The sequence below is a fragment of the Podarcis erhardii genome, assembly GCF_964252035.2.
Source record: "Podarcis erhardii genome assembly, chromosome: 16".
NCBI lineage: Eukaryota > Metazoa > Chordata > Lepidosauria > Squamata > Lacertidae > Podarcis > Podarcis erhardii.
Genome location: NC_138514.1, coordinates 6,502,990 through 6,640,171, shown reverse-complemented (window position 1 = coordinate 6,640,171; position 137,182 = coordinate 6,502,990). Strand labels below are relative to the sequence as shown.

Below are 137,182 nucleotides of genomic sequence, written 5' to 3'. Positions count from 1 at the left end.
GGGCCACATTCAGCCCCCAGACGTAATTTGCCGACCCCTGTTCTAAGCCATTCCAGGTTTGAGCTGTAAGTAATTGAATGACAGGGTCTCTGATGTGATTGCAGCTACCCTGAACCCAGATTACCTGTGTCTAAGTTCTTGTGAAACAGGATTTCCGTTTTGAAGGAAATCTCTAAGGCAAAAATGACCCTTCATCTCACATTAAAATATTAATTTTCTCAGCTGGGCACAATGCACCATGGGGGGGGGGGGGGGCAGGAGGGATCAAGAGGGAGTAAATTCCACCAGAGCTGGGGTTGAACTGGACAGCAGGAGACTGGAATTCCTGGATCCTAAAGAGGTGCTATTTCACCCCTTTCTTTCAGTGCACATTCTTCCTCATTTTCCAACCCATACAAATGCTGTATTTTGCCCTTCCTTTCATTCTACCAACCGAAATGCATCTTTCTTGTGGTGGGTTTGCTGAGATCAGGTACAAGGCAGTCAAAGGCAAAATGTGAAAACTTTGCAAAGAGGCTTAGGCATGTCTCCCACAGTGCAGGAGGCGAAGTCCAGGAAGACACTACTGCTGAGTGTTTTCATTAAAAGGACTTCATCAATAAGCCTTATTTCTCATATTCAGTAGGTGGTCATTGTTTTCTCGTTCCTTTTGCTGCTTTGATCGTCAGTATTCACTGCCAGCACCCGGCAACCAACCTGCAAGGATCCCATGCTCCATTTAACAGATGACAACAATGTGGGAATCACTCCTTTCATGTTCAAATAAATCTATTAAGCATTCTCAAAACTGAACTTAGCACTGACCACACCTAAAGTTGTTCCTGGTAATACTAGCTCAAGTCCCACTTGGAATGCAAAGTTAAGATTACTCATAAACAACTTCCTGAATATTAAAATTCCTTTGATTACAACACTGTTCCTTTATCTCTTCAGCATCTGAGTACTACATTGCTGATGCAGCACTAGTCAAAGCCAAGTTGAGGTTGATCAAATATGCATTCAGCTTAGTAACTTTACTAAACTCAAAATCAGTTCCTGAGCTCGGGCATATTTATTATTTAATTTTAAAACTTACTACAAAAAATCACATAAAAATTAACTAAGGTAAAGGTAAAGGGACCCCTGACCATTAGGTCCAGTCGTGGCTGACTCTGGGGCTGCGGCGCTCATCTCGCTTTACTGGCCGAGGGAGCTGGCATACAGCTTCCGGGTCATGTGGCCAGCATGACTAAGCTGCTTCTGGCGAAGCAGAGCAGCACACAGAAACGCTGTTTACCTTCCCGCCAGAGTGGTACCTATTTATCTACTTGCACTTTGAGGTGCTTTCGAACTGCTAGGTTGGCAGGAGCAGGGACCAAGCAATGGGAGCTCACCCTGTCGCAGGGATTCGAACCGCCGACCTTCTGATTGGCAAGTCCTAGGCTCTGTGGTTTAACCCACAGCGCCACCTGTGTCCCCTTAAAAAAAAAAAAATTAACTATTTAACCCCTATTTACAGAATTGCATATCATTCCTCTTTTTGTGCACTTTAGCTTCCTATCTGACTCCCAAATTTTGGGTGAGAAATAAAGAGGCAAGTAGCAGGTTATAGGGTAAACTACGATCACTGTATTAACCACAACTTAAGCGTGTAAGAAACACTGAGACCCAAGAGCTTATCAAAACTTCATAAGGGAAATCAGACAATCTGTGGGAAACGTACCAATTCTCTCTCTGACTCCTAAGCCTGTCTTGCATGGGCGAGCCTAAACTGCAGGGAATAAACCTGGACATTACCCCCTATTTAAAGTGAGGAGAGAGGTTTTCCTGAAACACCCAACCCTCCAAGATACATATTGCAGAGTGTGTGACAAAGGTCAGTGGTCCATAACCTGCCCCACAAGGTTGGAAAGTCCTCTGTGCAAGTCTCTGGAATCACTATTCACCTGAATAGTGCTTGAGGGAGGGTTATTGGTTCGTTCTGTTTTGTGCTTTGTTCATATGTACGGTATTTTTTGTTTTGTTTTTATCCTGTATTTTTATGCTGTGAACGACCCTGAGCTCTACAGATGAAGGGCAATATACCAATTTAATTAATAGTAATAGTAATGATTATACGCACCAGTTCTGTCCACTTGCTTCCCCATTTCCCCACACTTAGGTAAGGGAAAAGGTAAAGGACCCCTGACAGTTAAGTCCAGTCGCAGATGACTTTGGGGTTGTGGCGCTCATCTCGCTTTACAGGCCGAGGGAGCCAGCGTTTTCTCCACAGACAGTTTTTCTGGGTCATGTGGCTAGCAGGACTAAGCCGCTTCTGGAGCAACGTAACACCGTAACCAGAGCAGCGCACGGAAATGCCATTTACCTTCCCACCAGAGTGGTGCCTATTTATCTACTTGCACTTTTTTTGGCGTGCTTTCGAACTGCTAGGTTGGCAGGAGCTGGGACCAAGCAACAGGAGCTCACCCCGTTGCAGGGATTCAAACCGCCGACCTTCTGATCAGGAAGCCCCAGAGGCTCCATGGTTTAGACCACAGCAGCACCCACGTCCCTATTTCCCCACACCCAGCCAGATGGGCGGGGTACAAATAATAAATTATATTTAAATTATTATTATTATTATTACTTATGTACCTGCAAAGCAACCAGAAGCCAGTCAAGCTAATCAACCTAATTATTCAGCACCCACAGCTAATTGCTCCAGGCTTGTAATACGGTATTTCCTTCCACCAGCCAGTTGCAGAAAGGAACAAAGAAGTTCTGCTCAGTTCCAACTATGATGACTAGCTAATCTCTCACTGCATACAGGGCAAGCAGGTTGGGTGCTGCTGTGTCTTGTCTTCAGGGAAGGAGGAGGAAGAGAGGGGTAATAAGACTTTTTATAGCCTTTGTGCACTCCTCCTACCTGATGACAAATGCCAGCGACATCAGAGGTAGCGGCTTCTTGCCTCTCCCTCTGCAAAAGTGCTCCCACTCAGATCCCTTTTGGGACAGTGAGGTGGGGAGTGATATAACAAACATAAAATGTCTCTCTTTCCCCTTAATAATGAGTTCTCTCACCCTATATATTGAAAAATTGTGTCCTAGCTGAGGAGACTTTTGAGAGTCCCATGGACTGCAAGAAGATCAATCCTATCCATTCTGAAGGAAATCAGGCCTGAGTGCTCACTGGAAGGACAGATCCTGAAGCTGAGGCTCCAATACTTTGGCCACCTCATGAGAAGAGAAGACTCCCTGGAAAAGACCCTGATGTTGGGAAAGATTGAGGGCACAAGGAAAAGGGGACGACAGAAGACGAGATGGTCAGACAGTGTTCTCAAAGCTACCAACTTGAGTTTGACCAAACTGTGGGAGGCAGTGGAAGACAGGAGTGCCTGGTGTGCTCTGGTCCATGAGGTCACGAAGAGTCGGACATGACTAAACAACTAAACAACAACAAAGCTGAGAAGATTGTTTCTATAATTCTTTGTCTCTCTTTTCAAAGCTGACCATTTAACGATTTCCATTTGATCATATATCTTTTGTAACGTTGGGTCTTTTCCATGATTTTGCAAATGTTATTCATGCCACTGTAACAATGTGTAAGATTGGGATTTATTTCTCTACGGGCACACAGTTCTTTACAAAAATCATTAAAGACACACCACTGGGTCTAGCTCTATTTTCCACAGAAATATTTCACTGATTATTCCCACTACTATCTTCCAATATCTAGCTACCTTTTTGTACTCATATATCCATTTGGTAACTGACAGATCCCATATTTTCCCTCTTGTACAATTTTTCCCTCATTGTAAGATGCCACTGTGTACTCAACTTGAGATAATTTTCTGAGGGCTACTAAAAAAGCACAGGCATCTTCTAAAGAAACCCTTCATCTGACACATTTCTCAGCACATCTCTACATAACACCTTGTTTACTAGTCATGAAACTTCTGACTGCTCCTGATGTGTTGGTTGTTGCTTTTCATAAAATGCAGCTGATCGGGCTGTAAAATCGACAGCATCAGCAATGGATGGGGGGGGGCTATTAATTGCTTTCCTATTCTGTCCACATAGTGCTGCAATGGACTTCATTTTGCTATACCCCAAATATATCAGATTCCAGCTTTCAGTTCCCCTTAAAAACAATAGTTCCAATCTATGCTGATTAATTATTTTATTTCAAAATAAAACAGAGTATTTGCAGACCCATCTTGCTTACTCAAACCAACAGGTTGGTTTGGCTCAGGTGAAGTGCTTATGAACCAATCTGGGAACTCTGCAGACTGAAAAGAGCATGTCTCTTCGCTGCCATCAGTTTTGCTGTAGAAGGTGAAGCTCTTGAATTCCTCATTTTTTTCATAAAGCTGATGAATTTTTCTCTCCTAAGAAAACATGAAAACTCAGACAGATAAGTTACATGGTATTAATAGGACAGCATGGTTTCTGGATTAACAACAAATAGTCCATTTCAAAGTTTGTGTTCCATGCCAACAGTTTCTATTATCGGGGGTTTTTTCTGTGTTCTATACTACTTTTTTAAAAAATGGGGAAATATCAGAAACCAGTAATTAAAGTTCATTCTATTCCACAGGAAATAGAAGCAAACTAATTAAAGGACGATTTGGAACTAATTACCCAACAGTGTTGACAGGACATAATGAAGCAGGCAGAAACAACAAGCATGGGAACCTTTTAATTAAAGGCACAATAGCCCCTAAAATCCTGAATTATGCTTTGCCTCTCCACACTGGATAGGCTAGCACAACAATCATATTCTGTCACAAAAAAGACTGCCACCAAAAATGGAAACAGGAAGAACTACCGACGCTTGAAGAATGGAGAATGAAACTGACGGACTATGCAGAACTGGACAAACTAACAGGGAAGATTAGATATCTGCGAGACCATAAGTTCATCGAGGACTGGGGAAAATTTGTAGATTATCTGGAGAGTATATGTGATGAACAGATAACGCTTGTGGGTTTTCAAGAAGCTCTGTGAAAGTATAAGGAATATTGTAAAAAAGAAAAAAAGATTGGGAGGGTACATTAAAAGGCAATAACAAAATTAGGAAATGCGTAACTAAAAAATAAAAATGGAAGATTGGCAGAGAAGCTGATGGAAGTCTAAAATAAAAAATGAGTGATAAATTTGGATGTGGTTATATATATTTGTATTTGAAAAATTAATAAAAATTATTTTAAAAAAACAAAACAAAAAAGACCGCCACCAATCATGTCTGGGGGAGGAATAGGAAAGATATATAGAATGCAGTGTAATGACCGCTCCCCACTTAAAACGGGGGGCGCCTTTTGCGTGGACGCGTGCAGCCCTGGATCTGGAGTGGCCCCATCAGCATAGGCTTTGCCTTCCCTCAGGTGGGATACCTGGAGGTCCCCGCCTACCCCAGCGAGTTGTCCAATCCCACCTGGGGGAAGTGTTGCCAGGGAAACCAGGCCAGGTAAGGGGAGGGATTACCTGCCCACACAATAGAGGGTGGATCTTAATTGTTAATCCTCACTTGGCTCCAGAGCTTCTCCTGGAAGGACGTCGCTGGACTTCCTTGCTCCAAAAGGTAAGCCTGGGGCCTTTGGCCTCCCCCCCCCCCCCCGCGATTGGGTTCCAAGGGCTAGCGGGGGGGGGGGTAATGGATTCCAGGATCCCCCTTTTTAAAAGAGGATCCTTTTCCCTAGGCGGGCCCTGATGCCCTGGGGTGCTGGGCGATGGCATGGGGGCCCCTCTGGCTGCCCCCCCATGCCTGCGGGGGCGTGTGGGCCGCGGGGGGGGGGCAACGCCACACGCGGCCCCTTCCCCTTTCCCTGCCAGGCCCGGCGCCCCTGGGGTGCAGTGGGTGGTGGCGGAGGGGTCCCCGGCCACCCCCAGGGCCTTTGTGGCCTCCAGGCGGCCTTTTTTAGGCCGCAGGGAGGCCTGCCGCGTTTTGGGGGCCTTACTAGGCCTCGGGGGGGGGGCTCCACGGCCTAATCGGGCGTTGGGCGGCCCCAGAGCCTCCCCTGGGCGGCGGGGGCCTTCCTGCCGCCCCCGCGATTGCCGGGGGGGGCGCAGGCCGCGCCGTGTGGCCTCCCCCCGGCTCCAGAGGCCTAGCTGGGCCTCGGGAGGCTCCGAGTTGTGACTGCCACCAATCATGTCTGGGGGAGGAATAGGAAAGATATATAGAATGCAGTGTAATCTACTGTTGTACTATCATACCTCAGGTTAAAGATGCTTTGGGTTAAATGTTTTCAGGTTGCGTCCCGTGGCAACCCGGAAGTACCAGAAAGGGTTACTTCTGGGTTTCGCTGCTCGTGCATGTGCAAAATGACATCATGCACATGCGCAGAAGCAGCAAATCACGACCCGCACAGATGCGGGTTGCGTTCTGCTCAGGTTGTGAACGGGGCTCCACAATGGATCCTGTTTGCAAGCAGAGGTACCACTATATATAAAACACTGTAATGTGCATCCATGTAAGCATTCTCTGTAAAAGGGGGGCAAACAAACAAAGTGTAGAGAAGTATCCCTGGGTCTCAGTATTCCTCCTCTGTAAGCAAAGACTATGAGTGATCTTGGTACAGAATACCAGGTCTGTGTTTAGCACAGAATATACATAACCCTAATCATAGAGGACAAACAGATATGACATGGATGATTCCCTTTGTATAAGGGCTGCCTGACTATTGAGAGAGGGATTCAAAGATCTACTGACAAGGACTCCACCTTTAATCCCAACTCTATAAGTACTCTTAAAAAGATAGAGTTTTGTTTTTCCAAAGCTCAGTCACAGACTTTAACAAAACCATGTGAGATGCTCTTATTACCAGCAGGGTAGGTTAATAACCATGCAGAGAGTGTAGATGGGATGAATTGCAAAAAAACCCCACACAACCCATCTCTGATATAAGTGGTTCAGGTAATACCCAACCAGATATTACTTAGAAGATAGTTTCATCTTCCTAATGCTTTGAACTTACATTAGATAAGAACTAGCCTGTTCAGACCAGTTGAACTATTGAAAAAAGGGGAGTTAAACTGTAAACATAGACTGGAGATAAAACCAAGGATAATTGTCTATTCAGGCTAGGGTTCTCAACAGAGGTCGAGGAGTGTCATAGACTCTAGAATGCATTGGAATATAGTCACTATCTTCATGACAAGATAATCTCTTAGGATTACAATCCATAGGATTGTAGAGTTGAAAGGGACCATGAGGGTCGTCCAATCCAACCCCCTGCAATGCAGGAATCTTTTGCCCAATGTGGGGCTTGAACCCACAACCCTGAAATTAAGAGTCTCGTGCTCTACCAACTGAGCTCTCTCAGGACAGAGTGAATTCAACAACTGAAACTGAAACTGAACTACAACTACACCTGAAACTCACCTCTAACTTTAGCTGAGGTTGACCTTCACCAGACTTCACACAGAACAGGGTGTAGCTCTTATCTCTGAGCCCAATAAATATGGGTCGCTTTTTTTGATCTTGATCTAGATTTAGAGAGTGGTTTGGGAGTACAACCATTAACTCATCTGGAGAACAACAGAGAAACAGGTTAAATGGTACAAGAGAGAGTGAAAATCATCTTTCAGTAGTGCTAGAGTTTTGGATGAGAAGATACTAATTGGAAGGTGGTGGCGGTTGTTCTTGTTGTTACAAAAATTCATATCCCATCTTTCATCTTTCATAGAGTTCAATGTGGTGTGCATGGTCCTCACCCTCCTCATTTCATCCCTGCAATAATCCTGTGAGCCAGGTTAGACTGAGAGATAGTGACTGTCCCATGGTTAACCAGTGAGCTTCATGGCTCAGTGGAGATTTCAACTTTGGTCTCCAAGGCCCTAACCTAACATTCTAGCCACTACACCATTTTGCTTAACTGTAAGATTTACTGGTGCTGATAGGGTGAATATACACAAATAGGAATCTTCATATATGGGGAGGAATCAGAGTGGGGTAGAAATGAAAGAAGGTAGATCAGAGCATGGTCCATTTATCAGCAATGGCAATAGTCATGCACCCTATAAAAAGAGTGGCAAACCCAACACCTCCATTACCCAAATCCCAAATTTACAAATGATTGAGAAATGCTGATGAGAAGAGCTTCAGCAGCTACCTGATGTGTTGGAATTTTGTGGGGCTGCTATTAGTATGTTGTTCTGTAGGAAGAAGTAATTCTGGTTGATATCCCAAAATCTGCACAACCAGGGCTGCCTCTCTGTTTGCACACTCACTGTACTTGAGGGATGCAAAGACCCTGGGGGGAAATATACATAGACAGATACATATTACACAAAAACATATAAGCCAATAGATATCTGGAGGAGGAAATAACCAACTTGGTTGGCTCTGAACACCATCTTGCACCTTCTGTCAGTTGCCACATTTTTAATTTTTGTGCTACACCTGGAAATAATATGCATGAGATATTTCACAGGTTGAGGCCACATACCGGTGATTACTGGGACCAGAAGCAGAAGTGGAAAGAGAAATGATTGCTAATTTAACCTATGTACACTAGGCTACTTTATACACATGCTTCTCTTCATCCAGGCAGCCAAGAGCTATAATCAGAGTTCAAGGACACATTCCAGACCAGGGAGATACCCCAAGAAGGTGGGATTTGAGGCCAGTGGAGGGTGTGGCCTGGGGAGTGTTCCATAGACCATATCGAGAGGGCTGCTTGGCCATATTTGACCCCTGAGCCTAAGGTTCCCGTCTCTCTAATATATAACATGAGAAGATGAGTGCTTTGGTTGGTGTGTCAAGATTCCCTTTTTATATCTACAGTGGTACCTCGGGTTAAGTACTTAATTAGTTCCAGAGGTCTGTACTTAACCTGAAAGTGTTCTTAAGCAGAAGCACCACTTTAGCTAATGAGGCCTCCTGCTGCTGCCGCGCCACCGGAGCATGATTTCTGTTCTCATCCTGAAGCAAAGTTCTTAACCTGAAGCACTATTTCTGGGTTAGCAGAGTCTGTAACCTGAAGCGTATGTAACCTGAAGCGTATGTAACCCAAGGTACCACTGTACTTGCTTATTTTAAAGCCTTTCAAGAAACCACCTGTGCTGGATCTCAGCCTTAATATTACATTTCTCCAAAATCGTTGTGCCACCAAAGTTGTGCCTGCACAATTGCAGATATTCTCCAGATAATATAACCCTGTAGTTTCTTGATATGTTTTTCTCCAAACCAGCTTCAAGCCAAATGGAAGAAAAAGAATGACCTGGCTGTATTTTAACCTGTTAACACATATACGGCCAAAGTGATGACCATATCCTATGAGGATACAATGGATATCTAAAGAAACCGGAGACTTTGACAGACAGGAAAGCAGCAACTGTATCAGCAGATGGAATTATATGATCGCCTGTTGAGTTTTTTCTTTCCTGGAGAAACCAGTTAAACAGCAAATCAGTTAAAACAGTTCAACAAGAGCACTTGGTATTCAGCCAGGTCAATCCTATTGGAACAAAGAAGGATAAACTATCGCCCAGTACTGTAGTTGCCTCGGCTGATGATTGTGCCTAGGGTGGGGAGAAGGTGGAGCCACATAGAAGCAGAGGAAGGTAACAAGTCAGAGGACAAAATCAAAGACATGTAGAGACAATTCTGGCAGTCAGCAACATATAAGAAATGTCAGTGCTCCCAACTATTCAGTACTGCAGACCCTAAATACAGTGGTATCTCAGGTTAAGAACTTAATTCGTTCCAGAGGTCCGTTCTTAACCTGAAACTGTTCTTAACCTGAAGCACCACTTTAGCTAATGGGGCCTCCCGCTGCTGCTGCACCGCCGCTGCACGATTTCTGTTCTCATCCTGAAGCAAAGTTCTTAACCTGAAGCACTATTTCTGGGTTAGCGGTGTCTGTAACCTGAAGCGTATGTAACCCGAGGTACCACTGTAGAGCCTCTTTTCCCAGTAAGATAATGTGGCTCTCTTAAAGCAGGGATATTGAACCTGTGTGACCCACACGGTCCCTTCCTCCCAACTCTACAATTCTACAATTTATGCAGTAAACTCCAACGCTGTCAGGTTACAGCTTCCTTAAGCCCTGATCCTTGGCCATGCTGGCTGGCTGGCGCTGACGTGTGTCAAGAACCTAACAACATCCGGAGGGATGCAATTTCTCCACCCATGTCTTCAAGGCATCACACTCTAGCCTGTCTCCAGGAGTCGTTTGACATTATCTCTGAAGTCTGGTTGGTATCTTAGGGCAAGGAAGAAATGGCCCTAATTGTTTTGGTTGCTGTGGCAATCACACAGGGTCCCCGGACATTTCACCGTCTATTGATCCCTGTGCCACCACTTTACTTCTCGCTGCCACCACCCAGGCCCTACCTGGGACAATACTGAGTCCAGTCAGGGTTAAATTGGAACGTAAACTTCTGTTTGTTTACTGCAGTTTAACAAGCGTGTGGTTTCATAAACAGTATCGGTCAATTACAATCATGGGGTGCCTATCCAGACCTATAACTTCCGCTACCTGCTCTCACTCACTAAACCACCTCTCAGATATTTACTTGTCTTCCCAGCCCCTAACTGTTCCTGACTCAGCTTATTTCGCTACACTAACTCAACCTACCCACAGACTCTATCCCAATTCACTCCCACTCCAACCAACCACCCAACTCCCAACAAACTCTCTCCTCCGCCCCTCCCAGAGCTGGTTTTATAGTGCCTCTGACTCCACCCCCTGGGTCCTGATTGGGTAACCTGTTTAACTATTTCACCTCCAGCACTATCATATGTTAACATCACAGTTGCCAGAGGGGGACTTGTCCTCACTTGGTTACTCACTTGTGTGGGTAATAAAAATAAAGCCCCTTTAAATGTAGTTGATTGAAATGAACATTCTAGAATCCGTAGAAATCAGAACATAAATTAGGTCATATTCATTTCTTTACAACTATGTGATACTTTGGTATATATATTTAATATTACATATACACATAAGGAGCATTTATTATGATACCAAAGAGGGTGCTCTGTTTAGTTGTTAGTTGTGTTTTACAGACCATAGAAATTATCCAGAAATTTCTGTAGGTGCTATTTCTTCAAGATATTTTAACCTGTGTTGTAAACCACTCAGAGATTTGTTTAAATATAAATATTAAATTTTAAGTGCTCATCAATGATTATATGTTTTAAATATTGATTATGAAATTTCAAACAAGAAGAAGAAATTTTTACATTGGCTAAATAGGGATATATGCAGTTTGGGTCCTTTTCTAGGGTAACAAACAGAAAAGTAAGAAGTTGTTTTTCACCTGATATTGGCCCAAATGCAGTGAATAAATCTGCCATTTCCTGATCCCAAGTTTTCTTCCTCTTGGCTTCCACCTCGTACGGCTCACATTTCTGGGATCCCACCTTATGGGGCTCATACTTCTTGGGTTCCATCTCTACAGCGTCTCCCACTTTCTCCAGTGCTTTTATAGGATTGCTTGAACTTCAGGCTCTTGGATGCTTTTTCTGCTGTCACAGCAACAATCCTGAGAGGGAGCTACTAAAAGAGATCGATATCATAGGCTATGATTCCTGATGAGCAGAGACCTGACAGCATCCAAATCTTTCCAAAGAAAGGTGGCTGTGAAGCAGGTCCATTGACTGCCCTCTGCCAGGGATGTTGTTGGACTACAACTCCCATCAGCCCCAGCCAGCATGGCTAATTGGTCTGGGATGATGGAGGTTGTAGTCTACAATATTTGGCAGATCGCAGGCACCCCATCCCAGTCTTATGGCCTATGCTACAGTCTCACCTTCGGGAAGCAAGAGTAATGGATTATTACTGGAAAAAATATAGAGTGAATGGCCTCATTGCAAGCTGCCTTTTCCTGAATCAGACTATTGTCCCATCTAGCTCAGATTTGTCTACATTGAGTGGCAGCAGCTCCCCAGAGGACCCCGAGGTCGGAGTCTCTTCCTGCCCTATCATACAGGCAGGCATGGAAAGAGGAAGCCATGTGTGGCTGGATTTTTAAACAGTGGGGTCACAGCCCTATGTTATATTTAAAACACATTTATACCATTGTAACAGTAATGGTTTGGCTTTCCCAAAGGAATCCTGAGAACAGTAGTTTACCCCTCACAGAGCTACAACTCCCAACACCCTTAACAAACTATAGTTCCTTTATTATTAGTAGTAGTAAGAGAGAGAGAGAGAGAGAGAGAGACCCAGTGTGGTGTAGTGGTTTAAAGCAGTAGACTCATAATCTGGTGAACCGGGTTCGCGTCTCCGCTCCTCCACATGCAGCTGCTGGGTGACCTTGGGCCAGTCACACTTCTCTCAGCCCCACGCACCTCACAGAGTGTTTGTTGTGGGGGGAGGAAGGGAAAGGAGAATGTTAGCCACTTCGAGACTCCTTCGGGTAGTGATTATTAATTTTTATTAAAAAACAAATTAAAAAAAACAAACTATAGTTCCCAGGATTATTTGGGGAAAGGCTGTGCTTTAACTATGGCTTTCAATGTCCAATTGAATAGAGCTAATACCAGGTTTGCCAGGCCAGAGAAGAAATTTATTACGGAAACGCACAAGGTAGCTGACAGGGGTATAATCATAATAAACCAAAACTATTTTTTTTTATGACAAGCTATAAATCAAGTGGGAAGGACCTGTGGTCCTCCAGACACTGTTGAACTCCAACTCCCAGCAGTCCCAACCAGAATGAGGAATGGTTACTGATGATGGGAATTGTAGTCCAGCAACATCTGACTGCTAACAGTTTCCCATTTCCCATCACAAATGGAAATCTGCGTTATTCTCATTCTTAAGATTTCAGAGAAATATATTTAGCTTTGGCTCCCAATGACCATAATGACAGGAAATTTAAGTACCATATTTTTCGCTCTATAAGACGCACCAGACCACAAGACGCACCTAGTTTGGAGGAGGAAAACAAGAAAAAAATATATTCTGAATCTCAGAAGCCAGAACAGCAAGAGGGATCGCTGTGCAGTGAAAGCAGCAATCCCTCTTGCTGTTCTGGCTTCTGGGATAGCTGCGCAGCCTGCATTCGCTCCATAAGACGCACACACATTTTCTCTTACTTTTTAGGAGGGAAAAAGTGTGTCTTATAGAGCGAAAAATACGGTATTTAGAAATGGGCTAAGGGAAGGTCTATACACAGAAATATTTGCCTTACAGGTGCCTTACTGGAAGCAGAGAAGAGCCTTCCCAGCCAAAATGGCACCGTGGGGTTGTATTCAACCCCAGGGGTGGGGTCGGCACTGCAACCTGCCTGCCATTGACCAAATAGGCAGGCCAGCTGCAATCCACTTCCTAAGCCTGGGTGAAGCTGATACGAGTTCCCCCAAGCCCAGGAAAAACTCTCGCCTCCAGCACAACCACTGGATCCAAGGGAGGCGTTGTTGCTGTCCCACATTTACAAACAGTTTCTCAAATTTTTCTTCTCTTCTCTCCTTTCTTTATGCTTCCACTGCTCCCTTATTTTTATTCAACACCCCCCCCAATTGCACCTGAGGCTACTACCACCATCCTCTGGATGGTTCCAGCGCCCCACAGACTGTGGCTTAGCCCTTGCAGGAAACACTGATCAGGTCCAAGAAAAGAAAGTGTAGAGTGGACAGTACCTGTGCTGGTTTGAGAAGTCCGGTACCTTGAACTGCAGATTCCCGCCCTGTGCTCTCCGCAAGGTATTGCACAGCGTTTTATAGTTAACCCCATGACACAGGTGGGTGTGACCAGGTGCTGAAGGGTTATTTTGGGGTTAAATACGTGGCTGAGCCTGATTGTAGACCTGCTCTTTCTAGAAGCTGGGGGCCCTGGAACCCTGTAAAGAGGAACTTAAAGCAACACAAGCTTTCCTTTCAAATCTGCACTTCTCTAAATTCTGCAGCGCAGTTCTCCAGGCAAGTCATGTGCCCAGAAATGTATAAATTAAAGTGTGCATGAAATATTTGTTGAAAACAGCACTACATTAGTGGGGATTGCTTTGCAAAAATGTGCCTGTTAAGCAAGAGTGCATACAAAGATTTGCGTACTAGAAGAAATTCACATCGAAATGCTGCTGATGACCTTTTTTTAAAAAAAGAAAGAAAATGCAAACTGAAATGTGAAGAACTGAACTTTGGGTTGTATCTAATGCTAGTTCTGCTCAGGGCCATGGAAATGAATGGGCATGATTGACTTCATTTCATTGATTTCAGTGGGTCTACTCTAAGCCTAATGTAGCTGGATACAACCTTTAAAACTGGAAAATGAGAAACCAAAAGAAGCCAACATTGACAGATTTCCCCACTGAAATGTGGGGCTTTGGGGCCTCTCCATTGGCCATGTTGAAAGATCAGCAAGTTCCCTTTTTCCTCCTCTCTCTCAGTATGTTTTTCCTTTTGTGCCGTGTCTCTTAGATTGTGAGCCAGAGGAAAGGAACCCTCTTCTCACTGGTTTCTGGGAACCTTTTCTGACGGAAGAGCAGAGAGGGGAGAAGGAGGAGGAGGAGGAGGGGGGGAGGAGGAGGAGGAGGAGGAGGAGAAGGAGGAAAACAGCAGCAGCAGTGACTTTTGGGGAACACCTAGTTGGATTTTGACTTTCAGATTCAAAAAGTTCTCCGGCACCTTTCAGGGCAGCCAGCCTGTTTTGTTTCCAGTCAGTGCAGCCCATAACATCATGATGAAAGTCTGCAACTTTTTAACATATATCACACACACCTTCAAGATGACAATAATGCAGTAACATTTGGGAAGCATCACAGAACAACGAATGAAGAGGAATGATATGCAGATGGACCAATATAAATCCACCACTGATGTTCTATTATAATTGTGTCAGTAACATGTTGCAGAATAGACCTGCAAGAAAATACCAATCTAGACAGGCCCAAAGTCTCACCTGTCACTTCCTGCTTCTTTATCCTTTTTTACTGCTTTGACTTTCAACATCCATTGCTAGCAGCCTAGCAACAAAGGATTTTGATCCCCATTTGACAGAGGGCAGCAATTTGAGCATTATGCCTCTCACATTTGCATAAGTGCATCTTGCACACTTCAAACTGAAATTAAAGCTCGCTGTCCCAAAGTCCTTCCTGGGAATGCCAGCCCAAGTCTCACATGACATGTAAAGAATGATTAATTGCAAGCCACTCATTTTGATTATAATGCTAGTGTTGAAAAATAGGGCAGTGCCCACTGAAGTTCCTTTTAGCTAATGAATTGTAGGTCTTTCTCTTTCTTTAAGAAGACAAATGGGAGGGAGTGGCGCTCCTCTGTCTCTTAATATCACAAAAGGGAATGAGGAATAAATTTGTTATGGATTTTCACTGCAGAAATTGCGTCAGTCAGTACAGATGCTTACAGGATCTGGCGCTGCCAGATTCCTCCCTGATTTTCAGGGCAATGATGTAAAACACTTAGAATTTTGGTTCAGCGCCTCAAAGGGGTCCGCTACAGTCGGAGAAGACGGGTGACTTCCAACCAAGGACAGAAAGAAGCAAGCAGCTTTTTAAGAGCAAAGGTCCTTTATTCGGTTTCAACTGGGTTCCCTATGCAAAGGTGACAAAAGGTATGAGGAACCCCGCACAAAGGTAAGTTCAGAATTTTATACAGTCACATTTGTGGGTGGTCTTATTCACCACAGGTTTGTCAATTTACATGGTAAGGGTGCAGGGGACATGGGTGCAGGGTGCTAAAGGGAGGTCCGGGTGCAAGACACAAGGTGGGGTGCAAATCCTATCTACATGAGTAAGGTAATACCGAGAGATCCAGAGGTGGCAAATGATATTGAATATACTCAGAGTCGAGTGTGGATTTCATGCTCTTTATTCAGCTCATAGTGGTGAGGAGGAATGGAAGATTCCCCAGAATGTCTGCTTTATATACAGTGGTGCCTCGCAAGATGAAAAGAATCCGTTCCGTGAGTCTCTTCGTCTAGCGGTTTTTTCGTCTTGCGAAGCAAGCCCATTAGCGGATTAGCGTTATTAGCGGCTTAGCGGCTTTTAGCAGCTTAGCGGCTAAGTGGATAAGCGGATAAGCGGCTTAGCGGCTTAGAAAAAGGGGGGGGAAGGGGGGAAAGTCAGAAAAACTCACAAGACATATTCGTCTTGCGAAGCAAGCCCATAGGGAAATTCATCTTGCGAAGCACCTCCAAAATGGAAAACCCTTTCGTCTAGCGGGTTTTTCGTCTTGCGAGGCATTCGTCTTGCAGGGCACCACTGTACATTATTGACACAATGGACCCCACCTGATTGGCTAATTCTGGGATTCACCTGTAGGCCAATCAGGTTGCGGATTCACTTCCACCTGGAGCTGGATTGGGTGGCTCCTGTGGACCAATCAGACTGCTGCATTCTGAATCGTATTGTTCTAGGACCAATCAGACTGCTGCCTTTTGGATCCTATTCAACTCAGTACATAACACATATGATAATCTGGTTTTTCTAGAAGAACAATAGGGATGAGAGTTTTATCTAACAGCTGAATTCGTCTCCCTGCAGGGTCAAAGGAAATGGATCTGGTCCTCTGGCACTTTACGAAAGAAGGAAGGGGAACTGAGTGGAAGTGATTGGGTTGAGGCTAAAACATTTATACAGCACTTTCATGGTTACAATAAAGTGATGCAATTTGAATACATGGATTCCAGTTCTTTTTTTCCTGAAAGTAGTTACAATCATTGGGAAGTTGAACAAACACTGATAAGGCACAAGGATACAAAGGGGTTAATTTCATTTGCACATATGCCACATGTAACAATTGCAATTGTACCTGGATACAATTATAAAAAACCCACTTGATTACAATTACAAAAGAATACTTGGAGACAATTATAAAAATAGAGATAGGGTAAATTGAGGAAACAGGGTAATGGACAGTGCAGGGAGGAAAGAAAAATGCTTTATTTGACAGAAAGGGGATTCGGAGGTGGGGAATAATGGGAGAAGTGCATTAAAAGGAGAGCAGATGAAAGGCAAATTGAGGAAAAGGTATATATATATATCTCTTAGATTGTCTTCATTTGATTTATTTGGTCTTGGCTTTCAGCTTCTTTAGCTATTTTTCTACATCAGCAAGATGGATTGATGTGAAAATCTATGGTTATTCTAGACTTTATTTCAACCATATTTTTTTTAAGATAGCAAAATAAACAATGTTTTTAAAAGATACTGCATTGAACAATACCAGTCAAAAGAAATTGAGGAGAGATCCTGTAGGGGGAACAATATTAGAATGATCCAAGTCTCAGGTATCAATATCTGAAATGAGGCTTTGTGGAAGCAAACAGCATTGATCATGGCCCATCCAAGTAGCAATGCCCACCTCTGAGATCTCTGGCTCATTGATCATTTTTCGCTGATTGTGGAGGGAGCTTTTTTTAAAAAAAAAAAAAAATGCACCAGAAATTGTAAGTGGGGGCTTCTCCCGCTGTTGTGCTGTTACACACCATTTCCTTTTTTTTTTTTTTAATTTTTATTGGATTTTCACATTTTATAACAACACACACACAAACATATAAATGGTTTCATATCTTTGCTTTCATAACCCTCTTTCCCTGACTTCCCCCCACCCCACCCCCATACATCCCAATTTCCATATTAAATTCAGCAAGTTCTTATTTCCTTCCCCAATCCTATTCTTATTATGTTTAAATTTGATTCTTTTTGTTAGGCCCAATTCAATAATCTTTTACTTATATACATTAGATCCTTATTCTAAGATCAATCAAAATTCTTATACCAAAAATTACCCTTTTTTTTTAATTAAAATATGAATCAGCATTATATAAGAAAAAAAACCCAAAAATCCTAAAATTTTAAATTCTACTTTTCCCCTTCCCTCCCTGCCCAGGTATCTGTCCCTTCCAAAATAACTGTCCTCTTCTAAGATCCCTAGCCCGGATTTCTCACGTCAGAGGCCTTTAAGTCTATTTCAGTCTCTCCCTGCCTGTTCTGTTGGTAATCCATTTTATTGGTCTTCAAGTCTCGGGAGGTCTCTTCATCCTTTCTCAGATCAATCCTAGTTAGAAGGACTTGGTGCCAAGGTTCTGCCAAAGGTCCCCAAAGTCCCAAGTCATCAATTCCAGAAAAGAGGAGGAAGCCCCAGTTATATTTCTTTATTTTTTTAATTTCCCATCTTTTATTGTGTCCAGCGGCTTCCTCCCTTGCTTCTCTCTCTCCATGACTTGTAGTCCAAAGGGCTTCTCTGTTCCTTGGCTGCAAAAAGTCCTGTAAGAAGTTTAACAACTGTACTTTCTCCCCTTCGACCTGTTTTTCCTCCAACTCCAAAGATATCTTTTCTGATTCAGCTGCAGAATCTTCCAGAGTCAATTCCTTCCTTCCATCAGCAGGATTACTTGTCTTAGAGATCAAGGTCATCAACTGTTTATCCATAATCATAGCTTGCTCTTGTAAAGTTCCCACGAGAAAGAAGGCTCTTTCTAATTCTGCTAGTAGTTTTCCTTCTGCAGCCATTGTAATGTCTCCAGTCCCCTCTAGAGGGATTGCCATTGTTAAGTTCTGTACCAACAGTCTTTTTAGCTCGTTATTTACTTTGTTTCCAACCACTTCTAGTTAAATATAACACTTTGTAAATCCAAAAGATATAAAGTAATACAGTTCTCTTAGTCCTGCCGTTTGACAGCTCACTTGACAGCTGTCAAAACTCTGTTCTTTCGCGCTAGGCTGTTACAGGGTACTCCCGGGTTCGGGGGGGGTACACAGAAATTTTCTAAAACTCTCCTCTTTCCTCCAGCACAGCTTAGAAAAAAAAACCGACTTGTTCACGTAAATTGATAAAATCTCTGTCAATCTCCGAAAGACACGAGATTATTTCTCTCTGATCTTAGGCTTTCGCTCCTTGCTTTAAATTGTCTGTATGAGGGGGGGTGCGGACTTCCCTTTAGCGCGTCCCCCCCCGGTCGCCAGATTAGGGATAAAATTTCTTTTAAAGATCGAATTTCCTTTACTCACGGGGTGTTTACTTTCGGTCCAAATGTCGGGAAGAAAGTTGACGCTCTCCGGCAATGGCTCGCGGCTTCACTCCACTGAGGTAGCGGTCCACTCTCAGCACCACGCCACTCCTCGTACCTTCTCCACAGCCTTTAAAAAGGCTCTTTGACTGTCGAGGAGGGCGCTTAAGGTGCCCACCGAGTCACCAGGTCCACAGGTATCCGCACCTGTGGTTTCTAAGGGTCCCCGCGTCGCCGGCGCGGCAAGACCCGTTCTCAGCGGAGCCGATTCCCCCCGGAGCTCGGAGGGAATCCGCCATTAATCCGATCGCGTCAACCCGGAAGTCCGTTACACACCATTTCCTGACTCATTAGCAGAGGGGTCACCAACACAGCCCCCACAGACACCATGGCCCCTTAGAGGTTTTCCCTTGACACCCACAAAGCCTCTGAGCCTCCCTCTTCACTCATTGCCCTCTTGGCCACGGGGTGGTGAGAAGGGTTCATTTTATATCCCTTGAAATGCCAACAGAGCTGAAGGGGGGGGGGGTTGGAAGAGTGACACTCTTTCCCACTTCCTGTTTCATCTCTATATGCTCCTCAGGTATCAGATTAATTCTACAGCTTCTCGCTGTTCCTGAGATCCCACGGAAAAGCTAAATCTGTGTGACCACATTTTCTCCCTTTCCATCTCTCGGAGGGAGAGAAGTTACCAGATGGGGTGGCATCCACAGAACTCACTGAGAAATGCAGATGTGCTCACAGGTGTAAAAAGGTTGGCAACCACTGCATCAGCAGGTAGCTCTGCTGTTCTGGAGCCCTGCCTGTGGATGATTTCAACCTTGCCCTCTTGACTAAAATGGGAACTGGTAGTGTGATCCTGTACATGAGGACTCAGAAGCAGGTCCTGTTGAGACTTAAGGTAAAGGTAAAGGGACCCCTGACCATTAGGTCAAGTCGTGACCGACTCTGGGGTTGGGGTGCTCATCTCACTTTATTGGCCGAGGGATCCGGCATACTGCTTCTGGGTCATGTGGCCAGCATGACTAAGCTGCTTCTCTCCTCTGCAAGCAGGAAAAAGGTAATTTGTTGCTGGTGATATGAAATATACTCGGAGTCGAGTGTGGATTTCATGCTCTTTATTCAGCTCATAGTAGTGAGGAATGGAAGTTCCCCTGAAATGTCTGCTTTATATACATTATTTACACAATGGGCTCCACGTGATTGGCTAATTCTGGGATTCTCCTCTAGGCCAATTAGGTTGCGGATTCACTTCCACCTGGAGTTGGATTGGGTGGCTCCTGCAGACCAATCAGACTGCTGCATTCTGAATCCTATTGTTCTAGAACCAATCAGAATGCTGCATTCTGAATCCTATTGTTCTAGGACAAATCAGACTGCTGCATTTTGGATCCTATTCAACTCAGTACATAACATGATAAATTTGCGCACGCTTGCATCAGGAGACCTATCACTGCCATTCCAATGACAGTTCTATCTGGAGCCTGAAGTACCTCTGTGTCGCCTCAAGATGCTGCCCGCAGGCTCTCCATTCAGTTCAGCAAAAAACACATTGAATGCAAAACACGTTTCACTCCACACATGAGTATTCCAACTGTTTTTATTATCATTATTATTAGCCAAAGATTCCATGCCACACCTCAGCTGACGGCCAGACTTCACAAGATGCTTAACATGTTATTGGGAAGATCATCAGGTCCTTAAAAAGAAAAATATCAGGGAGGGAGGTGCATATTTTCAAAAGGACTGTAACCAGAAAAGAAAGAGGAAGCCAATGGAAGCTTTTATTAAGCCCTTGAATCTAATAACAACAAGGCAGGGGAGAAAGGGCTAAACCATTTTTCACATTTTTCACTCTGCCACACATTGAATATATTAGCATACAGCCTACAAATTCTTCCTCTCTTCTTTCCCTTGAAAGCAATGGTTCTGGACTATTTAACGGAGTCCTTCCTTTCAAAATAAAATGAAGTGATGCAGTGAGCTCCACCTCGACCCAAATCAAGAGGCCTGTTTGGCTCATCCCGAGTGCTTAGGAACCAACCAGGAAATGCAGCAGATTCGAAAGAGCAAGTCTCATCGTTCCCATCAGTATTACTGTAGAAAGTAAAACTCTTGAATTCCTCATTTGCTCTATAAAGATCCATTATATCTCTCTCCTAAGAAAACATGACAATTCAGTTAGAAACAAAACTTATATCACATCAATTTGACAGTATGGTTGTAGGATTAGCAATGAATTGCACCCTAGAAGGCTTCTATTCCTTTTGTTTTCTCACAGCACAGCTTCAAAAGTAGCAGCAACCAATAATTAAATACTAGAAACTGGCTAATTAAGGGACAATTAATAACCAGTGGTACTGAACGGGAAGCAACAAAGCAGGTAGGACCCGCAAAGGCAAAAAGTTTTTAACTAAAGGCACAATAGCCCTGAATTGTGCTTTGTCTCTCCATACTGGACAGGCTAGAGCTCCAATCAGCTTCTATTGTTCAAAGACAGTCACCAATCAGGTGTGGGAAAACATGGGAGAGAACATAAAACGATGATAATGTATTGCTATGACCATCACATTGCCCAGATTCTCCATAAAAAGTGAGTTCTAAAAGGAAGGCAATTCCAGAGAAAATGGGCAGAGTGGAAGCATCCATGTGTCTAAGTATCTTTTAGGTGGGCAATGTGAGTCACTTAGGTGCAGAATACCAGCCTGTGCTTAGCAAAGAACCTGCAGTCCCAATCACAGGGGTGAAGCAAAGGTCAAATTAATAATTCCTTAGAGAATCTGAAAACATTTTGAACTGCAAACGAAACTCACCACTAACTGTAGCTTTGGTTGACCCTTGCCAGCCAACACACAGTTCAGTGCACGTGTATTGCCGCTGAGGCCCATAAAGATGGGTTGGTCCGCTTGATTTAGAGAGAGATTGGGGACCACCGCTATTAACTGGTCTGAAGGGGAAGGACAGAAAGAAACAGGGTCAGTGCTACAAGAGCATCTTCCATTGATAAGAGTTTTGGCTAAGAAGCCATATGGGACGCGGGTGGCGCTGTAGTCTAAACCACTTGCTGATCAGAAGGTTGGCGGTTTGAATCCCCACGACGGGGTGAGTTCCCATTGCTCGGTCCCTGCTCCTGCCAACCTAGCAGTTCGAAAGCACCTCAAAGTGCAAGTAGATAAATAGGTACCGCTCTGGCGGGAAGGTAAACGGCATTTCTGTGCACTGCTCTGGTTTTCCAGAAGCGGCTTAGTCATGCCGGCCACATGACCGGATGCAGGATGCCGGCTCCCTCAGCCAGTAAAGCGAGATGAGCGCTGCAACCCCAGAGTCGGCCATGACTGGACCTAATGGTCAGGGGTCCCTTTCCCTTTCCCTTTACCAAAGAAGCCACAGGTGGAAGGTCAACATCTAGGTTTACAGCAAAGGTGGGAAACCTGTGACCCCCAAGCTGTTGCTGGACTACAACTCCCATCATCTCTGGCCATTGGCCATTGGCCATGCTGGTAGGGCTGATGGGGACTGGGCAGCATTCAACACAATATAAAAACACAGGGAGACATCAAACATTAAAAACTTCCCAATACAGGACTGCCTTCAGATGTCTTTCGAATATAGCGTAATTGTTTATTTCCTGCACATCTGGTGGGAGGGCGTTCCACAGGGCGTGCACCACTACCAAGAAGGCCCTCTGCCTGGTTCCCTGTAACTTCAATTCTTACAGAGAGGGAATCAGCGGAAGACTCTCAGAGAAGGACCTCAGTGTCCAGGCTAAGCAATGGGGGTGGAGATGCTCCTTCAGGTATACTGGGCCAAGGCCATTTAGGGTTTTGAAGGTTAGCACTAACACTTTGAATTGTGCTCAGAAACATACTGGGAACCTTGTAGATCCTTTAGAACCAGTGTTCTATGGTCCCAGTGGTCACTCCCAGTCACCAGGCTGGCAGCTGCATTCTGGATTAGTTGTAGTTTCTAAGTCACCTTTAAAGGTAGTCCTACGTAGAGCACATTGCAGTAGTCCAAGTGGGAGATAGCCAGACATATACCACTCTGGGGAGATAGTGCACAGGCAGGTAGGGTCTCAGCCAGCGTACCAGATGGAGCTGGTAGACAGCCATCCTGGACACAGAATTGACCTGCACGTCTATGGGCAGCTGTGAATCCAAAAATCACTCCAAGGCTACACACCTGGTCCTTTAGGGGCACAGGACGAAGGAGTCCGCTATCCCCCAGAATCAGTACTTATGATTCAGTGCAATTGTCTTGTTGGGATTCAATTGCCTCCAGACAGTCACACAGGACATTCACCACCCTCACTGGTTCTGATTTAAATGAGAGGTAGAGCTGGGTATCATCTGCATATTGGTGAGCACCCAGCCCAACCCCCCTGATTATTTTCCCCAGCAGCTTCATATAGATGTTGAGAAGCATGGGGGAGAGCCCTGAGGCACCCCACAAGTGAGCACCCAGGAGTCCGAACTGAAGAGGTTACGCAAGTACCTGATGAGCCAGACTGTTGTGAGCTTGCTACCAGCACGTTGTTCACCAGGAAGAGGAACTTCTGGCTAATATCCCATAGTCTGAATAACCGTGGTTGCTTTTCACTGTTGAGTACTAATGAATTTGTGGGAGGCCCTGTGAGGAAGATAGGATAAACATGCATAGGTACATACTTATTGCATACATACTAATAAATAAAATGTTCTGATGAAGGAACTAGCAACATGTTTGGCTCTCTGAACACCATTTTGCAAACATATCATATGGGTTACCGGTAGCTTCCAGGTGTAATCACAAGCACAATATGCAAAGAATATGCACGCAGTTTTCATGTGCATGAAATGGTGAGCGCATTAGCTGAATCAACAACTTCCCTTTTTCAAGAAACTACCCATCCTACATTTCATGTTTATCATTTCCCTCTTCTCTAAGAAATCAACAAGTCTTCAGAGAGAAGATCAAGGAATGCTAGACTCCAAGCTAGAGTGCAGTGTCTTTCAAAAAACCCATCCTTTCCCCAATTTAGTGCCTTTTACAATACAGTCCTACCTCGGGTTGAAGTAGCTTCGGGATGAGTATTTTCAGGTTGTGCGCTGCAGCGACCCGGAAGTAATAGAGTGTGTTACTTCTGGGTTTCTACGCTCGCACATGCGCAGACCGTCAAAATGACATCATGTGCATGCGCAGAAGCGGCAAATCGCGACCTGCGCACATGCAGACGCTCGGACGCAGGTTGCATTCGCTTCAGGATGTGAACGGGGCTCCGGAACGGATCCCGTTTGGATCCAGAGGTACCACTGTAGATTATTTGTACGACAGCTCCTATCAGCCCCAGCTAGCAGGACTGATGGGCAGGGATGATGGGAGTTGTCGACCGAAATATGTAGAGGGCACCAGGTTGGGAAAGGCTGATTTAGCGGATACACAACTATATAGCTGGAGTAACAACGTCTCTTTTCTCTGGCTGGCTCACTGGCTTCCTGTTCTTGCCTTTGCTGTTTGGCCTCTGGCATTGTCACCTCCCTCTGCTTCCATGTGGCTGCACTTTGTCACCATGGCTTCTCTGCCCTGCAGTGCCGGATTACCAAATAGGCAGAGTAGGCACTGGCCTATAGGCCCCACGCCTGTTGGGGGCTCTGCAACAACAGACCAAAATAATATTGATTTGAGCTTGCAAAAAAATTGCAATCAAGCTTTCTTAGTTCAATGTTATCCCACTATAGCTCGTGTTCAGGAAACCTCCCAGATACAAAGCTTACAAAAATGTATTAGGAGATAGTTTGCCAGGGGAACCCTGAGATTTTTTACTACCTAGGGGCCTCCACAGGGTTTGATTTGGCACTGCTGCCCTGTAGCCTGTAGCTGAAACAATTCCTGGGATATACTATTGTTTGGTCCTCTTTGTTCCAACTGGACTGACCTAGCTTGAAAACCAAGTAGTCTTGTTGAACTAGTTTAACTGGCTTGTTGGACTGGTTTCTCCAAGAATTCCCACAGGAGGTCATTTAATTCCATCGCCTAGTAGGGCTGTCACTTTCCTCTTGGGTAAATGCTCCTATTTCTTTAATCAGGTATTGCATCAGGCTGTGTTCTTGTCCTCTCCCACCATGAGATATTAGGGTTAGGACTGGCTCTGTGCAACATTAGACAGGAAAGAAGGAATAGAATTTGGGATGGATGAAGGCAAATATGCTGAGTCAAGACAGAGGTGTCATAGGTAGGTAAGTTTGCCAGTCTGGATGGAGGTTTGCAGTCAGTCTTGGATGGGATTGCAGAACCAAGTTTGAAATTGATTGACTGAGTGTTGTCTGTGGTGGAATCTACACACCTATAAAAAAAGCTGTGAAAATGCTTTTTCAAAAAAAGTTTTGAAAAATACAATGAATTTTGCATAGCTCACTGTTGCCATCTAGTCTCTCATTTGTATATTGCACTTTACAAGACATTTAAAACATTTTATTTGCCGCTGTGTAGATGAGCCCTGTGAAAATCCATGAAGTGGCAGTAGCTAGAAGTGCTATTTAGCAGCTCGGGCTGGTATTTCAGCTGCAGACTATCTGGTTCCCTTGAACATTTAAGGATATTTACACAGTTTGGGAACTAATACAGGGCAGCAAATAGCAAAACAAGTGAGTTGGTTCTCACCTGGCCTAAATTCACAGAATAATTCTGTCATTTCCTCATCCCAAGTCTTCTTCCGCGGCGTCCTCTGCCGGCTTTCCGTCTTGTGGAGCTTACACTTCCGGCCTGCAGGCTTCAGAGCCGTGCAGTTTTTCTCTGGAGCTGGCCTGAGGGGCTTACAGAGTGGTTGCATTGCTGCAGCTTCTCCTGCTTTCTCCGGGACTTGTCTAGAATTGGTTGGACTTCAGGGTCTTCTGCAGAGGCAGCTGCAATCCTGGGAGTAGTGATTAAAATACATCCATATCATAGACTACAGTTAAATGACAAGAACTCAGGGCATCCAGGTGTAACCAAAGATGGCTCTGGAGCAGGTTCACCAATTGTCCCACACATTCAGCCTATTCCTGGGGCAGATCCATGGGCATAGCATGGGGGGCTGGGGGCCCCACGGCCTCGGGTGCAGTTTTTGTGGGTTCGCAACCAGGCACCCCCACGACAGGCAAGGCTGGAGTTGTGGAGAGGGACGCCATGCACAGGCTGGGCCTTCAGAGCTGGGATGCTGGCAGTGTCTCCTTCTCCTTGTGTCTGGTGAAGGGATGCCCAAACACGCCCCACTCTTGGGCTGGCTGAGAGAGGGAGGGAAGGTGCAGCCACCGCTGCCCCCCAAGAAGGGAGGAAAAGGGTGTGACTCTGGGGCAGAAGTGGCAGAGAGGCTGCGGCAGTATCACCTCCCCTCTCTCCTGCTAGGCTCTGGAGTGCAAAGTAGCTGTGGTGGTCCAACGTCACCAGCCCCACTCCCAGGTCAGTTTGAGTCAGTAGCACAGCTTTTGTAAAGGTGTGGTGAACTTTCATGGAACACGGTTGTTGCCCAGACCTCATTGCTGGTTGCAAAGGGGGCCCCATTACAGTTTAATCATCAAGGCCCCCAAAATGTAGGACCACCACTGACTTATCCCTTGAGATTTGGAGTTATATCACCATGTCTCCCCTGCACAGAGCCTATATACAGTGGTACCTCGGGTTACAGACGCTTCAGGTTACAGACTCCTCTAACCCAGAAATAGTACCTCGGGTTAAGAACTTTGAGAAAAGAAATCGTGTGGTGGCAGGAGGCCCCATTAGCTGAAGTGGTACCTCAGCTTAAGAACCATAGCTGTCAACATTTCCTTTTTTTAAAGGGAAATTCCCTTATTCCGAATAGGATTCCTCGCAAGAAAAGGGAAAAGTTGACAGCTCTGTTAAGAACAGTTTCAGGTTAAGAACGGACCTCCAGAGTGCATTAAGTTCTTAACCCGAGGTACCACTGTACACAGGTGTTTGAGGACACATTATTTCAATGTTTCCTGCAAGAAACACTAGTGTATGTAAAGCAATTATGCTTGGCATGTAAATGTACTCTTACAGAAAGAGAATCTGGTGCTTCAGTTTTATTTCACTCGCTTAGGTTTTAGTACCCAAGCCATTTTGCAGTGCTCTAGTCCTCAATGATGTCCAGCAGGACATGTCTCATGTACGGATAACCCGAGGTACCACTGTACAACTGTTCCTGCTAAATTTTGATTCAATTGTTAGGCTGCTTGTTTGTTTGTTGTAGTCTGTAGGAAAAGTTTTATTCTGTTTTCACTTCTTGTTGTCCTTTTTAAATGCTTTGACCTTACTGGAAAATCCATTCAATTACTGAGTAAAGGGACCCCTGACCATTAGGTCCAGTCGTGGCTGACTCTGGGGTTGCGGCGCTCATCTCGCTTTATTGGCGGAGGGAGCCGGCGTACAGCTTCCGGGTCATGTGGCCAGCATGACTAAGCCGCTTCTGGCGAACCAGAGGAGTGCACGGAAACGCCGTTTACCTTCCTGCCAGAATGGTACCTATTTATCTACTTGCACTTTGAGGTGCTTTCGAACTGCTAGGTTGGAAGGAGCAGGGACCGAGCAATGGGAGCTCACCCCGTCGCGGGGATTCGAACCGCCAGCCTTCCGATTGGCAAGTCCTAGGCTCTGTGGTTTAACCCACAGCGCCACCCGTGTCCCTAATTACTAAGTACTTCTCTATTTATTATTGCATTCATATCCCACCTTTTCTCCAAGGATCTAAGGCCACAGATGTGCTTCTTCTCCTCCCTGTTTTTATCCTCACAGCAACCTAGTGAGGTAGGTTAGGCTGAGAGCCAGAGACTGGTCCAATATCACCCAGCGAGCTTTGTGGCTGAGTGGCAATTTGAGCCCTGGTCTCCCAGGTCCTAGTCCAACAACTATACCACAATGACTCTCGACAGGGTAAGAGGAGGCAGAGGCAGTATGAAGACTGAAAGCCACCAAACAAGACAACAACTATTTGCCCCAGTGCTTTTTAGGGGGTACTCAAGGGCACTCAGTACCTGCACCTCTTTTTGTTGCTGTTAAAAAGTGTGGTGCTTACTGTAGCAACTTCATGGTCAGTACCAGTAACTATTTTTCCAGGGGGGGAAATAGGCACTGCCTAAACCAGGGCAGAAGTGCCCAAGGCCAGCTCCCTATCTTGTCTCCTCACAGACCCACAATTCCTAGAGTGGTTTAACAACTGATCCCTCTTCACAGATAACTCTGCCAATTGTAGCTCTGTCAGCACCTTTTACTTCCCAGGATTCTTCGGGGGAAGCCATCGCTAGTTAAAAATAGTATGATGCTACTTTAAATCTATAGCCTAGATTGGGCTCTCCTCACAGGACATCCACAGAAGTTCATGAACATGTCTAGTTTAGGTACAGTGGTACCTTGGTTCTCAAAGACCTTGGTTCTCAAACGCCGAAAGCCAGGAAGTAAATGTTCCAGTTTTTGAACATTTTTTGGAAGCCAAACATCCAATGCAACTGTCGGCCATTGTTTCCGGGGAGCCTGCACCAATCAGAAGCTGTGCCTTGGTTTCTGAACATTTCAGAAGTCAAATGGACTTCTGGAACGGATTAGGTTTGGCGCTTTTGTTTTTGCTATTTCTTTTGCGTTTTTGTTTTTGAGGCTCTTTTGGTTTTGGAACGGACTTCCGGAACAGATTAATCTTGAGAAGCAAGGTACCATTGTACATCAATTTCAGCAGGTCTACTCTGGTTGGCTACAGCCCATGGTGTGATCTGAAAGCACACATGGCTATCACCTTGCTAAAGCCTCAGTCCGGTCAGTGCCTGAATAGATGGCTGCATGGGAACCACTAGAAGAAAGAGATATACATGAAAGGAAATCAGGAAAGGAAAAGCCAAATTACTAAAAGAATAACTAAAAGTGGTGAGGGGTTTTTAAAGATCAGCAAACTATATATGGACATATGACCTTTTCTTGTTAGTTAAAAATCTCAGGCAAATCTTACATGCCTGATCCCCCAAACGAACCATAATGGGAGATAGGGAAATTGGGAGGAAAGGGATAGACCCAGATCCCCTGGCCTCACAGGGAGGGATGAGAAATATTTCGGATCTGTTCACAGTTTACTAAAAATCTCCCTAATTTGCACCTTCCAAAACAACACGTGAACTGAAAAACAAAGATCCTTTGAAATCTGTACTTCTCCAAATTCTGTGATTCAGTTTTCAAACCATCTAACGCATGTGCGAAAATGCCTATATTAGAAGAAAGTGACCATGAAAATGCATATAGCATACAAATAATGCAACATAACATAACATGCACCACTGCATTATCTATGGGGAAACAGCTTGCCCAAAAATTTGTGCGGTGAAATATGCACCAAAATCCTGGTGAATTATTTTGTGAACAACTCTTGTGAACAACTCTTGTGTTGTTGTTGTTTAAAAAAAACCATCTGATGTGGAAATATGGTGAACTCAACTTAAGAATGGAAAAATGAGAAAGAAAAAGAAACCAGAATCGAAAGAGTCATTCATCCCTATTTACAAACAGTCCTGGAAGCAGACCATCTAACCAAAGGAAAGAAAGTCCAGAGAAGTAATTGAGAAGATTGTACCTGTGATCCTGAGCTGGGAGACTCCTGTGCCTTGAGCAGAAGATTCTCTCAGTGCTCTCCTCTAGAATTTACAGGGTGCTTTATAGTGGCTTGGTGACACTGGTGGGTGTGAGTACATGCTTAAGGGTAATTGTGGGGTCAAATGCATGGCTAAGCCTTATTTCAGGCTGCTTCTTTCTGCAAGTTGTGAGTTCTGCGATACTTTAAAATGTAAGTTAAGACAGAACAAGCTTTTTAAGGCAAGAGTCCATGCCACCAGTGTGGTGTAGTGGTTAGTGCATGAGTAGGCAAACTAAGGCCCGGGGACCGGATCCAGCCCAATCGCCTTCTAAATCCGGTCCGTGGATGGTCCAGGAATCAGCGTGTTTTTACATGAGTAGAAACTTTCCTTTTATTTAAAATGCATCTCTGGGTTATTTGTGGGGCATAGGAATTCGTTCATTTATTTTACTTTTCAAAATATAGTCCAGCCCTCCACAAGGTCTGAGGGGCAGTGGACCGGCCCCCTGCTGAAAAAGTTTGTGTCGGACTAGGAGATAGGAGGCCAGGATACGATTCCCCATTCAGCCATAAAGCTCCCTGGGTGACCTTGGGCCAGTCACCACCTCTCAGCCTACCCTACCTCACAGGGTTGTTGTGGGGGTTGAATGAGCAGCGGAGAAGCGCACACTCTACCTTGAGGTCCTTGGCGAAAAGGATGGGCTATGAATGCAATAAAGACATAAATAAATGAAAGTTTCATAGGCCTTTTGGGAAATGGCTAGTTGGATTTACCCTCTAATATTCAGAAGTGTTCAGGGAGTGACAGAAGCATCTCTGTGTACGGATCTATTCATGTAACCCTTTCTTTAATATATATATATATTGTTGACTCTCCGATGGAAACGGGGCAGACCTTTCTGCAATGCCAATTGCATGGACGGTTTGCTTACTAGATGTGGAACTGGAAAAGCTAACCGGGGAAATTAAGCAACTGAGGATCAAACTAGACCTTCACTGGAAATAGGGATGAGGGAGAAATTTCACTCAGTTCTCATTTTTAAAGGCAAACCTACCTGAAAACAATATGCGAATCAAACACAGTCACACTTGCAAATCCCCACTGCTCTGAATTTTGCAGTGCAGTTCTCTGGCCAAGAAGGATGTCCATTAAAATGCATATATTAGTGAAAATAACATACAAAAATGCATTCTTTTAGGGGAAATTGCATATGCAATTGTATGCAATATTATGCAATTACATATGGCATCATGATCACTATTTTTTTTAAAAACACCATGGAAATGTAGAGAACTGAACATACTGTATAATTGGAAAAAGTGTGAGTGATGGGTATATAACAAATAAATGATGATAATAATTATTCCCATGCCAAAGAAATCATATTTGAAATCCATAAATTTCCAACAAGGCTTCCACCTTGTTCCTAGCTTTTTAATAATCCTGCTGAGAACCTTTCACCCAAATGTCTGTGAGTCCTCACAGCCAATCCAGGGCCAATGGCCCTAAAGGCATGGCCCCTTCATGAGAGCAATTGGAACAAGGTGGTTGGCAGTTTTGATGATAATCCTATAGCACAGCATGAAAGATTTGCTTCCTTTCACTCATTCATAGCATTCCTCAAGGCAGAAGGAATACCGCAGGTAAAGTCATTCCTTTATGCTGAAGGGAATGGGGTGGAGGTGAAGCTCACAATTGTATAAATACATTACCTTTGCTGAAGGAGAGCCATAAACACAACTATGAGGCTGTTCTGGCCAAGGTTGAAGCTATTTCATCTCTAATAAGAATGTGGTTTATGACAGGCTCTGCTTCTGTCCCACAAATCTCAGAAGTCGGGGAGGGGGGATTTGAATTGTCTGAACATTGTGAGTTTGCTGATAAAAAGAGGAACACTCAAAAAAAGGTTCTTTATGTATGCCGCTACTGCAGCCCATGTTTTGTTAGCCCAAAAATGGAAAACAAGCAAGGTCCCAACTAAAGAAGAATGGCAACTTAAGCTGACGGAATATTCACAGCTTGCAGATTTAACATACAGAATAAGAGAACAAGAAGAACATATATTTAGAGAAGATTGAAAAGTGTTTATTGAATAAATGGGGGGGGAATTGTGTACACTTGAAAACGTTGGCAGCATTAAGATAAATTCAACTGTGTAAACAAGTTTTGATGGGTGTAATGGAATACTGGATGGTTTAGTTTATGTAAAATATGCAGGGATTTAAGAGATGTAAAATGAATCATGGAAAGAGGAGAAGGGAAATCATGGATATCTAAAGGATGTTTAAATGAGTGTTCTAAATTGTAAAACAGAATATATATATATATATATATATATATATATATATATATATATTTCTGGAAGAATGCAACAAACAGAGGACTTGACTCTTCATGAAATCATAAAGAGAGCAACTTACTTTTATTTATTTTTTATTACATTTGCACCCCACCATTCTTGCAAGGAGCTCAAGATGGCATGTATGGGTCTCCTCCATTTTACCTTCGCCACAGCCCTATGAGGTCAGTTAGGCCAAGAGAGAGTGGCTATCTCAAGATCACCCAGAGAACTTCCAGGCTGAGTAAGGATTTGAACCCTGGTCTCTTGGATCCTAATCCAGCACTACTGAGCATTACAACACATTGGCTCTTGGCAAGGCAATCCAGCACAGAGAGGAGCAGCTATTTTGCAGGACGGGGGGGGGGGGGTGGCAGCCACATTCGCTCCCCGTTTCTGTAAACACCGCACAAAAGAAACGAGGAGTGAAAAGCCCCACCATTTAAAAAGCATTTCCAGGTGTCAGAATGTCACCTAGTTTAAACATTTTAATCATCATCATCATCATCATCAAATAAAATATATTCTGATCTTTTTGTTCAAAATGAAAAGGAACAGCTTGAAGGAACATGGCTCCAATCTTACAGTAGGAATTTTAAAAATCAAAATAACAGCAGCGATCAGAATTTGAAACATAGTACCCTCGGAGCACCTTTTGGGCAATTAAAAATGACCTCAGGATGGAGGAGCCTCCACCACACAAAAAAAATCCCTTTTTCATCCATTTTTGTTTATACCATCTCCCTCGCTTAGGTTTACTCTTTCCTCATTCCTTTTTCCTTCTCATTCAGTTCCAAATATATATTTTTAAACACAGACGCACACACTTTGTTCCAAAACAATACATGTTTTTATTATTTTTTGTGGGGGGGGGGCATGTATTATCATTAACAAACCAGAGATTTTCAATGAGACCTTTTGTCAGATTCCCCAGCTTTCTTGCAACTCACCTGCCCATACAGTTAGCTGGTGCATGTTTCCTAAGGATTGCTGGCCCACCTCACCTCACCTTAAAGGTAAAGGTAAAGGGACCCCTGACCATTAGGTCCAGTCATGACCAACTCTGGGGTTGTGGTGCTCATCTCGCTTCATTGGCCGAGGGAGCTGGCGTACAGCTTCCAGGTCATGTGGCCAGCATGACTAAGCCGCTTCTGGCGAACCAGAGCAGTGCACGGAAATGCCGTTTACCTTCCCGCTGGAGCAGTACCTATTTATCTACTTGCACTGTGTGCTTTCAGGTTGGCAGGAGCTGGGACCAAGGAACGAGAGCTCACCCCGTCACGGGGATTCGAACCGCCGACCTTCTGATCGGCAAGTCCTAGCGCCACCAACACCTCATCTTACCCCAGCTTTATGACCTGCTCAGCTACACAGTACTGTCCTTTGCCTTGGAGCTGCCCACAATTCTAGTATCAGGTAAGCTTCCTGCATTATATCTTGACTTGCTGCTTGGCCTCTGGCTTTGAGTCATGTCCCTCTCGGTCCAAGCTTGTTCCCAGGTGACTCCACCCTGTCCCCAGGGGTTTCGCTCTGCCCAGTGGGCAGGAATCAGCTGAGATTTCTTAGTTGCACTGATTTCAATGGGATTGGCTTGGGTAAAAGCTAAATATTCTCAACTGACAGGTTTAACTAGATTCTTAAACTGTTCCCCACCTTCTCCCCCAACAATTCCAGCTGGAGATCATTTTGCTCTGTATCACTTTCCCGATTATTTACTCAAACTGTTGCCTATGCCTGTGTTCTGAATCGCTTGTTCTTGGGATGCCTATAGCAGGCTCTGCGCAATAAAAGTGGGACAGAGAAGCATGCTGAGCCATGAAAACTTGAAGCAAAGCAAGACTATAAAAGCTGGTGTCTCCTGCACCCCCACAAACAAACAAACCCACCATATACCTTTGGTTTCAATATTCATTAACTGGACATTTCATTTACCAAGAGTTCAGAATAGCTTGTCTTAGACAGCTAATCCCTTGTGAAGAAATTCTGAACCTATTCTCTCTCTGTGAACAGAAGAGCGAACATCAGAAAATGTGGTGGAAGATACACACATATAAAAACCGTTCTGAAAATGCTTTTTTTTTTAAAGTGTTTTTTAAAATTCATTGAATTTTCCATAAGGCTATCTAGTGTCACATTACTATATTGCACTTAAAACACCCTTAAAACATTTTATTAGCTGAGTCCTAAGTTTAAATTTTTTTAAAGCGCTGGTTTAAAACCCTTGTTTGAATGATTAAGGATAACTGTACAGTTTAGGGACAACTAAAGGGCAACCAATAGAAAACCTTTTTAAAAAAATAATTCACTGGTTTTGACTTGCGTTTGATGTTTTAATTTGTTGGAAGCTGCCCAGAGTGGCTAGGGCAACCCAAGTTTGATGGGCAGCATTTAAATAAATCATCATCATCATCATCATCATGGAATAAATCTGCCATCTCCTGGTCCACATCCTTCTTAGGAGCCGCTTACTTCTAGGGTTCCATCTCTACAACCTCTTTTATTTTCTCCAGTCCTTCTCTATTCATAAGAAGAGCCGACTGGATCAGGCCAGTGGCTCATCTAGTCCAGAATCTTCCTTTCACAGCAACCACCCAGATGCCTATGGGACTCCCCAAAGCAACAGTACCTTCTGCACTTGCAGTTCCCAGCAGCTGCCATTTAGAGGAATACTGCCTCTTGGAGTGGAGGTAGAACGTAGTCATCATAGCTGGTAGCCATTGATATCCTCTATGGGTTTGTCTAGTCTTCTTTTAAAGCCATCCAAGTTGGTGGCCTCCTGTGGGAGCCTGAAAGTCCTACATTGGCTCCCAGTACATTTCTGAGCACAATTCAAAGTGTTGCTGCTGACCTTTAAAGCCCTAAATGGCCTTGGCCCAGTAGACCTGAAGAAGCGTCTCCACCCCCATCATTCAGCCCAGACACTGAGGTCCAGTTCCAAGGCCCTTCTAGGTTTTGGCGCCTGCCCTGTGGAATGCCCTCCCAGCAGATGTCAAGGAAATAAACAACTAAGGAAGTTTTTAATGTTTGATGTTTTATCGTGTTTTAATATTCCGTTTGGAGCCTCCCAGAGTGGCTGGGGAGGCCTGGCCAGATGGGTGGAGTATTAATAATAAATTTATTATTATTATTATTATTATTATTATTATTATTATTATTATTATTATTATTCCATAGTCTAACTTATGCACTGTGTGAAGAAGGACTTTCTTTTGTCCACCCTGAATCTTCCAACATTCAGTTTCACTGGATGTCCCGGGGTTCTAGTGCTACAAGAATAAGAAAAACTTTCCTCTCCCCATTTCATAGAATCATAGAATCATAGAGTTGGAAGAGACCACAAGGGCCATCGAGTCCAACCCCCTGCCAAGCAGGAAACACCATCAGAGCACTCTTGACATATGGTTGTCAAGCCTCTGCTTAAAGACCTCCAAAGAAGGAGACTCCACCACACTCCTTGGCAGCAAATTCCACTGTCGAACAGCTCTTACTGTCAGGAAGTTCTTCCTAATGTTTAGGTGGAATCTTCTTTCTTGTAGTTTGGAACCATTGCTCCGTGTCCGCTTCTCTGGAGCAGCAGAAAACAACCTTTCTCCCTCCTTTATGTGACATCCTTTTATATATTTGAACATGGCTATCATATCACCCCTTAACCTCCTCTTCTCCAGGCTAAACATGCCCAGCTCCCTTAGCCGTTCCACATCGTTTCCAGGCCTTTGACCATTTTGGTTGCCCTCCTCTGGACACGTTCCAGTTTGTCAGTGTCCTTCTTGAACTGTGGTGCCCAGAACTGGACACAGGTGAGGTCTGACCAGAGCAGAATACAGTGGCACTATTTTCCCCATGTTGTGCAGGATTTTATGCACCACTGTCATGGGCTGCCATTCCTGGCAAGCAGAACCCAAGAGCGTTGAGATCATTCTAAACAAAGATGGTAACAATGGATCGGGTCCTTTGATAGTGAATGCAAGACACACATGCTCATAGTGAATGTGCATGGCTCCTCTTCCTTAGGTGTGTTTAAGAAGAAACTGGATGACCACCTTTCCTCCTTCATTACCAATGTTGGACTAGGTCAAAGTTCTTCAGCCTTGACTCCCCAAGTGTTTAGTGGGACTACAACTCCCATCATCTCCAGCCAGCTTAGCCAATGGTTAGGGATGATGGGAACTGTAGTCCAATAACATTGGAGTATCCAAGGCTGACGAAGGCCTTTTGATGTCCCTACAAACTCTCTGTTTCTATGGCAAGCAGCGTTTCCACATAAGAGCTAAATTGCTAGTGGAGTGGAGACACATGCACACACAAGATTTCTCAACAATATCACCTTTGAGGAGTGGGTGTTTATGGGTGCATAGGTGGGTGTTTAATCATGTGGTTCACTTTCTACATTGTTCCTGGTGTTGCCTGACTGCCCTGCAGCTAGTTTTGGGTTTGGGGGTTTTATGAGCCCTGCTGTAATCTGGTTTAGCACCACCACGAGTATTCTTGAGGATCTGGCTGCTGTGCTTTGGCTGCATGTCATGAGAACTCCCCAGAGCATTGCAGCCTGCAGCAGTAACCAGGCAATCGGAAAAAACCGCTGGGAGAGATCATATCTCTCCATCAGGCATCTAAGTGCACCAAAGCAATCAGTGGCAGATCACAGGCAGGCAGCGTTAAATACAGAGAGTTTAATGTAAGGTCAACAACTTTGAGAAAGTGGAGAGGATCGCCTCTGGGGACAGGGGTGCTTTTCTGAACAACAGGGTAACACCCAAATGGATAATAAGTAAATAAATAAATTGATGAAGAGGGCCAAGGTGGTTTCTTTTAGTTTCCTGATCAGTGCTTCTGTAGCAGATGGATAAACAGAATGCGGGGGGAAGAAGGTGATTTTAGCTCAATGGGTTAGTGGTTGTGGGGCAAGAGCCATAGATCAGTGGTACAGTCTTGCATGCAAAAGATCTCCAGTACAAAATGCCATAGAGGTAACAGACAATCCCTCTCCCTGTGGAGCTCTGGAATTGTAGCTGTGGGCGGGGGGAGAGGGACATCCTAACAACACTCAGCACCCTTGACAAACTACAGTTCCCATGATCCTTTGGGAGAAGCCATGGCTCTTTAAGGTGGTATGATACTGCTTTAAATATATAGTGCAAATGGGCCCCTAGGGTATCCAACCCCAGTCAGTGGCAGCATTCTGAATCATAATTTCTATTCTCCACAAAGCCCCCCACGTAGTATCACTCCAGAGCATGAGTAGGCAAACTAAGGCCCGGGGGCTGGTTCCAGCCCAATCGCCTTCTAAATCCGGCCTGCGGATGGTCCGGGAATCAGTGTGCTTTTACATGAGTAGAATGTGTCCTTTTATTTACTGTATTTTTCGCTCTATAAGACACACCAGGCAACAAGATGCACCTAGTTTTTGGAGGAGGAAAACAAGAAAAAAAATATTTTGAATCTCAGAAGCCAGAACAGCAAGAGGGATCGCTGCGCAGTGAAAGCAGCAATCCCTCTGGCTGTTCTAGCTTCTGGGATAGCTGCGCAGCCTGCATTCGCTCCATAAGACGCACACACATCTCCCCTTACTTTTTTAGGAGGGAAAAAGTGAGTCTTATAGAGCAAAAAATACAGTAAAATGCATCCCTGGGTTATTTGTGTGGCCTGCTTGGTGTTTTTACATGAGTAGAATGTGTAGTTTTATTTAAAATGCATCTCTGGGTTATTTGTGGGGCATAGGAATTCTTTTTCTCTCTCCAAAATATAGTCCGCCACCCCACCCCCCCGCACAAGGTCTGAGGGACAGTGGACCGGCCCCCTGCTGAAAATGTTTGCTGACCCCGGCTCCAGAGCTTTGCAGACAACTACAGTGATAGTTTCCAGACCTGACATATAGCGCAAGGAACCCAGGGAAGGCACTTATACCAACAAGCCCTGGCAGTTACCTTAAAGTGCTGGATGATGGCGCCAGTACTGATTGAAACACTGAAGACTCAGGTATAGAAATGACTAGTTATACCTGCTGTTTAATTAAGAGTCTTCCCAGACTGCATAAGATGCCTTTTAGGGGGAATTCCACTTCTCATTGGTAAGGATATCTTCCTGGAAGTACTTGCTTGACTCTTGCATAACTCTACTTCCAGCAGTGATTGATGACAGGTAAGTGGCCCATCCCATAATGATTCAGCTAAAGGAGGGATGGAAGAAGGAAACTTTGCCAAAACATAACAGGTATACTTGGATGACAAGTTATTTCAGCCTCATAACTATACCAGATGTGGCAGTTTTCTGGGATCGTTCACTGCCTTCTGCCTTAGGGATTGTCCTCAGTGTCATCTGTGGGGTTCTCCAGAAGCTTTTATCCCCAAATATCCTAAAAGGATGTTGGAGCATCCCAGAAGAAGCACAACTATTTTCTGTGGCCCATGCTTCCATATGTTAAAATCTGTGGCTCGTGCTTCATATTTCAAAGAGGGAGGGGAGCTCGTGATGGAATCCAAGCATTGACAAAATGAGAATGCTTTCGGGTAACCAGAAACTATGGACTGGGGGTTGCAGTATATTCAGAAGATTCCTAAGGATCTAGCCTGGAGAACAAAGTATTTAAGCCGGCAATCCCAATTTAGTTACCCTTAACTAATAAGCCTCACTGATCATAGCACTGTAGTGCCAGAACAGGAACAGTCAGTATGGTTTCCTTCAGATGTTGCTGGACTTCAATCACAGAGCTGTAGAGCTGGAAAGGACCCCTTTGAATTCTATTCACCAGCATAGTCAACAAGCAGAAATGATGAGAGTTCATTGGGATGGCCCACGTTGGCTACCGCGGTGTTAGAAACTCATTCAAGGAGTTATATTTTCAGCTGGAGAAGGATGAAGAAGCTGTAGGTGACTCGTTATAACAGATGGCAGTGAATTGAAGTTCGCATGTTGTTGTTTTTATCCTGTGTGTAGGAATTCGTGTTGCACCAAGTGAACATCAAGGTCAGGGGCTCCTCATCGTACCAGTATCAGTGCAGGACTTTACAGAACCTCAGAGATTACGTAGTGTTCAAATGAAAACTTGCCTAGTCCTCAGAGCAAGTGTCAAACCATAGTTCTTTGTGAGCTGCTTGCCTTCGGACTCCCTCTAGTGGAACAAAGCTGTTCAAAAGACAAAATTTTGACAAGGTGGCGGGAAAGAATTGGGAGTTCCATATTCAGCCTTCTGCAGTGACGGCATCTGGGTAAGTATTTGGGGCAAAACACCAGAGCTACAGTGTTGTTGTTGTTGTTGTTGTTGTTGTTGTTGTCATTATCATCATTATCATTATTATTATCATTATTATGCAAGACAGAGCTGTTCCACCAGGCCTTTCCTCCACAGTCTGACCCCCTCCTTCAGTAATCCTCACAGAACTCTAGCCCAATGGTTGCCATTAATTTGATTTTGAATTGATTTTAGAATGAATTGATTTTAGAATACATTTCAATTGATTGATTGTGATTTTATGTGAACTGTGTTGCTTTTATTGTTGTTAGCTACTCTGAGCCCAGCTTCAGCTGGGGAGGGCGGAATATAAATTATTACTGTTGTTGTTGTTGTTGTTGATTATTACTGTTGTTGTTGTTGTTGTTGTTGTTGTTGTTGTTGTTGTCGTCGTCATCATCATCATCAGTTTCTACACTGCCCTTCATCCATAGAGTTCAAGGCAGTTCACCACGTAAAAATACAAGGTATAAAACACAAAATACAGAATAAAAACAAGAATTAAAAACAAACCAATAACCCCCCTCCCCACCCCCCTTTTCGCTTGTGGCATCCTTTGTTTAATCCCAAGTAAACTAGGGGGTGGGATCTGGTATGAAGACCCTCCAGATGTTGTTGGACTGACTTGCTTTAGCCCCAGCCAGTATGGTCAGCAGTCAGGGATGATGGGAGTTGGAGCCCAACATCTGGGAACCACAGTTTCCCATTCCTGATCTAGTGCATCATACCATCTCCAACAGTGACCAGCCAGATGCTTCTAGGAATCCCACCAACAAAGCAGAAAAGACTTAAAATATGAATGCAAAATAAGCACAAGGACCCTTCACAACAGCAGTAAGTTATGATAGCACAATCATCTGAGCAAAGCTGCATAAATAAACATTGGTAGTGGGATAAGAAACCATTGTCTGTATTCAGAATTGGATGAACGGAACGGAACTTCCGAGTAAATTGTGATTTAGAAAGGGATTTTGAAGGGAAACTCCAGCGTGACACTGCTGAATTGCAGCTTATTAAGATGTTCAATTATAAGATGACTGAGTTATCACCGGTTTATTGCTGTTGCAGTAGCAGGGCATGTTTTGAGGTGGAGCCACAGACCAGCACTCCTTATAACCGTGTCACCACTGCTTATCCAGACACACTGGAGGAAGGGAGCTCATTAGGGTCCCCATTAATCTGGTTGCCCCACTGGTACACCCAGGAAGCTCTTTCTCGCTGCCTCGTCCAGGTAAGAAGCAGTAACAGCAGAGTCAGGGAGGCACCAATGGAAACATGTTTCAAATACGGCTTAAAGGCATAGCATGTACCTAGCCTTAGTCGCTAAGGTGCCACATGACATGTTCTTGTTTCTGCTACACCAAATTAACATGGCCCTGGAATGGTTACTGATCTGTGACTGATTGGTAAACAGCACAGTACATTTTTGTACATAGCGGTGCAAGTCAGTAATTTTGGGTTGTGTACCCAAATCACATCCAAAACAAGTTGTTTCCTTCAAAGAATGTGCTTTGAATGTGCTTTAAAGGTAGAGTGTGTACACAGCCATAGACTCTCACTTAATGGGGGTGGAGGTAGGCTTAGATGATAAGGTGCGTTATTTTATTTACTTCACAATGTTATGGTAAAGGTAAAGGACCCCTGGACAGTTAAGTCCAGTCAAAGGCGACTGTGGAGTTGCGGCGCTCATCTCGCTTTCAGGCCAAGGGAGCCGGCATTTGTCCACAGACAACTTTTCTGGGTCATGTGGCTAGCATGACTAAACTGCTTCTGGCGCAACGGGACACCATGATGAGTGCCAGAGCACGTGGAAACGCCGTTTACCTTTCCATCACAGCAGTACCTATTTATCTACTTGAGTAGGTATGCTTTAAAATGGCTAGATTGGCAGGAGCTGGGACAAAGAAAAGGGAGCTCACCGCATCGTGTGGATTCAAACCGCTAACCTCCCAATTAGCAAGCCCTAGAGGCTCGGTGGTTTAGACCACAGTGCCACCAGCTGTGTAGTAGTGGGGCTCCTGTCCATTCTGCTTAATGGAGCTCCAGACTTTGGCCGCAAAGTTCTGCCCTGAAATTGTACATTTTACATACATTTAAATCAGGGATGCCCAAACTTTTTTCAAAGAGGGCCGGATTTGATGAAGTGGACATGCGTCAGGGCCGACCAAAGCTGTTGACCTTTTTTTAGGATTGAAGTTGTGAGCTTTTTTAAGGATTTTACCCCCAGGAGATAGCCTGCCACAGGGGCCAGATTAAGCCCCCGAAACGGATTTTGGAGATGCCTGATTTAAATGGACCAAGGGAGTCACTGTTCCATGAGGAAAGCTCTGCTCACACGAACTTTGCTCCAGAGCAAATAAACAGGCAATGGCTCCAGCTTGTTCACATGAACCTTGCCCAGTATATATGACAACAAAGTTCTTGAGCGTAATGTGTCCACAGTGACCTTATTCTGGTGCAGACATGTGGGAAGGAAAGCGGTGCATTTTTAACAGGCCATGGTACTTATTAAGCTGGATCCTGAAATATAGTCATTCGCCTGAACCCATCCAGTAAACTTTGTGGCTATGTACCAGGGTCAATTCCAGGTTTTGGAGGTCCTTGGGCTAGATACACCTTCCATGGGGTAATCCCTCAAGTGACTCTATCCTCACTCCCATTATCATCACTCAGTGCTTTTGGGACAGTCCTGCGTTTGGGAGATGGGGAACAAACATGGTTAGAATTCCAATTCCCATCAGCGACAGCAGCACAGCCAATTGGCAGGTATTTGTGGAGTTGCAGCCCAACAACATCTGAAGATCCACACGTACCCCAGTCTCACTATATTCACTACCCTGGAAGCAAGTCAGTGGGACTTATGCCTGAAAAGATGGCACAGTGGAGGATATTGGATTGTATATCCAATGTTTGTTGGAAAACAAGCCCCCTCGGGAGAGGCTGGCCCCCCTCGCAGGTTCCCGGAGCTTGTTTACCGGTGATCTTCCCTGGCTGGCATCCCCGCAACTCCAGGGAGATCTTGATAGGCGACATCTCCCAGCGTGGAAGATGCACACCCCCTTTGCTCCTTGCATAGCAGCAGGAGAAAGAAGAAAGTCAGAAAGTCTACATCATCTACGATTTATTTCTGTCTTTACATCTGTACAAAAACATGTCCGTTCAGCTCAGTCATCTCCCAGCAACTCTATAAGACTTCCTTCACATGCGCAAACGGAAGGTCTCATATTACACACAGAACAAATCCCTGTGAACCGTCCTGATAAGAACTGCCTGGTACATTCTTTCCCAGGACTAGTCACATCATGTGATATCGAACTGCTTGTTTGCAGCTGCGTTGTACTCATATCGTAACAATGTTCAGTTGCACCTACATCATACACTCAAAGCACATGGCTTCCCCCTCAAAGAATCTTGGGCACTGTAGTTTACCCCTCACACAGGTACAAGTCCCAGCATGCTTAACAAACTAGTTCCCAGGATTCTTTTGAGAAAGCAACATGCTTTAAATGTACGCACTGCTGCTGTGATTTGTAACACTGTGAGTGGTGAACAGCAGTGCCTGCAATTCTTTGAACTTCATAGGCGCTTTGAATGTCTAGTGATCACCCAGCCTGGAACAGTCCCACTGAAAATAATAATAAGACATTACTAAGGCCCATTAACTGTAATTAATTACTCTGAGTAAAACTTATTTGGAAGCAACCCACTGCATTTTTAAAATTTGCTCTTTTAGGTTCTACGTCCTTTTTCCCTTAATCTGGATTCAACCAAAATCTACCTTTCTGTGATTTAAATCTAGTCCTGCCCTCTTGGAAAGCAGAGAGCAAGTTTCTGCCCTATTCTTTTAGGGTGTTTCAAGAGTCCTATGTCAAAATACTGTCATGTTCTGGATAGAACAATCAGACCGATCATTTAGCACTTTGATAATAGCTTCAGTGCTGTGCAGTTCCGCATGCTGTGGTTGTGAAACTGGCACCACATTTCCCAGACCTGATAAAATAATCCTAGCAGCAAAATGCTTCCACTTTGGGGGAACTGATGTTTATTAACAGTCAAACAGCTAAAACCTAAACCATTTGGTAAACCTAAAACATGGGTAAACAACAATTCTTCCAACAGCAAGTGGAACCTGAAAGTTTTACTGTGTGGTTGCAATTGCACAACTGTGCTATATGGGACCTGTGGCATCTCCAAGAGAAGTATTACAAGACCCTCTCTTCCCTTCCTAGCCTAACTTGCACAAGCCCTCAACCTTCAGCAACCCTCATAGGAAGGAATGGAGGACTATAGAAACTTACATATGCACACACCATATACAGTTATGAGCCATGCACTGCACACAAGGGAATTTAATGCTACATTATTATGAACAAAATATGGATGAGCAATACTCAAACCAGCAGATGGCAGCCTTACTTTACACTTGGTGCTCTCCCTAAAAGTTGCTACATCACATTTCTATAAATTTGTCCATTGGACAAAGGTGTTAACCAGCTTAAATCTGATTTTTGTTGCAGCAGGGGACCCCAAAATTCCAAAATACATCAAATTCAAAAACGTTCTCATTTAAGCAATGCTTGAAATCTTGGAGGGCAGGGGGACAAGGGACAAGATTTTTTGAGGTTATAGGTGGAGAGGCAGTTTTGCACCAGTCCTGGCCTCTTCTGATAAACAGAAACACAATTATGCGAGCAACAGCAAAAAAGCAATGTGTTGTATCCAACATTAGACCTACTGAGAGTAGGCCCATTGAAACGAATCAATATGACATACGGTATTCCCAGCATAGCTGTCAACTTTCACATTTGAAAATAAGGGATCAGCAGCCTCGAAAATAAGGGATCAGCAGCCAAAATAAGGGATCAGCAGCCTCACCTGTCCCAGGCACTCCTGTCTTCCACTGCTTCCCACAGTTTGGTCAAACTCATGCTGGTAGCTTCGAGAACACTGTCCAACCATCTCGTCCTCATGGTTCAATGTTACTAGTGAGCAAAGCTACCCAGTCAGGATTTGAATCTTGGTCCTAACTTTTGGTTTGTGTTTTTTTTAAAAAAAATATTTATTGAGGTTTTGCAAAGACATAAATTTACCAAATACAAAAAAACATATGAAAAGAAAAAGATAGGAAAAAAGAAAACATACAAAAAAATAAAATAAAAATACAAAAAACAAAAAACAGATAAAAAAAGAATTAAAAACAAATCCATTTTTTATAACTTAAAACTCCTTAACTTGTTTCCTTGACCTCCTCACACCTCCCCTTTTTGTATTCCCATTTACATAATCAAATCAGCAAATCCTTACCCACTTTCATTTATCTTAACTCTATATCTTAACATATTATAACTCTATATTTTCATCCATTATCAATTCATTTTTGCATATTCTTATTAACTTTGTTGCTAATGCCACTTATTTTCAATCCAACATCATTTTAGCATTCATTAATTTTACAATGTTTCTGCAGATAGTCTTTAAATTTCTTCCAATCTTCTTCCACCAACTCCAGGTCTCGGATTCTGCCAGTCATTTCCGCCAATTCACCTTCATCTGCCACTCTTCCAGGGTGGGTAAATCTTGTGTCTTCCAATACTTTGCAATAAGTATTCTTGCTGCTGTTGTTGCATACATAAAGAAAGTTCTATCCTTCTTTGGCACCAATTGGCCGACTATGCCCAGGAGAAAGGCCTCTGGTTTCTTCAGAAAGGTATATTTAAATACCTTTTTCATTTCATTATAGATCATCTCCCAGAAAGCCTTAATCTTTGGGCACGTCCACCAAAGGTGAAAGAATGTACCTTCATTTTCTTTACATTTCCAACATATATTATCGGGCAAATGATAGATTTTGGCAAGCTTGACTGGTGTCATGTACCACCTGTATATCATTTTCATAATATTCTCTCTTAAGGCATTACATGCCGTAAATTTCATACCGGTGGTCCACAACTGTTCCCAGTCAGCAAACATAATGTTATGACCAATGTCTTGTGCCCATTTAATCATAGCAGATTTAACCGTTTCATCCTGCGTATTCCATTTTAACAGCAAGTTATACATTCTTGACAGTATCTTAGTTTTGGGATCTAACAGTTCTGTTTCCAATTTTGATTTTTCCACCTGGAAGCCAATTTTTTTGTCCGAATTGTAGGCCTCTCTTATTTGATAATAATGAAGCCAGTCTCGCTCTTTATCTTTTAATTTCTCAAAACTCTGCAATTTCAATTTGTCTCCTTCTTGTTCCAATATTTCCCAATATTTCGGCCATTTGGCCTCCATATTGAGCTTTTTCTGAGCCTTCGCTTCCATTGGTGACAACCACCTTGAGGTCTTGGTCCTAACTTTTGGGGTTAAGTTTCTATTTAGCTGTCCCATTATTACTGACAAACCGTATCTCCCATTCATCTCTCAGATCCCCTTGTAAATCTAAAGTACTGACATCCTGCGTAAAAAAATTCCCTAAGTTAATTACACATTGTGTGAAGGTAAGTGTGTGAAGCTACAGCATTCCTACTATCAGCTTCAGTGACACATTCTCTCTCTCTCTCTCTCTCTCTCTCTCTCTCACACACACACACACACACACACACACACACACAGTAGAGCACCTCCGGCCAAAAGGCAGAAAGCCCAGCCAGCAGCCAAACGAAGCCTCAAGCGGTGGTTCGCACAGCGCAGCAACCCGGCAAAGGGATACAGCAGCAAGGAAAACCACACCGTCACCTCTGGGCTGGGAAGCGCTGAAGCAAAGGTGAGTCCCCAGGCAACGCGGCTGATTTGATCGGCACAAGACATGCAAGCTCCACCTGCCAGTCGTTCTCAGACTCCTTACTGGTGAGCAAGGCAGTTGAGGAGCCTCCCTGGCCGGCAGGGAGGGAGAGGAGCTGCTTCCTTGGAAACCCGGGAAATTTACAGGATATCAACAATCCGGGACAGCAGCGGGAAACGGCGCTGGAATAAGGGAGTTTCTCGCCAAATAAGGGAAGGTTGACAGCTATGGTTCCCAGTGCTGTTTTTCTAGAAAATGAGGTGCTGGAACTCACCATGAACTCCTCCCTTGTTCTCTTATAATGCAATGGTGCTCACCTGAGAGGTGCCGGAACTGAGTTCCTGTGAGTTCTGGCTAAAAAAACTCCTCTGCATCTTCCTATAGAGAGGAGGACAGATCAGGTGAGTTGTGTAGCTGCTGTCCAAGTATTAACTGGTGCTGGGCAAATTCAAGGCCTCTGCCCTCCCTTGTGGTTCATTATCTTTAATCCATGCTTGGAACGTACAACCTTCAAATAGAGGATTGTCCTCTCTAATGCAGCACACAGGGCTACCCTAGTCTGCTTAGTTTTGATGCCACAATTATGGAATGCCCCACAGCAGGGCAAAGGTCTCTTCAGTTCAATTCCTACTGACCTCACCGGGCAATGGAAGTATCTGCCAAGCCATTCAGGGAAAGGTAAACATTCTGCTGCTGTTAGATAGATGTTGAATGTAGCAGACCATTTTGAATCATGCTGCACCTTGAGCACACCTAGCCCCAATGAGGACAAGCAATTGGAAGCTTAGGTCTTTATTGGCAAAACATTTGATCACATGCTAGGATTGAGATATGTCCTCTTTTGAGTCGGTGGAGGAAGATTGGAAGAAATTTAAAGACTATCTACAGAAACATTGTAAAATTAATGAATGTTAGAAGGATGTTGGAATGAAGTTATGTGGTTTTAGCAGAAATGTTATAAGGGTCTAGGAAAAAATAGACTGTTAATTGGTGAAAGGAGGGAAAGTAAACTTACATTATATTAAGATAAATTACAGAACAAAAAGTGGAAAAGATGGAAAGGATTTGCTGAAATAGTTAACTGAACTAGAATACAAAAAAGGGAGGTGTGAGGAGGTCAAGGAAACAAGCAAATGAAAGACAAGTTATGGGAAGATTAGCTGTGTTTCTTCTTCTTCTTCTTCTTCTTCTTCTTCTTCTTCTTCTTCTTCTTCTTCTTCTTCTTCTTCTTCTTCCTTATTGTGATGTGTTGTTTTGTTCTTGTTTGATATGGTGTTTTTACTCTTTCTTTTTGTAACCTTTAAAATTTTAATAAGTATTATTTATTAAAAAAAAGACATATGTCCTCTTTTGGGGGTCCTACATGGCCATCCAGTGTGGGGTGGGATTTTACATTTTAAACCCAAAGTCCTGGAATTTGGGTTTAAAACAAGAAGTGCATGGGCAGCTCTGGCTCTGGTGTGAGCTGCTCAGGCGCAGCAGCAGCGGAGGGCCGATCGGGCAATTGCCCCCCAAAATAAAATAAAATAGTTTGTGTTATGTTCCACGTCCAGTCTCTAGCGGGCTTCTGCTGGATGTGCGTATTTTAGTTCAGAACGAAGCAAAGCAGGCAAGCCTACAGCATGCTTAAGAAAGCAATAGCTGCTGTTGCAGGGCTGTGCCCAAGAGATATTAATGAGACTCTCAGACATAATAGCTTGTAGTTATAGCTCAGTGAAGGGTGAGCTGGTGCAAAGCATGCTGTTTTGACAGGGGTGGAGACCATGTTGACAGTTATTATATAATTATGTCGTCAGCACAAAGCACTTGGTTTCTGAATCATTAAAGAGATGTCCTAAACCTGGTATTCCCGCAGGTATAGTAGATGACAGGCTGGAAAATAATTGGAATGAAGCCACCATGTGATCATTGACGTCGTGATTTCATCCTAGGGTATGAATGTATTTCCTTCAAAATATGAAACTAGCGTGGGTTCTAGACCAGAGATGGCTCCCCCATGTGTTGGAGTAGGACTCCCACCATCCCTGACCATTCACCACGGTGGCAGATGGGAGTAAACATACCAACAACATTCGGAAGGTCCCCCACCTCAATCTAGACTCTGTGAATTAAGGATGCTACGTAGCAGACTGGCAGTATTCTAATAGACACAGGTTTGAGCCACAGATGCCTCTATTGGCCCCCAATTTGGGCATTGGGATCATAGCTGAGATCTCATTTGAAGCATTTAACATACCATGCTTCCCCTGCCTTTCCATCTCAGTGCTGCTGCATCAGGTGATTCAGTCTTTTCCTGATCTATTAAGTTTGAATCACAGTCTTGATCCCAATTGGTTCCGGCACATTCCTGCTTCACAGCACAGGGAAGTGAGTGGTTGCACAAGACATGCAAGCTCCACGCCCCCGACGTACGCAGACTCCCTGAATGGCTTGGCAATGGAAGTATCTGCCAAGCCATTCAGGGAAAGGTAAACATTATGCTGCTGTAAGATAGATGTTGAATGTAGTGGACCATTTTTGAATCATGCTGCACCTTGAGCGCACCTAGCCCCAATGAGGACAAGCAATTGGAAGTTTAGGTCTTTATTGGTGAAACATTTGATCACATCAGGTCCTAAGGTACAAGGGATCTATGCTAGGATTGACATATGTCCTCTTTTGGGGGTCCTACATGGCCATCCAGGGCAGGGTGGGATTTTACATTTTAAACCAAAAGTCCTGGATTTGGGGTTTAAAAAAAGAAGTGCATGGGCAGCTCTGGCTCTGGTGTGAGGAATGCCTGCTTCTTAAAACCCGTAACGCTTCATGTACAAACAGCTCTCACAATAGAAGTTCCAGTTGCATATGAAGCCCTTTTTCTTTCACACTTTGGAATTACCATGATGAAATCCAGTCCTTGTACAGCAGAGAATCGTTTCTATCAGTATGGACCTAGGAACCATTCTGATATAGTGTGCAATAATGTGAATTATACATACAGCATTCTTCACTTAAAGGTTGTGAAGATACGCAAAGAAACACAAGTGTTCTCACAAGTTTAAATAACTTTATTTTTAACATTACACAAGGATGAAGGTCTTCGTAAAAAAAAAAAAAAATACCCAAAGGGATTAAGTAACAAGAGTAACAAGGTAGAATATATACATTCAGATCCTTCAACATTAAGCACTGAGCAAATGTTTGCACGAGGGGAAACATCCCTCACAATGTACCACACTTTTCACAAAATTCAGCATTTCGATGTCAGGATTGCGTAAGTCACAGATACTCATTAGAAGGCACAGATTGCAAGGTATCCTTGCTGTGTATTGCCCAAATCTCATCAAAATGTATACAACTGAGCAGACCTCTATATGAAGAATGGTCAGCTGATTTGGGCCCAGTGACAATACTCCCTCTTGCATGTGGCACACCGGGCTACCAGCTGCAGCCCTGTGGTCCCTGGAAATTTTAGGTCAGGTTATAAACTAGAAGATTGTCACAATCTGCTGGAAGCTGGTCCTGTACTATCTCTATTAAAACGCTCAACACTATTTGTTACTAGATCCATTCCTACTGAATATGAATTAAACACAAAAGTCCACTGTACTTTGGGACCATATAACCATCAGGAATAAACATTTTCTAGTACATAGTAAAACTATATTTCAATAAAATACTTGTTCCCAAAAGCATGTGCCTGTGTGCCTATGGCTCCAGCAGGAGCAAAGAGACATGAAGCCTCTTAAAATAAAGTTTTTAAAAAGCAATTTGGTTCATTTAAATGAGATATACAAGCTTAAAAAGGATGCCCAAGTATCTAAATGCTGGTTTTACACGCAAGAAGTTTGCCTTTGCAGACTTTATGCTCCAGCTATTATGGAGCCACAGATATGTGAAAACACCACAGGCCCTGAAGATTTTAGATATGGTAGACAACATTTCCTCCCCTTTCAATCAAGTCTCCAGTTGTTTTAGTCTGCAGCAGAAATCATATTGCAGTAATTCTGACTATTCACATCTTCCAGCAATTTATGCAGCAGCATAAACAGAATCTTTTGTAACTGAGGAAAGTGTCGTCTGACTTCAGAAACTGTTCATACAGATAGAGAAACTGGAACCAAAACAGGCACAGCGAGACATTGCACACATACAGCTTTGTGCTAAGCCTCTCTTATAGGGTTGAGAAACATGTGGTCATCCAGATTCCCTATGCCTGCCCTACTTATTCCTCCTAGTTGGTTTGAGCTACCAACTTATTCACATGAGCTTGAGCTCGAAGAATGTTAGGGGCTTCTTCCATAACTCTGACAAGCAAGTTATCAGTGTAGTCTTCCAGCTCCCGCACCTGCTGATCTTGCTTTGCAATCACATCTTTCTGCTTCAAGACCAGCTGGATTAGCTCGCTGTGTGTCAGCTGGCCATAAGCGTAGGCGGGATCTGAAGGATCATATTTCTTTAGGAAGGAAGAATGAACAGGTTAAAGTCATTTTGATATCGAGCACTGTTGTAAGGGTGGCGTCAAAGGATCAGAAGGAAGGTATAGAAACCTTTGGTTTCAGGGATTACTGGGGAATCCCAGGAATGATTTCAGAGCAAAGAGGTAATCTGTCTAAGCATCTTAAAAGCTACTGAAGATTCACAAAAAACTAGAATTTCAGGATTTGCCAGTAAGTACTTTTATGGCATGCAGACAAATGTGCATACAAGGTTTTGGAACGCCTGCCTTCAACTATTTCTTCCCAGTAATAAACATGGAAAAGTGAAGAGAAGACCCTCCTCATAACATGCAAAAAATGCTAAATAAATACAAAGCAGCAGCAGTAGTGGTTGTTTCAGTTAAGTGATAATAATTCAGGTTCTGTGCTCAAACACCAAACAGATCATTTGCAATATTAGTTGGAGGCACTAAATCACTAAACCTTGCTTATCTGAAAACAAAAATCCCTTTCAGGCCAATGTCCTTCGGTGAACATAGCAAGTTTTGAGCCTGGGGAATTCATACCCACTCACAGATCTAAACTTGTGTCAGTAAAAGGCTCAGAAAATTGCCCAGATGGGTAGGATAGCAGGGGCAGGGGGAATTGTACACCTAGAAAACTTGAACACATTTCTGTCTCCAAACGACTATACTCCTTTGCAGTGTGTCTAATCCTGCCAATAAATTTACAAGCTTCCTAACTCAGGGCACAGACCACCCAATTAGGTTTTAAAATATAGTATATCTTAAATTACCTTTATATCGGCTTCATTTTGGTTATCAAAAGGGTTCAAGGATACCTTTGTGATTCGGAGGTCCGCAGTGCTGCTCTCATCTGAGCTATGACCTCTTCTGTGACCCTCATTTGTGGAGGGTTCTGAAAAGAAAGAAATCAGCATCAGAATAGTGAGAGCACAAGTCCCAATACAGTACTACTGAAAATCCTTCTTGGTGTTACTGGAGGAGATTTGGTTTAGTTGCTTGTTATCTGCACTACCTGTTCTCTTATGAGATTTGGTGGAAGGTGGATAAAGCAGGTTATCTTCATTTGTGGAGGGTTCTGAAAAGAAAGAAATCAGCATCAGAATAGTGAGAGCCCAAGTCCCAATACTACTGAAAATACTAATACCTAATCCAGCCCTAGATCAACTGATGGCTCTTAACAACAGCAGTCCACTGAGGTTGGGGACCACTGAGACCCACCTGCATCCTACTCATTTACAACTATTAAGCACAATCATGAAGACACTTCTGTTTCTTCACAGCTTCCAAGCACTGTCTTTAAATAATACAAGAAGTCCAGCTTTAACCATTATAAAGAAAAAGTTGTAAAAAATGGCACATTTTACTACTTAGCACACTTTGTAAATTACACAACTGTTAAAACATTTGAGAATAAGGTCTTGACCTTTGATTTTTTTCTTTTCTTTCTCATTTGACTCTTCCTCACTGTCAGCCGGGGAGTGACTAATGCTCGGAACAATAGCTGAAGCTGTGTCTGGCAATCCATTGCCTCGTTTCCCCTTTAGCTTGTCTTTCAGCTTGCCAAATGGTGTCCGTGACTTATCTTTCATCGACAGATCAAACATGCTGGCTGTCATGTTGCTCCTCATGAATTGGATATCCACCTCAATCTCATCTCTCTCTTTTTCCTTCTTTCCTGGTTTGGAGTGAAGCTTGTACCATCTGTACAAATAAAGAACAGCAAAGGTTCAGCATCAGGGGCTTAAATATTTCCTACCCACCCTTTCCCCACAAGGTCTCAGGGTGTGTTACGTATAAAATAGTTAATTTTCAGTTCAAGCTAAACAGAGTCAGGTTCTCTGTGTAAGCAAAATGCCAGGTAGGTGTGTAGACTGATATTAGTGGCATTTAGCCAGCAATTTCAATTTCATCTTTTCTGTCACAGGACCTCAAAGCCAGATAAAATGTGTCATGTGTCACATTTTTACAGACTTTGTCTAGAGCTTCATGGTTCTCTGTTAAATCCTTGGAAGTGTGGTTCAATAAAGGGGATTACAATCATGTAATAATTATAAGCACCCTCACAAAACAAGTGTTTCTCCAGAATTGCTTTCTGGGGCCTCCCCCAGAGGATCAATGAGAACCATGCCAAGAAAGGGTTGATTTTTTACTGTAAATTTATCCATTGTTTAGGGCAATGGGTTCCCCCAAATATTCATATAATTTTGCAGCAAGACACAGGAAAGGCTCTGCTACTAAGCCGAGTCCCATGATCGCTTAACAGCTCCACCTAACCTGTGCTGTTATGCTCTGGTATCAGGCAACATCAGCAAGCCTTACTAGTTCATGAGTTATGGTATAAGAGCTCCACAGCATGACCTTGTCCATTTAAGGTTATGCCATGAAGGCATCTGCATAAAAGGTATCAACAGTCAGAGGACCTCTGTAGAAGAGACTGTTTCTGCACTAAAGCCCAAGAAGCATGCCATCTTAGTGTGTCCAACCTTCTTACTCCCTGAAAGGCACCACATGAACCAAGACAAATTCTGCCGAACAGTCTTGAACGGAGCTGGATACAGGAGAGGATACAGAGCTAGAAAGAGAGAAAAGGAGAAAGTCATTACCAGGAAAGCATGCTATTTCTCCCAAAATATGGAATTTTCCGACAATATTTTCAGGAAATTGCATGCCTTAAAAGCAAACATATCAAAACAGGAAAGGAAACAAAAGAGAAGAACTAGAGGAGGGAAAGCACTAGAACACAAGTGTGCGATGTTCTATATTCACATTTTAAAAGCTCATCATTTGGCCCAATTTCCTAAAACAGCGGATAGCATGGTGAAACTATTTCTAGGCAAACTACAGGAAGTTATTGCATGGCTAAAAGATTACCCTTAAAAAACAAAACAAAAAGCACATACAGTACTACCACATCAGGGAAAAGGCCTGTCAGAAATAATCTCATTGACATCTAATTCTTTCAGTACAGGGAAGTGTTTCTGTTTTATACATAAGCATCCAGTCTTGAGATCTGGCAACAGTTTCATCCACATTTCAGATCTCCCTGCCTTCAGACGAAAAAATATTAACTGGTCTGAATTGCATCTTTGCATTGTCTGTCCACATGTTAAGGGTGCGGTGTTGATTAGTGAGCTACCTCTTAATTGATAGATTCCGACATAAACCTTGAAGCCCCAAATTTCATCTGTAAAACTAATAAAGTGCTTCAACTCTGACTTGTGCTGTTTAGTCTAAAAATACAGTGGTGCCCCGCAAGACGAACGCCTCGCAAGACGGAAAACCCGCTAGACGAAAGGGTTTTCCATTTTAGAGGCGCTTCGCAAAACGAATTTCCCTATGGGCTTGCTTCGCAAGACGAAAATGTCTTGCGAGTTCCTGCGGGTTTTTCCCCCCTTTCCCCTCCTTTTTCTAAGCAGCTAAGCCGCTTATCAGCTGATCCGCTAAGCTGATAAGCCGCTATAAGCCGCTAAAAGCCGCTAAACCGCTAATAGCGCTAATCCGCTAAGCTGTCAATGGGCTTGCTTCGCAAGACGAAAAAACCGCTATACGAAGAGACTCATGGAACGGATTAATTTCGTCTTGCGAGGCACCACTGTAAAGTGTTATGAACAAGACATTTGTTTCTAACATACTTTGAATACTTATCATGGCTGTATAAAGCAGTCAAGACTGCCAAAGTAAACTTGGTAAGCCTGCTGGACTTGTTACGTTAAATATTTGAGTATGAGAGCTGCCATTATTCACAGTAAGACAATTTTAAAAGAGTTCTTTACAAACACTGTTTTTGTAATACACTGTGACTTACAGTTTTAAAAACTAGGATGTTTAGCTCAGTCTAAAAATATGTTTGCCAAACAGAAGGGTATTATGAATTCTTACAAATTGTTGCTTTTTGTACTCTTAACACAGATAGCCAAGAATCATGGTGCACAAACACATTTTAATGGCAGGGTTTGTTCTACAATAGCTATGGAAGCAGGCATCGGTGGAAAATTACTATAGCACATTACTTATTTTATCAGTATTTATATTTGAATCTATTGCTCTTCAGATGTGAAACTCAAATATCATTGCTGGCCAATAGAGCTACGTCCCCAACAGCTCACCTGACAGTACTAGATAAATTGCTTGAACAGCACAATGTGGCTTAAAAGCTACCTAGGAACCTGGATTGAATATTGCTTTTGCAATGAACTTACAAAGTGGTTATATTACACAAATCAGGATGGGAATAATACTAATCTGCATTACAGGCTTGTTTGTAAAGCCTTTCCTTCTCCAAGATAACCATGCCCAGCTTTTTCAACTGTTCCTCATAGGACGTGGTTTCCAGACTCCTCACCATCTTTGGAATATGCTGTAGTTCAGGGGTGCAGAACCTCCAGCTCACAGACCAAACGTGACCCACCAGTCCCAGTTGCCCATGAGGCCATTCTGGAGAAGCCACGCTCACCTGCCCAATAAGGGTTGCCATTAAAGTCGGCTCCCATTCAACCATGGCTCCTACTGTCCAAGCTGCAGCTCATTGAAGGCTTGCAAAGGGCTTTGAAAGCAATTCTGTGAAGCTCCTTTGGATCTCTGACATAAGAGAAGGAAAGAAGCAATGCAGGGAGGCTTACAAGGCATAACACTGCCAAAGCCCCTTGCACTCTGGAACGCCAACATGGAACCCTACACAATTTATGTTGGGAGGTAGTCAAGACAACCCATTTGCCAACATTTTGATGTCACAATGGCAGAATGTGATTTAGATGCTGGTTGCCCCACCCACATGTCAAAGTTTTTGGCCCCCCACAGCAAGAAAGATTCCTGCTCTAGTTTGTCTATCTCCTCCTTAAAATGCAGCAACTGGAACTGGACAAAGTAATGAACCCGACTAATCCTACACTGACCACAACACTCTGGCGCATTTCCTCTCTCCCTTTGAAGTTAAAGCATACCCTTATCCGCATTCCTTCAGAAGTCCTGCTATGACTCCCTAAATAAAGAAGGAGCGAACATCAGATGCAACGGGTCATATTTAGGAGGCCTCTCTGGGCAGCGCCTGGCACCAGCCCCCTCCCTCCCTCCACGCATGCGACCTGCGCCCCGGCAGGTAGACTGCCCCTGGCAGCAGGAGCTCCACCAAGGCCCCTCGCTTGCTCGTCCGCTCGCTCTCTCCTCACCGTGTGCATGTAGGGACAAAAATTAAGTAGCTCCATTAATCAGAGTGACTGACTCACCACCTATCTTGTGACACGGGTATGATATTCAGGAACCACCATACCATGTTCTATAAAGAGATGCTTGCAAAGCCAAAACTTTTTCTTCTGGATCTAGGTTTAAAGCATGCATGTCGGAAACAACTTCCAATTAGATTTTCACACTTCTCTTCCACTCTCCCATGCCTAACTATGAGGACCATAAGTAGACCAGGCAAACACTCATTCAAGTCAAACGCCAACTCAAAGAGGTATTTGTTGCTCAGGCTGGCTGACTGCCTCCACCCAACCCTTCAAGAGTGGATACTACTTCTCACCCAGAGATACGCCAATCTTTACACCAAAAGTTGTCCTAAACAGCATGCAAACCACTGCAATGTGGCCACTTCCTATACCTCTTCTCAGAGTTGAAGGAAAATAATCACACAACCTCGCCAACTAGTTCCTAGTGGTCCCTACCAGTAACCAAAGTTATCCAGGCCACCCAAACCTGTCTTTAATTATTACCACAGTAGGGGGGAAGGAGCCATGCCTGAAGGATGCAGGAGAGTCTTAGTGGGACAGGAGGGGGGGGGGAATCACATCTGGGAACCAATGAATCCCTTTGCTTCAGACAGTACATAAGTAGACAAGTCTAAAAAGCCCATGACACAAATTTTCACAATCCTCTAGTGGTTATGATGGCTCATTTGCCAGAAGTAATGTATTTAGCATTAACTTTGGAAGTGTAAACTCTATTCTTACCAAACTAAGCCTCCTAGAGCAAAATATGTATCAGAAGGCTATTGCTTGCAAGCCTGTCTGAATCACTTGCAGCTTCGAGGTCACAGGCACGCTTGAGCCTTGCTAAACATCTCCTTTTCTTCTGGCGTCCGGATATACTGCTCTATCTCACTGTCTAAAATGGGCTCGTCCCCAGTGATAGCAGAATCTTCAAGGCTTAGCTCAGGAGTTCGTAGCCTCTTTGCAGGGTTCAAGACGCAGGGTGGGAGCAAAGGTTTCCGCTTGCTGAACTTCTGCTTCTCTCCTGAGAGGGAGGCCTCTTCTACTGTTGCAGCGCTCTCCTCTATTAGCTGCAGTGGCGCAGCTGCTGAGTTTTCTAGGTCACGGTCTTCCGTAGTATCCACGATGCGGAAGGCAGCCTGTAGAAGCACACGGCGGTGCCGCAGAAGGTCACCGATGTGCTTTGCCACGCTCCGACGGTCCACTTTCAGCACTCGCAACCAGCCCAGCTGAGAAGCCATTTGCAGGAGGATGTTATGCAGCTCCTTCAGTCTCTGGTGGGCTGGCCGGGGAGCCTCCATACCAGCAAGCTTACAGAACTGAGAAAGGGTGCAAGTGAGGCGATCGACAGGCCGGAGAGACTGCCAAGCCAGGAAGGCTGCTGCGGTCACTATGGGGGTGGGGTGCCGGCCGGTCACCAGCCACGTGTCGCTGGCAAGTTCCGCCATCTGCATAGTCCTTGCCACCAGCTGCTCCTTTTCTTCCACAAACTTAGTCGGGACGCTGGGTGAATTCTGGAAAATCTTGAAGCTGGAAAGATGAAAATCAAACAAGCCATTAGATAGACTGCCTTGGGTTGGGAGATGTGGCAGGATGGAGAAGACAAAGAGATGAAAGAGGGACATGAGCAAAATAAAGCATCCTGTGAAAGGGCAAAGGGCAGAAGGCCCTGCATTTTCCAAGGACACCAAAAAGGCAAGCTGAGCAGCTTGAATCAAAAAGGCAAGCATCTTCCATTAACCAGCACTATATGGACAGCACTGAATTTACACTCTTCCTAACTTGTGCTCAACAAAATTCTGTTTGTTGGCTTCTTGCCCTTAATGATAATAGGAAGGATTTCCAAGCAATTCCGGGATTGGTAGCAGGAGAAGAATTCACAATTCTGAGAATTATTTGTTTAAAAAAGGAAGTTTGCTGCCCCTGTGGCTAAAGAGAAAAGCCTGGAACTGCCTGAAGTGCCTCAGATGAAATCTCAGAAATCAGGGAGCTGGAGTATACATGCACATATGAAAATACCCATTTCTTCCATGATGGAAGCACACAGCACATACAGGGTTCCCACATCCAAGCACTGACCACATCCATCCCTGCTGAACTTTAAGAAGCTTGCTGTTTCATCGGCCTTCCAATCAATATACCACACAGTCCGTATGATACTTGTAAATTCTGTCTCTGAACGATGGAAACTGCACACCAACTTTGAGAAGTATTGTCAAGGAAAGGGCATAAGAACTTCAACATACCTGTTGAGGTGGGTTTTCACCATATCCATCAAGCTGAGAGTAGGCACATCCAGTGCCAGTTCCTTCAGGAAGCGTAGATAGGTCTTTGCAAACAACTCCTTGTCTCCATAGAGCAGCAGGCAGACTGTGCCCATGGTCAGGGGCCAGTTGTGCTGGCGGCAGGTCACAAAGACGCAACAGCCCACAAGCATCTCCTTCTTCTCCAAGCTGACTAAACTGAAGCAGGGACGTTTGATTGCCTGCTGGTAATAGGACACGGCTGTATCTTCAAACAGAGAAGGAAGGCGCAGAACTTTGCAGAGATCCCGAACACGTTTGACTCCTGTGGGGGAAAATACCACAGCAGTACTTAAGAAATGTTTCCACATACACATTTATCAGTGACAAATCTAACCGCAGGGTAGGTCTTTGCCTGTATGAAGCTGCCCATATACTAAGATAATCTGTGGAGGCTCTGTTTCACATGCTCCCACTTTCAGAGGTTAGACGGGTGGCAATCATGGAAAACATATTTTCAATTGTGGTAGTGTAACTGGAGCGTCCAAACCAAGCCTACTTTGGCTTTTTTTGGATATTATGGAGAACTTTTTTAAATGAAAGTCTTTGGGGGCTCTAATTGAGAATGGCTGCTAGTATTGCTGTTTCAACTTCATAGTTGATTTTAATTTGGCTTTTAGGTATGTATTGATTTATATTTTTTTGCAGCTGTACACACAATTATAATGGCCATTTAATGGTAATGGAAACAGACTGGTCCAGGGTTAACTAGTCTGTCAATGATTCAGCTGAGATTTGATCAGGCAATCAAACTGAACTCTGGACTCTATGCACCTCTAAAACTCTAAAATAGGTTGTTTTGATGTTGGTCCCACAGCAAATAGGTAAGACTGTTTTAAAAATGCAACTTTCTCTTTGCTTTTAGAAAGTGGAACAATGCAGCTCTTGTGGATGACAGGCACATTAATTTCCACAAAGCATCAAAAGAGTAGTGCAGAATACGTACCTCGCTGTACACAACGGCTCGTTTGCTCATTCTGACCAGTACTCCGTGAATATGTGACTTCTATGAGATAAAAACACAGATATCAGCCAAACTTTGGTCCAAGCTCTCAAACATGCACCCATTTTTAAACTGTTGAATGGTGTAGGGCCTGTCTATATTTGAGAACTGCTTGCAAGTCGTATCTCAAATCCTATGTCTTTGTAAGATACAAAGAGTTTTCAGCTATTTTGCTATTCTTAGCCTCACCTTGTAAATGTTCTTCATCAGCATATGTGGTTGTGAGAAGCCCTTCAGTCAGAATGAAGCCACAGTCTGCACACACCAGCTGGTTCTGAGCATAATGAGAGTCCTCTACAATTTCCAAGGAGCCACAGTCTGGACACTTCTTTTGGCTCGACATCTTAGCAGCCTGAAAGCATAAATCAGGTCCACAGTTGGTCACTGATATTTTGGTATTATTTAATTAGAAGAAGAAGAAGAGGAGGAGGAGGAGGAGTTTGGATTTGATTTCCCGCCTTTCACTCCCTTTAAGGAGTCTCAAAGTGACTAATATTCTCCTTTCCCTTCCTCCACCACAACAAACACTCTGTGAGGTGAGTGGGGCTGAGAGACTTCAAAGAAGTGTGACTGGCCCAAGGTCACCCAGCAGCTGCAGGTGGAGGAGCGGAGACGCGAACCCGGTTCCCCAGATTACGAGACTATCGCTCTTAACCACTACACCACACTGGTTGTCCATGTATTACATTTTCCGTATATCCCACCTATCCTTTGAAGAGCTCAAGGTGGTATAATGGTTCTCTTGCCACCCAATTTTTATTCTCACAACAACTCTGTGAAATTAGTTGGTTGTATTACTACTACTGGGACGCAGATGACGCTGTGGGTTAAACCACATAGCCTAGGACTTGCCGATCAGAAGGTCAGCTGTTCGAATCCCCATGACGGGGTGAGCTCCCGTTGCTGGGTCCATGATCCTGCCCACCTAGCAGTTCGAAAGCATGTCAAAGTGCAAGTAGATAAATAGGTACCGCTCCGGCAGCAAGGTAAACGGCGTTTCTGTGAACTGTTCTGGTTCGCCAGAGGCGGTTTGGTCAGGCTGGCCACATGACCCGGAAGCTGTACGCCGGCTCCCTCGGCCAATAAAGCGAAATGAGCACCGCAACCCCAGAGTTGGTCACAACTAGACCTAATGGTCAGGGATCCCTTTACATTTAGTTATTACTACTACTACTATTAATAGAGTTTATATACCATCCTATACCCAGGGCTTTCAGGACGGTTCAAAGAATAGTATCAACCTAACCAGTTGGAATTACCCACAGAATTGTTGATTTTTTTTTTTATCATTTACTAAGTATTAAAGTATATCAAATTCTATTCGAAAACCACAGTCACTGCCGGGATGTTAGAAGACATAATAGGACAAAAAGTATGGAGAAGACAGAAAAACAAAGTCTTTTTATTTCCCTCAAAATCAAGGTGTTTCCTAGCTTGAAGGCCTACCATACTCTCACATTTGAAAAGTATCATCATAAAATCAGTCTAAGGATTCTACAATACAGCATTACATTTCTGAAAAGAGCTACAAAGACTACCAGAGATTTGTGGGGGCTCTGTCTTCAGTTCTGATATGCAGAATGCAGCTTTGATTAGGAGGGGAAGGAAACGCTCTCAAAGTACTCAGCTCAAATTACATAGGGCCTGATCCTGTCTTGTCATTGGAAACTACTGTATTTTAAGACTGTTGGTGGGGGTGGGGTGTCACACTTTGTCCAAAACTGGAGGGAGCCAGGATGTGGGGCTTGCAGTTTTTCTCTCGCATTTGAAGCATCACCAGCATTTCCATTAGAGTTTGGTGCTAAGAAAACACCTAACACCACAAACACTTTTCTGGTGGCCTGGCAAGACTTGCCCTACAGCCATTCGCTAAACAAGTGCTTCGTAATTTTAAAAAAGGGCACGGAGACAAAGTTGTTGTGGAAAGCTCCTCCTTTGTTTCTCCAGAGGCTCCTAAAGGCAAGTGAATAACGCCAGGGCAAGCTGGAGTGCGGGAAAGGGGAAGAGATGTGAACTGCTGGCTGGTTAGGGGACACAGAAAAAAGAGGGGGAAACTGACTTGTGTGATTTCGATAATGGTAATGTAAAAATTGGGGTTTGGCTTTTGCTTCCCAACACCCCCATGGGACTCTGAGTCCCCTAAATTCATGATCGGCCAGAGAAGAATGGATGGAGGCAGAATCCAGTGGAAAGCAAGGCAGATATTTATTTTTCTGTTGCAACAGAGTCCCCTCCTTCCAAGGAGGGAGAGACCATCAACAAAAGTGTGCAGCAACCTTGACATTGCCCAACCCCCTTAGCCAAAGAGCACCCCAAAATCGTCATACATAGATCATAGGAGGAAAACCCTGCCTACCAGGATACCTGATAATGGTCGCCGATTGCATTACCTGGGCAGCCTGGTCATTCTTTCGTGATGGTTACTACTTTAGTTCCTGAAGCCAGGTCACAGGCTCACCCTATTCAGACACCAATAGACCCTTAAGGCAGGATTTGCAAGCGAAAAGGCAATGGGGAGGCTTTCCCTATTTGCCTCCCTCACTGCAGAGGAGTATTTGAGGTCACGGAGAGTCAAAAGGGCCTCAGGATTGCTCTCCCGCACTATTTCAGACACATGGTTTAAATATATACATATGTGTGCATTGATCCATATTTAGTCTATATTGGAGACCTTAGAATTCTTCTAACAATGGAGAGGCGGAGGATTGATGGCGGTGCTCACAGAATCAGCGGCAGGTGAAGGGGGTTTCTGCCCACGCCGCTCGCGGGTTGCATGCCCTCCCCAAAAATCCCCCCCACCCCCCCAAAACCCCGGCCTGGCTCCTAGACAGCCTCCCAGGAGCCTCTTTCCCCCTTTCCGCGGACTGACTGACCTTCTCGCCGCCGCTTTCGCAACACCGGAAAAAGCCGGGGGAGCTTTTTCAAGAGGGCACCCGCTCCTTCCGGGCAATCCCCATGGCAACGGGGCAATCGGGCCCAGACGCGCTCCAACGCTAAGCGGCCTCCGGAAAGAAACAAGGGAGCGCAGGACAAAGGTTCCGCCGGAGCCGCTCAGCTCGAGGGCGTCAGAGATGCGGCGAGCCAGCCTTTTCGCCAAGGCTGGAGCATTTGGGTCTGGACTGAGGGGTTGTCAGATCAACGGGAAGGAGCTGAAGCTCCAGCCTTTTAAGCTCCTTTTCTCGGAGTTTATTCTTGGAACTGAATAAAAAATATATATTAAACAACAACACCAGGAAAGCTGAAGACTTCCTTTTCCATCTTTGTAGTAAATCGTCTATTAGCAGCCTCCCTTTGCCTCATTTTCACTCCATCTTTCCTGATCTTTCCTTTGCATTTTTCATTTAAAATAAGTTCCCCTTGGAATACTTGTAGATTTTTGAGTGGGTGAGACACCAGCTCCTTATGTAATAGGGGGAAATGTTAATATCAACACTTAGGACTGGAGACATACTCTGCAAATCTAGCCATGTTGACTCAGGTTGTAGCCTTAAACTGGATTCAACCAAAATCTACCTTTCTGTGACTTAAATCTAGTCTTGCCCTCTTGGGAAGCAGAGAGCAAGTTTCTGCCCTGTTCTTTTAGGGTGTTTCAAGAGTGCTATGTGAAAGTACTGTCATGTTCTGGATAGAACAATCAGACCGATCATTTAGCACTTTGATAATAGCTTCAGTGCTGTGCAGTTCCGCATGCTGTGGTTGTGAAACTGGCACCACATTTCCCAGACCTGATAAAATAATCCTAGCAGCAAAATGCTTCCACTTTGGGGGAACTGATGTTTATTAACAGTCAAACAGCTAAAACCTAAAACATTTGGTAAACCTAAAACATGGGTAAACAACAATTCTTCCAACAGCAAGTGGAACCTGAAAGTTTTACTGTGTGGTTGCAATTGCACAACTGTGCTATATGGGACCTGTGGCATCTCCAAGAGAAGTATTACAAGACCCTCTCTTCCCTTCCTAGCCTAACTTGCACAAGCCCTCAACCTTCAGCAACCCTCATAGGAAGGAATGGAGGACTATAGAAACTTACATATGCACACACCATATACAGTTATGAGCCATGCACTGCACACAAGGGAATTTAATGCTACGTTATTATGAACAAAATATGGATGAGCAATACTCAAACCAGCAGATGGCGGCCTTACTTTACACTTGGTGCTCTCCCTAAAAGTTGCTACATCACATTTCTAGAAATTTGTCCATGGGACAAAGGTGTTAACCAGCTTAAATCTGATTTTTGTTGCAGCAGGGGACCCCAAAATTCCAAAATACAACAAATTCAAAAACGTTCTCATTTAAGCAATGCTTGAAATCTTGGAGGGCAGGGGGACAAGGGACAAGATTTTTTGAGGTTATAGGTGGAGAGGCAGTTTTGCACCAGTCCTGGCCTCTTCTGATAAACAGAAACACAATTATGCGAGCAACAGCAAAAAAGCAATGTGTTGTATCCAACATTAGACCTACTGAGAGTAGGCCCATTGAAATGAATCAATATGACATACGGTATTCCCAGCATAGCTGTCAACTTTCAGATTTGAAAATAAGGGATCAGCAGCCTCGAAAATAAGGGATCAGCAGCCAAAATAAGGGATCAGCAGCCTCACCTGTCCCAGGCACTCCTGTCTTCCACTGCTTCCCACAGTTTGGTCAAACTCATGCTGGTAGCTTCGAGAACACTGTCCAACCATCTCGTCCTCATGGTTCAATGTTACTAGTGAGCAAAGCTACCCAGTCAGGATTTGAATCTTGGTCCTAACTTTTGGTTTGTTTGTTTTTTTAAAAAAATATTTATTGAGGTTTTGCAAAGACATAAATTTACCAAATACAAAAAAAACATATGAAAAGAAAAAGATAGGAAAAAAGAAAACATACAAAAATACATACAAAAGAAAAAATAAAAATACAAAATACAAAAAACAAAAAACAGATAAAAAAAGAATTAAAAACAAATCCATTTTTTATAACTTAAAACTCCTTAACTTGTTTCCTTGACCTCCCCACACCTCCCCTTTTTGTATTCCCATTTACATAATCAAATCAGCAAATCCTTACCCACTTTCATTTATCTTAACTCTATATCTTAACATATTATAACTCTATATTTTCATCCATTATCAATTCATTTTTGCATATTCTTATTAACTTTGTTGCTAATGCCACTTATTTTCAATCCAACATCATTTTAGCATTCATTAATTTTACAATGTTTCTGCAGATAGTCTTTAAATTTCTTCCAATCTTCTTCCACCAACTCCAGGTCTCGGATTCTGCCAGTCATTTCCGCCAATTCACCTTCATCTGCCACTCTTCCAGGGTGGGTAAATCTTGTGTCTTCCAATACTTTGCAATAAGTATACTTGCTGCTGTTGTTGCATACATAAAGAAAGTTCTATCCTTCTTTGGCACCAATTGGCCGACTATGCCCAGGAGAAAGGCCTCTGGTTTCTTCAGAAAGGTATATTTAAATACCTTTTTCATTTCCTTATAGATCATCTCCCAGAAAGCCTTAATCTTTGGGCACGTCCACCAAAGGTGAAAGAATGTACCTTCATTTTCTTTACATTTCCAACATTTATTATCGGGCAAATGATAGATTTTTGCAAGCTTGACTGGTGTCATGTACCACCTGTATATCATTTTCATAATATTCTCTCTTAAGGCATTACATGCCGTAAATTTCATACCGGTGGTCCACAACTGTTCCCAGTCAGCAAACATAATGTTATGACCAATGTCTTGTGCCCATTTAATCATAGCAGATTTAACCGTTTCATCCTGCGTATTCCATTTTAACAGCAAGTTATACATTCTTGACAGTATCTTAGTTTGGGGATCTAACAGTTCTGTTTCCAATTTTGATTTTTCCACCTGGAAGCCAATTTTTTTGTCCGAATTGTAGGCCTCTCTTATTTGATAATAATGAAGCCGGTCTCGCTCTTTATCTTTTAATTTCTCAAAACTCTGCAATTTCAATTTGTCTCCTTCTTGTTCCAATATTTCCCAATATTTCGGGCATTTGGCCTCCATATTGAGCTTTTTCCGAGCCTTCGCTTCCATTGGTGACAACCACCTTGAGGTCTTGGTCCTAACTTTTGGGGTTAAGTTTCTATTTAGCTGTCCCATTAATACTGACAAACCGTATCTCCCATTCATCTCTCAGATCCCCTTGTAAATCTAAAGTACTGACATCCTGCAGTAAAAAAATTCCCTAAGTTAATTACACATTGTGTGAAGGTAAGTGTGTGAAGCTACAGCATTCCTACTATCAGCTTCAGTGACACATTCTCTCTCTCTCTCTCTCTCTCTCTCTCTCTCTCTCTCTCTCTCTCTCTCACACACACACACACACACACACACACACACAGTAGAGCACCTCCGGCCCAAAGGCAGAAAGCCCAGCCAGCAGCCAAACGAAGCCTCAAGCGGTGGTTCGCACAGCGCAGCAACCCAGCAAAGGGATACAGCAGCAAGGAAAACCACACCGTCACCTCTGGGCTGGGAAGCGCTGAAGCAAAGGTGAGTCCCCAGGCAACGCGGCTGATTTGATCGGCACAAGACATGCAAGCTCCACCTGCCAGTCGTTCTCAGACTCCTTACTGGTGAGCAAGGCAGTTGAGGAGCCTCCCTGGCCGGCAGGGAGGGAGAGGAGCTGCTTCCTTGGAAACCCGGGAAATTTACAGGATATCAACAATCCGGGACAGCAGCGGGAAACGGCGCTGGAATAAGGGAGTTTCTCGCCAAATAAGGGAAGGTTGACAGCTATGGTTCCCAGTGCTGTTTTTCTAGAAAATGAGGTGCTGGAACTCACCATGAACTCCTCCCTTGTTCTCTTATAATGCAATGGTGCTCACCTGAGAGGTGACGGAACTGAGTTCCTGTGAGTTCTGGCTAAAAAACCCCCTCTGCATCTTCCTATAGAGAGGAGGACAGATCAGGTGAGTTGTGTAGCTGCTGTCCAAGTATTAACTGGTGCTGGGCAAATTCAAGGCCTCTGCACTCCCTTGTGGTTCATTATCTTTAATCCATGCTTGGAACGTACAACCTTCAAATAGAGGATTGTCCTCTCTAATGCAGCACACAGGGCTACCCTAGTCTGCTTAGTTTTGATGCCACAATTATGGAATGCCCCACAGCAGGGCAAAGGTCTCTTCAGTTCAATTCCTACTGACCTCACCGGGCAATGGAAGTATCTGCCAAGCCATTCAGGGAAAGGTAAACATTCTGCTGCTGTTAGATAGATGTTGAATGTAGCAGACCATTTTGAATCATGCTGCACCTTGAGCACACCTAGCCCCAATGAGGACAAGCAATTGGAAGCTTAGGTCTTTATTGGCAAAACATTTGATCACATGCTAGGATTGAGATATGTCCTCTTTTGAGTCGGTGGAGGAAGATTGCAAGAAATTTAAAGACTATCTACAGAAACATTGTAAAATTAATGAATGTTAGAAGGATGTTGGAATGAAGTTATGTGGTTTTAGCAGAAATGTTATAAGGGTCTAGGAAAAAATAGACTGTTAATTGGTGAAAGGAGGGAAAGTAAACTTACATTATATTAAGATAAATTACAGAACAAAAAGTGGAAAAGATGGAAAGGATTTGCTGAAATAGTTAACTGAACTAGAATACAAAAAAGGGAGGTGTGAGGAGGTCAAGGAAACAAGCAAATGAAAGACAAGTTATGGGAAGATTAGCTGTGTTTCTTCTTCTTCTTCTTCTTCTTCTTCTTCTTCTTCTTCTTCTTCTTCTTCTTCTTCCTTATTGTGATGTGTTGTTTTGTTCTTGTTTGATATGGTGTTTTTACTCTTTCTTTTTGTAACCTTTAAAATTTTAATAAGTATTATTTATTAAAAAAAAGACATATGTCCTCTTTTGGGGGTCCTACATGGCCATCCAGTGTGGGGTGGGATTTTACATTTTAAACCCAAAGTCCTGGAATTTGGGTTTAAAACAAGAAGTGCATGGGCAGCTCTGGCTCTGGTGTGAGCTGCTCAGGCGCAGCAGCAGCGGAGGGCCGATCGGGCAATTGCCCCCCAAAATAAAATAAAATAGTTTGTGTTATGTTCCACGTCCAGTCTCTAGCGGGCTTCTGCTGGATGTGCGTATTTTAGTTCAGAACGAAGCAAAGCAGGCAAGCCTACAGCATGCTTAAGAAAGCAATAGCTGCTGTTGCAGGGCTGTGCCCAAGAGATATTAATGAGACTCTCAGACATAATAGCTTGTAGTTATAGCTCAGTGAAGGGTGAGCTGGTGCAAAGCATGCTGTTTTGACAGGGGTGGAGACCATGTTGACAGTTATTATATAATTATGTCGTCAGCACAAAGCACTTGGTTTCTGAATCATTAAAGAGATGTCCTAAACCTGGTATTCCCGCAGGTATAGTAGATGACAGGCTGGAAAATAATTGGAATGAAGCCACCATGTGATTATTGACGTCGTGATTTCATCACATCAGGTCCTAAGGTACAAGGGATCTATGCTAGGATTGACATATGTCCTTTTTTGGGGGTCCTACATGGCCATCCAGGGCAGGGTGGGATTTTACATTTTAAACCAAAAGTCCTGGATTTTGGGTTTAAAAAAAGAAGTGCATGGGCAGCTCTGGCTCTGGTGTGAGGAATGCCTGCTTCTTAAAACCCGTAACGCTTCATGTACAAACAGCTCTCACAATAGAAGTTCCAGTTGCATATGAAGCCCTTTTTCTTTCACACTTTGGAATTACCATGATGAAATCCAGTCCTTGTACAGCAGAGAATCGTTTCTATCAGTATGGACCTAGGAACCATTCTGATATAGTGTGCAATAATGTGAATTATACATACAGCATTCTTCACTTAAAGGTTGTGAAGATACGCAAAGAAACACAAGTGTTCTCACAAGTTTAAATAACTTTATTTTTAACATTACACAAGGACGAAGGTCTTCGTAAAAAAAATAAAAATACCCAATGGGATTAAGTAACAAGAGTAACAAGGTAGAATATATACATTCAGATCCTTCAACATTAAGCACTGAGCAAATGTTTGCACGAGGGGAAACATCCCTCACAATGTACCACACTTTTCACAAAATTCAGCATTTCGATGTCAGGATTGCGTAAGTCACAGATACTCATTAGAAGGCACAGATTGCAAGGTATCCTTGCTGTGTATTGCCCAAATCTCATCAAAATGTATACAACTGAGCAGACCTCTATATGAAGAATGGTCAGCTGATTTTGCCCAGTGACAATACTCCCTCTTGCATGTGGCACACTGTGCTACCAGCTGCAGCCCTGTGGTCCCTGGAAATTTTAGGTCAGGTTATAAACTAGAAGATTGTCACAATCTGCTGGAAGCTGGTCCTGTACTATCTCTATTAAAACGCTCAACACTATTTGTTACTAGATCCATTCCTACTGAATATGAATTAAACACAAATGTCCACTGTACTTTGGGACCATATAACCATCAGGAATAAACATTTTCTAGTACATAGTAAAACTATATTTCAATAAAATACTTGTTCCCAAAAGCATGTGCCAGTGTGCCTATGGCTCCAGCAGGAGCAAAGAGACATGAAGCCTCTTAAAATAAAGTTTTTAAAAAGCAATTTGGTTCATTTAAATGAGATATACAAGCTTAAAAAGGATGCCCAAGTATCTAAATGCTGGTTTTACACGCAAGAAGTTTGCCTTTACAGACTTTATGCTCCAGCTATTATGGAGCCACAGATATGTGAAAACACCACAGGCCCTGAAGATTTTAGATATGGTAGACAACATTTCCTCCCCTTTCAATCAAGTCTCCAGTTGTTTTAGTCTGCAGCAGAAATCATATTGCAGTAATTCTGACTATTCACATCTTCCAGCAATTTATGCAGCAGCATAAACAGAATCTTTTGTAACTGAGGAAAGTGTCGTCTGACTTCAGAAACTGTTCATACAGATAGAGAAACTGGAACCAAAACAGGCACAGCGAAGCATGCACACATACAGCTTTGTGCTAAGCCTCTCTTATAGGGTTGAGAAACATGTGGTCATCCAGATACCTTTGGGCTCCCAATGGCCATCCGTGAGGAGGATGGGAGTCGAGTCCAAGCACACTGGGAGGGCCAGATTCCCTATGCCTGCCCTACTTATTCCTCCTAGTTGGTTTGAGCTACCAACTTATTCACATGAGCTTGAGCTCGAAGAATGTTAGGGGCTTCTTCCAGAACTCTGACAAGCAAGTTATCAATGTAGTCTTCCAACTCCCGCACCTGCTGATCTCGCTTTGCAATCACATCTTTCTGCTTCAAGACCAGCTGGATCAGCTCGCTGTGTGTCAGCTGGCCATAAGCGTAGGCGGGATCTGAAGGATCATATTTCTTTAGGAAGGAAGAATGAACAGGTTAAAGTCATTTTGATATCGAGCACTGTTGTAAGGGTGGCGTCAAAGGATCAGAAGGAAGGTATAGAAACCTTTGGTTTCAGGGATTACTGGGGAATCCCAGGAATGATGTCAGAGCAAAGAGGTCATCTGTCAAAGCATCTTAAAAGCTACTGAAGATTCACAAAAAACTAGAATTTCAGGATTTGCCAGTAAGTACTTTTATGGCATGCAGACAAATGTGCATACAAGGTTTCTGTACGCCTGCCTTCAACTATTTCTTCCCAGTAATAAACATGGAAAAGTGAAGATAAGACCCTCCTCATAACATGCGAAAAATACTAAATAAATACAAAGCAGCAGCAGTAGTGGTTGTTTCAGTTAAGTGATAATAATTCAGGTTCTGTGCTCAAACACCAAACAGATCATTTGCAATATTAGTTGGAGGCACTAAATCACTAAACCTTGCTTATCTGAAAACAAAAATCCCTTTCAGGCCAATGTCCTTCGGCAGCGGCGTAGCGTGGGTTGTCAGCACCCGGGGCAAGGCAAGTAATTTGCGCCCCATAACCCGGGGCAAGGCAAGTAATTTGCGCCCCTAACCCCTAACCTGCCGCCACTGGGGGCACGGTTGCAACGCAGTGTGGGGAAGAGAAGAAGAGTAACTAGCAGGAGAACCTTGATTTCCCTCTGCAGCTCTGTGGGGAAGGAGGGCGCAGACTGGGCTCCTTCCTCGCCACAAGATCCTGGCTGCGGGGCGCAATTCGGGAGGCTCGGCTGGCCGGGCCCAGGCCCCGCGGGGCTCCTCCGCGCTCCCCTCCCCCGGCCAGGCGGCGCCTGCAAAGGCTGCGGGTTCCGCTGCGCCTCCGTCTCTCTTTCCACTGGTAGCGAGAGCGGGTGGGAGGAGGCCACCCGGGAGCCGGAACCGGGCGCCAAATAAGGAGAGCGGGGCGGGCCTGGATCCTGGCCTTGTTTGGTGCTTCCCCTCGGCCGGTGGCCCAGCCAAGCCCGCGGTGGCGGCGCGGCGATGCCCGCGCAGGGGGGCGCCCACCCCTCGGCCCCCGCCCAGCGCTGCCGCCCCAGCACCTGCCCGCTCCTCCCAAGGGGCCTCCTCTCCCTCCCGCCTCTTCGCAGCAGTCCTCGCGGGGGGGACAGGCTCGACTCTCCCCTCCCTCTTGCGCCCCGTCCTGCGCGCGATCCTGGCCAGGCTCCGGCTCCGGACCTCCTTGCTGGCGCCTGCTGCTCCCCCTGGTCGCCCAGCCCGACCCCTCCTCCCAAAGGAGCTGAGCCCCGAGGCTCTTCGGCGACTCTGGAGGCGGCGAGTGCGCCCCCCCAGATGTTGCGCCCGGTGCGGCCGGCACCCCTTGCAACCCCACGCTACGCCACTGTCCTTCGGTGAACATAGCAAGTTTTGAGCCTGGGGAATTCATACCCACTCACAGATCTAAACTTGTGTCAGTAAAAGGCTCAGAAAATTGCCCAGATGGGTAGGATAGCAGGGGCAGGGGGAATTGTACACCTAGAAAACTTGAACACATTTCTGTCTCCAAACGACTATACTCCTTTGCAGTGTGTCTAATCCTGCCAATAAATTTACAAGCTTCCTAACTCAGGGCACAGACCACCCAATTAGGTTTTAAAATATAGTATATCTTAAATTACCTTTATATCGGCTTCATTTTGGTTATCAAAAGGGTTCAAGGATACCTTTGTGATTCGGAGGTCCGCAGTGCTGCTCTCATCTGAGCTATGACCTCTTCTGTGACCCTCATTTGTGGAGGGTTCTGAAAAGAAAGAAATCAGCATCAGAATAGTGAGAGCACAAGTCCCAATACAGTACTACTGAAAATCCTTCTTGGTGTTACTGGAGGAGATTTGGTTTAGTTGCTTGTTATCTGCACTACCTGTTCTCTTATGAGATTTGGTGGAAGGTGGATAAAGCAGGTTATCTTCATTTGTGGAGGGTTCGGAAAAGAAAGAAATCAGCATCAGAATAGTGAGAGCCCAAGTCCCAATACTACTGAAAATACTAATACCTAATCCAGCCCTAGATCAACTGATGGCTCTTAACAACAGCAGTCCACTGAGGTTGGGGACCACTGAGACCCACCTGCACCCTACTCATTTACAACTATTAAGCACAATCATGAAGACACTTCTGTTTCTTCACAGCTTCCAAGCACTGCCTTTAAATAATACAAGAAGTCCAGCTTTAAGCATTATAAAGAAAAAGTTGTAAAAAATGGCACATTTTACTACTTAGCACACTTTGTAAATTACACAACTGTTAAAACATTTGAGAATAAGGTCTTGACCTTTGATTTTTTTCTTTTCTTTCTCATTTGACTCTTCCTCACTGTCAGCCGGGGAGTGACTAATGCTCGGAACAATAGCTGAAGCTGTGTCTGGCAATCCATTGCCTCGTTTCCCCTTTAGCTTGTCTTTCAGCTTGCCAAATGGTGTCCGTGACTTATCTTTCATGGACAGATCAAACATGCTGGCTGTCATGTTGCTCCTCATGAATTGGATATCCACCTCAATCTCATCTCTCTCTTTTTCCTTCTTTCCTGGTTTGGAGTGAAGCTTGTACCATCTGTACAAATAAAGAACAGCAAAGGTTCAGCATCAGGGGCTTAAATATTTCCTACCCACCCTTTCCCCACAAGGTCTCAGGGTGTGTTACGTATAAAATAGTTAATTTTCAGTTCAAGCTAAACAGAGTCAGGTTCTCTGTGTAAGCAAAATGCCAGGTAGGTGTGTAGACTGATATTAGTGGCATTTAGCCAGCAATTTCAATTTCATCTTTTCTGTCACAGGACCTCAAAGCCAGATAAAATGTGTCATGTGTCACATATTTACAGACTTTGTCTAGAGCTTCATGGTTCTCTGTTAAATCCTTGGAAGTGTGGTTCAATAAAGGGGATTACAATCATGTAATAATTATAAGCACCCTCACAAAACAAGTGTTTCTCCAGAATTGCTTTCTGGGGCCTCCCCCAGAGGATCAATGAGAACCATGCCAAGAAAGGGTTAATTTTGTTCTGTAAATTTATCCATTGTTTAGGGCAATGGGTTCCCCCAAATATTCATATAATTTTGCAGCAAGACACAGGAAAGGCTCTGCTACTAAGCCGAGTCCCATGATCGCTTAACAGCTCCACCTAACCTGTGCTGTTATGCTCTGGTATCATGCAACATCAGCAAGCCTTACTAGTTCATGAGTTATGGTATAAGAGCTCCACAGCATGACCTTGTCCATTTCAGGTTATGCCATGAAGGCATCTGCATAAAAGGTATCAACAGTCAGAGGACCTCTGTAGAAGAGACTGTTTCTGCACTAAAGCCCAAGAAGCATGCCATCTTAGTGTGTCCAACCTTCTTACTCCCTGAAAGGCACCACATGAACCAAGACAAATTCTGCCGAACAGTCTTGAACGGAGCTGGATACAGGAGAGGATACAGAGCTAGAAAGAGAGAAAAGGAGAAAGTCATGACCAGGAAAGCATGCTATTTCTCCCAAAATATGGAATTTTCCGACAATATTTTCAGGAAATTGCATGCCTTAAAAGCAAACATATCAAAACAGGAAAGGAAACAAAAGAGAAGAACTAGAGGAGGGAAAGCACTAGAACACAAGTGAGCGATGTTCTATATTCACATTTTAAAAGCTCATCATTTGGCCCAATTTCCTAAAACAGCGGATAGCATGGTGAAACTATTTCTAGGCAAACTACAGGAAGTTATTGCATGGCTAAAAGATAACCCTTAAAAAACAAAACAAAAAGCACATACAGTACTACCACATCAGCGAAAAGGCCTGTCAGAAATAATCTCATTGACATCTAATTCTTTCAGTACAGGGAAGTGTTTCTGTTTTATACATAAGCATCCAGTCTTGAGATCTGGCAACAGTTTCATCCACATTTCAGATCTCCCTGCCTTCAGACGAAAAAATATTAACTGGTCTGAATTGCATCTTTGCATTGTCTGTCCACATGTTAAGGGTGCGGTGTTGATTAGTGAGCTACCTCTTAATTGATAGATTCCGACATAAACCTTGAAGCCCCAATTTTCATCTGTAAAACTAATAAAGTGCTTCAACTCTGACTTGTGCTGTTTAGTCTGACAATACTGTAAAGTGTTATGAACAAGACATTTGTTTCTAACATACTTTGAATACTTATCATGGCTGTATAAAGCAGTCAAGACTGCCAAAGTAAACTTGGTAAGCCTGCTGGACTTGTTACGTTAAATATTTGAGTATGAGAGCTGCCATTATTCACAGTAAGACAATTTTAAAAGAGTTCTTTACAAACACTGTTTTTGTAATACACTGTGACTTACAGTTTTAAAAACTAGGATGTTTAGCTCAGTCTAAAAATATGTTTGCCAAACAGAAGGGTATTATGCATTCTTACAAATTGTTGCTTTTTGTACTCTTAACACAGATAGCCAAGAATCATGGTGCACAAACACATTTTAATGGCAGGGTTTGTTCTACAATAGCTATGGAAGCAGGCATCGGTGGAAAATTACTATAGCACATTACTTATTTTATCAGTATTTATATTTGAATCTATTGCTCTTCAGATGTGAAACTCAAATATCATTGCTGGCCAATAGAGCTACGTCCCCAACAGCTCACCTGACAGTACTAGATAAATTGCTTGAACAGCACAATGTGGCTTAAAAGCTACCTAGGAACCTGGATTGAATATTGCTTTTGCAATGAACTTACAAAGTGGTTATATTACACAAATCAGGATGGGAATAATACTAATCTGCATTACAGGCTTGTTTGTAAAGCCTTTCCTTCTCCAAGATAACCATGCCCAGCTTTTTCAACTGTTCCTCATAGGACGTGGTTTCCAGACTCCTCACCATCTTTGGAATATGCTGTAGTTCAGGGGTGCAGAACCTCCAGCTCACAGACCAAACGTGACCCACCAGTCCCAGTTGCCCATGAGGCCATTCTGGAGAAGCCACGCTCACCTGCCCAATAAGGGTTGCCATTAAAGTCGGCTCCCATTCAACCATCGCTCCTACTGTCCAAGCTGCAGCTCAGTGAAGGCTTGCAAAGGGCTTTGAAAGCAATTCCGTGAAGCTCCTTTGGATCTCTGACATAAGAGAAGGAAAGAAGCAATGCAGGGAGGCTTACAAGGCATAACACTGCCAAAGCCCCTTGCACTCTGGAACCCCAACCTGGAACCCTACACAATTTATGTTGGGAGGTAGTCAAGACAACCCATTTGCCAACATTTTGATGTCACAATGGCAGAATGTGATTTACATGCTGGTTGCCCCACCCACATGTCAAAGTTTTTGGCCCCCCACAGCAAGAAAGATTCCTGCTCTAGTTTGTCTATCTCCTCCTTAAAATGCAGCAACTGGAACTGGACAAAGTAATGAACCCGACTAATCCTACACTGACCACAACACTCTGGCGCATTTCCTCTCTCCCTTTGAAGTTAAAGCATATTCTTATCCGCATTCCTTCAGAAGTCCTGCTATGACTCCCTAAATAAAGAAGGAGCGAACATCAGATGCAACAGGTCATATTTAGGAGGCCTCTCTGGGCAGCGCCTGGCACCAGCCCCCTCCCTCCCTCCACGCATGTGACCTGCGCCCCGGCAGGTAGACTGCCCCTGGCAGCAGGAGCTCCACCAAGGCCCCTCGCTTGCTCGTCCGCTCGCTCTCTCCTCACCGTGTGCATGTAGGGACAAAAATTAAGCAGCTCCATTAATCAGAGTATCTGATTAATGTATCTGAAGGCTATTGCTTGCAAGCCTGTCTGAATCACTTGCAGCTTCGAGGTCACAGGCACGCTTGAGCCATGCTAAACATCTCCTTTTCTTCTGGCGTCCGGATATACTGCTCTATCTCACTGTCTAAAATGGGCTCGTCCCCAGTGATAGCAGAATCTTCAAGGCTTAGCTCAGGAGTTCGTAGCCTCTTTGCGGGGTTCAAGACGCAGGGTGGGAGCAAAGGTTTCCGCTTGCTGAACTTCTGCTTCTCTCCTGAGAGGGAGGCCTCTTCTACTGTTGCAGCGCTCTCCTCTATTAGCTGCAGTGGCGCAGCTGCTGAGTTTTCTAGGTCACGGTCTTCCGTAGTATCCACGATGCGGAAGGCAGCCTGTAGAAGCACACGGCGGTGCCGCAGAAGGTCACCGATGTGCTTTGCCACGCTCCGACGGTCCACTTTCAGCACTCGCAACCAGCCCAGCTGAGAAGCCATTTGCAGGAGGATGTTATGCAGCTCCTTCAGTCTCTGGTGGGCTGGCCGGGGAGCCTCCATACCAGCAAGCTTACAGAACTGAGAAAGGGTGCAAGTGAGGCGATCGACAGGCCGGAGAGACTGCCAAGCCAGGAAGGCTGCTGCGGTCACTATGGGGGTGGGGTGCCGGCCGGTCACCAGCCACGTGTCGCTGGCAAGTTCCGCCATCTGAATAGTCCTTGCCACCAGCTGCTCCTTTTCTTCCACAAACTTAGTCGGGACGCTGGGTGAATTCTGGAAAATCTTGAAGCTGGAAAGATGAAAATCAAACAAGCCATTTAGATACAGACTGCCTTGGGTTGGGAGATGTGGCAGGATGGAGAAGACAAAGAGATGAAAGAGGGACATGAGCAAAATAAAGCATCCTGCGAAAGGGCAAAGGGCAGAAGGCCCTGCATTTTCCAAGGATACCAAAAAGGCAAGCTGAGCAGCTTGAATCAAAAAGGCAAGCATCTTCCATTAACCAGCACTATATGGACAGCGCTGAATTTATACTCTTCCTAACTTGTGCTCAACAAAATTCTGTTTGTTGGCTTCTTGCCCTTAATAATAATAGGAAGGATTTCCAAGCAATTCCGGGATTGGTAGCAGGAGCAGAATTCACAATTCTGAGAATTATTTGTTTAAAAAAGGAAGTTTGCTGCCCCTGTGGCTAAAGAGAAAAGCCTGGAACTGCTTGAAGTGCCTCAGATGAAATCTCAGAAATCAGGGAGTTGGAGTATACATGCACATATGAAAATACCCATTTCTTCCATGATGGAAGCACACAGCACACACAGGGTTCCTAGGAAGTCTGACATCCAAGCACTGACCACATCCATCCCTGCTGAACTTTAAGAAGCTTGCTGTTTCATCGGCCTTCCAATCAATATACCACACAGTCCGTATGATACTTGTAAATTCTGTCTCTGAACGATGGAAACTGCACACCAACTTTGAGAAGTATTGTCAAGGAAAGGGCACAAGAACTTCAACATACCTGTTGAGGTGGGTTTTCACCATATCCATCAAGCTGAGAGTAGGCACATCCAGTGCCAGTTCCTTCAGGAAGCGTAGATAGGTCTTGGCAAACAACTCCTTGTCTCCATAGAGCAGCAGGCAGACTGTGCCCATGGTCAGGGGCCAGTTGTGCTGGCGGCAGGTCACAAAGACGCAACAGCCCACAAGCATCTCCTTCTTCTCCAAGCTGACTAAACTGAAGCAGGGACGTTTGATTGCCTGCTGGTAATAGGACACGGCTGTATCTTCAAACAGAGAAGGAAGGCGCAGAACTTTGCAGAGATCCCGAACACGTTTGACTCCTGTGGGGGAAAATACCACAGCAGTACTTAAGAAATGTTTCCACATACACATTTATCAGTGACAAATCTAACCGCAGGGTAGGTCTTTGCCTGTATGAAGCTGCCCATATACTAAGATAATCTGTGGAGGCTCTGTTTCCCATGCTCCCACTTTCAGAGGTTAGACGGGTGGCAATCATGGAAAACATATTTTCAATTGTGGTAGTGTAACTGGAGTGTCCAAACCAAGCCTATTATGGAGAACTTTTTAAAATGAAAGTCTTTGGGGGCTCTAATTGAGAATGGCTGCTAGTATTGCTGTTTCAACTTCATAGTTGATTTTAATTTGGCTTTTAGGTATGTATTGATTTATATTTTTTTGCAGCTGTACACACAATTATAATGGCCATTTAATAGTAATGGAAACAGACTGGTCCATGGTTAACCAGTCTGTCAATGATTCAGCTGAGATTTGATCAGGCAATCAAACTGAACTCTGGACTCTATGCACCTCTAAAACTCTAAAATAGGTTGTTTTGATGTTGGTCCCACAGCAAATAGGTAAGACTGTTTTAAAAATGCAACTTTCTCTTTGCTTTTAGAAAGTGAAACAATGCAGCTCTTGTGGATGACAGGCACATTAATTTCCACAAAGCATCAGAAGAGTAGTGCAGAATACGTACCTCGCTGTACACAACGGCTCGTTTGCTCATTCTGACCAGTACTCCGTGAATATGTGACTTCTATGAGATAAAAACACAGATATCAGCCAAACTTTGGTCCAAGCTCTCAAACATGCACCCATTTTTAAACTGTTGAATGGTGTAGGGCCTGTCTATATTTGAGAACTGCTTGCAAGTCGTATCTCAAATCCTATGTCTTTGTAAGATACAAAGAGTTTTCAGCTATTTTGCTATTCTTAGCCACACCTTGTAAATGTTCTTCATCAGCATATGTGGTTGTGAGAAGCCCTTCAGTCACAATGAAGCCACAGTCTGTGCACACCAGCTGGTTCTGAGCATAATGAGAGTCCTCTACAATTTCCAAGGAGCCACAGTCTGGACACTTCTTTTGGCTCGACATCTTAGCAGCCTGAAAGCATAAATCAGGTCCACAGTTGGTCACTGATATTTTGGTATTATTTAATTAGAAGAAGAAGAAGAGGAGGAGGAGGAGGAGTTTGGATTTGATTTCCCGCCTTTCACTCCCTTTAAGGAGTCTCAAAGTAGCTAATATTCTCCTTTCCCTTCCTCCACCACAACAAACACTCTGTGAGGTGAGTGGGGCTGAGAGACTTCAAAGAAGTGTGACTGGCCCAAGGTCACCCAGCAGCTGCAGGTGGAGGAGCGGAGACGCGAACCCGGTTCCCCAGATTACGAGACTACCGCTCTTAACCACTACACCACACTGGCTCTCCATGTATTACATTTACCGTATATCCCACCTGTCCTTTGAAGAGCTCAAGGTGGTATAATGGTTCTCTCGCCACCCAATTTTTATTCTCACAACAACTCTGTGAAATTAGTTGGTTGTATTACTACTACTGGGACGCAGATGACGCTGTGGGTTAAACCACATAGCCTAGGACTTGCCGATCAGAAGGTCGGCTGTTCGAATCCCCATGACGGGGTGAGCTCCCGTTGCTGGGTCCCTGATCCTGCCCACCTAGCAGTTCGAAAGCATGTCAAAGTGCAAGTAGATAAATAGGTACCGCTCCAGCAGCAAGGTAAACGGCGTTTCTGTGAACTGCTCTGGTTCGCCAGAAGTGGCTCAGTCATGCTGGCCACATGACCCGGAAGCTGCGCGCCGGCTCCCTCGGCCAATAAAGCAAGATGAGCACCACAACCCCAGAGTCGGTCACAACTGGACCTAATGGTCAGGGGTCCCTTTACCTTTATTACTACTACTACTATTAATAGAGTTTATATACCATCCTATACCCAGGGCTTTCAGGACGGTTCAAAGAATAGCATCAACCTAACCAGTTGGAATTACCCACAGAATTGTTGATTTTTTTTTTATCATTTACTAAGTATTAAAGTATATCAAATTCTATTCGAAAACCACAGTCACTGCCGGGATGTTAGAAGACATAATAGGACAAAAAGTATGGAGAAGACAGAAAAACAAAGTCTTTGTATTTCCCTCAAAATCAAGGTGTTTCCTAGCTTGAAGGCCTACCATACTCTCACATTTGAAAAGTATCATCATAAAATCAGTCTGAGGATTCTACAATACAGCATTACATTTCTGAAAAGAGCTACAAAGACTACCAGAGATTTGTGGGGGCTCTGTCTTCAGTTCTGATATGTAGAATGCAGCTTTGATTAGGAGGGGAAGGAAACGCTCTCAAAGTACTCAGCTCAAATTACATAGGGCCTGATCCTGTCTTGTCATTGGAAACTACTGTATTTTAAGACTGTTGGTGGGGGTGGGGTGTCACAGTTTGTCCAAAACTGGAGGGAGCCAGGATGTGGGGCTTGCAGTTTTTCTCTCGCATTTGAAGCATCACCAGCATTTCCATTAGAGTTTGGTGCTAAGAAAACACCTAACACCACAAACACTTTTCTGGTGGCCTGGATTAGGGTGTTTCAAGAGTGCTATGTCAAAATACTGTCATGTTCTGGATAGAACAATCAGACCGATCATTTAGCACTTTGATAATAGCTTCAGTGCTGTGCAGTTCCGCATGCTGTGGTTGTGAAACTGGCACCACATTTCCCAGACCTGATAAAATAATCCTAGCAGCAAAATGCTTCCACTTTGGGGGAACTGATGTTTATTAACAGTCAAACAGCTAAAACCTAAACCATTTGGTAAACCTAAAACATGGGTAAACAACAATTCTTCCAACAGCAAGTGGAACCTGAAAGTTTTACTGTGTGGTTGCAATTGCACAACTGTGCTATATGGGACCTGTGGCATCTCCAAGAGAAGTATTACAAGACCCTCTCTTCCCTTCCTAGCCTAACTTGCACAAGCCCTCAACCTTCAGCAACCCTCATAGGAAGGAATGGAGGACTATAGAAACTTACATATGCACACACCATATACAGTTATGAGCCATGCACTGCACACAAGGGAATGTAATGCTACGTTATTATGAACAAAATATGGATGAGCAAAACTCAAACCAGCAGATGGCGGCCTTACTTTACACTTGGTGCTCTCCCTAAAAGTTGCTACATCACATTTCTATAAATTTGTCCATTGGACAAAGGTGTTAACCAGCTTAAATCTGATTTTTGTTGCAGCAGGGGACCCCAAAATTCCAAAATACATCAAATTCAAAAACGTTCTCATTTAAGCAATGCTTGAAATCTTGGAGGGCAGGGGGACAAGGGACAAGATTTTTTGAGGTTATAGGTGGAGAGGCAGTTTTGCACCAGTCCTGGCCTCTTCTGATAAACAGAAACACAATTATGCGAGCAACAGCAAAAAAGCAATGTGTTGTATCCAACATTAGACCTACTGAGAGTAGGCCCATTGAAACGAATCAATATGACATACGGTATTCCCAGCATAGCTGTCAACTTTCACATTTGAAAATAAGGGATCAGCAGCCTCGAAAATAAGGGATCAGCAGCCAAAATAAGGGATCAGCAGCCTCACCTGTCCCAGGCACTCCTGTCTTCCACTGCTTCCCACAGTTTGGTCAAACTCATGATGGTAGCTTCGAGAACACTGTCCAACCATCTCGTCCTCATGGTTCAATGTTACTAGTGAGCAAAGCTACCCAGTCAGGATTTGAATCTTGGTCCTAACTTTTGGTTTGTGTTTTTTTAAAAAAAAAATATTTATTGAGGTTTTGCAAAGACATAAATTTACCAAATACAAAAAAAATATGAAAAGAAAAAGATAGGAAAAAAGAAAACATACAAAAATACATACAAAAGAAAAAATAAAAATACAAAATACAAAATACAAAAAACAGATAAAAAAAGAATTAAAAACAAATCCATTTTTTATAACTTAAAACTCCTTAACTTGTTTCCTTGACCTCCTCACACCTCCCCTTTTTGTATTCCCATTTACATAATCAAATCAGCAAATCCTTACCCACTTTCATTTATCTTAACTCTATATCTTAACATATTATAACTCTATATTTTCATCCATTATCAATTCATTTTTGCATATTCTTATTAACTTTGTTGCTAATGCCACTTATTTTCAATCCAACATCATTTTAGCATTCATTAATTTTACAATGTTTCTGCAGATAGTCTTTAAATTTCTTCCAATCTTCTTCCACCAACTCCAGGTCTCGGATTCTGCCAGTCATTTCCGCCAATTCACCTTCATCTGCCACTCTTCCAGGGTGGGTAAATCTTGTGTCTTCCAATACTTTGCAATAAGTATTCTTGCTGCTGTTGTTGCATACATAAAGAAAGTTCTATCCTTCTTTGGCACCAATTGGCCGACTATGCCCAGGAGAAAGGCCTCTGGTTTCTTCAGAAAGGTATATTTAAATACCTTTTTCATTTCATTATAGATCATCTCCCAGAAAGCCTTAATCTTTGGGCACGTCCACCAAAGGTGAAAGAATGTACCTTCATTTTCTTTACATTTCCAACATTTATTATCGGGCAAATGATAGATTTTTGCAAGCTTGACTGGTGTCATGTACCACCTGTATATCATTTTCATAATATTCTCTCTTAAGGCATTACATGCCGTAAATTTCATACCGGTGGTCCACAACTGTTCCCAGTCAGCAAACATAATGTTATGACCAATGTCTTGTGCCCATTTAATCATAGCAGATTTAACCGTTTCATCCTGCGTATTCCATTTTAACAGCAAGTTATACATTCTTGACAGTATCTTAGTTTGGGGATCTAACAGTTCTGTTTCCAATTTTGATTTTTCCACCTGGAAGCCAATTTTTTTGTCCGAATTGTAGGCCTCTCTTATTTGATAATAATGAAGCCGGTCTCGCTCTTTATCTTTTAATTTCTCAAAACTCTGCAATTTCAATTTGTCTCCTTCTTGTTCCAATATTTCCCAATATTTCGGCCATTTGGCCTCCATATTGAGCTTTTTTTGAGCCTTCGCTTCCATTGGTGACAACCACCTTGAGGTCTTGGTCCTAACTTTTGGGGTTAAGTTTCTATTTAGCTGTCCCATTAATACTGACAAACCGTATCTCCCATTCATCTCTCAGATCCCCTTGTAAATCTAAAGTACTGACATCCTGCGTAAAAAAATTCCCTAAGTTAATTACACATTGTGTGAAGGTAAGTGTGTGAAGCTACAGCATTCCTACTATCAGCTTCAGTGACACATTCTCTCTCTCTCTCTCTCTCTCTCTCTCTCACACACACACACACACACACAGTAGAGCACCTCCGGCCCAAAGGCAGAAAGCCCAGCCAGCAGCCAAACGAAGCCTCAAGCGGTGGTTCACACAGCGCAGCAACCCAGCAAAGGGATACAGCAGCAAGGAAAACCACACCGTCACCTCTCCGCTGGGAAGCGCTGAAGCAAAGGTGAGTCCCCAGGACTTCCGGAGGCGGCGCGAAACGGCAATGGCGGTCCTCTTCTGTCTCTGAAGAGGGGCTCCGCGGAAAAGGGTCGCTAGCTGCGGCATAGCGGCGACCCATCAAGAAAAACCACGGGCAGGGTGAGCCCGTGGCCGTGGGACTCGGCGGGCACCAGAAGCCCCCCCAGAAACGGAGAAGGAACCCCGTAAGGGGCTCCGGAACGTAGAAGGGGGAGCGGTGCTGTGAGTTCATCGCTCTTTCTGCGGAAGCGAAGCCGCGCGGCTGCTGCCGATGAGCGCCGACCTTTCTTCTTGAAACATTGGATTACAAGCAACACACCCGTGAGTAAGGGGTATTAAAATTCCGGGACTAAATTGTTAAATTCGGCTGAAAACGGGAGATGAGAAACAGGAAGTCCGTCTTCCGATTTTGCTTACAAGATCAAAGCAAAGACTCTGAGAAGCGGGAAGCGCTTTAAAAGAGACTGTAAAAAGTTGGGACTACCGTGTATTTGTTGACTTTGCTTTTAAGGGAAAAAGTGGAAATTCTTTTAAATTTGTTGGATTTGCAATTGGAACTTTCCTCTCATTTATGGATTATAAGGATTAAAAAAGGACTAAAGGAACCAAGCCGTCGGGCTGTCGGGCGTAAGAGAACTGTCAAACTGCGGAAACTGTTACTAGAATTTAAACTGCTACATTGGAACATTGTTGCTTGAACACTGTTGCTGGCACCTTTCTTGAAACTTTGTGATTAAAAAAAAAGAGAGAGAGCTCTGGAGAACCTTCCTTTTGTATTGGAACTATAAGGATTCAGTATTGGGATTACAGGAACTTTTAATGGTGGAAAAAGTTCTTTCTTTCTTCTGAACTTCTGAGGCATTCCCCCTAGAGGATTGCGGAGTTATAGAGGCCTGGGAACTACATTTTATTTTGACTTTCTGTTGTTCAATTGTTTTTACTCTGAACTTGTCTTTCCCATGGAATAATAGACAATTTGACCTTGAACAGAGGCAGGTGTGGAATGAGTGGCTCAGGGAGAACAAGAGCAGCTAAAGCGAAAGCAAAACAAACTGTACAACTTGTTCAAACAACTTTGACTCATCAACGTAGATCATCGGTCCCAGCTGTGCTGGAAGCACAGAGGGGGGAAGTTGAACAGCCTGCAGCAGAAGATATGGCAACAGGAGGATCTGAAGGAGTTTTGAAACAAATTTTGGAGCAACTGGCAATTTTAAATCAAAAGGTGGATAACCAATCAACAAAAATTGACCAAGCTACATCCTCGATTAGCAAATTAACTGATCAGGTTTCCCAGCATACTCAGGCAATTGAAAATCTGCAAGGAGCAACGGCTGAAAACCACAAATTAGCTGAGGAAGCCAATCAAAAAGCAGAGCAAGCTAACAAGAAGGTTGATGAGATCAAGGGAGAAGTGAAGCCTTTGCAAAAACAGATAGGTGAACAACAAGCCTACCTGTCAATGGTTGAATTGAAAAATCGGGAGAATAATCTCAGGCTGAGAGCTATTCCAGAACTTGAACAAGAAGACTTGAGTGGTTATTTGACATCTGAATTTTCTAAGTTCTGGGGCATAGAAGAAGATAAGGACTTTAAAATTGTAACTGCATTCAGACTGGGTAGATTGGTAAAGAAAGACAAGTCCAGAGATTGTTTGATTATTCTGAGATCAAGGGAAGAAAGAGACAAGATACTAGGCCTGCATTTTAGAAAATCTCTTGAGATACAAGGCAAAAAGGCTGAAATTTACAGAGATATACCGAAACAGTTATTGGACCTTAGAGCCACCTATATAGAACTGACTAAATTGTTGAGATACAACGCAATTCCTTATAGGTGGGAGTTCCCACAAGGACTATCTTTTACCTACAAAGGAAAGAAAGTTAGAATTAAAACAACAGAAGACCAGCAAAAGTTCCTGCACGACCACGGGGAAGACCTTCAAAAAGGAGCAACAGCATCTTGGCCACCACCACTACCTGGACCAACGCTTCCACCTCTGGGATCAGAGGAAAAAGAAGATACCCCATTGTAGGATCAACGAATTAATCCAGGATGTCTCTGCAGCTACTTAGTTGGAATATAAATGGTGGAAATTCCCCGGAAAAAAGAAGAAAAGTATTTCACATTTTGAAAAAGGAACAATTGGACATTATTTGTTTGCAAGAAACTCATGTGACTAGGCTCCATAGAAAGGTGTTAATTAATAAAAGATTAGGCCAGGAATTTATTTCATCGGACAGAGTTAAGAAAAGAGGAGTGGTGATATATGCAAAGGAGAGCCTGTCACCGAAATTTTTATTCAAAGATGAACAAGGAAGAATTTTGGCGATTGAAATTCAGACACAAGGAGAAAAATTTTTGATATTAGGAATATACGCACCAAACGATGGGAAATCAGAATTTTTTAAGAAGCTGCATGAGACTATGCTGGACTATTTGGACTATACCAACATCATTATGATGGGAGATATGAACGGGGTTGTATCTACAAACATGGACAAGTCACAAAATCAAAACATAACAAAAGACGGCAGGCTACCTAAAACCTTTTTTGAACTAACTGACAATATGGATTTGATTGACATATGGAGGACAAAGAACCCCTTAGGTAAAGAAGGAACCTTTTTTTCTGAGGCTCACCTGTCATGGACACGAATCGACCAAATATGGACAACTAGAGGACTGGCACCTAAGACTAGAAAAGTGGAAATCTGCCCAAGAACCTGCTCCGACCATAATGCCTTGAAAGTGGAATTGAGACTCAATTTAATCGGTTCTTTTAGATGGAAAATGAATGACACCTTATTAAGAGATCAGGAGATTGTGAAGAAGGCCCAAAAAACTCTAAAAGACTATTTTGAGATAAATTTAAATACCACGGTGGAAAAAAGAACAATCTGGGACGCAAGTAAAGCAGTTATGAGAGGGTTTCTGATACAACAAAATACGATTAAGAAAAGACTCTGGAATGAAAAGAAGGATAAGATATTGGAGAAAATAAGAGAAGGAGAGAAAAAATTAAGATCTAGGCCAAAGTCGAAGGAGGTGCTGAGAGAAGTGAAATTTTATCAAGCACAATATTCAAAATTGATAAATCAAGAGGTTGAATGGAAAATTAAACAAATGAAGCAAAGATCATTTGAATCAGCAAATAAATGTGGGAAACTGCTAGCATGGCAGTTAAAAAAGAGACAAAAATTAAATACAGTTACAAACCTAGAGATTGAAGGGGGAATTGTTCAGAAACCAGAAGAAATTAGAAAGTGTTTCCAGAGATACTTTAAAGAACTTTATGCACAGGGGCCACAGAAAGAGTTTGAGGTGGATCAATTTTTAAAAATTAATGGATTACCAAAACTACCTCAGGAAATGAGAACAATCCTGAACTGCAAAATAACACAACAGGAAATTGAAGGTGCCATCCAGAATTTGCAATTAGGCAAATCTCCAGGCCCTGATGGACTCACCTCCAAATATTATAAGACTTTGAAAGATTATTTGATACAACCTTTGATGGAGGTTTGTAACCAGATCATGGAGGGGAAGAAGGCACCGGAAACGTGGAAAGAAGCTTTCATCACATTGATACCCAAATCAGAGACTGAAAAGACTCAACTTAAGAACTACCGTCCCATCTCACTCCTAAATGTGGATTATAAAATTTTTGCGGATATTCTGGCAAGTAGGTTTAAAAAAGTACTTAATGGAGTGATTCACAAGGACCAGGCGGGCTTTCTCCCTGGCAGGCATTTGTTTGACAACACCAGAAACATCATTGACATCTTGGAACTTTTACAAACAAATATCAATACGAGAGCGGTGTTAATTTTTATTGATGCGGAGAAAGCCTTTGACAACATATCCTGGATGTTTATGAAGAAAAACTTGGAAGGGATGGGAGTGGGACGGGCGTTTGAAAATGGAATAGAAGCAATTTATTCAGAGCAAAAAGCTAAACTGATAGTGAACAATGTGGTGACAGAGGAGTTTAAAATTGAAAAAGGGACACGACAGGGGTGCCCCTTATCCCCCCTTTTATTCATTTCAGTCCTGGAGGTGCTTTTGAACATGATTAGGGAGGACCGGTTGGTACAAGGAATCCAGGTCGGAGTGAAACAATATAAACTGAAAGCATTTGCAGATGATTTGGTTTTAACATTACAGGAGCCAGTATCTAGTACAAAAAGAGTTTTAGAACTGATTTATGAATTTGGTCGGGTGGCAGGATTTAAGTTGAACAAGCAAAAAACTAAGGTTTTGGCTAAAAATTTGACACCTACAGAAACAGAGGAGTTTCAGAAAGAGACAGAACTAAATGTGGTTAAAAAAGTGAAATACCTAGGGGTTCATTTGACCTCCAAAAATTTGAATTTGTTTAAAGATAACTATGAAAAATGTTGGTCGGAAATCAAAAGAGATTTGGAAATTTGGTCAAGATTGAAACTTTCCTTGTTGGGTCGAATTGCAGCTATAAAAATGAATGTATTGCCGAAAATGTTATTTCTGTTCCAGGCCCTACAGATCGTGGACAAAGTGGAATGTTTTGGAAAGTGGCAGAAGGATATTTCTAAGTTTGTCTGGCAGGGCAAAAAGCCCCGAATAAAGTTTAAAATATTAACTGATTCGAAAGAAAGAGGGGGGTTTGCCCTGCCGGACTTGAGGTTGTATTATGAATCTGCAGCCTTCTGCTGGTTGAAAGATTGGTTTTTGTTGGAGAACACTGATGTCCTGGATCTGGAAGGGTTTGACAATGCTTTTGGTTGGCATGCATATTTGTGGTACGACAAGGTTAAAGTTCACAGATTGTTTAAAAACCATATTGTCAGAAGAGCAATATTTATGGTCTGGACAAAATACAAAGACTTATTAGAGGGTAAGACCCCGAGGTGGCTATCACCGGTGGAGGCTAAGGCCCGAAAAAGACTTAATATGGAGGCCTACTGGCCGAAATATTGGGAAATAATTGAAAAAACTGGAGACAATTGGAGGTTGCAGAGCTTGGAAAAATTAAAAAATAAGGTGCGAGATTGGCTACATTATGCTCAAATTCAAGAGGTTTTTAAAATGGACAAAAAGGTTGGGTTCCAGGTGGAAAAATCGAAACTAGAGACGCAATTGCTAGAACCAAAAACTAAGATACTTTCGAGAATGTATAACTTGCTGCTTAAATGGAATACACAGGATGAGACAGTTAAATCTGCCATGATAAAATGGGCACAGGATATTGGGCATAACATCATGTTTGAGGACTGGGAAAGGTTATGGAACACCGGAACGAAATTCACGGCATGCAATGCCTTGAAGGAAAACATTATGAAAATGGTATACCGGTGGTACATGACCCCAGTCAAGCTTGCTAAGATATATCACCTGTCTGACAATAAATGCTGGAAATGTAAGGAGGCGGAAGGGACATTCTTTCACCTCTGGTGGACTTGTCCAAAAGTGAAGGCCTTCTGGGAGGTGATTTACAATGAGTTAAAAAAGGTATTTAGGTATACCTTTCCCAAGAAACCGGAGGCCTTTCTTCTGGGCATTGTGGACCAGAAAGTGTTAAAGAAGGATAGAAATCTCTTTATGTACGCTACCACAGCAGCAAGAATTCTTATCGCAAAGTATTGGAAGACACAAGATTTACCCACGCTGGAGGAATGGCAGACGCAGTTGATGGACTATATGGAACTGGCTGAAATGACTGGCAGAATCCGAGACTTGGGAGAAGAAACAATGGAAGAGGACTGGAAAAAATTTAAGGACTATTTGCAAAAACATTATAAGCTGTATGAATGTTAAGAAAATGCACGATTTAGGAAACTCTAGCTTCAGCAACTTGATTAGGTGAAATGAAAACTAAGGTACAAGAAATAAGAGGTGGAATTATGAAATAACTTTATTATGTTTAATTTAAATACATAAGAATTGGGACATAACAGTGTGAATCTAGAAACATGATAAATCGAAAGATACAGTAAGTTATGAAACAAGGTAACAAATTGCTGATGTTTGTACTACAAAGAATGCAGGGTTTGGAGGATGTGGGGAAGTCCAGTAGGTTTGTTAAAAAATATTAAGGAAAGTTGGACTCTTTATACTTTCTCCTTTTTTTCTGTTTTCTTTCTTTTTTCTTTATTCTGTATATCTTTGACTATAAGAAAAGAAACTTAATAAAAATATTATTAAAAAAAACAACAAAGGTGAGTCCCCAGGCAACGCGGCTGATTTGATCGGCACAAGACATGCAAGCTCCACCTGCCAGTCGTTCTCAGACTCCTTACTGGTGAGCAAGGCAGTTGAGGAGCCTCCCTGGCCGGCAGGGAGGGAGAGGAGCTGCTTCCTTGGAAACCCGGGAAATTTACAGGATATCAACAATCCGGGACAGCAGCGGGAAACGGCGCTGGAATAAGGGAGTTTCTCGCCAAATAAGGGAAGGTTGACAGCTATGGTTCCCAGTGCTGTTTTTCTAGAAAATGAGGTGCTGGAACTCACCATGAACTCCTCCCTTGTTCTCTTATAATGCAATGGTGCTCACCTGAGAGGTGCCGGAACTGAGTTCCTGTGAGTTCTGGCTAAAAAAACTCCTCTGCATCTTCCTATAGAGAGGAGGACAGATCAGGTGAGTTGTGTAGCTGCTGTCCAAGTATTAACTGGTGCTGGGCAAATTCAAGGCCTCTGCACTCCCTTGTGGTTCATTATCTTTAATCCATGCTTGGAACGTACAACCTTCAAATAGAGGATTGTACTCTCTAATGCAGCACACAGGGCTACCCTAGTCTGCTTAGTTTTGATGCCACAATTATGGAATGCCCCACAGCAGGGCAAAGGTCTCTTCAGTTCAATTTCTACTCACCTCACCAGGCAATGGAAGTATCTGCCAAGCCATTCAGGGAAAGGTAAACATTATGCGTTTTGACAGGGGTGGAGACCATGTTGACAGTTATTATATAATTATGTCGTCAGCACAAAGCACTTGGTTTCTGAATCATTAAAGAGATGTCCTAAACCTGGTATTCCCGCAGGTATAGTAGATCAGTGTTTCCCAACCTTGTGCCTCCAGCTGTTTTTGGACTACAATTCCCATCATCCCTTGCCACTGGTCTTGCTAGTCAGGGATGATGGGAGTTGTAGTTCAAAAACAGCTGGAGGCACAAGGTTGGGAAACACTGTAGTAGATGACAGGCTGGAAAATAATTGGAATGAAGCCACCATGTGATCATTGACGTCGTGATTTCATCCTAGGGTATGAATGTATTTCCTTCAAAATATGAAACTAGTGTGGGTTCTAGACCAGAGATGGCTCCCCCATGTGTTGGAGTAGGACTCCCACCATCCCTGACCATTCACCACGGTGGCAGATGGGAGTAAACATACCAACAACATTCGGAAGGTCCCCCACCTCAATCTAGACTCTGTGAATTAAGGATGCTACGTAGCAGACTGGCAGTATTGTAATAGACACAGGTTTGAGCCACAGATGCCTCTCTTGGCCCCCAATTTGGGCATTGGGATCATAGCTGAGATCTCATTTGAAGCATTTAACATACCATGCTTCCCCTGCCTTTCCATCTCAGTGCTGCTGCATCAGGTGATTCAGTCTTTTCCTGATCTATTAAGTTTGAATCACAGTCTTGATCCCAATTGGTTCCGGCACATTCCTGCTTCACAGCACAGGGAAGTGAGTGGTTGCACAAGACATGCAAGCTCCACGCGCCAGACGTACGCAGACTCCCTGAATGGCTTGGCAATGGAAGTATCTGCCAAGCCATTCAGGGAAAGGTAAACATTATGCTGCTGTCAGATAGATGTTGAATGTAGTGGACCATTTTTGAATCATGCTGCACCTTGAGCGCACCTAGCCCCAATGAGGACAAGCAATTGGAAGTTTAGGTCTTTATTGGTGAAACATTTGATCCCATCAGGTCCTAAGGTACAAGGGATCTATGCTAGGATTGACATATGTCCTCTTTAGGGGGTTCTACATGGCCATCCAGGGCAGGGGGGGATTTTACATTTTAAACCCAAAGTCCTGGATTTTGGGTTTAAAAAAAGAAGTGCATGGGCAGCTCTGGCTCTGGTGTGAGGAATGCCTGCTTCTTAAAACCCGTAACGCTTCATGTACAAACAGCTCTCACAATAGAAGTTCCAGTTGCATATGAAGCCCTTTTTCTTTCACACTTTGGAATTACCATGATGAAATCCAGTCCTTGTACAGCAGAGAATCGTTTCTATCAGTATGGACCTAGGAACCATTCTGATATAGTGTGCAATAATGTGAATTATACATACAGCATTCTTCACTTAAAGGTTGTGAAGATACGCAAAGAAACACAAGTGTTCTCACAAGTTTAAATAACTTTATTTTTAACATTACACAAGGATGAAGGTCTTCGTAAAAAAAAAAAAAAATACCCAATGGGATTAAGTAACAAGAGTAACAAGGTAGAATATATACATTCAGATCCTTCAACATTAAGCACTGAGCAAATGTTTGCACAAGGGGAAACATCCCTCACAATGTACCACACTTTCCACAAAATTCAGCATTTCGATGTCAGGATTGCGTAAGTCACAGATACTCATTAGAAGGCACAGATTGCAAGGTATCCTTGCTGTGTATTGCCCAAATCTCATCAAAATGTATACAACTGAGCAGACCTCTATATGAAGAATGGTCAGCTGATTTGGGCCCAGTGACAATACTCCCTCTTGCATGTGGCACACTGTGCTACCAGCTGCAGCCCTGTGGTCCCTGGAAATTTTAGGTCAGGTTATAAACTAGAAGATTGTCACAATCTGCTGGAAGCTGGTCCTGTACTATCTCTATTAAAACGCTCAACACTATTTGTTACTAGATCCATTCCTACTGAATATGAATTAAACACAAATGTCCACTGTACTTTGGGACCATATAACCATCAGGAATAAACATTTTCTAGTACATAGTAAAACTATATTTCAATAAAATACTTGTTCCCAAAAGCATGTGCCTGTGTGCCTATGGCTCCAGCAGGAGCAAAGAGACATGAAGCCTCTTAAAATAAAGTTTTTAAAAAGCAATTTGGTTCATTTAAATGAGATATACAAGCTTAAAAAGGATGCCCAAGTATATAAATGCTGGTTTTACACGCAAGAAGTTTGCCTTTGCAGACTTTATGCTCCAGCTATTATGGAGCCACAGATATGTGAAAACACCACAGGCCCTGAAGATTTTAGATATGGTAGACAACATTTCCTCCCCTTTCAATCAAGTCTCCAGTTGTTTTAGTCTGCAGCAGATATCATATTGCAGTAATTCTGACTATTCACATCTTCCAGCAATTTATGCAGCAGCATAAACAGAATCTTTTGTAACTGAGGAAAGTGTCGTCTGACTTCAGAAACTGTTCATACAGATAGAGAAACTGGAACCAAAACAGACACAGCGAAGCATGCACACATACAGCTTTGTGCTAAGCCTCTCTTATAGGGTTGAGAAACATGTGGTCATCCAGATACCTTTGGGCTCCCAATGGCCATCCGTGAGGAGGATGGGAGTCGAGTCCAAGCACACTGGGAGGGCCAGATTCCCTATGCCTGCCCTACTTATTCCTCCTAGTTGGTTTGAGCTACCAACTTATTCACATGAGCTTGAGCTCGAAGAATGTTAGGGGCTTCTTCCATAACTCTGACAAGCAAGTTATCAATGTAGTCTTCCAACTCCCGCACCTGCTGATCTCGCTTTGCAATCACATCTTTCTGCTTCAAGACCAGCTGGATTAGCTCGCTGTGTGTCAGCTGGCCATAAGCGTAGGCGGGATCTGAAGGATCATATTTCTTTAGGAAGGAAGAATGAACAGGTTAAAGTCATTTTGATATCGAGCACTGTTGTAAGGGTGGCGTCAAAGGATCAGAAGGAAGGTATAGAAACCTTTGGTTTCAGGGATTACTGGGGAATCCCAGGAATGATTTCAGAGCAAAGAGGTAATCTGTCTAAGCATCTTAAAAGCTACTGAAGATTCACAAAAAACTAGAATTTCAGGATTTGCCAGTAAGTACTTTTATGGCATGCAGACAAATGTGCATACAAGGTTTCTGTACGCCTGCCTTCAACTATTTCTTCCCAGTAATAAACATGGAAAAGTGAAGATAAGACCCTCCTCATAACATGCGAAAAATACTAAATAAATACAAAGCAGCAGCAGTAGTGGTTGTTTCAGTTAAGTGATAATAATTCAGGTTCTGTGCTCAAACACCAAACAGATCATTTGCAATATTAGTTGGAGGCACTAAATCACTAAACCTTGCTTATCTGAAAACAAAAATCCCTTTCAGGCCAATGTCCTTCGGTGAACATAGCAAGTTTTGAGCCTGGGGAATTCATACCCACTCACAGATCTAAACTTGTGTCAGTAAAAGGCTCAGAAAATTGCCCAGATGGGTAGGATAGCAGGGGCAGGGGGAATTGTACACCTAGAAAACTTGAACACATTTCTGTCTCCAAACGACTATACTCCTTTGCAGTGTGTCTAATCCTGCCAATAAATTTACAAGCTTCCTAACTCAGGGCACAGACCACCCAATTAGGTTTTAAAATATCGTATATCTTAAATTACCTTTATATCGGCTTCATTTTGGTTATCAAAAGGGTTCGAGGATACCTTTGTGATTCGGAGGTCCGCAGTGCTGCTCTCATCTGAGCTATGACCTCTTCTGTGACCCTCATTTGTGGAGGGTTCTGAAAAGAAAGAAATCAGCATCAGAATAGTGAGAGCACAAGTCCCAATACTACTGAAAATACTAATACCTAATCCAGCCCTAGATCAACTGATGGCTCTTAACAACAGCAGTCCACTGAGGTTGGGGACCACTGAGACCCACCTGCACCCTACTCATTTACAACTATTAAGCACAATCATGAAGACACTTCTGTTTCTTCACAGCTTCCAAGCACTGCCTTTAAATAATACAAGAAGTCCAGCTTTAACCATTATAAAGAAAAAGTTGTAAAAAATGGCACATTTTACTACTTAGCACACTTTGTAAATTACACAACTGTTAAAACATTTGAGAATAAGGTCTTGACCTTTGATTTTTTTCTTTCCTTTCTCATTTGACTCTTCCTCACTGTCAGCCGGGGAGTGACTAATGCTCGGAACAATAGCTGAAGCTGTGTCTGGCAATCCATTGCCTCGTTTCCCCTTTAGCTTGTCTTTCAGCTTGCCAAATGGTGTCCGTGACTTATCTTTCATGGACAGATCAAACATGCTGGCTGTCATGTTGCTCCTCATGAATTGGATATCCACCTCAATCTCATCTCTCTCTTTTTCCTTCTTTCCTGGTTTGGAGTGAAGCTTGTACCATCTGTACAAATAAAGAACACCAAAGGTTCAGCATCAGGGGCTTAAATATTTCCTACCCACCCTTTCCCCACAAGGTCTCAGGGTGTGTTACGTATAAAATAGTTAATTTTCAGTTCAAGCTAAACAGAGTCAGGTTCTCTGTGTAAGCAAAATGCCAGGTAGGTGTGTAGACTGATATTAGTGGCATTTAGCCAGCAATTTCAATTTCATCTTTTCTGTCACAGGACCTCAAAGCCAGATAAAATGTGTCATGTGTCACATATTTACAGACTTTGTCTAGAGCTTCATGGTTCTCTGTTAAATCCTTGGAAGTGTGGTTCAATAAAGGGGATTACAATCATGTAATAATTATAAGCACCCTCACAAAACAAGTGTTTCTCCAGAATTGCTTTCTGGGGCCTCCCCCAGAGGATCAATGAGAACCATGCCAAGAAAGCGTTAATTTTGTTCTGTAAATTTATCCATTGTTTAGGGCAATGGGTTCCCCCAAATATTCATATAATTTTGCAGCAAGACACAGGAAAGGCTCTGCTACTAAGCCGAGTCCATGATCGCTTAACAGCTCCACCTAACCTGTGCTGTTATGCTCTGGTATCATGCAACATCAGCAAGCCTTACTAGTTCATGAGTTATGGTATAAGAGCTCCACAGCATGACCTTGTCCATTTCAGGTTATGCCATGAAGGCATCTGCATAAAAGGTATCAACAGTCAGAGGACCTCTGTAGAATAGACTGTTTCTGCACTAAAGCCCAAGAAGCATGCCATCTTAGTGTGTCCAACCTTCTTACTCCCTGAAAGGCACCACAGGAACCAAGACAAATTCTGCCGAACAGTCTTGAACGGAGCTGGATACAGGAGAGGATACAGAGCTAGAAAGAGAGAAAAGGAGAAAGTCATTACCAGGAAAGCATGCTATTTCTCCCAAAATATGGAATTTTCCGACAGTATTTTCAGGAAATTGCATGCCTTAAAAGCATACATATCAAAACAGGAAAGGAAACAAAAGAGAAGAACTAGAGGAGGGAAAGCACTAGAACACAAGTGAGCGATGTTCTATATTCACATTTTAAAAGCTCATCATTTGGCCCAATTTCCTAAAACAGCGGATAGCATGGTGAAACTATTTCTAGGCAAACTACAGGAAGTTATTGCATGGCTAAAAGATTACCCTTAAAAAACAAAACAAAAAGCACATACAGTACTACCACATCAGCGAAAAGGCCTGTCAGAAATAATCTCACTGACATCTAATTCTTTCAGTACAGGGAAGTGTTTCTGTTTTATACATAAGCATCCAGTCTTGAGATCTGGCAACAGTTTCATCCACATTTCAGATCTCCCTGCCTTCAGACGAAAAAATATTAACTGGTCTGAATTGCATCTTTGCATTGTCTGTCCACATGTTAAGGGTGCGGTGTTGATTAGTGAGCTACCTCTTAATTGATAGATTCCGACATAAACCTTGAAGCCCCAATTTTCATCTGTAAAACTAATAAAGTGCTTCAACTCTGACTTGTGCTGTTTAGTCTAACAATACAGTGGTGCCCCGCAAGACGAACGCCTCGCAAGACGGAAAACCCGCTAGACGAAAGGGTTTTCCGTTTTAGAGGCGCTTCGCAAAACGAATTTCCCTATGGGCTTGCTTCGCAAGACGAAAATGTCTTGCGAGTTCCTGCGGGTTTTTCCCCCCTTTCCCCTCCTTTTTCTAAGCAGCTAAGCCGCTTATCAGCTGATCCGCTAAGCTGATAAGCCGCTATAAGCCGCTAAAAGCCGCTAAACCGCTAATAGCGCTAATCCGCTAAGCTGTCAATGGGCTTGCTTCGCAAGACGAAAAAACCGCTAGACGAAGAGACTCGCGGAACGGATTCTTTTCGTCTTGCGAGGCACCACTGTACTTATCATGGCTGTATAAAGCAGTCAAGACTGCCAAAGTAAACTTGGTAAGCCTGCTGGACTTGTTACGTTAAATATTTGAGTATGAGAGCTGCCATTATTCACAGTAAGACAATTTTAAAAGAGTTCTTTACAAACACTGTTTTTGTAATACACTGTGACTTACAGTTTTAAAAACTAGGATGTTTAGCTCAGTCTAAAAATATGTTTGCCAAACAGAAGGGTATTATGCATTCTTACAAATTGTTGCTTTTTGTACTCTTAACACAGATAGCCAAGAATCATGGTGCACAAACACATTTTAATGGCAGGGTTTGTTCTACAATAGCTATGGAAGCAGGCATCGGTGAAAAATTACTATAGCACATTACTTATTTTATCAGTATTTATATTTGAATCTATTGCTCTTCAGATGTGAAACTCAAATATCATTGCTGGCCAATAGAGCTACGTCCCCAACAGCTCACCTGACAGTACTAGATAAATTGCTTGAACAGCACAATGTGGCTTAAAAGCTACCTAGGAACCTGGATTGAATATTGCTTTTGCAATGAACTTACAAAGTGGTTATATTACACAAATCAGGATGGGAATAATACTAATCTGCATTACAGGCTTGTTTGTAAAGCCTTTCCTTCTCCAAGATAACCATGCCCAGCTTTTTCAACTCTTCCTCATAGGACGTGGTTTCCAGACTCCTCACCATCTTTGGAATATGCTGTAGTTCAGGGGTGCAGAACCTCCAGCTCACAGACCAAATGTGACCCACCAGTCCCAGTTGCCCATGAGGCCATTCTGGAGAAGCCACGCTCACCTGCCCAATAAGGGTTGCCATTAAAGTCGGCTCCCATTCAACCATGGCTCCTACTGTCCAAGCTGCAGCTCATTGAAGGCTTGCAAAGGGCTTTGAAAGCAATTCCGTGAAGCTCCTTTGGATCTCTGACATAAGAGAAGGAAAGAAGCAATGCAGGGAGGCTTACAAGGCATAACACTGCCAAAGCCCCTTGCACTCTGGAACCCCAACCTGGAACCCTACACAATTTATGTTGGGAGGTAGTCAAGACAACCCATTTGCCAACATTTTGATGTCACAATGGCAGAATGTGATTTACATGCTGGTTGCCCCACCCACATGTCAAAGTTTTTGGCCCCCCCACAGCAAGAAAGATTCCTGCTCTAGTTTGTCTATCTCCTCCTTAAAATGCAGCAACTGGAACTGGACAAAGTAATGAACCCGACTAATCCTACACTGACCACAACACTCTGGCGCATTTCCTCTCTCCCTTTGAAGTTAAAGCATAGCCTTATCCGCATTCCTTCAGAAGTCCTGCTATGACTCCCTAAATAAAGAAGGAGCAAACATCAGGTGCAACGGGTCATATTTAGGAGGCCTCTCTGGGCAGCGCCTGGCACCGGCCCCCTCCCTCCCTCCACGCATGCGACCTGCGCCCCGGCAGGTAGACTGCCCCTGGCAGCAGGAGCTCCACCAAGGCCCCTCGCTTGCTCGTCCGCTCGCTCTCTCCTCACCGTGTGCATGTAGGGACAAAAATTAAGCAGCTCCATTAATCAGTGTGACTGACTCACCACCTATCTTGTGACACGGGTATGATATTCAGGAACCACCATACCATGTTCTATAAAGAGATGCTTGCAAAGCCAAAACTTTTTCTTCTGGATCTAGGTTTAAAGCATGCATGTCGGAAACAACTTCCAATTAGATTTTCACACTTCTCTTCCACTCTCCCATGCCTAACTATGAGGACCATAAGTAGACCAGGCAAACACTCATTCAAGTCAAATGCCAACTCAAAGAGGTATTTGTTGCTCAGGCTGGCTGACTGCCTCCACCCAACCCTTCAAGAGTGGATACTACTTCTCACCCAGAGATACGCCAATCTTTACACCAAAAGTTGTCATAAACAGCATGCAAACCACTGCAATGTGGCCACTTCCTATACCTCTTCTCAGAGTTGAAGGAAAATAATCACACAACCTCGCCAACTAGTTCCTAGTGGTCCCTACCAGTAACCAAAGTTATCCAGGCCACCCAAACCTGTCTTTAATTATTACCACAGTAGGGGGGAAGGAGCCATGCCTGAAGGATGCAGGAGATTCTTAGTGGGACAGGAGAGTGGGGGGCGTGGGAATCATATCTGGGAACCAATGAATCCCTTTGCTTCAGACAGTACATAAGTAGACAAGTCTAAAAAGCCCATGACACAAATTTTCACAATCCTCTAGTGGTTATGATGGCTCATTTACCAGAAGTAATGTATTTAGCATTAACTTTGGAAGTGTATACTCTATTCTTACCAAACTAAGCCTCCTAGAGCAAAATATGTATCTGAAGGCTATTGCTTGCAAGCCTATCTGAATCACTTGCAGCTTCGAGGTCACAGGCACGCTTGAGCCTTGCTAAGCATCTCCTTTTCTTCTGGCGTCCAGATATACTGCTCTATCTCACTGTCTAAAATGGGCTCGTCCCCAGTGATAGCAGAATCTTCAAGGCTTAGCTCAGGAGTTCGTAGCCTCTTTGCGGGGTTCAAGACGCAGGGTGGGAGCAAAGGTTTCCGCTTGCTGAACTTCTGCTTCTCTCCTGAGAGGGAGGCCTCTTCTACTGTTGCAGCGCTCTCCTCTATTAGCTGCAGTGGCGCAGCTGCTAAGTTTTCTAGGTCACGGTCTTCCGTAGTCTTCTGCGGTGCCACAGAAGGTCACCGATGTACTTTGCCACGCTCTGACGGTCCACGTTCAGCACTCGCAACCAGCCCAGCTGAGAAGCCATTTGCAGGAGGATGTTATGCAGCTTGTTCAGTCTCTGGTGGGCTGGCCAGGGAGCCTCCATACCAGCAAGCTTACAGAACTGAGAAAGGGTGCAAGTGAGGCGATCGACACGCCGGAGAGACTGCCAAGCCAGGAAGGCTGCTGCGGTCACTATGGGGGTGGGGTGCCGGCCGGTCACCAGCCACGTGTCGCTGGCAAGTTCCGCCATCTGGATAGTCCTTGCCACCAGCTGCTCCTTTTCTTCCACAAACTTAGTCGGGATGCTGGGTGAATTCTGGAAAATCTTGAAGCTGGAAAGATGAAAATCAAACAAGCCATTTAGATACAGACTGCCTTGGGTTGGGAGATGTGGCAGGATGGAGAAGACAAAGAGATGAAAGAGGGACATGAGCAAAATAAAGCATCCTGCGAAAGGGCCAGGGGCAGAAGGCCCTGCATTTTCCAAGGATACCAAAAAGGCAAGCTGAGCAGCTTGAATCAAAAAGGCAAGCATCTTCCATTAACCAGCACTATATGGACAGCGCTGAATTTACACTCTTCCTAACTTGTGCTCAACAAAATTCTGTTTGTTGGCTTCTTGCCCTTAATAATAATAGGAAGGATTTCCAAGCAATTATGGGATTGGTAGCAGGAGCAGAATTCACAATTCTGAGAATTATTTGTTTAAAAAAGGAAGTTTGCTGCCCCTGTGGCTAAAGAGAAAAGCCTGGAACTGCCTGAAGTGCCTCAGATGAAATCTCAGAAATCAGGGAGTTGGAGTATACATGCACATATGAAAATACCCATTTCTTCCATGATGGAAGCACACAGCACACACAGGGTTCCCACATCCAAGCACTGACCACATCCATCCCTGCTGAACTTTAAGAAGCTTGCTGTTTCATCGGCCTTCCAATCAATATACCACACAGTCCGTATGATACTTGTAAATTCTGTCTCTGAACGATGGAAACTGCACACCAACTTTGAGAAGTATTGTCAAGGAAAGGGCACATACCTGTTGAGGTGGGTTTTCACCATATCCATCAAGCTGAGAGCAGGCACATCCAGTGCCAGTTCCTTCAGGAAGCATAGATAGGTCTTGGCAAACAACTCCTTGTCTCCATAGAGCAGCAGGCAGACTGTGCCCATGGTCAGGGGCCAGTTGTGCTGGCGGCAGGTCACAAAGACGCAACAGCCCACAAGCATCTCCTTCTTCTCCAAGCTGACTAAACTGAAGCAGGGACGTTTGATTGCCTGCTGGTAATAGGACACGGCTGTATCTTCAAACAGAGAAGGAAGGCGCAGAACTTTGCAGAGATCCCGAACACGTTTGACTCCTGTGGGGGAAAATACCACAGCAGTACTTAAGAAATGTTTCCACATACACATTTATCAGTGACAAATCTAACCGCAGGGTAGGTCTTTGCCTGTATGAAGCTGCCCATATACTAAGATAATCTGTGGAGGCTCTGTTTCACATGCTCCCACTTTCAGAGGTTAGATGGGTGGCAATCATGGATAACATATTTTCAATTGTGGTAGTGTAACTGGAGTGTCCAAACCAAGCCTACTTTGGCTTTTTCATATATATATTACGGAGAACTTTTTAAAATGAAAGTCTTTGGGGGCTCTAATTGAGAATGGCTTCTAGTATTGCTGTTTCAACTTCATAGTTGATTTTAATTTGGCTTTTAGTTATGTATCGATTTTTATTTTTTGCAGCTGTACACACAATTATAATGGCCATTTAATGGTAATGGAAACAGACTGGTCCATGGTTAACCAGTCTGTCAATGATTCAGCTGAGATTTGATCAGGCAATCAAACTGAACTCTGGACTCTATGCACCTCTAAAACTCTAAAATAGGTTGTTTTGATGTTGGTCCCACAGCAAATAGGTAAGACTGTTTTAAAAATGCAACTTTCTCTTTGCTTTTAGAAAGTGGAACAATGCAGCTCTTGTGGATGACAGGCACATTAATTTCCACAAAGCATCAAAAGAGTAGTGCAGAATACGTACCTCGCTGTACACAACGGCTCGTTTGCTCATTCTGACCAGTACTCCGTGAATATGTGACTTCTATGAGATAAAAACACAGATATCAGCCAAACTTTGGTCCCAGCTCTCAAACATGCACCCATTTTTAAACTGTTGAATGGTGTAGGGCCTGTCTATATTTGAGAACTGCTTGCAAGTCGTATCTCAAATCCTATGTCTTTGTAAGATACAAAGAGTTTTCAGCTATTTTGCTATTCTTAGCCTCACCTTGTAAATGTTCTTCATCAGCATATGTGGTTGTGAGAAGCCCTTCAGTCAGAATGAAGCCACAGTCTGCGCACACCAGCTGGTTCTGAGCATAATGAGAGTCCTCTACAATTTCCAAGGAGCCACAGTCTGGACGCTTCTTTTGGCTCGACATCTTAGCAGCCTGAAAGCATAAATCAGGTCCACAGTTGGTCACTGATATTTTGGTATTATTTAATTAGAGGAAGAAGAAGCAGAAGAGGAGAAGGAGGAGGAGTTTGGATTTGATATCCCGCCTTTCACTCCCTTTAAGGAGTCTCAAAGCGGCTAACATTCTCCTTTCCCTTCCTCCCCCACAACAAACACTCTGTGAGGTGAGTGGGGCTGAGAGACTTCAAAGAAGTGTGACTGGCCCAAGGTCACCCAGCAGCTGCATGTGGAGGAGCGGAGATGCGAACCCGGTTCCCCAGATTACGAGACTACCGCTCTTAACCACTACACCACACTGGCTCTCCATGTATTACATTTACCGTATATCCCACCTGTCCTTTGAAGAGCTCAAGGTGGTATAATGGTTCTCTCGCCACCCAATTTTTATTCTCACAACAACTCTGTGAAATTAGTTGGTTGTATTACTACTACTGGGACGCGGATGGCGCTGTGGGTTAAACCACATAGCCTAGGACTTGCTGATCAGAAGGTCGGCTGTTCGAATCCCCATGACGGGGTGAGCTCCCGTTGCTGGGTCCCTGCTCCTGCCCACCTAGCAGTTCGAAAGCATGTCAAAGTGCAAGTAGATAAATAGGTACCGCTCCGGCAGCAAGGCGTTTCTGTGAACTGCTCTGGTTCGCCAGAAGTGGCTCAGTCATGCTGGCCACATGACCCGGAAGCTGTGCGCCGGCTCCCTCGGCCAATAAAGCAAGATGAGCACCGCAACCCCAGAGTCGGTCACAACTAGACCTAATTGTCAGGGGTCCCTTTACCTTTATTACTACTACTACTATTAATAGAGTTTATATACCATCCTATACCCAGGGCTTTCAGGACGGTTCAAAGAATAGCATCAACCTAACCAGTTGGAATTACGCACAGAATTGTTGATTTTTTTATCATTTACTAAGTATTAAAGTATATCAAATTCTATTCGAAAACCACAGTCACTGCCGGGATGTTAGAAGACATAATAGGGCAAAAAGTATGGAGAAGACAGAAAAATGACGTCTTTTTATTTCCCTCAAAATCAAGGTGTCTCCTAGCTTGAAGGCCTACCATACTCTCACATTTGAAAAGTATCATCAGAAAATCAGTCTGAGGATTCTACAATACAGCATTACATTTCTGAAAAGAGCTACAAAGACTACCAGAGATTTGTGGGGGCTCTGTCTTCAGTTCTGATATGCAGAATGCAGCTTTGATTAGGAAACGCTCTCAAAGCACTCAGCTCAAATTACATTGTCATTGGAAACTACTGTATTTTAAGACTGTTGGTGGGGGTGGGGTGTCACAGTTTGTCCAAAACTGGAGGGAGCCAGGATGTGGGGCTTGCAGTTTTTCTCTCGCATTTGAAGCATCACCAGCATTTCCATTAGTTTGGTGCTAAGAAAACACCTAACACCACAAACACTTTTCTGGTGGCCTGGCAAGACTTGCCCTACAGCCATTCGCTAAACAAGTGCTTCGTAATTTTAAAAAAGGGCACGGAGACAAAGTTGTTGTGGAAAGCTCCTCCTTTGTTTCTCCAGAGGCTCCTAAAGGCAAGTGAATAACGCCAGGGCAACCTGGAGTGCGGGAAAGGGGAAGAGATGTGAACTGCTGGCTGGTTAGGGGACACAGAAAAAAGAGGGGGAAACTGACTTGTGTGATTTCGATAATGGTAATGTAAAAATTGGGGTTTGGCTTTTGCTTCCCAACACCCCCATGGGACTCTGAGACCCCTAAATTCATGATCGGCCAGAGAAGAATGGATGGAGGCAGAATCCAGTGGAAAGCAAGGCAGATATTTATTTTTCTGTTGCAACAGAGTCCCCTCCTTCCAAGGAGGGAGAGACCATCAACAAAAGTGTGCAGCAACCTTGACATTGCCCAACCCCCTTAGCCAAAGAGCACCCCAAAATCGTCATACATAGATCATAGGAGGAAAACCCTGCCTACCAGGATACCTGATAATGGTCGCCGATTGCATTACCTGGGCAGCCTGGTCATTCTTTCGTGATGGTTACTACTTTAGTTCCTGAAGCCAGGTCACAGGCTCACCCTATTCAGACACCAATAGACCCTTAAGGCAGGATTTGCAAGCGAAAAGGCAATGGGGAGGCTTTCCCTATTTGCCTCCCTCACTGCAGAGGAGTATTTGAGGTCACGGAGAGTCAAAAGGGCCTCAGGATTGCTCTCCCGCACTATTTCAGACACATGGTTTAAATATATACATATGTGTGCATTGATCCATATTTAGTCTATATTGGAGACCTTAGAATTCTTCTAACAATGGAGAGGCGGAGGATTGATGGCGGTGCTCACAGAATCAGCGGCAGGTGAAGGGGGTTTCTGCCCACGCCGCTCGCGGGTTGCATGCCCTCCCCAAAAATCCCCCCCACCCCCCCAAAACCCCGGCCTGGCTCCTAGACAGCCTCCCAGGAGCCTCTTTCCCCCTTTCCGCGGACTGACTGACCTTCTCGCCGCCGCCTTCGCAACACCGGAAAAAGCCGGGGGAGCTTTTTCAAGAGGGCACACGCTCCTTCCGGGCAATCCCCATGGCAACGGGGCAATCGGGCCCAGACGCGCTCCAACGCTAAGCGGCCTCCGGAAAGAAACAAGGGAGCGCAGGACAAAGGTTCCGCCGGAGCCGCTCAGCTCGAGGGCGTCAGAGATGCGGCGAGGCAGCCTTTTCGCCAAGGCTGGAGCATTTGGGTCTGGACTGAGGGGTTGTCAGATCAACGGGAATGAGCTGAAACTCCAGCCTTTTAAGCTCCTTTTCTCGTTATTATGAACAAAATATGGATGAGCAATACTCAAACCAGCAGATGGCGGCCTTACTTTACACTTGGTGCTCTCCCTAAAAGTTGCTACATCACATTTCTATAAATTTGTCCATTGGACAAAGGTGTTAACCAGCTTAAATCTGATTTTTGTTGCAGCAGGGGACCCCAAAATTCCAAAATACATCAAATTCAAAAACGTTCTCATTTAAGCAATGCTTGAAATCTTTGAGGGCAGGGGGACAAGGGACAAGATTTTTTGAGGTTATAGGTGGAGAGGCAGTTTTGCACCAGTCCTGGCCTCTTCTGATAAACAGAAACACAATTATGCGAGCAACAGCAAAAAAGCAATGTGTTGTATCCAACATTAGACCTACTGAGAGTAGGCCCATTGAAACGAATCAATATGACATATTCCCAGCATAGCTGTCAACTTTCAGATTTGAAAATAAGGGATCAGCAGCCTCGAAAATAAGGGATCAGCAGCCAAAATAAGGGATCAGCAGCCTCACCTGTCCCAGGCACTCCTGTCTTCCACTGCTTCCCACAGTTTGGTCAAACTCATGCTGGTAGCTTCGAGAACACTGTCCAACCATCTCGTCCTCATGGTTCAATGTTACTAGTGAGCAAAGCTACCCAGTCAGGATTTGAATCTTGGTCCTAACTTTTGGTTTGTGTTTTTTTTAAAAAAAAAAAATTATTGAGGTTTTGCAAAGACATAAATTTACCAAATACAAAAAAACATATGAAAAGAAAAAGATAGGAAAAAAGAAAACATACAAAAATACATACAAAAGAAAAAATAAAAATAAAAATACAAAAAACAAAAAACAGATAAAAAAAGAATTAAAAACAAATCCATTTTTTATAACTTAAAACTCCTTAACTTGTTTCCTTGACCTCCTCACACCTCCCCTTTTTGTATTCCCATTTACATAATCAAATCAGCAAATCCTTACCCACTTTCATTTATCTTAACTCTATATCTTAACATATTATAACTCTATATTTTCATCCATTATCAATTCATTTTTGCATATTCTTATTAACTTTGTTGCTAATGCCACTTATTTTCAATCCAACATCATTTTAGCATTCATTAATTTTACAATGTTTCTGCAGATAGTCTTTAAATTTCTTCCAATCTTCTTCCACCAACTCCAGGTCTCGGATTCTGCCAGTCATTTCCGCCAATTCACCTTCATCTGCCACTCTTCCAGGGTGGGTAAATCTTGTGTCTTCCAATACTTTGCAATAAGTATTCTTGCTGCTGTTGTTGCATACATAAAGAAAGTTCTATCCTTCTTTGGCACCAATTGGCCGACTATGCCCAGGAGAAAGGCCTCTGGTTTCTTCAGAAAGGTATATTTAAATACCTTTTTCATTTCATTATAGATCATCTCCCAGAAAGCCTTAATCTTTGGGCACGTCCACCAAAGGTGAAAGAATGTACCTTCATTTTCTTTACATTTCCAACATTTATTATCGGGCAAATGATAGATTTTTGCAAGCTTGACTGGTGTCATGTACCACCTGTATATCATTTTCATAATATTCTCTCTTAAGGCATTACATGCCGTAAATTTCATACCGGTGGTCCACAACTGTTCCCAGTCAGCAAACATAATGTTATGACCAATGTCTTGTGCCCATTTAATCATAGCAGATTTAACCGTTTCATCCTGCGTATTCCATTTTAACAGCAAGTTATACATTCTTGACAGTATCTTAGTTTGGGGATCTAACAGTTCTGTTTCCAATTTTGATTTTTCCACCTGGAAGCCAATTTTTTTGTCCGAATTGTAGGCCTCTCTTATTTGATAATAATGAAGCCAGTCTCGCTCTTTATCTTTTAATTTCTCAAAACTCTGCAATTTCAATTTGTCTCCTTCTTGTTCCAATATTTCCCAATATTTCGGCCATTTGGCCTCCATATTGAGCTTTTTCCGAGCCTTCGCTTCCATTGGTGACAACCACCTTGAGGTCTTGGTCCTAACTTTTGGGGTTAAGTTTCTATTTAGCTGTCCCATTAATACTGACAAACCGTATCTCCCATTCATCTCTCAGATCCCCTTGTAAATCTAAAGTACTGACATCCTGCAGTAAAAAAATTCCCTAAGTTAATTACACATTGTGTGAAGGTAAGTGTGTGAAGCTACAGCATTCCTACTATCAGCTTCGGTGACACATTCTCTCTCTCTCTCTCTCTCTCTCTCTCTCTCTCACACACACACACACACACACATAGACAGTAGAGCACCTCCGGCCCAAAGGCAGAAAGCCCAGCCAGCAGCCAAACGAAGCCTCAAGTGGTGGTTCGCACAGTGCAGCAACCCAGCAAAGGGATACAGCAGCAAGGAAAACCACACCGTCACCTCTGGGCTGGGAAGCGCTGAAGCAAAGGTGAGTCCCCAGGCAACGCGGCTGATTTGATCGGCACAAGACATGCAAGCTCCACCTGCCAGTCGTTCTCAGACTCCTTACTGGTGAGCAAGGCAGTTGAGGAGCCTCCCTGGCCGGCAGGGAGGGAGAGGAGCTGCTTCCTTGGAAACCCGGGAAATTTACAGGATATCAACAATCCGGGACAGCAGTGGGAAACGGCGCTGGAATAAGGGAGTTTCTCGCCAAATAAGGGAAGGTTGACAGCTATGGTTCCCAGTGCTGTTTTTCTAGAAAATGAGGTGCTGGAAGTCACCATGAACTCCTCCCTTGTTCTCTTATAATGCAATGGTGCTCACCTGAGAGGTGCCGGAACTGAGTTCCTGTGAGTTCTGGCTAAAAAAACTCCTCTGCATCTTCCTATAGTGAGGAGGACAGATCAGGTGAGTTGTGTAGCTGCTGTCCAAGTATTAACTGGTGCTGGGCAAATTCAAGGCCTCTGCACTCCCTTGTGGTTCATTATCTTTAATCCATGCTTGGAACGTACAACCTTCAAATAGAGGATTGTCCTCTCTAATGCAGCACACAGGGCTACCCTAGTCTGCTTAGTTTTGATGCCACAATTATGGAATGCCCCACAGCAGGGCAAAGGTCTCTTCAGTTCAATTCCTACTGACCTCACCGGGCAATGGAAGTATCTGCCAAGCCATTCAGGGAAAGGTAAACATTATGCTGCTGTTAGATAGATGTTGAATGTAGCAGACCATTTTGAATCATGCTGCACCTTGAGCACACCTAGCCCCAATGAGGACAAGCAATTGGAAGCTTAGGTCTTTATTGGCAAAACATTTGATCACATGCTAGGATTGAGATATGTCCTCTTTTGAGTCGGTGGAGGAAGATTGCAAGAAATTTAAAGACTATCTACAGAAACATTGTAAAATTAATGAATGTTAGAAGGATGTTGGAATGAAGTTATGTGGTTTTAGCAGAAATGTTATAAGGGTCTAGGAAAAAATAGACTGTTAATTGGTGAAAGGAGGGAAAGTAAACTTACATTATATTAAGATAAATTACAGAACAAAAAGTGGAAAAGATGGAAAGGATTTGCTGAAATAGTTAACTGAACTAGAATACAAAAAAGGGAGGTGTGATTTCCGGTCGGCGCCAGCGTTTGATGGCGGTCCTAGCCTCGAGCTCCGAGGCAGGACTGCTCCGTAAGTTCGGGTCTTACCCGCTACGGCAAGCGGGGGACCCCTAAAATCACAGGCGCTGAAGCCTGTGAGCAAGGAGATTCGGTGGGCACCTTTGCGCCCCCCCGGCATCGTGAAAGAGCCTTTTTAAAGGCTCCGGAGCGGCATCGGGGTGAGCGCGGTGCTGAGGATCGCTACCCAGCTTACGGAGTGAAGCCGCGTCGCCATTAACGGAGAGCGCCGATTCCTTTCTGAAACTAAAGATTGGCAACAACAATACCCGTGAGTAAGAACGCAAAATTAAAAACGGGACTTAAAAATCTAGAAGATTTGGCTGAAAACGGGAAGGCAAAAATTAAGGAAGTCAGCCTCCCGGATCTGCATGATTAACGGAGCAATGAAAGACTGAGCTGTGATTAAACGGACTTTCCTCTTAATTCTTATTAAACCAGACATCGAAAGGATCTCCCCCCTGTAGTGCAGGAGAAGGGGGGGAGGAAACAGAATTAATTTAACCTGCAAAAGAAAGGGATAAGGAATAAAAAACCTCTGCTGCTGACACTTCTGGTCAGGCTGCCGGAGCAGCGATCGCCTGAAAAAAGGAACTGTCAAGTGAGCTGTCAAAGGACAGCGGCTACAAAATAAGACTTATTTTGAAACATACTCGGGACTTTGGTGGATTACAATTTCAACAGTAAAGTGCTACAAACTAAAGACTTTTAATGGGACTTTTGCCTTTGGACTTTCTGTTTCTTTGTTCTGGGTGCCTTTGGATGGTTACAATTTCCTCCTCTAGAGGGCTTTAGCTACATTACGGAGTATCCAGTGGGATTTTCCACTTGCAACTTTCCTGTGTGAATGACCTTGAGTTATGAGCAACCCGCCAGAAGAGATTTCAACAAGAAGTAAAACAAAGCAGGCTCAAAAACAAGCTCAAAAAAGAGGCTCCTTATCAGGAGGAGCAGCTGCACAAGAAAAAATAACAGCAGCATCAATGGAGTCAATGACACAGGCCCTGCTTAAAATAAATCAGTCACTAGAAGTACTTACCAAGCAATCTGCAGAACTCACTAAACAGTCTACAGAGAACTCAAAGAAATTGACGGAGTTGACAACAAGACTAGACCTGAATACAACAACAATTTCATCTAATACAGATTCCATAAACCGTTTGGTTCAAGAATCTACGGAAACAAGGAAAATAGCTGAGAGTGCTAGGTCCACTGCTGAAGAAACCAAAGGAAAGTTTGCGCCTATTGTAAAAAAAGTACATGAACATGATTCAGCATTAGCCCTACTAGAACTGGAAAGGAAAAGTAAGAATCTGAAATTAAGACTGGTTCCAGAAGAGGAAGAGGACAAGCTCGGGGAATTCCTTACAGACAAATTTCAAGACTTCTGGAATGATGAGCTAGATGGAGAGGAAGATGAATTTATGATAACCTCAGCCTTTCGGATTGGCAGGAAGCAAGGGAAGAAGCCAAGAGATTGTTTAATTACCTTAGGATCAAAGGAACAAAGAGACAAAATATTAAACCTACATTTCCAGAAGGCCTTGGTCATTAAAAATTCTCAGATTCAAATCTTCAAGGATATTCCTAAATACTTTTTGGAGGTTAGATCTCAATTTAAAGAACTAGTTGATCTACTTAAGAAGAATAACATCCCATTTAGGTGGGAATTTCCACAAGGGCTGTCCTTTAGCTACAAAGGGAAGAAAATTAAAATAAAAACAAACCAGGATAAAGAGATCTTTTTGGAAAGAAATCAAGAGGATCTTCAGAAAGGAACTGTCAGCGAGGAGGAAGTACCGGACATCTCAAATCTATCATTTGGACTGAACCGAGCACCGACCGAGGAGGAACAACAACTTGGTGCAGTCGGTGGAAGGTCTACCCAGTAACCAAAATGTCTCTGCAACTCTTCAGCTGGAACTGCAATGGTTTGAACCACCCTCGAAAAAGGGGCCAAGTATTTCATTTATTAAAGAAGGAACAACTAGATGTAATCTGTTTACAAGAAACTCACATTGCCAGGATACATAGAAAACTTTTAACAAACAAGAGATTAGGACAAGAATTTATATCATCAGATAGAGTCAAGAAAAGAGGAGTTGTGATTTATGTCAAGGAAAAATTTGAACCAAAATTGATCTTTAAGGATGACCAAGGAAGATACCTGGCAGTGGAAATCCAAATTTATGGAGAAAAAATATTGATTGTCGGAGTTTATGCACCAAATGAGGGGAAGGCTGAATTCTTTAAGAAGTTGCATGAGACTTTAATGGACTTTTTGGACTTTAAAATTATAATGATGGGTGACATGAATGGAGTCGTCTCTACAAACATGGATAAGGCCCAAAGACAAACAATATCTAATGACGGAAGACTACCAAAGACTTTTTTTGACCTGACTGACACTATGGATCTGATCGATATTTGGAGAACTAGGAACCCTCTGGAAAGGGAGGGGACTTTCTTCTCTGAAGCAAAAATGACATGGACTAGAATTGATCAAATATGGATTTCTAGTAATCTGGCATCAAAGGTTAAAAAAACAGAAATCTGCCCAAAGACCTGCTCTGACCATAATGCTGTCAAGATGGAAATGAAGCTGACAACAGCTGGAACCTTCAGATGGAGAATGAATGACACTCTCTTTGGAGATGGGGAAATTTGTAAAAAGGCCCAAGAAACACTTAAAGACTACTTCGAGATCAATTTGAGATCAGATACAGAAAAAAGAATCATTTGGGACGCAAGTAAAGCCGTGATGCGTGGCTTCCTAATACAACAGAATTCAATAAAGAGGAAAAAGCAGAATGAGAAGAAAGAGAAAATTTGGAATCTAATAAAAGAAGGGGAGAAGAAATTGAGATCTAAGCCTAAATCCCAGGAGATATTAAGAGAAATAAAATTTTATCAAACACAATATATGGAATTGACGAACCAGGAAATAGAATGGAAAATTAAACAAATGAGACAAAAGACTTTTGAATCTGCAGATAAATGTGGGAAGCTACTGTCTTGGCAACTGAAAAAGAGACAAAAATTGAACACAGTGACATCACTCGAAGTAGATGGGAAGTCTATTAATAAACCAAATGAGATAAGTAATTGTTTTCAAAGTTTCTTTAAGAAATTATACAAACAAGGGCCAAAAAATGAACAGGAGATAGAAGAATTTATTGGAAAATACGGACTATCAAAAATCTCTGAAAACAATAGAAGGAGTTTAAACGAGAAAATTACAGACCAAGAAATAGAGAGTGCCATCCAGGATATGAAGCTGGGAAAATCACCAGGGCCAGATGGATTAACTGCGAGATATTATAAAGTATTGAAGGATTGGTTAATACAACCATTGAAAGAAGTCTGCAACCAAATTTTGGAGGGGAAAAAGGCTCCCGAATCGTGGAAGGAAGCATTCATCTCACTTATACCAAAGACAGAAACTGAGAAACATCAAGTCAAGAATTACCGCCCTATATCACTTTTGAACGTGGATTATAAAATTTTTGCAGACATTCTAGCAAAAAGATTCAAAAAAGTGCTGTTAGAGGAGATTCACAGGGACCAAACAGGCTTTCTACTAGGCAGGCATTTGTCAGACAATGTGAGGAATATTATAGATATTCTAGAACTTTTGGAAACTGACATAAATAGAAAAGCTGTTTTGATTTTTGTGGATGCAGAGAAAGCCTTTGACAATATTTGTTGGAGTTTTATGAAGAGGAATCTCCAAGGAATGGGGGTAGGCAAGAACTTTGAAAATGGTATAAGTGCAATTTATTCTGAGCAAAAGGCCAAACTTATTGTAAATGGTATGGTTATGGATGAAATTCCAATAGAGAAAGGGACACGACAGGGATGCCCAATTTCCCCTCTATTGTTTATATCGGTACTGGAGGTTTTCCTTAACATGATTAGAAGAGACCAGCTGGTTAAAGGTATACAGGTCGGAACTAAACATTATAAGCTAAGAGCATTTGCAGATGACCTAGTTTTGACACTACAACAGCCAGAAACTAGCACAAAAAGAGTTTTGGAACTTATTGAAATATTTGGTCAGGTAGCAGGTTTTAAATTGAATAAACACAAGACAAAGGTGTTGGAAAAAAATCTCACGGTGGGGGAAAAAGATAGTTTTCAAAGAGAAACGGGTTTGGAAATTACTAAAAAGGTAAAATATCTGGGGGTGAACTTAACATCTAAGAATGTGAATCTATTTAAAGATAATTATGAGAAATGCTGGGCTGAAGTGAAGAAAGATTTCGATATATGGTCAAGATTGAGACTTTCCTTGTTAGGCCGAATTGCTGTAATTAAGATGAATGTATTGCCGAGATTGTTGTTTTTGTTCCAGACATTGCAAATTTTAGATAAGATGGACTGTTTCAAGAAGTGGCAGAAAGATATATCTAAATTTGTCTGGCAGGGCAAAAAACCCAGAATTAAATTCAAGATTTTGACTGATGCAAAGGATAGAGGGGGCTTTGCCCTGCCGGACTTAAAACTTTACTATGAAGCAGCAGCTTTTTGCTGGCTGAAACCATGGCTACTTCTTGAGAATACAGATATTCTGGACTTGGAAGGTTATGATAATAGTTTTGGTTGGCATGCATATTTATGGTATGACAAGGTAAAGGTACACAGAAATTTTAAAAATCATATTATTAGGAAAGCATTGTATAATGTATGGAATCGATATAAAGATTTGTTTGAAAGTAAAACCCCCAGGTGGCTGTCACCAATGGAAGCTAAGGCGGTAAAAAGATTGAACATGGATACAGACTGGCCAAAATATTGTGAAATTATAGAATATGATGGTGAAAAGTTGAAACTACAGAGTTTTGAGAAATTGAAACCTAAAGTCCGAGATTGGTTACATTATTACCAGATTAATGAAACTTTTAAGCAGGACAGAAAACTAGGATTTCAGAAGGAGAGGTCAAAGTTAGAAACAGAATTGCTAGAACCCAATACTAAGAATTTGTCTAGAATGTATAATCTGCTGCTAAAATGGAACACACAAGATGAAACGGTTAAATCAGCCATGATTAAGTGGGCACAAGATATTGGTCATGATATTATGTTTGCTGACTGGGAGCAGTTATGGACCACAGGTATTAAATTTACGGCATGTAGTGCCCTGAAAGAGAACATAATGAAAATGATCTATAGGTGGTACATGACCCCAGTCAAGCTTGCAAAGATATATCATTTGCCCAATAACAATTGCTGGAAGTGTAATGAATGTGAAGGAACTTTTTATCACCTTTGGTGGACCTGCCCAAAGATTAAGGCCTACTGGGAAATGATCTATAATGAAATTAAGAAAATCCTTAAGTGGACATTTGTAAAGAAACCGGAGGCTTTTCTCTTGGGCATGGTCGGCCAATTGGTACCAAAGAAAGATAGGACCTTTTTTATGTACGCAACAACAGCAGCAAGAATCCTTTTGGCGAAGTATTGGAAGACTAAAGAATTACCTACTCTGGAAGAATGGCAGACCAAGGTGACTGAATTTATGGGACTGGCAGAGATGACCGGCAGAATCCGTGACCAGAAGAAAGAGACAGTGGAGGAGGACTGGAAAAAATTTAAAATCTATCTTAAAAATTGTTGTAAAATTTCGGAATGTTAAGATGTCAGGGGATTGGACACTAAGAATTACAGCTATAAATCGAAATTTATAAAGCAGAAACTCTTTTTAAAGAGAATTAAATATAAAAATGGGATGAAGAATTGCTAAAAATTTTGAAATTTGGATGCAGTGAAGGGGAGGTTTGGGGAAGTCGCATTATGTTTGTTTTGTTTTTTCTTTATGTTGTAAAATCAATAAAAATTATTATAAAAAAAAACAAAAAAGGGAGGTGTGAGGAGGTCAAGGAAACAAGCAAATGAAAGACAAGTTATGGGAAGATTAGCTGTGTTTCTTCTTCTTCTTCTTCTTCTTCTTCTTCTTCTTCTTCTTCCTTATTGTGATGTGTTGTTTTGTTCTTGTTTGATATGGTGTTTTTACTCTTTCTTTTTGTAACCTTTAAAATTTTAATAAGTATTATTTATTTTAAAAAAGACATATGTCCTCTTTTGGGGGTCCTACATGGCCATCCAGTGTGGGGTGGGATTTTACATTTTAAACCCAAAGTCCTGGAATTTGGGTTTAAAACAAGAAGTGCATGGGCAGCTCTGGCTCTGGTGTGAGCTGCTCAGGCGCAGCAGCAGCGGAGGGCCGATCGGGCAATAGCCCCCCAAAATAAAATAAAATAGTTTGTGTTATGTTCCACGTCCAGTCTCTAGCGGGCTTCTGCTGGATGTGCGTATTTTAGTTCAGAACGAAGCAAAGCAGGCAAGCCTACAGCATGCTTAAGAAAGCAATAGCTGCTGTTGCAGGGCTGTGCCCAAGAGATATTAATGAGACTCTCAGACATAATAGCTTGTAGTTATAGCTCAGTGAAGGGTGAGCTGGTGCAAAGCATGCTGTTTTGACAGGGGTGGAGACCATGTTGACAGTTATTATATAATTATGTCGTCAGCACAAAGCACTTGGTTTCTGAATCATTAAAGAGATGTCCTAAACCTGGTATTCCCGCAGGTATAGTAGATGACAGGCTGGAAAATAATTGGAATGAAGCCACCATGTGATCATTGACGTCGTGATTTCATCCTAGGGTATGAATGTATTTCCTTCAAAATATGAAACTAGTGTGGGTTCTAGACCAGAGATGGCTCCCCCATGTGTCGGAGTAGGACTCCCACCATCCCTGACCATTCACCACGGTGGCAGATGGGAGTAAACATACCAACAACATTCGGAAGGTCCCCCACCCCAATCTAGACTCTGTGAATTAAGGATGCTACGTAGCAGACTGGCAGTATTGTAATAGACACAGGTTTGAGCCACAGATGCCTCTATTGGCCCCCAATTTGGGCATTCTATTGGCCCCCAATTTGGGCATTGGGATCATAGCTGAGATCTCATTTGAAGCATTTAACATACCATGCTTCCCCTGCCTTTCCATCTCAGTGCTGCTGCATCAGGTGGTTCAGTCTTTTCCTGATCTATTAAGTTTGAATCACAGTCTTGATCCCAATTGGTTCCGGCACATTCCTGCTTCACAGCACAGGGAAGTGAGTGGTTGCACAAGACATGCAAGCTCCACGCGCCCGACGTACGCAGACTCCCTGAATGGCTTGGCAATGGAAGTATCTGCCAAGCCATTCAGGGAAAGGTAAACATTAAGCTGCTGTCAGATAGATGTTGAATGTAGTGGACCATTTTTGAATCATGCTGCACCTTGAGCGCACCTAGCCCCAATGAGGACAAGCAATTGGAAGTTTAGGTCTTTATTGGTGAAACATTTGATCCCATCAGGTCCGAAGGTACAAGGGATCTATGCTAGGATTGACATATGTCCTCTTTTGGGGGTCCTACATGGCCATCCAGGGCAGGGTGGGATTTTACATTTTAAACCAAAAGTCCTGGATTTGGGGTTTAAAAAAAGAAGTGCATGGGCAGCTCTGGCTCTGGTGTGAGGAATGCCTGCTTCTTAAAACCCGTAACGCTTCATGTACAAACAGCTCTCACAATAGAAGTTCCAGTTGCAAATGAAGCCCTTTTTCTTTCACACTTTGGAATTACCATGATGAAATCCAGTCCTTGCACAGCAGAGAATCGTTTCTATCAGTATGGACCTAGGAACCATTCTGATATAGTGTGCAATAATGTGAATTATACATACAGCATTCTTCACTTAAAGGTTGTGAAGATACGCAAAGAAACACAAGTGTTCTCACAAGTTTAAATAACTTTATTTTTAACATTACACAAGGATGAAGGTCTTCGTAAAAAAAATAATAAATACCCAATGGGATTAAGTAACAAGAGTAACAAGGTAGAATATATACATTCAGATCCTTCAACATTAAGCACTGAGCAAATGTTTGCACGAGGGGAAACATCCCTCACAATGTACCACACTTTTCACAAAATTCAGCATTACCAGCTGCAGCCCTGTGGTCCCTGGAAATTTTAGGTCAGGTTATAAACTAGAAGATTGTCACAATCTGCTGGAAGCTGGTCCTGTACTATCTCTATTAAAACGCTCAACACTATTTGTTACTAGATCCATTCCTACTGAATATGAATTAAACACAAATGTCCACTGTACTTTGGGACCATATAACCATCAGGAATAAACATTTTCTAGTACATAGTAAAACTATATTTCAATAAAATACTTGTTCCCAAAAGCATGTGCCTGTGTGCCTATGGCTCCAGCAGGAGCAAAGAGACATGAAGCCTCTTAAAATAAAGTTTTTAAAAAGCAATTTGGTTCATTTAAATGAGATATACAAGCTTAAAAAGGATGCCCAAGTATATAAATGCTGGTTTTACACGCAAGAAGTTTGCCTTTACAGACTTTATGCTCCAGCTATTATGGAGCCACAGATATGTGAAAACACCACAGGCCCTGAAGATTTTAGATATGGTAGACAACATTTCCTCCCCTTTCAATCAAGTCTCCAGTTGTTTTAGTCTGCAGCAGAAATCATATTGCAGTAATTCTGACTATTCACATCTTCCAGCAATTTATGCAGCAGCATAAACAGAATCTTTTGTAACTGAGGAAAGTGTCGTCTGACTTCAGAAACTGTTCATACAGATAGAGAAACTGGAACCAAAACAGACACAGCGAAGCATGCACACATACAGCTTTGTGCTAAGCCTCTCTTATAGGGTTGAGAAACATGTGGTCATCCAGATACCTTTGGGCTCCCAATGGCCATCCGTGAGGAGGATGGGAGTCGAGTCCAAGCACACTGGGAGGGCCAGATTCCCTATGCCTGCCCTACTTATTCCTCCTAGTTGGTTTGAGCTACCAACTTATTCACATGAGCTTGAGCTCGAAGAATGTTAGGGGCTTCTTCCATAACTCTGACAAGCAAGTTATCAATGTAGTCTTCCAACTCCCGCACCTGCTGATCTCGCTTTGCAATCACATCTTTCTGCTTCAAGACCAGCTGGATTAGCTCGCTGTGTGTCAGCTGGCCATAAGCGTAGGCGGGATCTGAAGGATCATATTTCTTTAGGAAGGAAGAATGAACAGGTTAAAGTCATTTTGATATCGAGCACTGTTGTAAGGGTGGCGTCAAAGGATCAGAAGGAAGGTATAGAAACCTTTGGTTTCAGGGATTACTGGGGAATCCCAGGAATGATTTCAGAGCAAAGAGGTCATCTGTCTAAGCATCTTAAAAGCTACTGAAGATTCACAAAAAACTAGAATTTCAGGATTTGCCAGTAAGTACTTTTATGGCATGCAGACAAATGTGCATACAAGGTTTCTGTACGCCTGCCTTCAACTATTTCTTCCCAGTAATAAACATGGAAAAGTGAAGATAAGACCCTCCTCATAACATGCGAAAAATACTAAATAAATACAAAGCAGCAGCAGTAGTGGTTGTTTCAGTTAAGTGGTAATAATTCAGGTTCTGTGCTCAAACACCAAACAGATCATTTGCAATATTAGTTGGAGGCACTAAATCACTAAACCTTGCTTATCTGAAAACAAAAATCCCTTTCAGGCCAATGTCCTTCGGTGAACATAGCAAGTTTTGAGCCTGGGGAATTCATACCCACTCACAGATCTAAACTTGTGTCAGTAAAAGGCTCAGAAAATTGCCCAGATGGGTAGGATAGCAGGGGCAGGGGGAATTGTACACCTAGAAAACTTGAACACATTTCTGTCTCCAAACGACTATACTCCTTTGCAGTGTGTCTAATCCTGCCAATAAATTTACAAGCTTCCTAACTCAGGGCACAGACCACCCAATTAGGTTTTAAAATATAGTATATCTTAAATTACCTTTATATCGGCTTCATTTTGGTTATCAAAAGGGTTCAAGGATACCTTTGTGATTCGGAGGTCCGCAGTGCTGCTCTCATCTGAGCTATGACCTCTTCTGTGACCCTCATTTGTGGAGGGTTCTGAAAAGAAAGAAATCAGCATCAGAATAGTGAGAGCACAAGTCCCAATACAGTACTACTGAAAATCCTTCTTGGTGTTACTGGAGGAGATTTGGTTTAGTTGCTTGTTATCTGCACTACCTGTTCTCTTATGAGATTTGGTGGAAGGTGGATAAAGCAGGTTATCTTCATTTGTGGAGGGTTCGGAAAAGAAAGAAATCAGCATCAGAATAGTGAGAGCCCAAGTCCCAATACTACTGAAAATACTAATACCTAATCCAGCCCTAGATCAACTGATGGCTCTTAACAACAGCAGTCCACTGAGGTTGGGGACCACTGAGACCCACCTGCACCCTACTCATTTACAACTATTAAGCACAATCATGAAGACACTTCTGTTTCTTCACAGCTTCCAAGCACTGCCTTTAAATAATACAAGAAGTCCAGCTTTAACCATTATAAAGAAAAAGTTGTAAAAAATGGCACATTTTACTACTTAGCACACTTTGTAAATTACACAACTGTTAAAACATTTGAGAATAAGGTCTTGACCTTTGATTTTTTTCTTTTCTTTCTCATTTGACTCTTCCTCACTGTCAGCCGGGGAGTGACTAATGCTCGGAACAATAGCTGAAGCTGTGTCTGGCAATCCATTGCCTCGTTTCCCCTTTAGCTTGTCTTTCAGCTTGCCAAATGGTGTCCGTGACTTATCTTTCATGGACAGATCAAACATGCTGGCTGTCATGTTGCTCCTCATGAATTGGATATCCACCTCAATCTCATCTCTCTCTTTTTCCTTCTTTCCTGGTTTGGAGTGAAGCTTGTACCATCTGTACAAATAAAGAACAGCAAAGGTTCAGCATCAGGGGCTTAAATATTTCCTACCCACCCTCTCCCCACAAGGTCTCAGGGTGTGTTACGTATAAAATAGTTAATTTTCAGTTCAAGCTAAACAGAGTCAGGTTCTCTGTGTAAGCAAAATGCCAGGTAGGTGTGTAGACTGATATTAGTGGCATTTAGCCAGCAATTTCAATTTCATCTTTTCTGTCACAGGACCTCAAAGCCAGATAAAATGTGTCATGTGTCACATATTTACAGACTTTGTCTAGAGCTTCATGGTTCTCTGTTAAATCCTTGGAAGTGTGGTTCAATAAAGGGGATTACAATCATGTAATAATTATAAGCACCCTCACAAAACAAGTGTTTCTCCAGAATTGCTTTCTGGGGCCTCCCCCAGAGGATCAATGAGAACCATGCCAAGAAAGGGTTAATTTTGTTCTGTAAATTTATCCATTGTTTAGGGCAATGGGTTCCCCCAAATATTCATATAATTTTGCAGCAAGACACAGGAAAGGCTCTGCTACTAAGCCGAGTCCCATGATCGCTTAACAGCTCCACCTAACCTGTGCTGTTATGCTCTGGTATCATGCAACATCAGCAAGCCTTACTAGTTCATGAGTTATGGTATAAGAGCTCCACAGCATGACCTTGTCCATTTCAGGTTATGCCATGAAGGCATCTGCATAAAAGGTATCAACAGTCAGAGGACCTCTGTAGAAGAGACTGTTTCTGCACTAAAGCCCAAGAAGCCTGCCATCTTAGTGTGTCCAACCTTCTTACTCCCTGAAAGGCACCACATGAACCAAGACAAATTCTGCCGAACAGTCTTGAACGGAGCTGGATACAGGAGAGGATACAGAGCTAGAAAGAGAGAAAAGGAGAAAGTCATTACCAGGAAAGCATGCTATTTCTCCCAAAATATGGAATTTTCCGACAATATTTTCAGGAAATTGCATGCCTTAAAAGCATACATATCAAAACAGGAAAGGAAACAAAAGAGAAGAACTAGAGGAGGGAAAGCACTAGAACACAAGTGAGCGATGTTCTATATTCACATTTTAAAAGCTCATCATTTGGCCCAATTTCCTAAAACAGCGGATAGCATGGTGAAACTATTTCTAGGCAAACTACAGGAAGTTATTGCATGGCTAAAAGATTACCCTTCAAAAACAAAACAAAAAGCACATACAGTACTACCACATCAGGGAAAAGGCCTGTCAGAAATAATCTCATTGACATCTAATTCTTTCAGTACAGGGAAGTGTTTCTGTTTTATACATAAGCATCCAGTCTTGAGATCTGGCAACAGTTTCATCCACATTTCAGATCTCCCTGCCTTCAGACGAAAAAATATTAACTGGTCTGAATTGCATCTTTGCATTGTCTGTCCACATGTTAAGGGTGCGGTGTTGATTAGTGAGCTACCTCTTAATTGATAGATTCCGACATAAACCTTGAAGCCCCAATTTTCATCTGTAAAACTAATAAAGTGCTTCAACTCTGACTTGTGCTGTTTAGTCTAACAATACAGTGGTGCCCCGCAAGACGAACGCCTCGCAAGACGGAAAACCCGCTAGACGAAAGGGTTTTCCGTTTTAGAGGCGCTTCGCAAAACGAATTTCCCTATGGGCTTGCTTCGCAAGACGAAAATGTCTTGCGAGTTCCTGCGGGTTTTTTCCCCCTTTCCCCTCCTTTTTCTAAGCAGCTAAGCCGCTTATCAGCTGATCCGCTAAGCTGATAAGCCGCTAAAAGCCGCTAAAAGCCGCTAAACCGCTAATAGCGCTAATCCGCTAAGCTGTCAATGGGCTTGCTTCGCAAGACGAAAAAACCGCTATACGAAGAGACTCATGGAACGGATTAATTTCGTCTTGCGAGGCACCACTGTAAAGTGTTATGAACAAGACATTTGTTTCTAACATACTTTGAATACTTATCATGGCTGTATAAAGCAGTCAAGACTGCCAAAGTAAACTTGGTAAGCCTGCTGGACAAACACATTTTAATGGCAGGGTTTGTTCTACAATAGCTATGGAAGCAGGCATCGGTGAAAAATTACTATAGCACATTACTTATTTTATCAGTATTTATATTTGAATCTATTGCTCTTCAGATGTGAAACTCAAATATCATTGCTGGCCAATAGAGCTACGTCCCCAACAGCTCACCTGACAGTACTAGATAAATTGCTTGAACAGCACAATGTGGCTTAAAAGCTACCTAGGAACCTGGATTGAATATTGCTTTTGCAATGAACTTACAAAGTGGTTATATTGCACAAATCAGGATAGGAATAATACTAATCTGCATTACAGGCTTGTTTGTAAAGCCTTTCCTTCTCCAAGATAACCATGCCCAGCTTTTTCAACTGTTCCTCATAGGACGTGGTTTCCAGACTCCTCACCATCTTTGGAATATGCTGTAGTTCAGGGGTGCAGAACCTCCAGCTCACAGACCAAACGTGACCCACCAGTCCCAGTTGCCCATGAGGCCATTCTGGAGAAGCCACGCTCACCTGCCCAATAAGGGTTGCCATTAAAGTCGGCTCCCATTCAACCATCGCTCCTACTGTCCAAGCTGCAGCTCATTGAAGGCTTGCAAAGGGCTTTGAAAGCAATTCTGTGAAGCTCCTTTGGATCTCTGACATAAGAGAAGGAAAGAAGCAATGCAGGGAGGCTTACAAGGCATAACACTGCCAAAGCCCCTTGCACTCTGGAACCCCAACCTGGAACCCTACACAATTTATGTTGGGAGGTAGTCAAGACAACCCATTTGCCAACATTTTGATGTCACAATGGCAGAATGTGATTTACATGCTGGTTGCCCCACCCACATGTCAAAGTTTTTGGCCCCCCACAGCAAGAAAGATTCCTGCTCTAGTTTGTCTATCTCCTCCTTAAAATGCAGCAACTGGAACTGGACAAAGTAATGAACCCGACTAATCCTACACTGACCACAACACTCTGGCGCATCTCCTCTCTCCCTTTGAAGTTAAAGCATACCCTTATCCGCATTCCTTCAGAAGTCCTGCTATGACTCCCTAAATAAAGAAGGAGCGAACATCAGATGCAACGGGTCATATTTAGGAGGCCTCTCTGGGCAGCGCCTGGCACCAGCCCCCTCCCTCCCTCCGCGCATGCGACCTGCACCCCGGCAGGTAGACTGCCCCTGGCAGCAGGAGCTCCACCAAGGCCCCTCGCTCACTCGTCCGCTCGCTCTCTCCTCACCGTGTGCATGTAGGGACAAAAATTAACTAAGCAGCTCCATTAATCAAAGCGACTGACTCACCACGTATCTTGTGACACGGGTATGATGTTCAGGAACCACCATACCATGTTCTATAAAGAGATTCTTGCAAAGCACAACTTTTTCTTCTGGATCTAGGTTTAAAGCATGCATGTCGGAAACAACTTCCAATTAGATTTTCACACTTCTCTTCCACTGTCCCATGTCTAACTATGAGGACCATAAGTAGACCAGGCAAACACTCATTCAAGTCAAATGCCAACTCAAAGAGGTATTTGTTGCTCAGGCTGGCTGACTGCCTCCACCCAACCCTTCAAGAGTGGATACTACTTCTCACCCAGAGATACGCCAATCTTTACACCAAAAGTTGTCATAAACAGCATGCAAACCACTGCAATGTGGCCACTTCCTATACCTCTTCTCAGAGTTGAAGGAAAATAATCACACAACCTCGCCAACTAGTTCCTAGTGGTCCCTACCAGTAACCAAAGTTATCCAGGCCACCCAAACCTGTCTTTAATTATTACCACAGTAGGGGGGAAGGAGCCATGCTTGAAGGATGCGGGAGATTCTTAGTGGGACAGGAGAGTGGGGGGCGTGGGAATCATATCTGGGAACCAATGAATCCCTTTGCTTCAGACAGTACATAAGTAGACAAGTCTAAAAAGCCCAGGACACAAATTTTCACAATCCTCTAGTGGTTATGATGGCTCATTTGCCAGAAGTAATGTATTTAGCATTAACTTTGGAAGTGTAAACTCTATTCTTACCAAACTAAGCCTCCTAGAGCAAAATATGTATCTGAAGGCTATTGCTTGCAAGCCTGTCTGAATCACTTGCAGCTTCGAGGTCACAGGCACGCTTGAGCCTTGCTAAACATCTCCTTTTCTTCTGGCGTCCGGATATACTGCTCTATCTCACTGTCTAAAATGGGCTCGTCCCCAGTGATAGCAGAATCTTCAAGGCTTAGCTCAGGAGTTCGTAGCCTCTTTGCGGGGTTCAAGACGCAGGGTGGGAGCAAAGGTTTCCGCTTGCTGAACTTCTGCTTCTCTCCTGAGAGGGAGGCCTCTTCTACTGTTGCAGCGCTCTCCTCTATTAGCTGCAGTGGCGCAGCTGCTGAGTTTTCTAGGTCACGGTCTTCCGTAGTATCCACGATGCGGAAGGCAGCCTGTAGAAGCACACGGCGGTGCCGCCGAAGGTCACCAATGTGCTTTGCCACGCTCCGACGGTCCACTTTCAGCACTCGCAACCAGCCCAGCTGAGAAGCCATTTGCAGGAGGATGTTATGCAGCTCCTTCAGTCTCTGGTGGGCTGGCCGGGGAGCCTCCATACCAGCAAGCTTACAGAACTGAGAAAGGGTGCAAGTGAGGCGATCGACAGGCCGGAGAGACTGCCAAGCCAGGAAGGCTGCTGCGGTCACTATGGGGGTGGGGTGCCGGCCGGTCACCAGCCACGTGTCGCTGGCAAGTTCCGCCATCTGAATAGTCCTTGCCACCAGCTGCTCCTTTTCTTCCACAAACTTAGTCGGGACGCTGGGTGAATTCTGGAAAATCTTGAAGCTGGAAAGATGAAAATCAAACAAGCCATTAGATAGACTGCCTTGGGTTGGGAGATGTGGCAGGATGGAGAAGACAAAGAGATGAAAGAGGGACATGAGCAAAATAAAGCATCCTGTGAAAGGGCAAAGGGCAGAAGACCCTGCATTTTCCAAGGATACCAAAAAGGCAAGCTGAGCAGCTTGAATCAAAAAGGCAAGCATCTTCCATTAACCAGCACTATGTGGACAGCGCTGAATTTACACTATTCCTAACTTGTGCTCAACAAAATTCTGTTTGTTGGCTTCTTGCCCTTAATAATAATAGGAAGGATTTCCAAGCAATTATGGGATTGGTAGCAGGAGCAGAATTCACAATTCTGAGAATTATTTGTTTAAAAAAGGAAGTTTGCTGCCCCTGTGGCTAAAGAGAAAAGCCTGGAACTGCCTGAAGTGCCTCAGATGAAATCTCAGAAATCAGGGAGTTGGAGTATACATGCACATATGAAAATACCCATTTCTTCCATGATGGAAGCACACAGCACACACAGGGTTCCCACATCCAAGCACTGACCACATCCATCCCTGCTGAACTTTAAGAAGCTTGCTGTTTCATCGGCCTTCCAAAGAATATACCACACAGTCCGTATGATACTTGTAAATTCTGTCTCTGAACGATGGAAACTGCACACCAACTTTGAGAAGTATTGTCAAGGAAAGGGCACATACCTGTTGAGGTGGGTTTTCACCATATCCATCAAGCTGAGAGCAGGCACATCCAGTGCCAGTTCCTTCAGGAAGCATAGATAGGTCTTTGCAAACAACTCCTTGTCTCCATAGAGCAGCAGGCAGACTGTGCCCATGGTCAGGGGCCAGTTGTGCTGGCGGCAGGTCACAAAGACGCAACAGCCCACAAGCATCTCCTTCTTCTCCAAGCTGACTAAACTGAAGCAGGGACGTTTGATTGCCTGCTGGTAATAGGACACGGCTGTATCTTCAAACAGAGAAGGAAGGCGCAGAACTTTGCAGAGATCCCGAACACGTTTGACTCCTGTGGGGGAAAATACCACAGCAGTACTTAAGAAATGTTTCCACATACACATTTATCAGTGACAAATCTAACCGCAGGGTAGGTCTTTGCCTGTATGAAGCTGCCCATATACTAAGATAATCTGTGGAGGCTCTGTTTCACATGCTCCCACTTTCAGAGGTTAGATGGGTGGCAATCATGGATAACATATTTTCAATTGTGGTAGTGTAACTGGAGTGTCCAAACCAAGCCTACTTTGGCTTTTTCATATATATATTACGGAGAACTTTTTAAAATGAAAGTCTTTGGGGGCTCTAATTGAGAATGGCTTCTAGTATTGCTGTTTCAACTTCATAGTTGATTTTAATTTGGCTTTTAGTTATGTATCGATTTTTATTTTTTGCAGCTGTACACACAATTATAATGGCCATTTAATGGTAATGGAAACAGACTGGTCCATGGTTAACCAGTCTGTCAATGATTCAGCTGAGATTTGATCAGGCAATCAAACTGAACTCTGGACTCTATGCACCTCTAAAACTCTAAAATAGGTTGTTTTGATGTTGGTCCCACAGCAAATAGGTAAGACTGTTTTAAAAATGCAACTTTCTCTTTGCTTTTAGAAAGTGGAACAATGCAGCTCTTGTGGATGACAGGCACATTAATTTCCACAAAGCATCAAAAGAGTAGTGCAGAATACGTACCTCGCTGTACACAACGGCTCGTTTGCTCATTCTGACCAGTACTCCGTGAATATGTGACTTCTATGAGATAAAAACACAGATATCAGCCAAACTTTGGTCCCAGCTCTCAAACATGCACCCATTTTTAAACTGTTGAATGGTGTAGGGCCTGTCTATATTTGAGAACTGCTTGCAAGTCGTATCTCAAATCCTATGTCTTTGTAAGATACAAAGAGTTTTCAGCTATTTTGCTATTCTTAGCCTCACCTTGTAAATGTTCTTCATCAGCATATGTGGTTGTGAGAAGCCCTTCAGTCAGAATGAAGCCACAGTCTGCGCACACCAGCTGGTTCTGAGCATAATGAGAGTCCTCTACAATTTCCAAGGAGCCACAGTCTGGACGCTTCTTTTGGCTCGACATCTTAGCAGCCTGAAAGCATAAATCAGGTCCACAGTTGGTCACTGATATTTTGGTATTATTTAATTAGAGGAAGAAGAAGCAGAAGAGGAGAAGGAGGAGGAGTTTGGATTTGATATCCCGCCTTTCACTCCCTTTAAGGAGTCTCAAAGCGGCTAACATTCTCCTTTCCCTTCCTCCCCCACAACAAACACTCTGTGAGGTGAGTGGGGCTGAGAGACTTCAAAGAAGTGTGACTGGCCCAAGGTCACCCAGCAGCTGCATGTGGAGGAGCGGAGATGCGAACCCGGTTCCCCAGATTACGAGACTACCGCTCTTAACCACTACACCACACTGGCTCTCCATGTATTACATTTACCGTATATCCCACCTGTCCTTTGAAGAGCTCAAGGTGGTATAATGGTTCTCTCGCCACCCAATTTTTATTCTCACAACAACTCTGTGAAATTAGTTGGTTGTATTACTACTACTGGGACGCGGATGGCGCTGTGGGTTAAACCACATAGCCTAGGACTTGCTGATCAGAAGGTCGGCTGTTCGAATCCCCATGACGGGGTGAGCTCCCGTTGCTGGGTCCCTGCTCCTGCCCACCTAGCAGTTCGAAAGCATGTCAAAGTGCAAGTAGATAAATAGGTACCGCTCCGGCAGCAAGGCGTTTCTGTGAACTGCTCTGGTTCGCCAGAAGTGGCTCAGTCATGCTGGCCACATGACCCGGAAGCTGTGCGCCGGCTCCCTCGGCCAATAAAGCAAGATGAGCACCGCAACCCCAGAGTCGGTCACAACTAGACCTAATTGTCAGGGGTCCCTTTACCTTTATTACTACTACTACTATTAATAGAGTTTATATACCATCCTATACCCAGGGCTTTCAGGACGGTTCAAAGAATAGCATCAACCTAACCAGTTGGAATTACGCACAGAATTGTTGATTTTTTTATCATTTACTAAGTATTAAAGTATATCAAATTCTATTCGAAAACCACAGTCACTGCCGGGATGTTAGAAGACATAATAGGGCAAAAAGTATGGAGAAGACAGAAAAATGACGTCTTTTTATTTCCCTCAAAATCAAGGTGTCTCCTAGCTTGAAGGCCTACCATACTCTCACATTTGAAAAGTATCATCAGAAAATCAGTCTGAGGATTCTACAATACAGCATTACATTTCTGAAAAGAGCTACAAAGACTACCAGAGATTTGTGGGGGCTCTGTCTTCAGTTCTGATATGCAGAATGCAGCTTTGATTAGGAAACGCTCTCAAAGCACTCAGCTCAAATTACATTGTCATTGGAAACTACTGTATTTTAAGACTGTTGGTGGGGGTGGGGTGTCACAGTTTGTCCAAAACTGGAGGGAGCCAGGATGTGGGGCTTGCAGTTTTTCTCTCGCATTTGAAGCATCACCAGCATTTCCATTAGTTTGGTGCTAAGAAAACACCTAACACCACAAACACTTTTCTGGTGGCCTGGCAAGACTTGCCCTACAGCCATTCGCTAAACAAGTGCTTCGTAATTTTAAAAAAGGGCACGGAGACAAAGTTGTTGTGGAAAGCTCCTCCTTTGTTTCTCCAGAGGCTCCTAAAGGCAAGTGAATAACGCCAGGGCAACCTGGAGTGCGGGAAAGGGGAAGAGATGTGAACTGCTGGCTGGTTAGGGGACACAGAAAAAAGAGGGGGAAACTGACTTGTGTGATTTCGATAATGGTAATGTAAAAATTGGGGTTTGGCTTTTGCTTCCCAACACCCCCATGGGACTCTGAGACCCCTAAATTCATGATCGGCCAGAGAAGAATGGATGGAGGCAGAATCCAGTGGAAAGCAAGGCAGATATTTATTTTTCTGTTGCAACAGAGTCCCCTCCTTCCAAGGAGGGAGAGACCATCAACAAAAGTGTGCAGCAACCTTGACATTGCCCAACCCCCTTAGCCAAAGAGCACCCCAAAATCGTCATACATAGATCATAGGAGGAAAACCCTGCCTACCAGGATACCTGATAATGGTCGCCGATTGCATTACCTGGGCAGCCTGGTCATTCTTTCGTGATGGTTACTACTTTAGTTCCTGAAGCCAGGTCACAGGCTCACCCTATTCAGACACCAATAGACCCTTAAGGCAGGATTTGCAAGCGAAAAGGCAATGGGGAGGCTTTCCCTATTTGCCTCCCTCACTGCAGAGGAGTATTTGAGGTCACGGAGAGTCAAAAGGGCCTCAGGATTGCTCTCCCGCACTATTTCAGACACATGGTTTAAATATATACATATGTGTGCATTGATCCATATTTAGTCTATATTGGAGACCTTAGAATTCTTCTAACAATGGAGAGGCGGAGGATTGATGGCGGTGCTCACAGAATCAGCGGCAGGTGAAGGGGGTTTCTGCCCACGCCGCTCGCGGGTTGCATGCCCTCCCCAAAAATCCCCCCCACCCCCCCAAAACCCCGGCCTGGCTCCTAGACAGCCTCCCAGGAGCCTCTTTCCCCCTTTCCGCGGACTGACTGACCTTCTCGCCGCCGCCTTCGCAACACCGGAAAAAGCCGGGGGAGCTTTTTCAAGAGGGCACACGCTCCTTCCGGGCAATCCCCATGGCAACGGGGCAATCGGGCCCAGACGCGCTCCAACGCTAAGCGGCCTCCGGAAAGAAACAAGGGAGCGCAGGACAAAGGTTCCGCCGGAGCCGCTCAGCTCGAGGGCGTCAGAGATGCGGCGAGCCAGCCTTTTCGCCAAGGCTGGAGCATTTGGGTCTGGACTGAGGGGTTGTCAGATCAACGGGAAGGAGCTGAAGCTCCAGCCTTTTAAGCTCCTTTTCTCGGAGTTTATTCGTGGAATTGAATAAAAAATATATATTAAAAAACAACACCAGGAAAGCTGAAGACTTCCTTTTCCATCTTTGTAGTAAATCGTCTATTAGCAGCCTCCCTTTGCCTCATTTTCACTCCATCTTTCCTGATCTTTCCTTTGCATTTTTCATTTAAAATAAATTCCCCTTGGAATACTTGTAGATTTTTGAGTGGGTGAGACACCAGCTCCTTATGTAATAGGGGGAAATGTTAATATCAACACTTAGGACTGGAGACATACTCTGCAAATCTAGCCATGTTGACTCAGGTTGTAGCCTTAAACTGGATTCAACCAAAATCTACCTTTCTGTGACTTAAATCTAGTCCTGCCCTCTTGGGAAGCAGAGAGCAAGTTTCTGCCCTGTTCTTTTAGGGTGTTTCAAGAGTGCTATGTCAAAATACTGTCATGTTCTGGATAGAACAATCAGACCGATCATTTAGCACTTTGATAATAGTTTCTTTGCTGTGCGGTTCCGCATGCTGTGGTTGTGAAACTGGCACCACATTTCCCAGACCTGATAAAATAATCCTAGCAGCAAAATGCTTCCACTTTGGGGGAACTGATGTTTATTAACAGTCAAACTGAGGCATCTAATCATAAGCCTGCATTTTTATCAAAGCTTCTATATGTTTAATCAGGGCTTGCATTTTAAAATAAGCTTAAAGATTTTCAAATGTTTCATGCCAGGCAGAAGACCAGCTGCTTAGAAAGAACCTTGGCAATGTTTTCCTCCTGAACAAGGGGCCCCCTGATTTATAGCAGAAAACAATTCTCAAAGTCGTAAAAAAAAAAAAAAAGGAAATTACAGGATGAGAGCGAGAACACTGATCCTACATGTTACAGAAGATAAAAAAAGCAGAGATAAACACAATTAGGAATGGGTAAAATAACACCATGGGCCTCCCAGTAAAATGAGCCATATCTTCTTCCTAAGGTTGAAAGGCCAAGAGCAATGGAGAAGCATTTAGCTGGCAGAAAGAAAAGAGAGCATTTTTAGGAAATCCTCTAAAGCCATTCTTTCTAAACTGAGAGAGTTAAAGGGCAATAAATGTTGGGAAGAGCTAATGGGAAAGCAGCTGGCTGGAAAGGAGGGGTGAAAGGAGGGGTGTAAACTGAAGAGGCTTCTTTTAAAGCTGTTTTTTTTACTGAGTTCCTTTTTTTTACTTTACAAAGGCCTTATTCCTTTTAAAAGGCTACCTATGATAATGTATGAAATATATTAGCTTAAATATATTGGCTTAAATGTAATTATGCAAAGGATTTAAGAAATGCTAGATTCTTATTTCATAGAGTCATATTGCAATAGGAGACCAGAGGGGCAAATGAGCCCAGCCTCCTGCCAGACAGGAGACGCCATCGAGCACTCCTGATATATAGTTGTCAGGCCTTTTTGTTTAGAAACCATCAAATGAAGGAGATCTTTCAATGTTGATGTGAACTCAAGATCCTTGACATCTGTTGAAGATAAAAATTTAAGATTAACCATCTGTTTTAGAAGGCAATAGGGGAAGGAGGGCAAGAGGTGAGCTGGTAATTAAGACTCCTTGTTGAGACATATGTAAGATATATTACTACTTATTTGTCATTTATAGATGTAACAATATATAGCTCTTTGTGTTCCATAAAAGGGCGAGGAAATGGGTGTATCTCTTGTGATTGGTTCTAGCAAACAGCCAATAGGAATTTCAACCAGGCTGATTGGACAGAGGCAGCCAGAGGAGGAGCAAGGGGGCTGGATTAAAGAAATATAAGTGCTGGCCAGAATGGCAGGAGGCCAGGCCAGAGCTTGGTAACCATATACCACTGAGCCTCTCATTTATTTGTCTGACAAATAAATTACTATTTTAATTTCTCTATTGCTGCGTTGAATATTTCATTCCAGCTAAGCGTTAACCACAAGCAGAGGTGCTACAAAACAGCTAAAACCTAAACCATTTGGTAAACCTAAAACATGGGTAAACAACAATTCTTCCAACAGCAAGTGGAACCTGAAAGTTTTACTGTGTGGTTGCAATTGCACAACTGTGCTATATGGGACCTGTGGCATCTCCAAGAGAAGTATTACAAGACCCTCTCTTCCCTTCCTAGCCTAACTTGCACAAGCCCTCAACCTTCAGCAACCCTCATAGGAAGGAATGGAGGACTATAGAAACTTACATATGCACACACCATATACAGTTATGAGCCATGCACTGCACACAAGGGAATTTAATGCTACGTTATTATGAACAAAATATGGATGAGCAAAACTCAAACCAGCAGATGGCGGCCTTACTTTACACTTGGTGCTCTCCCTAAAAGTTGCTACATCACATTTCTAGAAATTTGTCCATTGGACAAAGGTGTTAACCAGCTTAAATCTGATTTTTGTTGCAGCAGGGGACCCCAAAATTCCAAAATACATCAAATTCAAAAACGTTCTCATTTAAGCAATGCTTGAAATCTTGGAGGGCAGGGGGACAAGGGACAAGATTTTTTGAGGTTATAGGTGGAGAGGCAGTTTTGCACCAGTCCTGGCCTCTTCTGATAAACAGAAACACAATTATGCGAGCAACAGCAAAAAAGCAATGTGTTGTATCCAACATTAGACCTACTGAGAGTAGGCCCATTGAAACGAATCAATATGACATACGGTATTCCCAGCATAGCTGTCAACTTTCAGATTTGAAAATAAGGGATCAGCAGCCTCGAAAATAAGGGATCAGCAGCCAAAATAAGGGATCAGCAGCCTCACCTGTCCCAGGCACTCCTGTCTTCCACTGCTTCCCACAGTTTGGTCAAACTCATGCTGGTAGCTTCGAGAACACTGTCCAACCATCTCGTCCTCATGGTTCAATGTTACTAGTGAGCAAAGCTACCCAGTCAGGATTTGAATCTTGGTCCTAACTTTTGGTTTGTGGTTTTTTAAAAAAAAATATTTATTGAGGTTTTGCAAAGACATAAATTTACCAAATACAAAAAAACATATGAAAAGAAAAAGATAGGAAAAAAGAAAACATACAAAAATACATACAAAAGAAAAAATAAAAATACAAAATACAAAATACAAAAAACAGATAAAAAAAGAATTAAAAACAAATCCATTTTTTATAACTTAAAACTCCTTAACTTGTTTCCTTGACCTCCTCACACCTCCCCTTTTTGTATTCCCATTTACATAATCAAATCAGCAAATCCTTACCCACTTTCATTTATCTTAACTCTATATCTTAACATATTATAACTCTATATTTTCATCCATTATCAATTCATTTTTGCATATTCTTATTAACTTTGTTGCTAATGCCACTTATTTTCAATCCAACATCATTTTAGCATTCATTAATTTTACAATGTTTCTGCAGATAGTCTTTAAATTTCTTCCAATCTTCTTCCACCAACTCCAGGTCTCGGATTCTACCAGTCATTTCCGCCAATTCACCTTCATCTGCCACTCTTCCAGGGTGGGTAAATCTTGTGTCTTCCAATACTTTGCAATAAGTATTCTTGCTGCTGTTGTTGCATACATAAAGAAAGTTCTATCCTTCTTTGGCACCAATTGGCCGACTATGCCCAGGAGAAAGGCCTCTGGTTTCTTCAGAAAGCTATATTTAAATACCTTTTTCATTTCATTATAGATCATCTCCCAGAAAGCCTTAATCTTTGGGCACGTCCACCAAAGGTGAAAGAATGTACCTTCATTTTCTTTACATTTCCAACATTTATTATCGGGCAAATGATAGATTTTGGCAAGCTTGACTGGTGTCATGTACCACCTGTATATCATTTTCATAATATTCTCTCTTAAGGCATTACATGCCGTAAATTTCATACCGGTGGTCCACAACTGTTCCCAGTCAGCAAACATAATGTTATGACCAATGTCTTGTGCCCATTTAATCATAGCAGATTTAACCGTTTCATCCTGCGTATTCCATTTTAACAGCAAGTTATACATTCTTGACAGTATCTTAGTTTTGGGATCTAACAGTTCTGTTTCCAATTTTGATTTTTCCATCTGGAAGCCAATTTTTTTGTCCGAATTGTAGGCCTCTCTTATTTGATAATAATGAAGCCAGTCTCGCTCTTTATCTTTTAATTTCTCAAAACTCTGCAATTTCAATTTGTCTCCTTCTTGTTCCAATATTTCCCAATATTTCGGCCATTTGGCCTCCATATTGAGCTTTTTCCGAGCCTTCGCTTCCATTGGTGACAACCACCTTGAGGTCTTGGTCCTAACTTTTGGGGTTAAGTTTCTATTTAGCTGTCCCATTAATACTGACAAACCGTATCTCCCATTCATCTCTCAGATCCCCTTGTAAATCTAAAGTACTGACATCCTGCAGTAAAAAAATTCCCTAAGTTAATTACACATTGTGTGAAGGTAAGTGTGTGAAGCTACAGCATTCCTACTATCAGCTTCAGTGACACATTCTCTCTCTCTCTCTCTCTCTCTCTCTCTCTCTCTCTCTCTCTCTCTCACACACACACACACACACACACACACACACACAGTAGAGCACCTCCGGCCCAAAGGCAGAAAGCCCAGCCAGCAGCCAAACGAAGCCTCAAGCGGTGGTTCGCACAGCGCAGCAACCCAGCAAAGGGATACAGCAGCAAGGAAAACCACACCGTCACCTCTGGGCTGGGAAGCGCTGAAGCAAAGGTGAGTCCCCAGGCAACGCGGCTGATTTGATCGGCACAAGACATGCAAGCTCCACCTGCCAGTCGTTCTCAGACTCCTTACTGGTGAGCAAGGCAGTTGAGGAGCCTCCCTGGCCGGCAGGGAGGGAGAGGAGCTGCTTCCTTGGAAACCCGGGAAATTTACAGGATATCAACAATCCGGGACAGCAGCGGGAAACGGCGCTGGAATAAGGGAGTTTCTCGCCAAATAAGGGAAGGTTGACAGCTATGGTTCCCAGTGCTGTTTTTCTAGAAAATGAGGTGCTGGAACTCACCATGAACTCCTCCCTTGTTCTCTTATAATGCAATGGTGCTCACCTGAGAGGTGCCGGAACTGAGTTCCTGTGAGTTCTGGCTAAAAAAACTCCTCTGCATCTTCCTATAGAGAGGAGGACAGATCAGGTGAGTTGTGTAGCTGCTGTCCAAGTATTAACTGGTGCTGGGCAAATTCAAGGCCTCTGCCCTCCCTTGTGGTTCATTATCTTTAATCCATGCTTGGAACGTACAACCTTCAAATAGAGGATTGTCCTCTCTAATGCAGCACACAGGGCTACCCTAGTCTGCTTAGTTTTGATGCCACAATTATGGAATGCCCCACAGCAGGGCAAAGGTCTCTTCAGTTCAATTCCTACTGACCTCACCGGGCAATGGAAGTATCTGCCAAGCCATTCAGGGAAAGGTAAACATTCTGCTGCTGTTAGATAGATGTTGAATGTAGCAGACCATTTTGAATCATGCTGCACCTTGAGCACACCTAGCCCCAATGAGGACAAGCAATTGGAAGCTTAGGTCTTTATTGGCAAAACATTTGATCACATGCTAGGATTGAGATATGTCCTCTTTTGAGTCGGTGGAGGAAGATTGGAAGAAATTTAAAGACTATCTACAGAAACATTGTAAAATTAATGAATGTTAGAAGGATGTTGGAATGAAGTTATGTGGTTTTAGCAGAAATGTTATAAGGGTCTAGGAAAAAATAGACTGTTAATTGGTGAAAGGAGGGAAAGTAAACTTACATTATATTAAGGTAAATTACAGAACAAAAAGTGGAAAAGATGGAAAGGATTTGCTGAAATAGTTAACTGAACTAGAATACAAAAAAGGGAGGTGTGAGGAGGTCAAGGAAACAAGCAAATGAAAGACAAGTTATGGGAAGATTAGCTGTGTTTCTTCTTCTTCTTCTTCTTCTTCTTCTTCTTCTTCTTCTTCTTCTTCTTCCTTATTGTGATGTGTTGTTTTGTTCTTGTTTGATATGGTGTTTTTACTCTTTCTTTTTGTAACCTTTAAAATTTTAATAAGTATTATTTATTAAAAAAAAGACATATGTCCTCTTTTGGTGTGAGCTGCTCAGGCGCAGCAGCAGCGGAGGGCCGATCGGGCAATTGCCCCCCAAAATAAAATAAAATAGTTTGTGTTATGTTCCACGTCCAGTCTCTAGCGGGCTTCTGCTGGATGTGCGTATTTTAGTTCAGAACGAAGCAAAGCAGGCAAGCCTACAGCATGCTTAAGAAAGCAATAGCTGCTGTTGCAGGGCTGTGCCCAAGAGATATTAATGAGACTCTCAGACATAATAGCTCGTAGTTATAGCTCAGTGAAGGGTGAGCTGGTGCAAAGCATGCTGTTTTGACAGGGGTGGAGACCATGTTGACAGTTATTATATAATTATGTCGTCAGCACAAAGCACTTGGTTTCTGAATCATTAAAGAGATGTCCTAAACCTGGTATTCCCGCAGGTATAGTAGATGACAGGCTGGAAAATAATTGGAATGAAGCCACCATGTGATCATTGACGTCGTGATTTCATCCTAGGGTATGAATGTATTTCCTTCAAAATATGAAACTAGTGTGGGTTCTAGACCAGAGATGGCTCCCCCATGTGTTGGAGTAGGACTCCCACCATCCCTGACCATTCACCACGGTGGCAGATGGGAGTAAACATACCAACAACATTCGGAAGGTCCCCCACCTCAATCTAGACTCTGTGAATTAAGGATGCTACGTAGCAGACTGGCAGTATTGTAATAGACACAGGTTTGAGCCACAGATGCCTCTATTGGCCCCCAATTTGGGCATTGGGATCATAGCTGAGATCTCATTTGAAGCATTTAACATACCATGCTTCCCCTGCCTTTCCATCTCAGTGCTGCTGCATCAGGTGATTCAGTCTTTTCCTGATCTATTAAGTTTGAATCACAGTCTTGATCCCAATTGGTTCCGGCACATTCCTGCTTCACAGCACAGGGAAGTGAGTGGTTGCACAAGACATGCAAGCTCCACGCGCCCGACGTACGCAGACTCCCTGAATGGCTTGGCAATGGAAGTATCTGCCAAGCCATTCAGGGAAAGGTAAACATTATGCTGCTGTAAGATAGATGTTGAATGTAGTGGACCATTTTTGAATCATGCTGCACCTTGAGCGCACCTAGCCCCAATGAGGACAAGCAATTGGAAGTTTAGGTCTTTATTGGTGAAACATTTGATCCCATCAGGTCCTAAGGTACAAGGGATCTATGCTAGGATTGACATATGTCCTCTTTTGGGGGTCCTACATGGCCATCCAGGGCAGGGTGGGATTTTACATTTTAAACCAAAAGTCCTGGATTTGGGGTTTAAAAAAAGAAGTGCATGGGCAGCTCTGGCTCTGGTGTGAGGAATGCCTGCTTCTTAAAACCCGTAACGCTTCATGTACAAACAGCTCTCACAATAGAAGTTCCAGTTGCATATGAAGCCCTTTTTCTTTCACACTTTGGAATTACCATGATGAAATCCAGTCCTTGTACAGCAGAGAATCGTTTCTATCAGTATGGACCTAGGAACCATTCTGATATAGTGTGCAATAATGTGAATTATACATACAGCATTCTTCACTTAAAGGTTGTGAAGATACGCAAAGAAACACAAGTGTTCTCACAAGTTTAAATAACTTTATTTTTAACATTACACAAGGATGAAGGTCTTCGTAAAAAAAAAAAAAAATACCCAAAGGGATTAAGTAACAAGAGTAACAAGGTAGAATATATACATTCAGATCCTTCAACATTAAGCACTGAGCAAATGTTTGCACAAGGGGAAACATCCCTCACAATGTACCACACTTTTCACAAAATTCAGCATTTCGATGTCAGGATTGCGTAAGTCACAGATACTCATTAGAAGGCACAGATTGCAAGGTATCCTTGCTGTGTATTGCCCAAATCTCATCAAAATGTATACAACTGAGCAGACCTCTATATGAAGAATGGTCAGCTGATTTGGGCCCAGTGACAATACTCCCTCTTGCATGTGGCACACTGTGCTACCAGCTGCAGCCCTGTGGTCCCTGGAAATTTTAGGTCAGGTTATAAACTAGAAGATTGTCACAATCTGCTGGAAGCTGGTCCTGTACTATCTCTATTAAAACGCTCAACACTATTTGTTACTAGATCCATTCCTACTGAATATGAATTAAACACAAATGTCCACTGTACTTTGGGACCATATAACCATCAGGAATAAACATTTTCTAGTACATAGTAAAACTATATTTCAATAAAATACTTGTTCCCAAAAGCATGTGCCAGTGTGCCTATGGCTCCAGCAGGAGCAAAGAGACATGAAGCCTCTTAAAATAAAGTTTTTAAAAAGCAATTTGGTTCATTTAAATGAGATATACAAGCTTAAAAAGGATGCCCAAGTATCTAAATGCTGGTTTTACACGCAAGAAGTTTGCCTTTGCAGACTTTATGCTCCAGCTATTATGGAGCCACAGATATGTGAAAACACCACAGGCCCTGAAGATTTTAGATATGGTAGACAACATTTCCTCCCCTTTCAATCAAGTCTCCAGTTGTTTTAGTCTGCAGCAGAAATCATATTGCAGTAATTCTGACTATTCACATCTTCCAGCAATTTATGCAGCAGCATAAACAGAATCTTTTGTAACTGAGGAAAGTGTCGTCTGACTTCAGAAACTGTTCATACAGATAGAGAAACTGGAACCAAAACAGGCACAGCGAGACATTGCACACATACAGCTTTGTGCTAAGCCTCTCTTATAGGGTTGAGAAACATGTGGTCATCCAGATACCTTTGGGCTCCCAATGGCCATCCGTGAGGAGGATGGGAGTCGAGTCCAAGCACACTGGGAGGGCCAGATTCCCTATGCCTGCCCTACTTATTCCTCCTAGTTGGTTTGAGCTACCAACTTATTCACATGAGCTTGAGCTCGAAGAATGTTAGGGGCTTCTTCCATAACTCTGACAAGCAAGTTATCAGTGTAGTCTTCCAGCTCCCGCACCTGCTGATCTCGCTTTGCAATCACATCTTTCTGCTTCAAGACCAGCTGGATTAGCTCGCTGTGTGTCAGCTGGCCATAAGCGTAGGCGGGATCTGAAGGATCATATTTCTTTAGGAAGGAAGAATGAACAGGTTAAAGTCATTTTGATATCGAGCACTGTTGTAAGGGTGGCGTCAAAGGATCAGAAGGAAGGTATAGAAACCTTTGGTTTCAGGGATTACTGGGGAATCCCAGGAATGATTTCAGAGCAAAGAGGTCATCTGTCTAAGCATCTTAAAAGCTACTGAAGATTCACAAAAAACTAGAATTTCAGGATTTGCCAGTAAGTACTTTTATGGCATGCAGACAAATGTGCATACAAGGTTTCTGTACGCCTGCCTTCAACTATTTCTTCCCAGTAATAAACATGGAAAAGTGAAGATAAGACCCTCCTCATAACATGTGAAAAGTACTAAATAAATACAAAGCAGCAGCAGTAGTGGTTGTTTCAGTTAAGTGATAATAATTCAGGTTCTGTGCTCAAACACCAAACAGATCATTTGCAATATTAGTTGGAGGCACTAAATCACTAAACCTTGCTTATCTGAAAACAAAAATCCCTTTCAGGCCAATGTCCTTTGGTGAACATAGCAAGTTTTGAGCCTGGGGAATTCATACCCACTCACAGATCTAAACTTGTGTCAGTAAAAGGCTCAGAAAATTGCCCAGATGGGTAGGATAGCAGGGGCAGGGGGAATTGTACACCTAGAAAACTTGA

At 43.3% G+C, this 137,182-nt stretch overlaps 4 protein-coding genes and 2 long non-coding RNA genes across 9 annotated transcripts; all 6 read right to left on the bottom strand.

The window, feature by feature from the left end:
• Positions 1–3,001: 3,001 nt before the first annotated feature.
• On the bottom strand, positions 3,002–13,697 carry LOC309331258 (interleukin-1 family member 10-like). 2 transcript variants are annotated; one of them, XM_081843374.1, is made up of 5 exons: positions 13,550–13,697; positions 11,224–11,428; positions 8,070–8,210; positions 7,340–7,485; positions 3,002–4,346 (listed from the first exon to the last, which is right to left on the bottom strand). In XM_081843374.1, the coding sequence occupies exons 2-5, from the start codon at positions 11,354–11,356 to the stop codon at positions 4,134–4,136; spliced, it is 633 nt and encodes a 210-aa protein (XP_081699500.1). In that variant the 5' UTR covers positions 11,357–11,428; positions 13,550–13,697; the 3' UTR covers positions 3,002–4,133. The 2 variants fall into 2 exon arrangements, with proteins under 2 accessions (XP_081699500.1, XP_081699501.1); XM_081843375.1 differs by lacking the exons at positions 11,224–11,428; positions 13,550–13,697 and adding an exon at positions 9,196–9,297.
• Positions 13,698–37,958: 24,261 nt separating this feature from the next.
• On the bottom strand, positions 37,959–46,439 carry LOC309331325. The gene is made up of 3 exons (XR_014151821.1): positions 46,414–46,439; positions 43,885–43,991; positions 37,959–38,903 (listed from the first exon to the last, which is right to left on the bottom strand). It is a non-coding gene; the product is annotated as an uncharacterized lncRNA (long non-coding RNA).
• A 4,578-nt stretch (positions 46,440–51,017) lies between these two features.
• On the bottom strand, positions 51,018–103,992 carry LOC309331837 (uncharacterized protein). Its single transcript, XM_081844343.1, is given in 21 exon segments — positions 51,018–51,114; positions 51,866–51,923; positions 52,706–52,794; positions 56,168–56,956; positions 57,673–57,994; positions 58,676–58,735; positions 58,922–59,084; positions 63,343–63,462; positions 68,883–69,086; positions 74,921–75,611; positions 76,341–76,662; positions 77,325–77,384; positions 77,571–77,733; positions 88,426–88,470; positions 91,757–91,960; positions 97,778–98,073; positions 98,076–98,452; positions 99,160–99,481; positions 100,165–100,224; positions 100,411–100,573; positions 103,877–103,992. Coding segments are annotated over 18 exon segments (4,365 nt in total). The 5' UTR covers positions 103,961–103,992; the 3' UTR covers positions 51,018–51,114; positions 51,866–51,923; positions 52,706–52,794; positions 56,168–56,247.
• Positions 70,776–74,555, bottom strand: LOC309331273 (uncharacterized protein). The gene is made up of 4 exons (XM_081843406.1): positions 74,081–74,555; positions 72,464–72,552; positions 71,624–71,681; positions 70,776–70,872 (listed from the first exon to the last, which is right to left on the bottom strand). Exons 1-4 carry the CDS (start codon positions 74,123–74,125, stop codon positions 70,786–70,788), a joined length of 279 nt encoding a protein of 92 aa, XP_081699532.1. The 5' UTR covers positions 74,126–74,555; the 3' UTR covers positions 70,776–70,785.
• Positions 92,770–97,059, bottom strand: LOC309331312. Its single transcript, XR_014151809.1, has 3 exons — positions 96,966–97,059; positions 94,269–94,357; positions 92,770–93,487 (listed from the first exon to the last, which is right to left on the bottom strand). It is a non-coding gene; the product is annotated as an uncharacterized lncRNA (long non-coding RNA).
• A 12,836-nt stretch (positions 103,993–116,828) lies between the features above and the next one.
• On the bottom strand, positions 116,829–134,321 carry LOC309331225 (transcription factor IIIB 50 kDa subunit-like). 3 transcript variants are annotated; one of them, XM_081843321.1, is made up of 9 exons: positions 134,264–134,321; positions 130,222–130,328; positions 124,503–124,665; positions 124,257–124,316; positions 123,252–123,573; positions 121,759–122,547; positions 118,518–118,606; positions 117,678–117,735; positions 116,829–116,926 (listed from the first exon to the last, which is right to left on the bottom strand). In XM_081843321.1, the coding sequence occupies exons 1-6, from the start codon at positions 134,283–134,285 to the stop codon at positions 121,839–121,841; spliced, it is 1,383 nt and encodes a 460-aa protein (XP_081699447.1). In that variant the 5' UTR covers positions 134,286–134,321; the 3' UTR covers positions 116,829–116,926; positions 117,678–117,735; positions 118,518–118,606; positions 121,759–121,838. The 3 variants fall into 3 exon arrangements, with proteins under 3 accessions (XP_081699447.1, XP_081699446.1, XP_081699448.1); XM_081843320.1 differs by lacking the exon at positions 116,829–116,926 and having other exon boundaries at positions 117,159–117,735; XM_081843322.1 differs by lacking the exons at positions 116,829–116,926; positions 130,222–130,328; positions 134,264–134,321 and adding an exon at positions 127,150–127,198 and having other exon boundaries at positions 117,161–117,735.
• Positions 134,322–137,182: the final 2,861 nt, after the last annotated feature.

Bases quoted from the DNA above. Each gene is read 5' to 3' on its own strand.
- LOC309331258 (XM_081843374.1), bottom strand. From the start codon at position 11,356: ATGGAACCCAAGAAGTATGAGCCCCATAAGGTGGGATCCCAGAAATGT. The intron at 8,211-11,223 runs GTGAAAAACAAC...ATTTCCCCCCAG, and splicing joins TGCATTTGGGCCAATATCAG to GGTCTTTGCATCCCTCAAGT. The intron at 7,486-8,069 runs GTAGCTGCTGAA...GTTGTTCTCCAG, and splicing joins ACAAAATTCCAACACATCAG to ATGAGTTAATGGTTGTACTC.
- LOC309331225 (XM_081843321.1), bottom strand. From the start codon at position 134,285: ATGGAAAGGCAGGGGAAGCATG. The intron at 124,317-124,502 runs GTGAGGCTAAGA...TTTATCTCATAG, and splicing joins TGATGAAGAACATTTACAAG to AAGTCACATATTCACGGAGT. The intron at 122,548-123,251 runs GTATGTGCCCTT...TCATCTTTCCAG, and splicing joins GTGAAAACCCACCTCAACAG to CTTCAAGATTTTCCAGAATT.
- LOC309331273 (XM_081843406.1), bottom strand. From the start codon at position 74,125: ATGGTTGAATGGGAGCCGACTTTAATGGCAACCCTTATTGGGCAG. The intron at 72,553-74,080 runs GTGAGCGTGGCT...CTCTCTTTCTAG, and splicing joins TGGCAACCCTTATTGGGCAG to CTCTGTATCCTCTCCTGTAT. The intron at 70,873-71,623 runs GTGGATATCCAA...CTTTCTTTTCAG, and splicing joins AAGAGAGAGATGAGATTGAG to AACCCTCCACAAATGAGGGT.